This window comes from Quercus robur, chromosome 7 (genome assembly GCF_932294415.1).
Source record: "Quercus robur chromosome 7, dhQueRobu3.1, whole genome shotgun sequence".
NCBI lineage: Eukaryota > Viridiplantae > Streptophyta > Magnoliopsida > Fagales > Fagaceae > Quercus > Quercus robur.
The window spans coordinates 29551444-29695622 of NC_065540.1; the positions used below are offsets into that span (position 1 = coordinate 29551444).

Here is a 144179-nt window from a genome sequence, read left to right on the forward strand (position 1 = left end):
GAGAGAATCATAGTTTCAACCCAAGGCAATGTTAGTGACAAGTCGTTGGTGTTCAATAATGAAAAGAGTCTAGTACTAAATGACATGCCGTGTTAGACTATCTGTTGTTGTTGACTACTTGTTATTTTCTATTGCAGAATTGACAGACATGTAGTTTAGAGTTATTAGTTAGCAACGACTGTAGTTTTGTTTAACATTATTCCATTTTCATCAGTCAAGTTAGTTATTTATGCTATTAATTAGTTGAGGAATACCGGCCAAATCAGTAATCACTCGGGGACCAAATGAGACACAAAAAGGAAGATGCCACCATATTTGCATATCTTGCAGCTTAACAAAGGATCCATTTGTACATTTTACTGATACAAGTTACGAGAATTGAGTTTTAGTGGCAATTTGTGTAAAAATAAGCAAATGAGTGGGACCCATTCATGAATTGCCTCATCAACAAATTAGAACACTTTAAGGCCAACAGATCTTTTTTTCTTTTCTTTTCTTTTCTTTTCTCTTTCTTTCTTTCTTCTATACATGGTCACAACAACTTCTCTTTCTTCTTTTCTCTTTCTTTCTTTGTTTCTTCTTCAGGCCTAGTTCTTCTCTTCCTTTCTTTCTTTCTTCTTTTCTCTGTGTCGTTGAGAAGAAAAAACTACATAAAATGGTCAAAGAGAGAAATGATCAGTGGGTGTGGGATGGGTGAGTGGATCTAATCTAATCTCTCTCTCTGACCCATGATGGAATTGTCAGTTCTCTCTTTCTCTCTTTCACTGATCTAAGATTGGGGATTTGATTCAAGAGGAGAATGAGATTGAAGAGGTGATTTTGTGTTCAATGTGTTTGTGAATTCATGTATGAGTGTAAAGCAAGGAGAGAGAGAGAGAAAGAGAGAGAGAGGGGGGGTGGCTGTGGGTTAGGAGAAAATTGTTTTTCTCAATAAGGGTTAGAGAGAGGAAAAAAAAAACTTGATATGAGGTGCCAAACACAATGATATTTGAGTTAGAAGAAGATTGGGTAACAAATATGAGTTAAGAGTTATGGAATATAGGATATGGATTATGAGTTATGAGTTATGATGTAACCAAACATGGCCTTAGTTACTGAATTAAGAACTAAAAATTAAGAATTTTGTTAGGACATATGTGATTCACTTGTTAGGAACATATGTCACTATTTTATGTAATTAGTTAATCCTTTGACAAAATGCACTTTACTTGTAATTGGGTAGATCTAGGATGTGTTTAATACTTCAAGAAACTTTGTTTCAAGATCAAGTGTTGAAGTCATGCAAGTTTGTCCAAGAAACAAGCTAAAAAATGCCTGTCATTAAAACTCGACTTGAAGCCATGCAAGTTTGTCCAAGAAACAAGCTGAAAAATGCCTGTCATTAAAACTCGACAACTAGCCATCTATCGAGCTTAAAGAGCTATTTAGCCCCATGGCTCGACAGCAGCTCGACAAATAGGGTATCTATCAAGGTTCATGAAAAACAGATTTTCAATTCTGTTTTGACTCTAATCTGTGTTTATTTGTTTGGGCTTTCTTTTCTCACAACCCTAGACATATAAAAAGATTATTTTAAGGGCCGTCAAAGTGTTCACAAGTTGCACAAGTGTTGAGCAAAGTTTGTTCAAGCAAATTGTGACCAGAGACAGAATTTGTCCTAGTTCATCGTTCTTGTGAAGCAGTTGTTGTGTTTGTGCACTGTAGGGTTTTGTGACCAAGCATCTTCTTAATTTTCATCGTTGGGATGAACTGAAGAACTTTGCAGCCAACAACTTTCTCTAGTTGGTGAATGAAGTCGCATACTGGGATCCACGCATCAAATTGGTTAGTCACGTACTGAGAGCCGTGCATTGAAAAGGAGAGATTGTCGCTATAGAACAAGTCCAATTGGGTATTGAGATAAAGGTTCAACTGTAAGTTGGTATAAGGTACTGAAATTCCTTTACTTGAAACCGCTTGTTTTGATAATAGTGGATTCTCGGGAGTGGTGACCTTAAAATCACCCGGTGAGGTTTTACCTTGGTGGTTTTCCCCATTTGTAAACAAATCACCCGTGTCAAATTTATTTTTTGCTGCATTTAACTTAGTTGATGATTTGTTTGTGCTACCAGGTGTTTGCATGTTAATTTGATTAATTAATAAACTTGGCTAATTAATCAATTAATTCATCACAAGGGGTCAATACATATTTGGCCTATCAAATGGTATCAGAACAGGCACACTCCGATTAGGTTTTAATTTTTGTTGTGTGATCCATTGACCCCTGCTGTCATGGAAACTCTTAATTGTTTTGATTTGCATGATCTTGTGTTGAATGATGATGATGATATTCAAGATGCCTATTGCAAGCTTTATAATTTTTGTATGAGATCTCTTAAAAGTTTTACAAAATTAAAAGCTAAATTTAAAAAGGTCAAGCTTGGAAAAGATGATTTGATTGCAAAATTGGATGAAGCCAATAATTTGAATGAGAATTTTAAAAATCAAATTTCATCTCAGGTGGACAAAATTATGAGTTTAGAAGAGCAACTAGTTGAATTTAAAACTAAAGTTGAAAAATTAACTAGTGCCAAACTTGTTGTTGAGCCTAACTCAAAAGAAAAAGATTTTTATATCCCCCCATTTAAAAGGAATAATGAAAAGTTGAAGGCTAATATTACTAGGATAGACAAAGGTAAAAATTCTGATGTTAACGTTGATATTTCTAAACTTATGTCTAAAACTCCTCCTAGGAAGAATAAAAATTATGAATTTGTCCCCACTTGTCATCATTGTCATATTGTTGGTCATATTAGGCCAAATTGTCCTAAGTTAAGATCTCTGTCAATCTCCAAGGTTAGACCTCCTTCTAGGAAACCGAGTAGTTCTAAAACTACTCATGTTTGTCACTATTATGGTGCTTTAGGTCACACTCGTCCTAATTGTTTCAAGTTGTTTCCTCATAAACGAGTGTCAAATCAGTCTCATCCTTTGTCTAAAGGCTCTGTACCTATTCTTGGTGAGTTATTAAAATTTTTTAGCTTTTTAACTCAATTTCAGGGGAATTCTAATTCCTCTATGTCCTATAGTAGTCATATTAGGACACGTGCTTTTTCATTTTCACGGCCAATGACTCGTGCTATGTGGGTGATACCTTCCTAAGACTTAACTGTCTTTCTGTTTGTCCTTTACTTTAATTCTTTCTATCTAAAGTTGAACTTTCTTTCTTGATTTCTTATTTGTTTTTGGAATCATGATTTCATACATTTGCGTCTAGTTTTATGCTTTGCTTTGTTTAACATGTTTTTGTTTGCTTTCAGTTTTGTTTATTTTGTTTTTAATATAAAAATAAATAAATAAATTGAAAAATCAAAAAAATACAAAAACAGTGTGTGTACATTGGTAGTTCTGTACCTTGGATGACCATTGAAACAAAATTTTCTAAACTTTGTATCTTTTGTAGCTTAGATGAGCATCTCTATGCACAACTAAGCAAGTGAGTTTTGTAGCTCGTATTTGTGATGAATAAGGTTAAATGATCTCTTGTACTTAACACTAGTATCACTCTTTTTTATGGGAAGGACTAGAAAATCCTAAAAGAAAGGCATAAATAACCATCTCACCACTGTTGCCCGCCAATCATAATATGATATTTGTGTGTTTCGGCATAGCAAAATTGGAATGTCAAATGCTTAACATAATTAAGCATTTCTTTTCTATCTCTTATATGCCCAAGCATGATTTGCTTAAAAAAAAATATGTAAAGAAAAAAAATAAAAAAGCAAAAAGATCAAACTGCTTTAAATATGATTGCAAGCATGTATTCTAGGAGATGTGGAAGTTATAGGACGTACCTCGAAGGTGATAGTCCCCATCAAACAGTTATGATTGTGTGTGAGTTAAAGTGATTTTCTCATATCTCAAATCATCATAACATATATAAACTTATGCAATCTTGCAATATTTTTCACACACAACACGCAATATTCTTTACTACTCTTGATACATGTGCAGGTACAATGTGATTTGGCCATCACAAGGTTTTACATGTGTTAATGTATACTTATTAAACTGTCTTAACTTGTTTTTGAAATATAAAATTGGTTAGACTTGTCTAGTGTGTGTGTGTTTTTGGGATCTATGTGCTTAAAATTGTTGTTGAGAGATGATTTTGAAAGTTCAAAATGTTGTTTGGATTTTTGATTGAGTTACATGCTTTATTGCATTCATATCTATGTTTTTCCCTTCTTGAAAAACTATTTTTAAGCAATCTCGACACATCATTGACACTTCCTCGACACCTGGCTATCTGTCGAGCTCTTAAACTTTTTCTTATCGCAATCTCGATAGATCCTCGACAGCTAAGTGGATCAATAGGGAAAGTTCCTGGACCCTCGATAGCTTCTCGGCAACTGGTGGATCAATCGAGCTTCTCTTCTTGTGTCTTTGCTTTGTTCCTCGACACCTTTTCAACAGTAGCATCTGTCGACATTGTTTTTCTCGACACCTTCCTCAACAAATGGCTCAACACCTCTATCTGTCAAGAATTACTGAGGATCTATATAAAGAACAAGTGCGATCCGGTTCTTACTTTTCTCGATCTCACTTTCGACAGAAGTGTCTTTTCACCTCCCAAACCTCTCTCATCACTTCAAATCTTTTTCTCAAGTGATTTATTTCTCCCTCTCTTTTCTATTTATATTAGTCGTGTCTATGGCACCTAAGCGTAAGTCAGCTTCGTCTCAGAACCCTTTGCGTTCTAGGGCATGTCTTCGTCTTTTGATCCTACTCCTTCTCATATTCAGTTTCGTGATGAGGATGCCTAAAAGGACTTCTCGAAGAAATTTTCTTGACGAGGTGTTCATTCGAAAGAGTCATTTTAACGGACTTCACCGACATTGACCTACCCGATGTCATTCACAATCAGGGTTGGGAGTCACTGTGTAACATCTCGATCACATGTCCTTCCATGCTGATTCAAGAATTTTACTCCAACATGCATGGATTCGATTCTTCAGTACCTCTCTTTTCTACTCGCGTTCGAGGTACGCACATTGTTGTCACACCGCAACTTGTTGCGGATGTGCTTTATGTCCTAAGAGTAGAGCATTATGACTACCCTAGATGTGAGCGTCTGAGGACTGTGTCCAAAGACTAGATGATCTCTGCTTTCTGCGAGCGCCCTTCTGATTGGGGTGATCATCAGTTTACACCATGTAAGGCCTTTGCTAAAGGTCCTAGATTCATAAATATGGTGATGACTTTTGTTTTGCACCCATTCTCTCACTACAACTCTATCATAGAGCCTTGTGCTCAATTTTTGTTGTCTCTTCTTGAACATCTCACTATAAATTTTTCTTCACATTTTATTCTTTTTATTATAGATGTGTATAGGGATATGGCTACCCGTGATAAGCTCATCTTCCCTTCGGTTATCACGCGGATTTTATGCCATTTTTATATTCTTTTTCCCTCTTCCAACCATTTTTCTGTCATGTGTGCCATAGACACCACTACCGTTAAATGTAGCGAGGCGCAATTTAGGTCATGGTAGTTGGATTCAGTAGCTCCTCCCTCTCGTTCGGCTCCATCTCGATCTGCTCCATCCACATCCGCTCCCTCTTCTTCGAGCGATGTGTCACTAGGGGACATCATGGTGCAACTGTAGCGCATGGATGCTCGCCTTGATACACTCTCTACAGAGCTGTATCAGGTGAACGTTCGTGTCAGTCGTATAGCACGACAGCAGGCGACCATGGGTGGCTTTGCTCCTGAGGCTTCTCCTCCGCCTCCTCCTGTTGCTTCTGATTCTGAGGATGAGAATGATGATGATGGTGATGATGATGATGGTGATGATGATGATGCTTCTGATAAGGATGATGGAGATGATAGCTCTATCGATGAGATGTCTACTTGACACTCTTTCCTTTGTCACTCGTGACAAAAAGAGAGAGTAGTTTTAGCTATAAGTGTAGTCATACTTAGGGGGAGAGTTAGTATAGGACAATTTTTTTAGGGGGAGTGTTGATATTTTTTAGGGATGTAGTGAGAGTTATTTGTATCTTTTTCTTTTCTCTATTTTAGATACATTTATTCTTGTATATGGGTCTTGTGACCATTATTGATATACATTGTACTTATCTTCTTTATATATGTTGATGTATGTTTCTTTCACCTACCCTTGCATGTATTGTTTCTTTTCTTTCTTTATACACATGGTTCTTATTACTTGTATACAATCTATTATTTCTATTTCACACAAAGATGCCTTGATGAGTTTTGTTTAAAGTGTTTCAAAAATACAGGTTGTCAAAGTCTACTTACCATAAACTTTCTTCTTGCAAAATTTTTCAAGAGTTTGTGTTAGGATAGATTTTATTATATTCAACAAGTGAATATGAGTTAAGTAATTTATGACTTCTCTCATATGTTTATTTGTTTGTTGTGGTTTTGTTACGGATTGCCAAAGGGGGGAGATTGTTAAGACATATGTGATTCATTTGTTAGGAACATATGTCACTATTTTATGTAATTGGCTAATCTTTTGACAAAACGCATTTTACTTGTAATTGGGTAGATCTAGGATGTATTTAATATTTCAAGAAACTTTGTTTTAAGATCAAGTGTTGAAACCATGCAAGTCTGTCCAAGAAACAAGCTGAAAAGTGTCTGTTATTAAAGCTCGACAGCTAGCCATCTATCGAGCTTAAAGAGCTGTTCAGCCCCGTGGCTCAACAGCAACTCGACAGATAGGGTATTTGTCGAGGTTTATGAAAAACAGATTTTTAGTTCTGTTTTGACTCTAATCTGTGTTTATGTGTTTGGGCTTTCTTTTCTCACAACCCTAAACATATAAAATGATTATTTTAAGGATCGTCAAAGTGTTCACAAGTTACACAAGTGTTGAGCAAAGTTTGTTCAAGTAAATTGTGACCGGAGACAGAATTTGTCCTAGTTCATCGTTCTTGTGAAGAAGTTGCTGTGTTTGTGCACTGTAGGGTTTTGTGACCAAGCATCTTCTTGATCTTCATCATTGGGATGAATTGAAGAACTCTGCAGCCAACAACCTTCTCTAGTTGGTGATTAAAGTCGCGTACTGGGATCCGCGCATCAAATTGATTAGTCACATACTGGGAGTCGTGCATTGAAAATGAGATATTGTCACTACAAAACAAGTTCAATTGGGTATTGGGGTAAGGGTTTAACTGTAGGTTGGTATAAGGTACTGTGATTCTTTTACTTGCAACCGCTTGTTTTGATAATAGTGGATTCTTAAGAGTGGTGACCTTAAGATCACCCGGTGAGGTTTTACCTCGGTGGTTTTCCCTATTCGTAAACAAATCACCCGTGTCAAATTTATTTTCCGCTGCATTTAACTTAGTTGGTATTTTGTTTGTGCTACCACGCGTTTGCATGTTAATTTGATTAATTAATAAACTTGGTTAATTAATCAATTAATTCATCACAAGGGGGTCAATACGTGTTTGGCCTATCAAATCTCATTAAAGAACTAAGAAGCTGATTTATAAGCTAAGAGCAAGAGAGTAAGTAGAGAATTTATGAGGGGTTGGTGTGTGTTTAAGGGGTTGGTAAAGGGTTTTATTTATAGCCGCATCTAGGGGATTAATTAGCAAAAAATCTTAGGCAAAATCAGTCACAGTCAACAGTAAATTTTTAGAAGATCCATCCTAGGATATGGCCGAAAATGGTGTGTTCAAATTTTTGGGTAATGGCAGTTGGAGGCTGAAATCCAGCTACTCTTGGCATTTAATGAGGGATTTTGGGGGATTATTCTGAGCCAATGGGATTAGAGCATACATTAGGGCTAGTGATGTTTGTTAGCTGCTACTAGGATCATAGTTCCAAGGGTTGATTATGTCATCCTAAGCCAAGTGTCAATCTAAGAACCTATTGCTAGAAACTCTGTTGGAGATTTCTTTGGTGCACTATAAACCACATTTTCCTAAGTTTCTCTAATAGGGTTCATGTGCTTGGTTCATGAACCAAACAATACAAATTTTTAGTAAGATTATGAGTTGTTCAAGAGGAAGAGAGATTAATTGATTAAAACATGAGAAGGTGGAAAGTGCTCATTTAGCTTCTCATGTTAAGGGAAATACTAGGTAGGGTAAGGATGCCTATCAAGTGAAGAAGAAACATATAAAGTAAAATGACTATAAAAATAAAATCAAGTGTTTTTTTTTTGCAAAAGGGAGGGGCATATGAAGAATGACTACCTAAAACACAAGAAGTGACCTGAAAAGAAAGGTAATCTCATATCTTTAGGGTGTGTTTGGTAGGGTGTATTTTAGGAAGGATGGAAAAAAAAAAAAAGAGGAGAGAAAATGAGGATGGAAAACTTTTTGGAGGGTGTTTGGTTAGGAGGAGGAGAGGAAAAAAATGTGATGGGGCTCGGGTGTTTTTCTCCTTGAGCCCACCAAAATGTTTTTGCCCCAAAATGGGAAGAAAACTGAGGAAGAGAGTGCGATTTGTTAAATGGACAAAAATGCCCCAGTTGCTTTCCTAGGCAACGTCGGCCTTTTTCTTTTTCTTTTTTTCTCTTGCTTTTCTAGACACTTTGCCTCTTCTTTTTTTTTTCTTTTGATTTCCTAGGGCGTGGGCAATGTTGGCTTTTATTTTTTGTTTTATTTTTTTTTTTTGGACAAAAGTTGGCTCTTTTTCCTGGGACACATTTTTTCTTGGATAAAATACTATTTTGGTCTTTAAACTTTACTAAAAGTTTGTTTTTCATCCTTAAACTTAAAAAAAATTCTTTTTTCATTCCTAAACTTTGTAAAAAGTTTTTTTGAATAGTATAGAGACAAAAATAAGGATGAAAAAAAAAAAAAACTTTTTCAATTGTTTACAGATGAAAAAAAAACTTTTAGTAAAGTTTAAGGACATAAATAAAACATTTTCAATAGATTAGGAACGAAATATGAACTTTTCAATAGTTAAGGGATGAAAAATGAACTTCTTAAAGTTTAGGGATAAAAACAAACTTTTGATAAAATTTAGGGACCAAAATAGTATTTTACCCTTTTTTCTTTTGATTTCCTAGGGCATGGGGTGACAGTGATTTAAAAATATATAAAATAAAAAAACTAGATGTGAATTTTTTTTCTTAACATGATTTTTTTTAATAATAAATTTGGGTGATTGATTTTTTTTTTCTTGTTTGTCACTTTTTTGTTTTAATTGGACATCATTTTTTAACAAGGGTATGTGAGTAAATTTATATAAACCCATTTTTTCCATCATTCCACTTTTCCACTCCCAACCAAATAAAAATGAGGGAAATTAAAATCTTTTTTATCCTCCCACTTTTCCACCCTTCCAACCAAACAGACCCTTATTGTGTCATAAATAATTTTTTGTTGAAGCTCCAAATAATACATGGTGGATTGACTTCGGTTCTACAATTCATATTATCAACTCCATATAGGGTTTTATAAATCTAAGGAAGTGAAAAGGAAATGAATAATGCATCTATTCGGGTAATCAGATGTGTTCTCAAGTTGAAGGAGTGGAGACTTTTCGTTTGATTTGAAAAACTAGATTTGTATTAGAATTTAAGAAATTTTTTATGTACCTTCATTTTCTAGAAACTTAATTTCTATTTCAAAACTTATTGTAGTTGGATATGGCTTTTTATTTGTAAACTCAACTTTAAGTATTTTAAAAACAAAATTCATATTGGTGGTGGAACATTAGTTGATGGTTTATTTAAAATTGTTTTAGACCCCACTTTTGAGTATAATTATTTGAATATGCTAAAATGATTAAAATACCCTCAAAATTGCTAAAATAACCAAAATACCTCAAAACCATTTGAATGACCAAAATATCCCGAAACTTTTAAACTAGCCTAAAACACCCTAAACCTTCAAATAACCAAAAATTTAGGGTTATCTTTGGTTAACTTAGAGGTTTTAGGGACATTTTGGTCATTTTAGAGGTTTGATGATTTGTTTTGGCCATTTTAGAGGTAAAGGAGCATTTTGGCAATTTTATAGATTTTTGGATATTTTGGTCATTTTAGAGATTTCAAGGGAATTTGGGTCATTTTAGAGGTTTGGGTATATTTTGGTAATTTTAGAGGTTTTAGGGTATTTTTGATTATTTTAAGGGTTCTAGGGTATTATTTAAAATTTTTAGGATTCGGGGGTTTTTTGGTCATTTTGAGATTTTGGAGGTATTTTGCTCATATTAAAGATTTTGGGATTATTTGGATCATTTTAGAGTTTTTTTTTTTTGGCTCATTTAGAGGATTTAGGGGCATTTTGATAGTTATAGCAATCTCGGGGGGTATTTTATCATTTTAAAGGTCCCGTTTTGGTCATTTTCAAGGTTTAGATATTGTTTTTTGCTCATTCTAGTGGTTTTAGGAGTATTTTGGTCATTTTAAAAGTTTCAGGAGTATTTTGGTCGTTTTACAAGTTTTAGTGTATTTTTGGTCATTTTAAGAGGCTTCAGGGTTATTTCAGTCATTGTTAGAGATTTTCAGGATTATTTTGGTCATTTTAGTGATTTTCAAGGTATTTGGGTCATTCTAGTGATTTCGTGGTTATTTTTGGTCACTTTAAAGGTTTTTAGAACTATTTTGGTCATTTTGAGGTTTTCAGGGGGTATTTTGGTCATTTTTATTGGATTTAAGGTATTTGTTTTTGTAATTTTAGAGGTTTCATAGCTATTTTTATCATATTTTAGATTTCAAGTGTTTTTAAAGGTTTTAGGGTGTTGAGGACTCTTTTTTCACGCCATATGACATTATTTTGTTAACAACCCGTGCCACATCAACATTATCATGAATTTTGGGTAAATCTCCTTTAAACCTTAGAAGGACCATATTTTATTCAACTATATTGATTGGGCTCACATGGCCCATAATATCTTCACTTTAAGAGGCGGATTCATGATCCACATTTTCTCTTCATCAATTGGGCTTATAACCCACGACATCATTAACGAATGCCCATATTTACACAAAACAACATCAAAGTCTATGACATGTTATCTCATCAAATCCCATGGTAAGCCATCTCATCTTCAGCTCATGATCCATGCTTATGAGTCTTTTCGGGAAAACTTTGGGAGTTGTTGTTTAGAGGACTAGCTCATGATCCATGTTATCTCATCAAATCCCATGGGAGTTTTTTTCAATCTCCTTTAAACTTTGGGAGTTCTGACAACTGTTTCAGAACAGATGTGACAGCTGGCCTAGCAGCCTTGACATTACAGAATTTCCTTATTTGGCTAAAAACCAAAACCAACCAAAGAAACTATATTTTTCTTGCTAAAATCCTTTACTTTTTTGTTAGTCTTTCCTCCAATTGATCTGATTTAGTTTCAAACTTGGCTCTATATAAAGAGGATTAAGCCACACACAATTCCACACATTAACACCCCTCAACTCTTCTATATACTACTACCCATCTCTCCCTCATTCCCATATTCTGAAATTCATCTATCTTGTTGCCTATATCTCCAAATACCCAAACACATCTCCCTCTTCACTTCTCTTACAAAATCTCCTCTTAGAATGTAACATAAGCCATCACCATACCTCATATTATCCACTACAACCTCTTCAGCAACTATAATCTTATATTTTTACTACCTATAACCTTCATATCTCTCATTCTTCCATGTATCTTACAAATTACATATCTAGCAAAATACCTATAGGTCTCTCTCATACATCTTACAAATTACATATCTCATAAAATACCCATACATATTTTCATACATTTTACAAATTACATCTCTCACAAATTATCCATACATATTTCTCATATATATATATATATATATACACACATTACAAACTCGTCTTTCACCAAGTACGCATACTTATTATCTATAAATATTACAAATACTATAATCCACAAAACATTTATATATTTTACCATCTTTGTACTTCTCAAAACATATCAAACATTCATATTAATAGCCCTTTTCATGGAAGGCATAAGCTTCTAATACTAAAGCCCTTCTCCTAGAAAACACAAAGACCTCACACTAAAAGCCCTTCTTATGAAAGGCAATATCACACATATTTTACTAAGATTAAAAGAGTATTATCACAAGGAAGTTCATTTAAGTGTGTGATAAGAGGGATAAACTTAACTAGCCTTTACACATGGTTGGGCATATTCTCTCCCTCTAGTTACACCCATTTTTTCTCTTTAATCATGAAGTCATCATGGTGGGACTCATCATGGCATATTACCTCTCCACCACTGGAGTCATATTGTTAGAATGTTATCAGCTCACTGATGTTATACAGCTAAAGCTACAAACAATATAAAGATAAGTGACTATGTTTTCATATTTCTAAATATACATAACTGAGTATATAATTACTTCACCTTTAAATACAAATTACTTTAATATTACATTACTATCTAATAAAAAAGATTTCACTAGGGTTTCACTAATAAACATATGTACTTATAAATTGATCTGTCATTGCTAGAAATATATAATTTGAATGTAAACCTCAGCTGGACATACATTATTTGAACATATACCACAACTAGACATACTTGGCATACATTTTCCGGACATATTCCATTGCTAGACATACATTTTTTAAACATAAACCACAACTGGACATGAACTATTTTGGACCCATCCCAATGTTGGATATACATCATTATGATCTTTAATTCACCATTTAATCAAAATATTTCACTAAATACATATTACTTTATTCAACTATTACCATTAATCAAAGTTATTATACAAAACATATATTATTTACTTTATTTTATCCATTATCATGATTCTTAGACTTTGGATGTTACCTATTTTGTAGGCCTAAAAATACACCGGTAGTCATTGGACTATGTAGCCCAATGTTGAGTTCTGGGCTTAACTCCCCAAATAAATCCAGGTCTAGCAAGGTCACCCTTCCAATAGACAAGATAGACAACATGTGGCTGCATAGCAAAAAAGGGCCCCCAAACATAGGGTAATTTGGTCATTTAGGTATTCCAATAGTATTTTGTGGTTTAAAGGTAATTTTGGAATTGTTTTAGGTGCTAAGGCTATTTTTTAATCAATTTTTTATAATAATATTTTTTTTTTGAGAAATAATTACAACATGCTGCGAATCCCGCGGCTCGAACCCTTTCCCCCTTAGACCCCCAAGCACTTTGTACATGGGAAGGTGCCAATTCAGCTACAAGGCCTTTGATGTTATTATAATAATTTTAATTGTTTCTAAGAATGTTTATGAATCAAGTATATGAATGTTACATTCTTGAATTATGATTGGAAATTTGGAATGTAATTAGTGAATCAAACACCTTAATTTTATATATATTGTTGTAATGTGAGTACATGAATTTAAGGTTGCAAGAATATAATATCAAGCCAACCAAATGCCATCTAAGAGCATTCACACCCGCTCTTGCATATTGCATACGTTGAGATATTTTACCATCAAAGCGCAAAAGACATGCATTATTTGCACTACTAATTGCAAACAAATTTGCAATAGTGCTATAGTACTGTCTTACATATAAGACGGTACTGTAGCAACTTGTAAAACTTAAACTCTGTATTTTATTAATTTCTCTCTCTCCCTGAATCACTTTTCTCTCTCAGTCTCTTAATCACTTTTGGATTATATATTTTATTAGATAGATATATTATTTTAATATATTATATAGGAAAATAAAAGTTGAAATTTTAGATATGTTGTAAAATGGTATAGTATAAATTATAAAATAACTTTTAAGATAGTAAAATAGAAATTTTTTTGTAAAAATCGGATGCAAAAGTAAGTTAAAATAGATAAAATAAAATTTTCTTTTTTGTGTGGCAAATGTTTTATTTTTAAATAAAATTTTTGGGTAGGCAATAGAAGAAGTACAATGCATGTGTAATAAAAATGTATAGGCAAGCATATCCTTTCCCTCTTTTTTTTTTTTTTTTTTTTTTGGGTAGAAAGCATATCCATTCTCTGCCACTTGAAAAAACGATAAACCCACTCACTCTCACTCTCACTCTTCTTCACTTCACTGATTTTCTTTCAATTCCGTAGAGAAGATGCTTCAAACGGCATTGTCCACTGCTCCAACAACTCTCTTATTCGCTCCATGCGGTAACAAACTAAGTCCCATTCTCTTCCCTAAACGACGTCGCTCCCTCACGCTCCTCCCTCGCTGGCATTTCAATCGTACCAGACCTAGACCTAAACCTAAACCTTCTTCAGCGGGTACTTTTCTTTGTTTGCTCTCCGATACAGTGTTGAAAATGCTATACATGGAAATAAATTAAAAATGATTTTTGTTGTTGAATTCAGTGCGATAATAGTTCAATTGTAAGTAAATTTCGTCAATAGCGTTGGTTTGCCTAATTTCCTTTCGCGTGTTTATTATGTATACCACCCGCTGTTTGGTTGCAAGGAAAGTGGAGGAAACCGCAAATTTGAAATATCAGAAATGCAAGAATTTCAGTCTTCTTTATTTTATTTTTTGTTACAATTTCTTGGCAACCAAATGGTGTTGAATTCTATCAGGAAATTTGTTCAAATATTGTTTGGTTGCTGAGAAAATTGCACACAAGTGATGGAAAGTGAAATTTGAAGTCTTACACTGTTGCTAAGAGTAAGACTTGGTTTTTGAAAGTTTTGTATTGAACTTGGAGCCTTATTCATCACTTGTTTTTTACATTCCAGTTGCTGCAACAGAGAATGGTGTGTTTACTTCTCCAGAGATGGCAAAGTCATTTGATTTCACTTCGGAGGAGCGAATATACAATTGGTATTTTATTTTGTGATAGAGCTCCTGCTAATATATGCGCTTGAATTGATTTTTATTTCATTTTATTCTGTAAGCTATTAACTTCCCAGTGAATAAGTGATCCATTTTGCTTATTCTCTTTATTTCTACTCTGATGTATATATTTTAAATTATTATATTTGTTTCTTCACTTTGGTTGATGAATAGATATTTTTGTTTATGTTAAGTTAAAATCTTACTACAATGGTCAGTATGACATATTTCATAATGACTACACCTTTGTTTTAATATTATTATTATTATTATTATTATTATTAGTTATGCTACTGCTGGAAACCGATCGTATTCTATATTACCATAGTTTCATTTGGTTTCATGTTTGGTAATACTGTGTGTGGAGCCTGATATATTCCATAATGGTGATATAATTTTCATAATCCCGTTATACATGGATGTATGCATTCACAAAACACAACCTATTTTGCTCCTGGAGGAAACTCAAAACTGATCTAGAAGCCTGTGAATCTAACATGGCAGTAACACTCCATAACAGTAGTATACATAAGATGGATACTATAGCTATTAATCTAGTGCTGTCTAATAGCTTTACAGTTGATGGGTATATAGCATTTGTGTATTTTTCTCTCTCACCCCTTATAAATGCATGGGTGCTTCTTTTTATGGGAAAGGCCTCCTGTTTATTGCATATCCTTTCATATATATATATATATATATATATTCTCTTTCTGCCTATTTTTTATGTTTAAAATTTTAAATAATTTATTATCTACTTAATAAAGAATGCAATACCTTTATTCTGTATAGAATGTGGTTTTTATAAAACCTTGACTTGGTCTCAAAATGAGGTATAACTTTTAAAAGCATCACTTTTTTCAAGATACAACTGTTCTCTTTCACAATAACCAAAATAAGCTCATCCAAGCACACACGAAGAGTTTCAAGAGGCCAACTCATGTATTTAAACATATATTGGACCTAATTGTACTAACTTAAATCTAGTTTTCACCCTTCCTTAACCTCTGTATGTGTGTGAATTGAGTGCAGTCTTGGGGTTTTCAACTTTCCTTTTTTCTCATTGTCTCATGTCTTGGTGTTGGTTATCATACTGCTGCTTGCATAATTTCTCAAGCATGGTGTTGATTGTATTTTCAGCTTTGTAATCTGGTGTTAGTAATTTTTGGAATTAGGTGGGAGTCTCAAGGGTATTTTAGGCCAAACTTCGACAGAGGAAGTGTTCCATTTGTGATATCAATGCCGCCTCCTAATGTTACTGGTTCACTGCACATGGGGCATGCAATGTTTGTGACTCTTGAGGTTGTGAAGTTGCTTTTAAATTCTTGTTCTGTTTATTATGATTTTTGGCTTGAAATCCTGAAAATGCTGATTGTATACCCAAGCTATACTTATACTGCTTTTGGAGTTGTTAATTTTGTATTTTAAATGGAATTTTTTTGTTTACTCTTTGTATACTGCCTATATACTAGTGTGGTGTTCCTTTGTGCTTTTCTAATAAAATTTATAACATAAAAAAAGAAGAAGTGATTATTCAACACCTGATCTCCTGCATTGTCATAGGGATTACTACACTTAAAATGCTCTAGGACTTTGTTTGCATGTACCACTATATCCTGCTTACCATTATATGCTCCACGAAAACCTTGAATTATTATCCTTAAAGCTTAAACTAGCTCTAGCTATTATACTTTCATGAATATGTGGATGCCATAAATTTCACTTTTCTCTCATTCATTGAAATCTCCTGCTTTGCTATGTTTTATCTTTTCCCTTATTGTTTTTTTCTTTAAAAATGCATGGTGGATTTTTACTTTCTTCTATCAGTTGCTATAAATCAACATTCCCTTAGTGTGTTAGATGTAGTGATCAATCTGTTCATGTCAATATCACACACAATCAATCCTCTGTTTCTTTCCTCTGTTGTTATTATTTGAAAGTTTTCTTGCAAGGGTTCAGGATCAACTGAGTTTATAGTTCATGGTCATTACTTTGTGGACTAAGACAAGTAATGATGAAATTTTTTTCTTTTCTCCTTGTGTGTGTCTATACATATTGAGGCATTCTGTGCCTCTCCCTCTTTTTTATTTGTGCCTTTGGTAATTTATTTGTGCCTTTGGTAAGGCTTAGTTTTTTTGTTTTTTGTTTTTTGTTTTGATAAGTGATCAAGATTTATTAATATAAAAAAAGAGACACCCAAGTATATAGGGAGTATAAATGGGTGTACAGATTAAATACAAAAGTACATGCATCAAGTAAATCCAAAATTGAAGAAAAGGGTTGGTTTCTCCACACTGAGAACCAGTCCAATAAGGTTTAAAAAAATAATAACTTGAGATTAGGCCTAGAATGCTCACTGTCTTCAAAGAACCTACTATTTCTTTCCTTCCAAATACACCACCTCAAACAATGAGGAACAACGATCCATATATATCCATTACGATGGTGACCAAATCGACCTTGCCAACAAGCAAGAAGCTCAACAATAGACTTTGGCATGGTACATCTGCACCTAGAAAGAAGTTAAAAAGTTGTACATATGAAATAGGCTGGCTTATATATAAAAGAAGTTTAATCATTTTTGGTTGTAATGTATATGCATCATGTTATTGATTAACAAAAAGATTATCTGTTAGTTCTTTCCTCTTGATGTCAATTTAATTAGTTTTTATGTTTTGCTCTACTAGGATATTATGGTTAGATACCATCGAATGAAGGGAAGACCAACACTTTGGCTTCCTGGGACTGATCATGCTGGTATTGCAACTCAGGTTTGTGTCTGAATTATGGGCTTTTGTATCTGTATCCATTTTCTAATTGGGTTTGATATTCATGGCAAAACACCATTTTGCTCTCTACATTTTGGGGTCATAGTCAATTTGGTTTGTATAATTTGGTAATAGTTAATTTGGTTCCTGTTATTTTTAACTTGTAGTCAATTTGGTTCTTACCGTCAATTGACTTACCAAAAATGTTTATGTGGCACACTTGAGACTTATGTGGCCAATAAAATAATATTTTAAAATTTTTAATTCACTTTAAAACAGGCCGGATAAGTATTTGACGGATTAGAAAGTCCATGTCAAAAAAAGAAAAATTAACCAAAAAAAACAATAATACACATACCAGTTATTTTTTTTTTGATAGTTAAGAAAAAATATTATTGAAGATGTAAAGGCATGACAAATATACAAGGTTCATGATAGTGAACAAAGAGAAAAAAGAAGTAAAAACAAACAAACAAACTGACACTAAACTATTCTAAGAGACAAGAAAATCCGTAAGTATAAAACAATCTAAGAGACCCCAATACCGAGACCAATCAAAAAGGGTCTGATGGCATAAATCTAACAATTGAGCCAGAAATTTCCTAGTATCCTCAAAAGAACGCTGATTCCGTTTAATCCAAATAGTCCACACTAAACAACGCGGAACCAAATTCCAAATGTCAGAATTATGTTTCCCAAGCTAATGATACCAACAACCAAAAAAAAAAAAAGTTTGCAACTGAACCTGGCATGACCCAATCAATCCCAAACAACCGAAGCATATACTAGTCATCAAACGCAGAAACACCATTTCGAATCCCTCAAGCTGAAACAAAGCAAATTCTTGTTGAAATGGTCATATCATCAAATCATTGACTTGGGTTTTATGTTGTAAAATGCAAAAATCATGTCATGTGCAAGATTGGAACCTTAGGCATTGTTTGGGTACTGACTATCTATTACTCATCATTCAAATATCATTACTCATCACCCTATAACACATCTCTTAAAACTTAAAAATACCCAAAACACACCCCAACGTTCTTTGGCACCTAAACCCGGTTCAGTTTCCAATCCAAAAACTCACCTTTTTGTGGGACCCACTCATTGACCATTGTGCAGTGTACACAGAACGGCTACCTGCGAATTCCTTCACTTTTGTTTGCATTGTCCTTACTACTCCTCTTTTATTTTCATTATTTCCTTGGGTTATGTCATGGTTTTTTTTTTTTAACCCCATTTTTTTGTTTTGTATCATGGATGATGTAATTATCTATGTTCACGTAAATATCAAAAAAAAAATATTTTCCTGTTCCGTTGTAAAAAACCCATCCCCACATAACTATGTATGAGATTTGTTTAAACTTGTGGGATCCGGCCAAACTTTCACAACCCACAACTGACAAAAATGAAAAAAGAAAAGAAGAAACCTAGCACCCAAACTGATGGAGCCAGGAAGAAAGATTGTGGATCTAATCTGTGGAGGCCGAAATTGGTGAGTTTGTTGCAGCTTCATCCTTGGTCTTCGCCATCACAGGTGGTGGGGAGCACATCAGCTGGTAGGGAGCATGTCAGATGGAGATCTCCTTTAGCTATGGTATGAATCTCCTTCAGATGGGTGTTGTAGACTGGAGCTTTTGCTTTGGGTTTTGGGAGCTTCTTCAGAAGAGAGTGAAGTGTGAACAAAAGGAAAATGGTTAGTTGTAAGGAAAAGTGAGTTTTGACTGTTGGGGGGAGTAAAGGCTGAGACAAATGAGACAAGCCTCTGACCTTGGGGCCCAACTTGTGAGGAAAATTACAATTGTGCCATCTTAACTCAGTTTTGATAACTTGAAAACAACTTTTTTTTTTTAATTCACTAACCCATAACTCAAAAATGTGAAATATGAGTGATGTAAACAAAACATGAAAATGCAGCTAAACAACTATTAGGTATGTGGGACCCACATATTTTGAGTTAAAGGTAATGAAAACAAAGATATGAGTTATAGAAAACTCTAAATCCAAACAAATCCTTAATTATTTAATAGGATTGTAGGTGTTTTAAGAATTGGGATTACTCAACAAAGAATTAACATTGCTTTGCACTTGTGGTTAGAAATTTGTTCATGGGTAGAAATCGATTGAAGCTATGAGATACCAAATCAAATACAGCATCAAAATTAAAACCTTGTACACTTTGGAGGGAGAGAAATAGTCGGTGCTTTGAAGATAAGGAGAGATCCATATCTGACTTGAAACTATTTTTCTTTAGAACTGTAATGGATTGGTTGGCTGCATTGTGGAACCAATCATTTTTATCTTTTCTTGATTTTTTAGATTCTTGTAATTTTTGTTCTTGATTGTTTCAACCCTTGTACACTTCCTGTGTACTAGGGTGTTCCCCCTTTTTTTTAACATCAATAAACTTATTACTTATCAAAAATTAAAACCTTGTATCTTCCCCATTTGCTTTTTTCTTACCACCCATACATAAATTTTATCATAAAACTAAAATCCATCACATCCCAAAGCAAACCTATCAACCCAAATCCATCGCAATCCAGATCCATTCATGGTGCTATTGAGCTGCTCGTGGGTACGATTTGATTGTGGTGGTGCTCATGCTTTGTCACTACCCAGATCGCAAACCCATGCAACAAACCCCATCACTCCTAATCGTAACCTTCAGAGCAAAATTGAAGCAATCCCAACCCACCTCCATTGCTTAAAGAGAGAGCACAGATGAGAGAAACCAAAAATAGGAGAAAAGGAGAAAGAAATGAATTGAGAAATTTTGTGGTGTGGGTTTTTGAAGGGTAGAAAAGATCAGATATGTGTTGCTTTGTATGTTTGGTTTTTGGGGATTTGGGTTGGAAAGTGATATTTGATTTACAGACCTATCTCATTGAGGAAGGGCCAACCAAAATAAGCGAACTGAGAGATGGCCATGGAGTGGTGTTCAGCAGGTCACGAAAGTTCAAGAAATTTTTTTGTCTCTAGGAAGCATTGTTTGTTACCAAGAAAGTTGGGAAAAAAAAAAAAAAAAAAAAACTTCAATTCCTTACATTCATCCAAAAATTTTATTTAAATTTTTGTGACATGGATTTTTTTTTATAAAATTGTTGATGTGGCTTTTTTTAGTAACAATTAAATAATTTTTTAATTATTTTATTAGCCACATGTGTGCTAACCGTACACACTGTTTGCCACGTAAGCATTTTTTCGTTATTAAGTTAATGGTAGGGACCAAATTGACTGTAAGTTGAAAATAACAAGGATTAAATTGTCTGCTACCAAAATGTAGGAACCAAATTGACTGTGAACTCAAAATGTAGGGACCAAAATAGTATTTTCGTCTATATATTCATTTGTTCCCCCAATCTTGTACAAAATATTTTATTCTTCCAAATTTGTTTATAACTTATGATGATTTATAGACTTAATAAACTTTTTTGGTTACATATTCATGATTAGGATAAGATTTTATTTTATTTTATCTTTTAAATGCCAATTCGCATTCTTTGACTAGCCTCTATTTGCACTTACTGTGGATTATATTAATCATTTTTTTTTTAAATAATTTCTCTTCTTTATCAGAAAATTTCTTTCTCAAGCTATTATATTGGTTTTTTCTGATTTTTACTTCATTTCCTCCCAGTTGGTTGTGGAAAGAATGCTTGCATCTGAAGGAATCAAAAGGGCTGACTTGAGTAGAGATGAGTTCACAAAACATGTTTGGGAGTGGAAAGAGAAGTACTAATTCTCTTATAACCTCTGTTGTTAGTTTTTCTGCTGTCTATGTTATTCAATTATGTGTGGCAAGGCTTTCGTGCTTGCATTGATGTACTACTAGTATGCCCAGTTAAGCCAAACATTTTGAGCGCATTCTCACTATGATTAATATCTTCTTTCAAGGAAGAAAATGGAGAGCTTTAAGGGGAGAAAAGGGGGGGGGGGGGTGGGGTGGGGGAAGAAGAGCCACCTTACTAGCCCTGCATTCAAAAGTATAATTGTCAATTTTAATTAATATTTTGACATAGCTCTATGTGTGTGTGTGCGCTTCTCATGGGACCCTTTTCTATATTTATTTTTATTAAGAATTTACAATTCTTAGGAACTCATAGTTTACAGATTTTGATTAGTTAAATTTTGTTCACAACTAGATATGTGTCTTTGTCTAGATAAAAAAGAGAATTACATGTTCTGATGAAATAAGATGTGTTCTTCCCTTCACCTATATATATATATATATATATATATATATTTGTTGTGATAAATGACGGAATTTTATTAATGAAAAATCCAGGTACATCGGGTGTGTACATGGATAACAGTACATCAAACTCCTAAATTACAATGATCAAGCATTTCTAAAAAATTAGAACAAGGAAAAAGACTAAAGGACGAACGCCACTCCAACAAAAGGAGAGATTTAAGTTCTGAAATAATCCGTTCCTTCCCCTTGAAACATCTTGAGTTTTGTTCTAGCCAAATCAATGTGGTACAGCCCTCCATAAATCAATGCTCTGATGTCCACCTAAGGAACCTTGCCTACTTGAAAGTAAATCAGTAACACTTTGCAGCATAGCCCATAGAAGACCAAATAGAGTCCACACCATAGACCATAACTCTTAAGCAATAGGATAATAAAGAAGAAGATGATTCACCGATTCCCCACTCTTTTCATCATAAGTTCTCAATAGTTAGAATCTTACCTAATGCAGCAGCCCATGAGAAGAAAGCAATCCTAGGAGGGATCTTTGAACGCCACACAGGTTTTCAAAGGAAAAGAGAGTTAGGAGTAGAGGAAAGGGAGAAATAGTACTCACACACTTTAAAATTCTTATTCCTTGCCGGTTCCCAACTAAGTTTGTCTTGACCTTCATCGTTAAGAAGCATAGAATTAATAAGATCCAAAAAAGTGTAAAAATGTTCCAATTCCCAATCTTGGGCATCCCTATAAATTGAAGATCCCAGTGAAGCCTCTGGTTAGGAAAGTGCATAACATCCTCAATAGAAGACCCTTATTACAACTAATGCTATATAGTTTTGGAAATGCCTTTTGGGGAGTACAACCCCCACACCACACATGATGCCAAAATTTAATTCTATTACCAACACCAACGTCGAACTGAATGGATTTCAGAAAGGCTGGCCAGCCTTGTCTTATGGTACTCCAAAGACTAACATCGTGAGGATTAGAGACTCCTTTTGTACCCCAACCAGCCCGATCATTCCCATAGTTAGTCTCAATGATCCGCTTGTAGAGGTGGGTTGTCTCTGTTCCATATCTCCACAACCATTTCCACAACAAAGCTTGATTGAAAATTCTCAAATTTCTAATGCCCAAACTGCTGAACTGCAAGGTTGTACAAACTTGGGCCCACTTAACTAGACGAAATTTAGGGGACTCATCTATCGCACTCCATAAAAAATTCCTTCAAGGCCTCTCAATATGGATAGCAATATCCATAGGAATAGGGAAGAGTGATAGGAAATAAGGTGGCAAACTTGAGAGAGTGCTTTTAATTAATAATCTTACCTCCCTTTAATAAATATAATCACTTCCAACTCTAATCTTCACTTCATTTTTTCTAGAATAGAGTTCCAAATCACCCTATCTTTGAATTTAGCACCCAAAGGATGTCCCAAGTATGTCATTAGACACCTCTATAATTGGAACTAACTCTGACTTAGCCAGGTTAATGTGCAGCCTCAACACCGCTTCAAATGAGGATAAAACCTCCCGAAAATTATCAATCTAACTAGTAGAAGCATCACAAAAAATTAAAGTGTCATTCGCAAAGAGAATATGGGACACCATCAGGGGAGTATTAGTCTTGGTACCAACAGTGAAACCAGAGATGCGTCTAGCCAAAACCGCACCATCCAACATGCGGCTTAAAGCCTCCATAACAATAGCAAATAAGAGCAGGGAGAGAGGATCACCCTGGTGTAGCTCCCTAGAGCTCCTAAAGAAATCCTTAGAGGTTCCATTTATCATAATTGAAAATCTCACCTTGGATATACAAAACATAATCGACTTTCTCCATTTCTCAGAGAACCACAGCGCTGCAACATATACATAAAAAAGTCCCAACTTACATGATCAAAAGCTTTCTCCACATCTAACTTACATAAAACACCTTGTACCCTGCCTTGAGCCTACTATCCAAACGCTCATTAGCAATTAAAACAGAATCTAGGATTTGCCTTTTATGGAGATTTATCGCCTTAACAACCTTGGATGACACCATATACCTCATCTTCCTCAAAAGGTCTATCTAACCAAACAGCCTCTTCCTTAGAAATCGAAGAGAATTCCACTTCATCTAGCACAAGCATTTGACCCTCATTCTCAGAGTATAATTGTTTGTAGAAATGAGAGATGCATGCTGATATGGAATTTGGATCCCATGACAACTCACCATCCACCAGAAGATTGTTTGAAAGAACTTAGTGTTTTTGTCCCCCTCTTGGATCCAGAGGGCCCTAGATTTTAGTCTCCAATCTCAACCATAAGAATTACCTTTTTAAGCTCAATGAGAAGTAGTTATTTTTCCAAATTCTCATCATTGGTTAGAGGACGGCTATCTTCCATCAAATCTAGTTCTTCAAGATCCTTCCATAACTTGTTCATCTTATCCTCCACATTGCCAAATTCTTCCTCATTCCATTTTTTCACATCTAGCTTCAAAACTTTCAATTTTCTAGCAATCCAAAAGCTAGGGGAATCTTGAAAATGATAGGACTCCCACCAGGTTCTCACTTTCTCCACAAAACCCTCAGCCTTCAACCAAATACTCTTAAAGTAAAAAGGGTGGTTGCCCTCGTGAAAATTTTCCCCTTCTAAAAGAACTGGAAAGTGGTTTGAGAGTAGCCTATGCAGTCTTTTTTGACGATTGTTAGAAAAGTGCTCTTCCAAATTTGAAGATAGAAGAAACTTCTCAAGCCTAGACTGTGAAGCTGCCTCTCTAGAATTAGACCAAGTGAAAGTACCCCCTTCCAATGGTAAATCTATAAGAATGTGTATAGAAATGAAATCTGAAAATACAAGCATGGCAAATGAGAAGAAATCTACACCAAGGCCCCTCTGAAGGAAATCGCACTACATTAAATTCACTGCCAATGCACCAAGGCACATTCCACCAATTATGAATACCAGCCAACTTTTCCCAAAGCAATCGTTGGTCACGATCAGAATTTGGTCCATAAACACTAGTGAAAGCCCATACAAATTGATCTACCACATTCTTAAATTTGCATGAAACAGAAAATCTTCCCACTGCTTCGCCAATGTTTTCCACCATCCTTCTATCCCACATCACCAAAACACCCCCCTAAAGCACCAATAGAGCCCAAATATAGGCAATTTAAATGTTGACAACCCCACAAGCTCTATATCTCCCTCCTTGTTATCAATTCCATTTTTGTTTCCTAAATACAAATATTGTCAGCACCCCAACTCCTGATCATATTCCGAATTTGAAGTCTTTGTCACGATTGTTTAGCCCCCTAACATTCCAATAGATAATTTTCAGATTCATTGATGCACCACTAAATCCTGTTACCCACTTGAACTTCTTGACAAAGCATATATCTTCTCAAGATTCCAAGAATTTAGCAGGCTTTTCAATCCCTGATAACCTCTAGAACATGTCTTAGCCTCTTTCTTCTGAGAGCATTCTCCCAGCATTTTAGTTTTCTTCCTAGCCTTCAAAGCTAAAAAAATCCCAGTAATTTCCGCTTCAAAGCTTTCCAAGGAGATTCCCACAAATTTTCTAAAAGCTTTAATTCGTTTTTCAACCCTTGGTGATAATTGCGTGGAAGCACCCACCACCTCTACAAGTGGAACATCTGGGTTGGCCATGGCCAAAGGTCGCACAACCAGAGGTTCTTTAATCTTTTTACATTTTACAAGACCCCCATTAGAGTCCCACGGCTCACAATTCGACCATGATACTACATAAACATTGTCCAGAGCACCATCACATTCATCTGCCTAACTAACAATATGCCCTTCTTCCTTGAAAATGTTGTTACCCTGTCCCTTAGCTCCCTTAAGATTAGAAAAATCCGACATGCTCCCAGGTGAGTGGTAGTGATTGAGGGATGCCTATTTGCCTCTCATCACGAAGCTCCAAAACCCATTTTTCAGAATTACCCCAAGTGTGCTCCAGATCCTTAATGAAATTCTTAATTGAGGAGCGAGGCTCAACATGACCATCTTTAGAGGTAACTAGCATCAGAGCCATAGGCAAATCGGTCAACACAAATCCCATCTCTAAAGAATCAGGCTGGGAACTCATGTGATCCGAGACCATAGCATTAGTCAGTGCTTAACTCGACTAAGAAGGGAGAGTGATGTCATTGTTGGTCAACGGTGGAAGGAAGATTGGTGGCCCACTCAGACCCAATCTCCAAAGAATTGAACCGTGGCCTCATGAGATTTGAGGTTGTAGAATCGGTCACCGGATAAGAGCTCAAATGAAATGGAGGAGTGCTCCCGTCATTGGTGGTCAATTGTGGAGGAGTGGGGATGGTCATTGTTGGTGGGGAGATATCGATTTCAGTCATTGGTGGAGAAGTGGTGCCATTAATGATGGTGGATGCTGGAGGTGTAGCGGTGCTATTACTAGTTGTGGTCCTCGGTGGATGAGAAGTGCCAGGCAGGCTGTTGAGAGATGGGTTGGGCTTTGGGCTTAGGTTTGGGGGTCTAGATTTGGTCATTCCCATTTTGGCCCTTGAAGAAATAAGTTTTTGTAATATGATCATCAACTTTTACTTATCAAAAAAAGAAAAGAAATAAGGTTTTGTGTTGGGCCTCATCCCATTGTTATTTTGATTGGAGCCCACATCTTTAATATTAGAAGAAACAACAGCCCATTGCCCCTCATTTCCATGCTTCACACGTAAAAGATGTCTAGAGTCAGCAACTCTCTTTTGGCAATGACATTAATATTAGACAAGATATCCGCCCCAAACTGTGCCACATCCTTCCCAGAATAATTCTTGCCTTGATCACAGTGGGAATTGAAGATTTCAAATTTTGAGAGACCGTAACTTTCTCCTTTCCATTATTTCTTGCACCACCATGATTTTGATGTTTTTCAGCCACCACCACTGCAGCCTTTGGTGCACTCTGTATTCTATGTAATGGTTCCTGACTGGTAAGAGAAGCTGGTTTTAAGGTTTTCCTCAGATTGAGGCCTAAGCCTTGCCAGCCACTACCCATCCTTTCCTCAAGTACCACTATGTTGCCCTACTGTTGACGATGAAGAAGTTCAGAAACCATTAAAAACGTGCCATGGGCATTTGACCCCAATTGAAGGATGAAAACTATATCACCCTTTCTAATCATTCTTGCATAATGACCAGGTGATTGCTTAGAAATCTATTCCTCCAGGTGGAACAGAAATCTGTTTGCTCTCTTTCCCCATAAAAACAGAACGCAGCAAGGTCTGACCTCTCTCAAAGATCTGTAATAAGAAAAGAGAACCCCCTTCCTCAATGGGAAACTCCAATGTTTTGGATTCTATGAAGAAAAACATGGAAACACTCATTGTGAGTAGAAACAAAGCAGCAGCAAACAAACAGAAAAGAGGAAAAACTATGAAGTAAGCACAAAATCTATGGCTAATTCAAGGTAGCCCGGCTTCATGCAGGCAAACTAGTCTAACAAAGTTCAGTAAGCTCTCAGGAATTACATATTTGTTGAGAGGATGAAAAACTCCTCAAACAGAAACCCTTTCCTTCACCAATATTTACCTAAGGATGGCAGAAATTTTTTGATTCAGTCCTGATGTTAAGTGAATCACCAAACTATTTTAATTTTTAAGATTCTCTGTGGTGTGTTGCCAATATATTTATACATTTGGCATTTTAATACTGCAGGAGTGGTATTGCTAGCAAAATTGAAACCAATTTTCTTTAAATAATGTAAATTTTATTTTTTCTTGTTGTTTTTCTTCTGTGTTAAAAAAAGTAAATATGATGAGGCCGTGGTGGCATTTGGGGTGGGGGGGGGGGGGGATCAGCTATTAAATTGATCCCAAGGGGTAGGGATAGTGAAGAATGGCAAAGGTTCAATAATTCTATACCAATGGAAATTTAGTTTTTAGGACTTGGGCTTCCAAATTATTTAGCCTTTCATGGGAGTATGTACATTTTGAGTACACTATGTTTGCTGGCTTGATTACGTGTTACCATTTAGTTTGTGATAATTTGAGTTGTGATTCAATTTTTCTTCTACTATTGTTTTTAATTTTAAATTCATTAGATTTATTATATGTCAGGTATGGTGGAACCATCACAAATCAGATTAGGAGACTTGGTGCTTCCTGTGATTGGACTAGAGAACACTTCACCCTTGATGAACAGCTAAGTCGTAAGGCAGTTTTCTATTGAGTAGAACTCTAGCCAATATAGAAAGTGTCTAAGAGAGTTTATGATGATGTTATTGATATGTTGTTATGGAATATATTTTATATGTAAGTTATTAAGTGATATTGCATGGTGGTTGATTTTTTCTCAGTGATGCATAATTTTTCGTATTTGTCTAGTGTACATTAGATGCCTCTGAATGTGTCTTTCATTAATGATTGCATTTATTGCTCAGAGATGCAAACTAGCCTAAATATTCTTTGCAGTGTTATATGTACTGAGACGCAGGCTTTTTACCTTTTGTAGGAGCTGTAATTGAGGCCTTTGTCAGGCTTCACGAGAAAGGCTTAATCTATCAAGGTATTACACTTGTAGCCCTAGATTGCCATGAACTTTCCTTGGGGCTGTGGGAGGTTTTTAGTAAGCTAATGGCATTGTGAAATCTGAAAAAAATTAATGGTTTTGGATATTAGTCATCATAAATCATGCTGTATATTTAGTTAGCTAGTATCATGATAATTGTGACTTTTTTTTGTATAAGAGAGAAGTTGGTCCAAAATGTTGTGCAGGAATGCCAACTAGGGCCCTGAACCTTTGTTTTGGTAGAATCACTAATACCCTCTCCATATTTGAGTATCCATGATTTTTTTTTTTCTTCGATTACCTCCTCTATGCTCCTTGAATGAAGTAGTCAACTCACTCCATCCATTTGCCATTACAATTAATATGCCACATTGTCACAAGTTATAAAGTTTCCTTTTTGCACTGTTATATTAAATAATGTAATAAAAGAATAGAATGCATGGAAAAAAGAGAAGGAAAACTAAGGGTCTATTTGGTTAGGGGGATAGAAAATGGCAGGGATGGAAAAATGGGAGAATAGAAAATGGTAGGATGGAAAAGTGGAGTGATAGAAAATATATTAGTTTTCTTTCATATGTGTTTGGCTGGGGGTGGAAAAGTGGAGTGGAAAACTCTTTTGTTTGGTTGAAAAGAAAAATGAAGATATAAAATGGTGTTTGTATGTTAGGAACCTAGTGGTTCCTAATGGGGATGGATGAGAATTGTAGGGGAATGTATGAGAATTATAGGGAAATTAACTTAATTCAATATAATCACCCTCCATATAGATATATTAAGAGAGAGAGGAAATGCACTAAGCAATCAATTGGCTTATTCTTCAATGAATGGAAATGTGATTACAAATAGGTATCTATAGAAACATAAAACTATTCTATTGGCCCACATTACCTTATCCTAATGGTTCTATTATTCCCCATGTGCATTAATAATTCCAACATGTGTTAAACATGCTTGGAATTGTAACTAACCAACTAACTAACTAAATGCAACATTACACCAATTATTATCTATATATCTATAGGGTTCCTAACATTTCCCTCCTCCTCAAAACACCTTGTGGCCACCAGGTGTTGTTCTGGTGTTGTTCTGGTTGGCATCTTCATCAAAGGAGATCTTTCGATGAACCAATACTTTAGTGACATTTTGATCACCATAATCATGCACTTCTCTTTGACAAGTGGTCCCATGCACATGAAGGTTACTTCTTCGTAGATCTTCAAACTTCGCTTAAATTCTTGAGTCTTTAATGGTTCTTCAATCTTTAAGGTCTCATTGGTTCTTTAGACCTTGGAATGTTCTTGGATTCTTAAGACCTCATTTGATTCTTTTTTTTGATAGGTAAGAAAAAGTATATTAAAAAAACTACTAGATGCAAAATAGCACCAGCAAATCAAAAGTACAAAAACGATAAAAAAGCAAAAACAAAAAAAAAAATTAATTACAGAGAAGAAGAGAGCTAAGGAATAAAGGAATAGAGTCATTAGATGTGAGTCCCCAAGCCCTAACACAATGAAAAAGGGAACCAAAAAAGAGAGCAAACAGTTGGTCCTCAGATCTATCCAAATTCTCAAACGTCCGCCGAATTGCGTTCCCTCCAAATACACCACATCGAACACAGTGGAACTAGGTTCCAAATGTAAGATGAATACTTCCCCAACCAATTCCACCAACTAAATAGACAATCTTGCACTGTACATGAGGGAACCCATGAAATCCCAAAAATCCTAAAGACAAAACACCATAGCCAATAAGCCTTTCCACAATGTAACAACAAATGATTCACTGTCTCACCGCAGCAATGACACATAATGCACCAGTCAACAAAATCAAAGCCCCTAAGTCTCAAGATATCTCTCGTGAGGATCCTATCCCATGCTGCTGTCCAAACAAAGAAAGAGACACATCGGGGTGCCTTAACCTTCCAAATACCTTTCCAAGGAAAAGCAATGGAAGAAGAGCCATGTAACTTATGATAATATGAGTGGATAGTAAAATCCCCGTTTTTTGTCAACTTCCATCTCAAACGATCACCATTAGTCACGGAAGGTAAATTGGTTGCCAAGAATCGAAAGAAATCATCCACCACATCTGCTTCCCAATCATTAGGACCCCGAATGAAACGAACATCCCAAATTCTCCTATCCCCTGCTCATTAGGACCCTAATTCTAGAACCATTAGAATTGGTGGCGCTTGCATCTTTGATTCTTGGATCACCAACACCTGGATTGCTGATTCTTGAATCATGGACTTTTGAGTGGGAGTCTCTATTGGCGCATCAAGAATTGGTTCTTGGTCCACCGACATGAAATTTGCTGGCTCTTGCATCTTAGATTCCTGGGTGGTAGTCTCCATTGATGCATCAAGTATTGGTGCTCAAAATTGATCTTGTAGGGTGCATATGAAATGCGCTCAATTTGCGCATAAACCCAATGCCTCCACATCTTGGAACCATTCCCGTGCTTCTTCTTTCCATGTAATAAGAGGCAATAGAAACCATGCGATGTGGTGGTGTGTTGTTTAGAGCAAAGAATTCATAAAGCTTAACAAGCCATCGAAAAGGTTTTCCCATTGAAAAGGTTCTCCACCTTTGAAATACAACTCCATGAAAGCTTGATGAGTTGCAATGGATTTGGTCATCTCAATATTGACGGCTCTGATACCACTTGTTAGGAACTTAGTGGTTCATAATGGGGATGGACGGGAATTGTAGGGAAATGTATGAGAATTGGAAGGAAATTGACTAAAATTGAGGTAGTCACCCTCTATAGAGAAATATTAAGAGAGAGAGGAAATGCACTAAGCAATCAATTGGTTTATTCTTCAATGAATAGAAGTGTGATTACAATTAGGTATTTATAGAACCATGAGACTATTCTAGTGGTCCACATGGCCTTATCCTAATGGTTCTATTATTCGGCATGTGCCTTAATAACTCCAACATGTGATAAGCATGCTTGGAATTGTAACTAACCAATTAACTAATTTAATGCCTAACTAACTAAATGCAACATTGCACCAATTATTATCTATATACCTATAGGGGTTCCTAACATTGTATAAATGTTTTACTCTCATGCCCTTATTACATTAAAAAAAAAAAAAAAAAAAAAAAAACTAGTTTATAAGAAAAAAATGTTTACAAAAAAAAAAAAAATACTAAACATTTAAAGCTTGAAAGGGAAAAAAGAAAGAAAGAAAAGAGACCAACATGAAGGGAGGAGAGGGCAAATGGATAATTTCTCATCTTAAGCCTACTTTCTCCCAAATTTGGGGAGAAAACTCTCCCTTCACAAAAAGTGGGCCAATTCTCCCCCGCAAAATCACTTCTTCCAACCAAACACATTTTCTCACCATTTTCTCTCCTATTTTCTCTCCCCCCATTTCCATCCCCCCTGTTTTCACTCTAACCAAACAAACTTTAAGGATTCTTTTCTGCCAACTGACACAGCTACCTCAACACAGCTACCTCAATGATCAAGCTCTCTTAGCTTAAACTCTAGCCCAGATTCTAACTCCATGCCATGATAACCACCCAAAAACTTTGAGGCTTTTTTCTCACCAAACCCACTAGACTAGAAGCACAACAACCCATAAAAATCCTTACTCTTCATCAAATGAGATTCCATAGCTAAAGCACCCACATCATCAGGGATGGAGCTAGGGTTCCAATTGAGGGGGCTGAAGTATAAAACAATTTTTTTTTGGGTAAATCCAAATTAGCATTCATTTAGTATTAACAAAATATCAACAAAATGAATAGAAACAAGATAACTATTTCTTATTACGTTGCAATACAATTATCCATGAAATTGGAATTTCAACTTCTTTTTATCTATGTTTGATTCCATACTAAATGTTGCAATAATTACGCTTATAATGTATAAGATCATATATCATAGTTAATATGCCCATAAAATTTATGTTTATTATCTCATTATATGTCGAATAGTCTTCTAACAAAAAGACTAATTATTTTTTGCTAGTAAATAAGAAGATAAGAAAAAAAAAACCATTCAATGAAGGTTATTTAGTAAGCCTATGAATGCCATAGGTAGAATACAGTAATCACTCCTAAGTTTAGGGACCAAGTTAGGTTTAGAAACCAAGCTGATCAGTTTTGAACAATTTTAGATCTAATTAGCAATAGCATTAGCCCAAAAACACTCAACCTTATAAATTATAAGGTGACCCCACTATGTTCTCCAAAAAATAAAATAAAATAAAAGCAAGCAACCACACAGCCACTGGCCCACTACCCCTTAACTCATTAAATAAACAACTATTACAAGACAAAACACCAAAAGTCTAAAACTATTGAAGCCATATCATTACAGTAAAGTGAGAGAGTGATCAGATAAAGTAATTGAGAGAGAGAGAGAGAACAAAGACTTTGAGAGAAAATACCAATGAGCAGCAGATTGGGCCGCTGCCAGTGTGATGCAAATTGCAACATTGAAGATGAATCTCACTTGCATGGAATGGATGTGTGGCAGTGTGGTGTGGGTGTGGCTTGTACTGCTATGCCACAGTGAAGGAGACAAGAGTCTCTTTATTCAACTGGTATGAGGTATTAGTATGGATTTAGGGATTTTTTTATATAAAAAAGTTAATAGTAATAGGATCTGTCAATTTGATTTTTTTTTTTTCTTGTTTTTGAAGGGCTAAAAATGGGCCAAAGATCTATATTTTTGTTATTGTTCGGGCAAGGATCATACTAGGGGGGCCAAAAAGAATTTTCTTGGGCCAGATACTAGAATCTCATGTAAATATATGTGGTACTTAAAAAAAAAAAAAAAAAAAAAAAAATCTAGGGGGGCCATGGCCCCCCATGGTCCATGAATAGCTCCGTCCCTGCACATCATCACCCACCATTGTGGCCCATAGATGAAGCACCCACACCATTGTGGCAATAGTAGCATAGCCCTCTCTCCTCCATGAACACCTTTGCTTCAACTGTGAAAAGTCACATTTCATCAAATGCCCATTAGAACCAAGTGCTACAAAGAGCATGTGGTCTTGAGTTTGAACCCCTACCTCTACTCTCCTTCTCATTTGAAAAGTTAAAAAATCCTTCTTGTTTTTTTTTTGATAAGTAATAAGAATTCATTGATAGAAAAAAAAGATACACCAAGCACACAGGAAGTATACAAGGGGGAGCAAGTCAAGAATGAAAATTACAAAGGTCAAGTAAATCCAAAATAGAAAAAGGATGGTTTCTCCACACAGAGAACCAATCAAGTAAGGTTCGGAAGAAAAGAAGCTTGAGGTCAGGCAAAGCACGCTCAGAGTCTTCAAAACATCTACTATTCCTTTCCTTCCAAATACACCACATCAAGCAAAGAGGAATGATCTTCCAAATGGCTCCATTGCGGAGGCGACCAAAGTGACCTTGCCAACAAGCAAAGAGACCAACAACAGACGAGGGCATGATCCAACACACGCCAAATAAACCAAAAACCATATTCCATAACTCCAAGGCAACCGGGCAATGAAGGAAAAGATGGTCAACGGTTTCACTACTACGCTTGCACATATAACACCAATCCAAAATGCAAATCTTTCTTTTCCTAAGATTGTCAATAGTCAAACATTTCCCCAAGGCTGCGGTCCAGACAAAAAAAGCCACTCTAGAGGGGATCTTCTGCTTCCAAATATTTTTCCAAGGGAAAAAATGCTCACTATGACCAACAAGAAGATGATAGTAAGAACTAACCGTGAACCCCTTACTCTTACAAGGCAGCCAAAGTCTCTTATCCTCCTCAATTCCCCTTACGGGAGTGCTATAAATGGAGTTGATGAAGCTCCTGAAAGCTTCCAATTCACGATTATGCACCTCCCTACAAAACTGAATCTCCCAATGGAGTACTCCATTGGAGAATCTCATAAGATCCGCCACACTTGCCTCTTTGCTACTGCTTATCCTATATAAATCGGGAAAGCGGACAGCGAGAGAGGAAGTCCCACACCAACGATCAAGCCAAAACTGCACTTTTGAACCATCACCAATCTCAAACATAAAAAACCGAGATAAAGAGTGCCACCCCCTGCTAATATTTTTCCACAAGCTGACACCATAAGGACTAGAGGAAGAGCTAGAACACCAACCACCCCGATCACAACCATATTTTACCTCTATCACTTGACGCCAGAGAGCATCCCTTTCTAGCCCGAATCTCCAAAGCCATTTCCCTAAAAGAGCTATATTGAAAGTTCTCAGGTTCCTAATCCCTAAACCACCTGAAGAAAGCGGGGTACACACCGTAGACCAATCAACCAAATGAAATTTGGGCTCATCTCCTAGGCCACCCCACAGAAAGTCCCGCTGAAGTCTAGCAATACGGTTGGCCACAGAGGCAGGAATAGGGAATAAGGAGAGAAAATAGGTAGGAAGGTTAGAGAGCGTGCTTTTAATTAAAGTGACTCTACCTCCCTTAGATAAATATAATTTTTTCCAGCCTGCTAATTTTCTTTCCATCTTCTCAAGAATTGGGTTCCAAATAGACTTGTCTTTGAATTTTGCCCCCAAAGGAAGACCCAAATATTTCATTGGGAGAGACCCTTGATTGCAGCCTAAGATAGCCACCAAAAGATCCATGTTATGGACAGCCCCCACAGCCACCAGCTCAGACTTACCCAAATTGACCTTCAGACCAGACACAGCCTCAAACCAAATGAGCACTATACGGAGAATCAGCAGATGATCAATATTAGCATCACAGAAAATAAGAGTATCATCAGCGAAGAGGAGATGAGAAACCATCAGAGATCTACCAGTAGGAGCACCTGCATTAAAACCTGACAAGCGACCTTCAAGGACCGCCTTATCCAACATCCTACTGAGAGCCTCCATAACCAGAACAAATAATAAGGGAGATAAAGGATCACCTTGCCGTAACCCCCTAGAACTTCCAAAGAACCCATGGGGAGTACCGTTAATAAGGATAGAAAAACGAACAGTAGATAAACAAAAAGAGATCCAACGCCTCCACCTATCAGGAAAGCCACAACGCTCAAGCAGGAGGGTAAGAAAGCTCCAGTTCACATGATCGAAAGCTTTCTCAATGTCCAGTTTACATAGCAGCCCTGTTTGACCAGACTTCAGTCTACTGTCAAGACACTCATTAGCTATGAGGATAGAGTCGAGAATTTGCCTATTAAGAATAAAGGCATTCTGAGGAGCGGAGATGATCTCGCCTAAAACCAAGCGCATGCGAGAAGCCAAAACTTTAGCAAGAATTTTATAAACTCCCCCAACGAGGCTAATAGGCCGATAGTCTTTTATTTCCACAGCTGCGGCTTTTTTTGGAATAAGAGCAATGAAGGTTGCATTCAAGCTTTTTTCAAACTGGCCAGTGACATGGAAGTGATGGAACACCGCCATGATGTCTGTTTTGAGAATCCCCCAACAAGCTTGAAAGAAAGCCATCGAAAAACCGTCAGGCCCAGGAGATTTATCCCCATTAAACTCCTTGATGACCTCTAAAACCTCAGATTCCTCGAAAGGTTTTTCTAACCAATCCGCATTGTCCCCAGAGATACAAGGGAAGTCCAAAGCATCCGGAAAAGGGCGCTGCACTTGCTGCTCAGAGTAAAGGTGTATAAAGAATTGTTCAATATGTTCAACAATCCTATCCTGGTTGGTAGTCTCAGCCCCATCAATCATAAGGGTTTCAATACAATTGTTTCTTCTATTAGAATTAGCCATTCTATGAAAAAACTTTGTATTAGAGTCACCCTCCTTTAAAAATAATATTTTGGACTTTTGCCTCCAACTAACCTCCTCAAGCAAGGCAGCCTTCTCAAGATCGACACGAAGGGAAGCTTGATCCAATTTTTCCTCTTCAGATAAGGGTTGAAAGTCCTCTTTGACATCTAAAGCATTCAACTTACTCCATAGTAGCTGCTTCTTTGCTGAGATATTCATCTAAGGCATTATTTATAAAAGAGGGGGATAACAACACATGGTTTTTTCATTGACTTGTTAACTCTCACAAATGGACCAATCATATGGGAGGTGTGGAGGTAGAGGGTAGTTTTTATGAGGGTGACTCAAATATTCAGGATTAGGTGTTGGAATTTTATAAGAAATTATATCAAGAGCTTGAATATTGGAGGCCTACTATTGATGGCTTAGAGTTTGCCTGTTTAGATGAAGCCGTGAGGCTATCGCTAGAGAGGGAGTTTGAGGAGGAGATTCTTGCAGCACTTAAGGAGGTTGAGGGTGACAAAGCCCTTAGGCCTGATGGTTTTACTATGGCTTTCTTCTAAAAATGTTAGGGTTTACTTGAAGGGTATGTTGTGACTTTTTTTTGTTGCAATTTTTCTTAAACATTGAATCTTTGAAAAGTCTCTCATAGCCACTTTTCTATGTTTGATCCCTAAGAAGACTAATGCAATCAATATTAAGGACTTCCGTCCTATTAGTCTTGTGGGTAGGCTATATAAGCTCTTAGCTGAGGTGCTAGCACATAAACTTTGTAGTGTTTTGGATAAGCTTATATTGATTCCTATAATTCATTTGTTAGAGGGAGATTGATTCATGATTTTGGTCTCATTGCAAATGAATGTTTGGATAGTAGAGTGAAGAGTGGTATATGATCATGTGACTTGGAATGCTTTGTTTTACCTTATGGAGAGGACGAGTTTTGGGGAGAAGTGGGGGAGGTGGATGAAGGCCAGTATTTCTACAGTTAGGTTCTCAATTCTTTTTAATGGGTCTCTAGTTGGGTTTTTTCAGTAGCTCTAGTGGCCTTCGTCAAGGGCCCCCTTGTCTCCACACTTATTCCTATTGGTGATGGAGGTGTTGAGTAGGTTATTGAAGAGAATGGAGGAGAGTGGTTTGTTGAAGAATATTAGGGCGGGCACAAAGAGCTTCTTTGGTCAGGTGGTGTATGCTGCGGGATAGGGTCATTGTATTTGGTTCTTGCATGATTTGTGGAGTGGGAATATTCCTCTTATGGAGTTTAACCCCAATCTATTTGCTTGCTTTGTATCTAAGGAAGTTTGGATTTTTGAGTTGCTTATGCCTACATTAGAAGGGGGAAGTAGAAGCTGGAATCTTCAATTCTACCAAGCTTTTCATGGCTAGGAGTTTTTTTTTTTTCTTTTTTTCTTTTTTTTTTTTGGGGGGGGGGGGGGGGGGGTAACTTTTTTTTGAGCTTCTTTATTCTAATATTCCAAGGGGTGAAGGTGATGGTACTTTGACTTGGTAGTTGACTCGGAATGGTGTTTTTGATGTGTGCTCTTACTATAATTTTTTATCTGGTCCATTTATTGAGTCTTTCTCTCGAAAGAGCATTTGATGTGTAAATATACCTAAAATTATGTCTTTCTTTTTATGGACAACAACTTAGGGTGGGATTCTTACCATTGATAATCTTGTTATGAGGGGACTACCTCTAGTTAATTGGTGTTGGTTGTGTCGTGATGGGAAAACTGTGGATCATCTTTTGCTTCATTGTAAGTTTGCTTATGCTTTGTGGAGTGAAGTTCTTCTAATGTTTCCTTTGGGATCCAGTGGGTGATACCAAAAATAGTTGATTCTCTTCTTTTTGCATGGAGGAGTTGGTTGGAGAAACAATTTTCAAGTAATTGGAATATGGTACCAGTATGTATAATGTGGTTAATATGGCAGGAAAGCAATACGCATACTTTTTCGAAGATACTAAGACACCTTTAGATCTCTTGAAGCCTCTGCTTGTTGGGACTTTGTTTGATTGGTCTTGAATTTGGGGTTTTACACAATGTTTTTCCATTTCTAATTTCCTACAATCTGTTAGAACTTCTTGATTTTTTTTGTGATTGTTTCAAGTACAGTGTGTTCATCATCGTGAACATTATGTAACTTTTTATTCAATAAAATTTCTATTACCTATAAGGAAAAGGAAAAAAAAAAAAAAACAATGGTTAAGTAATTAAATTTTCTATTTCCTTTACAACTTAAACTTTTTGGACAATTGGTATTATATCAATATGCAACTTTAATTATACTATATAAGGTATCACTTGTTCTCTCTGATTCACCTAATTGTCCTATAATGAGAAATAGCAAATGATGGGTTTACCTATGAAAAAAACCTAAATAAGTAGTAGTTTTCTTATTTGTGGACGTGATAACTTTAGTGGTTCCATCAATACCATCTCTTCATGGCCATAGAGAACAAATATTTATTTTCCTAGTCTTTACATAATGGCCTTCATTTCCTTTTTGGTTATTTTAAAATTAAGGGTCCAGGTAACGGTTGCCTTTGACATTTGTTAATGGATTATTTTAGGAAATTTTTAATACCACTTTTATGTAAATATAAAAAACTGTTAAAAAAGTTAGTTACTTTTTTCTTTTCCCGTAAAAAGTTTCCATAAATATTTCCTAAACTAATGCACTTAGGGTATTTGTTAACTTTTCCCTTAAAATAATAATCGATTGCCAAAAAAAGTAGTAATAGTTTTTTAAACTTCCCATATTAGCCTTTGTCAACTATATTTATTACAAAAAATAATTGTTTTTTCACTTTTCAATGCAAAAGTAAGCGGTAATGTTGGAAGTTAAAAAATTGAGGTGGTTAGAAGCCTTTGAAAAGATCTTTAAAATTTGTGCATTTTCAAGTGGAACCAGTGTTATGGGGAGTAATTCAAGATGGGAGAAGTAACTCCCTTAACTTTTTTTGGTCTTTTAAGGGTTTCGATTTTATTTTTGGAACTATCACTTATCTCACAATTGTAGGATGATAACCAATTGTTGATACTGATACACAAATTGTTATTAGAAGTCAAGTGGACTCATGTTATGTTTATATTATTCAGGGTCTTATATGGTAAACTGGTCTCCAAGTTTGCAGACTGCAGTTTCAGATTTGGTAAGTTTTTGGTTTCATGTTGTTTACTTATTTTATTTATATCTCACTGTTCAAAATGAGCATTGAACCTTTTCCTTTTGTGCATAGGAAGTAGAATATTCTGAAGAATCTGGAACTCTTTATCATATCAAGTATCGTGTTGCTGGAGGTTCAAGGTAGTTACCAGACAATCTTTTCTAATCTTTTGTCGAAGATGTGTTCTTGTTATATATGAAGCATGTACTTGCTGTTAAGTAAGCAATTTTTCATCCATGCATACTGTAGTTTTTTTAATATAATTTTTCTTACCTATCAAAAATATATATATATATATATATCAATTATTTTTGGAGAGGTTCAACTATCAATTATTTGGGTTAAATTTACTGGCACAAGAACTTTGTGTATGTAAAAGTCATGATAAGTAGGATTGCTTATGTATGAAAAGATTACACCTGCTTGAATTGTAAACACCAACATTTTGAAAACCTTTGAACTAGTAAATAGTTTTGGAAAGTTGATGACATGTAGGAAATGGTCGTCCTTTTGTGGACTCATGAATCTGCAGTTTATTAGGTTGATGGCTGATTGGTGTATTTCTTTTGTACATTTCATGTACTAAGTGATAAAGAATCTCAATATTTTATAATTTTATTCTCAATAATAATCTCTCTTCTCACAACCCCCTCCCTCTTACCCCCCCCCCCCCCCCCAAAAGAAAAAAAAGAAAAAAGAAATTGAAAATTGGAAATAAAAGAAAATTCTTGATGGTGATAATCTTGAGATTTCGAAACTTGTTTATGTTTCCTTTGTCTTTTTAATTATTCAATCAATCCTTTAGAATAGATTATTATTAGAAGGTATAATTAATGTCATTTATATTTAGCACTTGAATCCTTTGGACATCTTTGTCATTTATATTGTGCAATATTACTTCATGTATGCTATATTTGTTATACATCCTAAACAGTTCTTTGTCTCTGATGTATACTTCTTGTGTACTTCGGTGACATTTTTTTTCTCATATTAAATATATCTTTCATTACTTATCAAAAAAAAAAAAAAATTGTTATACATCCTAAACAAGCTGTGTTTTATATGTTTGCACAGACTGTTTAGTAGAAGCTATGCTGTGTATTCATATGTTAACTTTTATTTGTCTTTTAGGAGTGACTATTTGACAATAGCAACAACACGTCCTGAAACTTTATTTGGTGATGTAGCTATTGCAGTGCATCCAAAGGTAGGGTAATTTGCTAACTGCGCAAGCTCGCACTTTTAGTTTAAAGGAATGAGCCCAGTGCTTGGAATTTATGCTTTGTTTATATTGTTGTGTTTATATTGTTGTCATCATGGTTTTAAATTGTCTACATTAAGGTGAAGAAAGTAAGATGCCATTAGTCATGTTCATACTTATTCTGAATGTTATGACAACAAGGTTTAATTCAAATGGCACTTTCTCTACTTGGTGAATGGTGATGTCATGAGTTCAAAACCCATTGGATGTATGTGTTAATTACATTGATAGTTCATTTAGAAGGAAGTAGTTGAAAAGGACTGGGATTTCATTTTTTTTGTTTAAAATAAAGTGACAATTCTTCTATTTATGAAATTTATGGTTGAATTTAGCCTTTATTAATCTATGGATTTGAAATGATTTTGTGTAGATGTTATTTTAAATCTATAACATCATAAGTGCTTTTGTTAGAGAAAAATCCTCAAAACTCAAAGCCATCACATATATTCATTTAAAGCAATTTATACTATCAATTGTGCTTCAAACTTTGATTTTAAATCCTCAAATCCAAATGAAACAACCTAAAAGATTTTTGTAGTTGTTCAGTATGTTGAATTCTGGTTATCTAGAAAGATGGGAATAATTTACAGTGCATTAGAAACAAATAAATTTTTGGAAGTAGCAATGAAATTACCAGAAAAAGTATGACTCTTATGGTCTTATTTCAATGGAATGTTGCAAATATGGTCTTAAAAATGACAGTGAAATCACCATTGATTTTTTTTTTTTTTAGTGTCAACTACCTTTTTTAATGTAATTTTTTTTTTCACTTAAAATAATATTTTTCATGCTTTTTCGTCTTTTTTATATGAACAAAAAGTTATATTTGGATGTGTATAATGTGTATCCTTAAATTTCTTTGAATATGACATAATAGCAATAATTCTGAAATAAAATGCTAGACCCATTCTTTGGGAGTGTGTTCCACTGCAGTGGGAAAATGAAAATGTCTTTACAAATGACATCAGCAACTATGTTTGGAAAATTGACATTGACTCTAAGTCATGCACTCCCTATATTTCCTGCCCACCCCCCCCCCCTTCTTTTTCTGGTACTTTTTCCATCCTATAGATATTTTCACAAGACTTCTATATTTGTTTACTTTTGCAGGATGATCGGTATTCTAAGTATGTAGGTATGATGGCAATTGTGCCTATGACATATGGCCGTCACATCCCTATAATCTCTGACAGGGTAAAAAGCATCTTGATGATATTTATTTAAGTATTCCATTTTTAGCTTGTTTTATTGGTGGTATGATGTTAAGTGCTCCTGGTGCTTAAAATTTCATTTGGTCTATGCACTGTACTGCAATAGTAGTTTTGAGGACAAATTTTGAAGCAGAACAATGGAATTGATAAATAATTAGATGCTTCATGGCATGGTGCTTGGGCCTTTGTTCCTTTTGACAATAAATTTCAGCTTTTGTGGGAGTTTTTTTGTCTACCAACGGTCCCTGACCTAGGTTTAGTCTGCTTTTAAGCTTTTTCACCTTCTTATTGTTGTTAATACATTTGTCCACAATAGTTTGGTAGTGCTTTTCTTTAATTTGGTGTACAGTTGATGACTGTTTGCTGATGTTCACAATGTGTAAGAGTACTTAAACTTTTAAAGAAAGCAAATTGATGGTGAATCCTTAATTCCTATCTAGTAAGGCGTGCTCGATGCTCATCCTTTCATGGAGCAAGCTTGATTGACACTGGGCTGACTGGCCTAGGTGTTAGAAAATATTATTTTCCTCAAAAAAATTGTGACATGTTTATCAAACTGGACTTTGAACCTGTCCATGATTGGCTAGTTATTAAAATTTAATTCATAAAAATAGCTTTTTTACTTGTTATCCAATTTTTAATGCATAAAATAGCTCAAGACCTTGACTATTGAGGCCTACCTGGTCTCACAAGTCATAATTGCCTTTTGGGCCATGAGCCTTGTAGCTCAACTGGCACCTCCTGGTGTTTCCAATGGGGACGTCCAAGGTTCAAATCCCTTCACCCCTAATTATTGCATTATCAAAAACAAGTCATAATTGCCTTTTGGGATCTTTTTTGGTTCCTAGAAAATGAATATGTTGTAAGTTTATCAAATTTTACAAAACAAATATATTTTCTGAACTTTTTTTATTTATAATTGGCTCCTGATTAATTGATGAGGATCAGTGGCCAACTCCAATTTAGTTAGGATCGGATTAGTTGAGTTGATGTATTTTCTTAATTTTTTGATTTGTCATTTAAAGCTTATTTCATATAATTCCTGGATTGTAATCCATCTTCTGGATTTATTTCTAAATCTGACAGCATGTTGACAAAGATTTTGGAACTGGTGTGTTGAAGATAAGCCCTGGACATGATCATAATGATTATCTTCTTGCTAGAAAGCTTGGTCTCCCAATACTTAACATAATGAACAAGGACGGGACACTTAACAAGGTTGCGGGATTGTACTGGTAAACTTTGCTTTATTTTGTTATTGAACAGTATTTTGGAGAAACCTTTCTATATTGCACCTAATATATGGCATTGACACCTATGATAATAGTGGCCTTGATCGGTTTGAGGCCCGGAAGAAACTATGGGCAGAACTGGAGGAGACCGGCTTAGCTGTAAAACAGGAAGCGCACACCCTGCGAGTTCCCAGATCTCAACGTGGAGGAGAAGTGAGATAATACTGTATTTCACATTTTTGTTTTTGAAAATTTGATACAGGTAACAGTTAACTATTTCTTTGGGGATTTGCTCTCTCTCTCTCCCCCCCCCCCCCCCCCCCTTCTTTTCTCCTAGATTATAGAGCCACTTGTAAGCAAGCAGTGGTTTGTTACAATGGAGCCCCTGGCTGAGAAAGCCCTTCGTGCAGTTGAAAGAGGAGAGTTAACCATCATTCCTGAAAGGTTTGAGAAGGTATATGTTGTGTGTGTGTGTGGCTTCATATTGATTTGATTCACTTGCAATAAAAACTTCTTTTATTAATCTTGATTTTCTTCTTGGTGTCTTTTTGCTTTTGCCTTGCTGTAACTTCCAATTTGTGGAGCTTTTGGCTTGCTGTCTAATGCTTTTCCATTTGATTTTGGTCTCTCTTAGTCATTCTTCACCCCAACCTTACAGATGGATTTTTCAACTCATTATATGAAAATATCTATATATTTTTATTATTATTTACCATAAGTATTTTAATGAGTAATGCTACATAGTACATACACAACAATTTTCACAATAGAGGAGTTGGCAGGTTTCTATTGGTTCTCATTTTACTATCACTTTATCATCTGCCATTCACAACTTGCCACCTCGACAGTTGTGAATTTTATGAAAATTGTTGTGACTCAAGACTTATGGTTATAATATCATTAATTATCCTCAACCTGATCTACTTTGTACTGCAGATTTACAATCACTGGTTATCAAACATTAAGGACTGGTGTATAAGCAGACAACTCTGGTGGGGACACCGCATACCAGTTTGGTACATTGTGGGAAAAGACTGTGAAGAAGAATATATAGTTGCTAGGAGTGCTGATGAAGCGCTTGAGAAAGCTCGTGCGAAGTATGGAAACGATGTAGAAATCTATCAAGATCCAGATGTTCTTGACACTTGGTTTTCCAGGTCTATTTCTGAAAGATTAATAAGAATTCATGTCTTTTTCTTGTGCACACATTATACACTTTAGAGTACAAATGATACCACTTAACTAAATAATCCATAAATTTTTTTCTCAATGTGTGATTAAATGTGCACTTTTCCGATTTGTTGGAAGTTGGTTAAAGTATAGTTCTAACTAGAAAAGATGAGATCTTAAAGAGCTGTACATAAACAAAACAAATAAGCTAAAAGAAAAAATTTCTGGCAAACAAGCTCTCAATTTAATTGTGTTTGCATGAATTTGGCGTACTTAAAGAGTGGCTTATGATTTGGAAATTGGAAGAAGTTGTTACTCAAACTGTTCTGCCGTAAGAGACCACAATTTTTATGGTTTTAGCTATTATGTGTTTGTCTTTTATTTTATTTTATTTTTTTCGAGTATTCATCTTTTTCCTTTCTTGGTCTTGGATAATTTGACCGGAGGAAATGGTGAATATTAGACAAAGTAATAGTTGCAATAAGTTATGTTCCATTATGTCCTCTAGTTTACCTACGTATATTTTTTGTCTCTTTTTCCCTTGTCTATAGGTTTGAGTTTCGTTTATTTAGTAAATTGGCATAGAGTACCAACCCCTATCTAGATGGGTGGGTTAGGGATTAAGAAGTTGGTGGTGTTTAATCAGGCATCATTGGGAAGGTGGTTATGACATTATGGGGTGGAAAAGGAGTCCTCATTAAAAATAAGGGTAAATTGCAAAGTGCACCCCTAAAGATTGGGTTTACTTGGATTTTACCTCTTGAAGTTGGGAAAATTGGATTTTACACCTTAAAGTTTTCCTACATTAGCTAAAGCAGCCCCTCCGTTAGTGACATGCTTTTGTGAATTGAGTGACATGCTAGTGTTTGACGTGTAATTTTTTGCCAAGTCAGGCTGCCACATGTTAATTGGCCCAATTGAATCGTGACACATGTATTTACCCATTACTTGTAATAAAATAACTTTAAAAAAATCTTTAAAAAAGCTTAAAATAAATATCTAAAATCTAAAAATTCATTAAAAAATTAAATAAATCTTTAAAATCTAGAAAATTAAATCATATTAATTCATTGGGACAAACTACAAAGCACTAAGAAATAATAATTACACAAATCTGACCGTGTATCAGATGAATCAAGCACCAAATCATCAAACTTATACAAAAATCCCACAGAACCTTCCCCAATTCTAAAACATCCAATCCCTCTCTCTCTCTCAAACTTAAACCTCCATGGCAGAGAGCTTAGAACTCTGCCTTTCACTGCTGCTCACAATGAACTGCCATTGACATTGTGGTGGTGGCTTTGAACTCAAACCCACCTTCTCTGTCCGTTGGGTTGTTGTGCTCTAATGGGTCATGGTGGTTGATGGGTATTTGGTTTTTGTGTTCTGATGGGTCACAACAGTCAGTGGGTATGGGTTTTTTTGTGGTTTGATGGATTACGATGGCAAGGGAGAGGATGGGTTTGCTGGGATTTTGTTGGTTTGGTTTGGTGGTTGGCTTGGGTTATCCCGCGAATGGGTTTGCTATTTGGTGAGTGGGAGGTGCTCTTGTTTGGTGGGTGCTCCAGCAGTTGGGTTTGTTTCAATGGATTTGCTTTGATGGGCTGGTGGATTTGAAAGGTTTTTGGGTTTGATGGTGTGCTGTGTTTCATGGTTTGGTTGAGTTCGGTTCAAACTGAATTGCTTTGATTGTTCAATTTGCCTGGGTTTGATTATTTTTGGGTTTGTAGTTTATGGTTTTGATTTTTTTGGTTTCGAATTTGCTGGGGAAATCAGTTTGTTGCCGATTGAATTTAATGTGTTGATTTTTTTGGGTTTGTTCATCTTTTTCATGGTGTTGGATTTTTCTGGGTTTGTTCAACCATTTTTGTGTTTATTTATTTATTTATTTTTAGTTTATGCAATTTTAAATTTTTAGAGAATTTATTTAGATAGTTTTTTTAAATGATTTTTTCAATTTTAGATATTTATTTTAGCTTTTTAAAGATTTTAAAGTTATTTTATTACAAGTAATGGGTAAGTACATGTGACACAATTCAATTGGGACAACTAACATGTGGTGGATTGACTTGGCAAAAAATATTACAAGTCAAACACCAGTGTGTCACTTAATGGCCATGTTGGTGAATCACTAATGGAGGGACTGCTTTTGCTAACGGAGGGAAAATTCAGGGAGTAAAATCTAAATTTTCAAATTTCAGAATGTAAAATCCAATCAACCCCACACTTTAGGGGTGTACTTTGCAATTTATCCTAACAACAAATATGAGAATTCTTTGGGAGGTTGATGCTCAAATGTTAGTAGGGGGTTGTATGGGGTGAGTACTTGGAAGTACTACGAGAATTTTATACATTATGAAGTTGGGGATGGCCTTAAGAGTAAGATTTTGGGATGATCCATGGAGTGATGACTTCAGTTTCTGGTCGAAAATTTCTGGAGCTATCTGTGATGTGCCAAGATTGGGAGCTTGAATCTATGTCATTATTTTTAAATGAGTTGTATTTGGCTCACATCTTCCAGGGGCCTGACAATAAAGTGGTATGGTCACTATCCAAGAGTTGTGGTTTTTGTGTGAAGGATTTTTATACGACTTTCAGGGAGAGGGGAGACTGATGATTTCCTTTGTGCAGTATTTGAAGCATTAAAGTTCTTCCTCGAGTAGCTTTTTTTGGATGGACAGCAACTTTAAACTGTGGGTCACCTTTTCTTACATTGTGACATTGCGGGCGATTTATGGTCTTTTATTCTTTGTCTGTTCAGTGTGACATGGGTTATGCCTAGTTTGGTGTAGGATCTATTGGCCTGTTGGATTGGGAAGTTTGGTAAGCATAACTGGGAAAAGGTTTGGAAGTCATTAACATTATGTTTGATGTGGATCATTTGGTGGGAAAGGAATGCACATGTATTTGATGATTGGGCACTCTTGACACGAAAAATGAAGCTCCATTAGGCCAAAGATTTGACTTCAACACCTAACCTTGCAGAATTTTTAGATCAGCTGAATTTTCATTCTTGACATTCTTTTATTTTTATTTCTTTCCCCGTATACTATCAATCTGCCTTGCTTGTATTTTTTTTCTCATATTTATTTTTCAATAATTTCATCACTTATTTAAAAAGATTCTATTATGTCCTTCCTGATGATGGACACCTTGATTTTATTTGTCTCAAACACTAGTTTCTGCTGCCTCACACTCACTTGTTATCAAATTTATACCGCAAGGAAAATTATTTCATGGTCTGTCTTCTTTGAAGAACTCTAAATGTTATTATGAAAACCAATCTTATGTATTAAATTTTTTTTAACAATAAGAAAAGAGAGTGAAATTTGACCAATTTTCTTAGATTAAAAAATGTTAGAGAAAGCATGGATTTGTTTTATATGTCATGTCTCAGATTACAGATTTCATCGTCCAACCAAACTTTTGGATAAAAAGTATTGCTGCAAATTAATTTTTGATCAATTTTTTTTTTTTTAATAAAAGATTATAAAACAAATGAACATTGGATCTTTATTTATTCATGTACATATTTACTTTTCATGTCTTAAAATAGGACTTCCATGACTTCAGCAAAATTTTAATTTTGATCTGCTAGGTAATATTGATGATCAATGTGCTTTTAATGATTGTGTAGCTGCAAATTTCTAATCAATGAGTTAATAATGATATGCCATTGATAGTTTGTCCGAATACCAAATGGTTAATATGTCTTGCCATTGAGTTCTAGCTCAAATGACATCTCCTCCTCTTGTAAGAGCATGGTGGAGGGTAAGATGGTGGGTTCGATCCCCATTAAGTGCATGTGTAATTGCTGCCAAATAAATGTCTTATTCAAATTTTATATGGCTTAAAAGTGATCTTTTTGACAAAATATTCAAATTATAAGTTTCATTCAGTGGTTTAACAGGATTTTGCATTTATAGGTCATTTTTTTTTTTTTTTGAATGATTGTATTAATTGTTATTTTTAGAAATAAACCAGATTCAGTAGCTGCTTAGATGACTTGATATTTGATTGTATTACTTGATTTCTTAGTTCATGAATTTAGAATTTTAAAATGAAGCATCCTTTTTATTTGTCTTATAGTTTTATCAAATCTCAGCTCTTGGTGTTCTACTTTGTGGTTCCACACATGAACACTTTGTCCCTGGTTGTTCAAATATTAGCTCTTTTGTTATCTGTAAATGATACGTACTTACATGCATACACACACACATACATACATACATACGTAGACATTCTTTTGAATAAGCTTTTTCTTACTCCTATGTTCAGTGCACTATGGCCTTTTAGTACACTTGGATGGCCAGATGTTTCAGAAGAGGATTTTAGACGGTTTTATCCAACAACAATGCTTGAAACTGGGTAATGTGTTTCCCTAGCTAGCTTCTCCTGCCCTATTGATCTCTCTCTCTCTCTCTCTCTCTCTCTATATATATATATATATATATTATCTGATGCAGTAATGCCAGATGTGAAACCTGGGGCTGCTGTCTGGGGAATATTTAGTGATGGTAACTTAATCTGATTAGTAGGTGCCTGTCATCTGCTAGGTGCCATTTATGCTGCTAATGAACTACAAATTGCTGACTTTATTTTGTGTTTTTGAGCCCATGAATAAAGTTTTACTATCATATTTGAAAGATTGCAGAAGTTGATACTGCTTTCATATATGGACAGGCATGACATACTGTTTTTTTGGGTGGCAAGGATGGTCATGATGGGAATTGAGTTCACGGGGACCATTCCATTTTCATATGTTTATCTACATGGACTCATCCGAGACTCGCAAGTGAGTTTAGTGCATAGGTGAACCTTTTGCTTTGACATTGGTATTATATTTACTAATTGCAGCGCTCAATGTGTTGTCTTTCTAGACCTCTCTCAAAGTTCAGCATACTATTTCTTTATTTGTTTTAGGTATTTTTGGTATTTGTCTCTATAAATTTCACTTTTTAAGCAGTGAAGTCCTATGCGACTTGAGCAATGAAGTCTTGTCCAATTTGATAATGGTGTCATGGAATTTGATGTTGTGATAGAGGTTGAGACAAACCAAGCCATCAATATAGGCATTGTAAGTCTATTGGACAAAATGACTACATTGCTCTAAATTAAACTTCCAAATATAGAACTGAAATTTTTAAATCTAGGGAGCAAAGTTGAGCCAACTTTTCTTATCAAAAAAAGAAAAAGAAAATAAAGGTTGAGCCAACTTTATTTTGGAGGGGTCTGTCTGATTTGCTGTAGGAAGTAGAGATTTAGCCATAGAACTTTTGTGATAAAAGAGTTTTAGATTAAAAGTGGTCCAGTGATGAAGTGTTTTTGGATGTGAGAAATGACTAAATGAGACATAATAAAAGTTCTTTGTATTTTCAACTTTGAACCCAATTAGTTTAATTAATGACCAATGTTTATTTAGTTAATAATAATAATGATAATTATTATTATTATTATTATTATTATTATTATTTTGTTGTTGTTGTTGTTGTTGTTGTTATGATGAGGATGGAATGGATTGAGGTGAGGGCAAGCTAAGAAAATAGACCCTTCCTTTTATGATTGCTTCTTTGTGTCACTTTATTTTCATTAACATGGTATAAGTGCAGGAGAGTTGAATTGACCAAATACCTTTTTAAAAATTTTATTTATTTACATATTTTATATACCTCCCTTTTTTTTTAATTCATTTTTTTTATTTGCTGATTTTTTTTTTTTGAACTACTTTGCCGGGTTGTTTCTAGGTAAACTTTTGTTTTGTTTAATGTTGGGAGGTGCATGAAGATGTTAGAAAGGCTTGTCATCTTCATCACCATTGTTGTCGTTGCAATTTGGTAGTGAAATGGCAGAAAAATGTCAGTGGCTATGGTGGTGGTTGTTTCTTGATGTTTCAAATTTTCATAGTTGATTGGTGTCCTCTATACTCTGTATTGATTTCTGGTAGATTCGAGGAAGTTCTTAGTGGTTTCGGTCTATTCCAGTCAATTTTGACTTTTCTGGTCATCTGTACAGTGTCTGATTCTTGGTGAGAATGGGTTCATAAGTTTTTCGATTGTCGGTGACCAATTTTTGCACTAGTAGGGTGGTTGTAGGATGTTTGTGAGATTCTTTGGCATTATTGTTTGTCAAAGTCAACCCTTGTTTGGTTCTTACTGTTGGTCAGTCCCTGTCCTGGATATGGATAAACTGCGTCTTGTTTGGTTGTCTTGTGGTGTTGGTTTGCGCATGGGCTCGTTATTTGATCGCCTTTTATCTGAAAAGTGAACATCCTGTGCCTCTATGACTGATACCACTGATTTTGATTGCTTCAGTACTACTTCCTCAGTTGTCTCTGCAAGTCTGTGAGACCAAGAGGATAGTTTGATCATTACTCTTATGCTATCCAGTTGAGAACCAAACATTGGGATTGCTCTAATGCACCTTCAGTCTGCAATGGCTATCTGATATCTTTTGTAGCCGCACATTTATTCTTGATCAGAAAATGTTGCTTGTATGGTATACATAAGCAATATTTCGATCTTGAGCAAGGTAGCCAAAGTTTGGCAGAATATTACTCTCAAGTCACGTGTGTACTCAAGGAGAGAAATATGTATTAACCAGTTACGACTGTTACTACGCATATTCAAGGGGAGGCAAACACTTTGGAAACTAGGAACCTTAAAAGTGCACGCATTGCGGCAGCAACAATCATACAGTGGACTATTATTGAGATATAATGGCAAACCCTCTGAGTTGGACAATCGGGCCTTCTCCTAGGATGACTACACCGTAGCATCAGGACATCTGCCACCCAGTAAACAAGGATGAACTCTACACCAAAGGATGGGTATGTTCAATTTCCAGCCCATCATTAGCAAGTAGCTTCCTCGCTTCCTCCTCCATAACCACTCTAGCTCAATTAACTACATCTCCTGAACATATGATTGGTGTGTTCACTCATTTCTCTGATTATCATCCTGTCTCATCACCTCAGAGTGTTACTTTAGTCAACGGTTCATTAGCCACTGTCTGGGGCTTTAGAATCACTCATCTAAGTTCCTGATATTGAGTTTTTCACATTATTCGTTTTCCTTTAATTTGTTGGCAATTAGTAAATTCACCAAATAACTTAAGTGTTGCGTTAGTTTTTATCCTTCTATCTGTAATTTTCAGGATCTTAAGACAAAGTGGATGATTGGTATGGTAAGGGGCATGAAATTGGAGGTCTCTATTAGCTGGATTTTGCACCTTTCTCTCCTCAACAAGCACTTCAATATTCACTATATTCTTTCTAGTGGCGTTGTCAACTTGGTCATCCATCTATATCCACTTTGAAGTGTCAAGTTGATGGAAATCGAGATCAAATAATTGAGAACTTGAACTAGAATTGCCTTGGAATTACGAATCAAAGCTGGATTTACAGAGGAAAACTAGAGAAACAGAGTTTCTGTCCAGGTCTGAAACAAGTTAAATCTACATATAAAAAAAACTGATTCTACTCTTACATAACAAGCCTATTTATGATCTTTAACTACTAGGAAATAAACTAGGTAATAGTCACATCTAGGCAGGCTATCACAGCATAAGTCAAAGCTGAAATTAATGAGAATATATGGCAGATTTGAGAAGTCAAAATAAGGGGCTGGCTGGCTGCCCTAAACAGTGGCTGTTTAGGGCTGTTTTGGGGCTGTAATAGCAGATACAGGACTTGTTGGTTGCTGTCCAACACCAGGAGTTTCTTCTCTTCCATTTGTACTTGAATTCCCAACCTTATATTGGTTAAAAATCCCAACCATACCTGGAACCCCACTGTCCAGATCTCAAAGCAGGCCTAGTTTGTTGTTTCTCCACCAATAAAGCCCGGTTGTAGGCTTCCAGCATGTTCCGCAATGATTGAAGGCTAAGGACATCTTGGATGGATGGCTTCAATCCACTCAAGTACCTTGCAACCATTTGTTCTCCACTTTCATTTAAATCTACCCTTACTACAAGTTGGTGAAATGTCTCCATATACTTTTCAACACTACCTTCTTGCCTAAGGTTGTGTAGGTCTTTGTAGAGTGCTTGGGTGTAGTTGAAAGGAGAAATTGCTCGCGAAGCTTTTTCTTCATCTTCTTCCAATTCTTGATCTTGACTTTACCAATTTGTTGGCAAGAAATTTGTAATTGTTCCCACCAAGCAGAAGATCTCCCTTAAGGCGAATAGTGACTAGCCTCACTTTCTTTTCATCCATAACCTCATAATAATGAAACATCCTCTCAACAGTGTTAAGCCAATACACAAAGTCTTCCAGTTTAAGACTCCCTTGAAATTCTAGAATTTCAACCTTGAAGTTTGTAGTCTAGGCTTGGCTCATTTCTTTCCACGCAAGGGCTTTCCCTTGGAGGAACTCCAAAAGGATTCTTAAAATGAGAGTGAGAGTCATCAGACTCATCAATAGCCTCATGAGGAGGCTGCAAACACTGCACCACCTCCATAAGTGACTCAACTTGTCTCCTTGGTTCTGCAATCTCATATCCTCTCTTTATATTCTGATTCCATCCACCATTCCTGTTCACCAGAGGGTTGGCTTTAACTCCTTCCCCAACTTCCATTTGATTTCCCCTTTTTCCGCCTCTCTTTCCTCTCCTTTGGGCCATTAGAAGCTTCAAAATTTTTTAAAAATTGCAAATGGCAGCAACAGCACAAGTTGATCAAATCTGTGATATTTTGCAGCATACTATAGTGTCTTTGGAAAGAACAGAATCGGCAGACTTTTGAGGATTTGGATAGTTCCGGTGATCAAATGCTTGCTTCTTTTAGTAGAAATCTCTTTGATTGGTCTCGGACTTGGGGACTCACGACTATTGATTCTCTCCTTTCTTTTCTTAGCTCTCTATCTCTTTTGTAATTAATCTGTTGCTTGGTTTTCGTCTATGTATTTTCTCTGTCTTTTTCTTCTTGTAATTTTCTGGTTTGCTTTGTGCTTTTCATGCATAGAGTAGCCTTTCGAATATATATATCATTCTTACTTATCAAAAAAAAAAAAAAAATTCAGTTTGGCCAGAAATTCATATCTTACGATTTGACAATGTGAAAATGTCCAAAAGTCATCCTTTTCCTCTTATATGTTTGACAAAGGAATTGTACACCAGACCACTTGTCCTCACACCACAACAAATTGGTGTTATTGAGCACAAAAAGAACCAGCTTCTTAACGTGGCTCAAGCCCTCTTGTTTATACAAACATGCCTAAATGGTTCTGGAGTGATGCCAAATTGACTACATGTTACCTTATCAACAAGATGCCATCCACTGTTGTTGATGGAGCATCCCCTCAATCTATCCTATTTCCTTCTTCTTAATACTTCCATTCGCCTCCTAGAGTTTTTGGATATGTTTGTTACAATCACAATTTTGTTCAAGGATTTGACAAACTTGGTCTTCACTCTATGTATTTCTTGGTTATTCATTGACAATTCTTGATGTCCCTTGTGGTCAATCTTGATTGTCTTCTCTATCAGTTGGATGCCAAGAACGCATTTCTCCATGGTGACCCACCTGGGGAAGTACATATGGGCAACCACATGGATTGGTTGCTTAAGGAGTATTAGGGTAGTGTCTACAATCTAAAGAAAACATTATATGGTCGCAAATAGTCACCAAGAGCATGTTTTGGAAAATTTTCTAAAGTTGTCATGGAATTAGGTCTCCGTGAATCATTGGGTTTTCAATTTACATATTAATACTAAACGCATACTACTTGTTGTCTATATGAATGACAGTAATTATTGGGGATGATTTTGAAGGCATTACCAAATTGAGACAATTCTTACAACAACTCTTTCAAATCTTAACCAATTCTGTTAAAGATGAAGTTTAGCTACAAAATTAGTTGTAGTTTTAGGCTACAAACTTACTTAATATCTTTTTATAAGAGGTGAATTTTGACAAATCCACCATTGGATTGTATTTTCTTATATCTTTCATGCTTGCAAAATTTTAATAAAATTAAATATCAATAGCTATATCATTAATAAATTTTTTAAATTGTAAGTTTTTATAAATATAAATTATGCACAAAATATAAGTTTATAATTCATATAGTAAATAATATCAGATTGACACAAAATTTAATATGTGTATTAAGAGCATAAAGAACATGCAATTCAACGGCTAAATTTTCAAAATATGTTGTAATATTTATTTTACAAAGTGAGTTTATAGCCTTAAGCTACAACTAATTTTGTAACTAAATTTTGTCCTTCCGTAAATTAGTTGGGAAGCTTAATTATCTCATATGTAGTTAGTGTGATGAGTCAATTCTTAGGAGCTCCAAGAATCTCACATTGGGATGTGCGATACCTAAATAGAGCTCTAGGACAAGGCAGATTGTTGAAAAAGCATTCATCTTAAGGTAGATGGCTTTGTTGATGCTGACTAGACAAGATCACTTTCAAATAGAAGGTTCACCACGGGATATTACACCTTACGAGGAAACCTCATAACATGGAAAAGTAGGAAGCATAATAGAGTTTTCCTGGTCGAGTGCAAAAGCAAAATACAAAGAACTGTCACATATTACTAGTGAGCTACCTTGGTTACAACACTTCATTTGGGAGTTAGGCTTCTCAGTACCTACTCCTATTCCACCATCCTATGATAGATATGCATATTGCTTCCAACCCCATCTTCCATGAAAGGAACAAGTACATTGAAGTAGACTACCATTTCGTTTCTCATACTGAGTGGAGAAATAGCTACACCATTTGTGAGATTTGAGGACCAACTTGTTGATGTCTTTACAAAGTCTTTATGTAGAGTCGAGAAGAGTATTTGTTCCAAGCTAGGTTTACATGACCTATATCAGCTTCAAGAGGGAGTGTTAGTGAGAGTTGTATCATTCTAGAAAGATATTGTGATGCCTTAGGTTTGACTGGATATTGATTAAGTGTGTGTATTGTGGGTGTTTGATTAGTCCCACATCATACATATAATGGGTTGATTTGGGATTTATTAACAACTACAAGAAGTCTCAATTGTGATAGACTAGTCCTTGGGAGGTATAGCGCATATATGACTAGCGTTTTTCCTTTCGTATTAGGTTTAGACTGCCTCCCTCTTGTACCAATCTTCTTTCAATATTTTCTTCCTGACTCCCCCCACCCAAAAAAAAAAAAAAAAAAACTCAAAAGAAAAGGAAATGCCAAAAATGAAAAAGTTCACAATACTTTTGTGTAAGTTTGATAGCTTTTGCAGCAATATGTTTGCAATGAAGTACAAAATATACTGTGAAATGGAATCGTATGCTCTCTTTTGACAAGATCAATTTTGTTCTCATTAGGTTTTTAGGACATCTTTTTTTTCCTTGGCTTATCAAAAAAAAAAAAAAAACAAATCTTTCTAGTGTGGCTATATAGTTTACCATTGCCCTATATATTGATCTGTCTTTGTACTTCTAATAAATCTTTTCAGGGGCATAAAATGTCAAAAACACTGGGTAATGTTATAGATCCAATTGATACTATCAAGGATTTTGGCACTGATGCTTTACGTTTCACACTTGCCTTAGGAACTCCTGGCCAGGTCTGTTTGTTATAATTCCTTTAAATGCTGCATTGTTTCAACATTTTAACAGGCTTTATGGGCTTACGAAAATTTACCTTATCAACTGACTTATATCCATTTCTTGCAGGACCTTAATTTATCCACTGAGAGGTTGACTGCAAACAAGGCCTTCACCAACAAATTGTGGAATGCCGGCAACTTTTTGTTGCAGAATTTACCTACTCGGAATGATGCATCTGCTTGGAAAAATATATTGGCTTATAAGGTTTGTTCATTTTTATTCTCTTTTGATGAGGTCAATGAAATAATACTATGATGCTAGGAAAAAACCTATATTTTATAGAACATTCTTTGTTTAACCAGAGAGGAAAGATTAATTAAGTACAGAGAAAGTATACAACAGATACACCAACAATTATGATAGGAAATTGTTAGAATTATGGTTAAGTGATTAAATTCACCGTCTCCTAACAATTTAAGCTTTTGGGAAAATTGGAATTTATCATAGTATCAGAGTAGAAGGTCTTGAGTTCAATCCCTGTCTCCACTCTACCTCCAATTTAAAATGTTAAAAATCTCATGTGTTAGGCCCCACTTTTGAAGGGGGAGTTTGGGTCCACACATGAGGGAGAGTGTTAGAATTATGGTTAACTGATTAAATTTATCATTTCCTTACAGTTTAACTTTTTTGGACAATTGGTAATTTATTAAAAATTACAAAGATCAAGCTACACAAATAATTTCGAAAAAGAATAATATTCTGTGGTTGTCATCCGGTCATATACGCATCTTAGGAGTTAGGAATAAGAGTTTTAGGTGATCTTTCACATGCTTTTAAGATCCAACTATTTCTTTTTCTCCAAATGCTTCACATGAGACAACAAGGGTGTATTTGAAATGCCTATCCTTTGAGATCTACCAACTGACCTCGCCAACTAGATAACAGATCAATCACGCTTTGACATGTGACCCACTGATTTCGGAAAAGACTTAAAACAATAGTCCCCAACTCTCTAGCGATATCACAAAAATTAGATTACAACCAGTCGCTCCAAAATCACAATCTCCCAAATAGGCTAAAAGGGCTGAAAAACAAGTGAAACTTCAACAAAGAAACAACACTCCATAACACTATCCAAGGAGGACAAGCCTCTCAAATTCACAAAGCAAAAAAAATTTCACAAATCTGCAAATAACCATCAAACTAATCTTCCTTGGTCTGATTTAGCCCTTATGGGACTAGGCCCAACCAACAAAACAAGCAAAAAAGCTCCAAAATCACACATCGAAAAAAATATGCCGATAAACCCAAAAGCCATTGGAAAATATAGATAAGGTGATCTATTATCTCCTTTTCTCTTCGTCATTGTCATGGATACAGTGGGTAAAATGTTGGATAAGGCTGTCAATGAAGGCCGTATATCAAGCTTCAAGGTGGGCCATCTAGAAGGAAGTTCTTTAGTAAAGTCTCATCTCTTTGCTTACGAATTTTCTGTGACTCTGATGTTGATCAACTTTTGCTACTACGTATGGTGCTCATCTGGTTAAAGGCAGTTTCAGGTTCAAAAATTAATCGGGGCAAGTCTGAGTTGGTTCCTATGGCAGTGGTTCCGAACATTATGCTTTTGGTGGATGTGCTAGGATGCAAGTAGGGTGGGTCTTCCATTGGGTGCTAATTTCAAAGAAAGGGCATATGGAATCCAATTTTAGAGAAGGAGGAAAGGATATTTGCAGGATGGAAATGTTTATATTTATCTAAGGGAGGAAGAGTCACTTATATTAAGAGTGCTCTTTCGAGCTTGCCTACCTACGTTCTCTCTTTATTTCCTATTCCCACAGATGTGGCTTATCATATTGAAAAACTCTTAATGGAAATTTTTATGGGGTGGTATGGGGGAAGAGACTAAACCTCATCTAGTTAAATGGGCAGATGTTTGTACTCCTCTTTCTTCGGGTGGTTTGGGTATTAGAAGATTGTTTACCCCAATATACTTCCTGTATTCTTGGGTGACTCGTTTCTTGATTTACATAATTTTAGTACTTATATAAAAAAAAGACCATTCACTCTAAATGGCTCCTAAAAATTTGACAAAAATTACCTTATTTACTTTGAGAGAGAGGCAAGTAAACCATATGATCGCCAGTCCAAGCTGTCTGTACTAGCCCCAATGCCAACATGGTGTCATGCTGAGGTCAGTGGACAGATGCTGATGTCAGCACCCTCTATTATCCCAGGATCAATTTGATTTGGTCTAGGGCTGGATCAGGGCACTCTGATGCCAAGTTGAGTTGTAGAATATGAAAATTAGGGTTAACAGAGAAAAAAGGGAAGAGGAGATTAGGGAGAGACAGAAAAGTAAGGTTTAGGGCATAGTTAGTCGAGCCCACACCTAGCATTTCTATATATTAAGAGGATTCACAAAATTAGTTATTGCCCTTTTCACTTCCAAAAATATCCCTAATTTAATTAATTTATCCTTATTCCTAAAAATAAGAAATGAGGTTAAAACCGTAAATAGACAAAAGTTAAAAGAAAAAAAACTATTGGTTATTAACTTCCCACTAGATAGTCAACATTAACTTACTACTAACCACGTTCAAAAAAAGAAAAGAAAATAACTACCCCTACCAAAAAAAAAAAAAGGAAAAACTATCCCATGTTTCTTTTTTAAACTATTACATTATGTGTGTGTGTATATATATATATATATTTTGGATGTATTACATTATCAATTTGGATTTGGATAAACACGCAAAAGCTTCTAATTAAAATAGGAATCCTATTCTCTTCAGAAAAAAATAATAAAAAAAAAAAAATCCTATCTATTTTTTCAAATTGTGATGAAGGAAAAATTTTGATACTAAACCCCAACAAAAAAAGAGAGCTTCATTGCACGCACAAAGTGGTGATGAGGCTAGTATATTTATATTAAAGCAATTTAGCAAGATTGCAAAAATATACTTTAAGCAATATAAATAAAAAAGTGGATAGAGAAAGTAACAACAATAACTCAACAGGTCTGATCAAGATTAGCAATAGAACATTGCATGTGAGCCGCTAAACACTACTTAAAATGCTCAATATGATACAGTTCCGAAAAATCCTCTAATAGAACCTGATCTCTGCACCATAAGTCATGCCAAAATTTGAGAGCTAGTGCCCTTATCCACGTCAAATCTACAAAGGAAGGAAGTGCCTCTTGAGGTAGAGGTCATTGGCATGATGCCTTAATGTCAAAGACTGTAATTATACCATGTTTAATTTGATTAGGAATTTGATAAGAATACCTCTGATGTGAGGATCCTTTAAGACTGGTTTATTCTATCCAGAAAACCCTAGTTCAAATATATTCTATCCAGATAAACTTGAATTATCTCATATATTCTACTTTAAGACATTCAATAATGTTATGTCAAAAATTAAATAAAATTGAGATAAAAAATAGATAACAATAGTTCACATAAACTCAAATGAAAAAAATTAAATTAAGACAGGGTAATAAATTGGGGATTGTATAAGATAAGAAAAACTATATTTTTGTTAGTCAAATGGTACTAAATTGAGGGTATGATTGTCACTTATATTATAAATTTTCATAGCCTTTAGAATGTAGTCACCCACCTTTTTTTGAGGGAATCCACTTTACCATAGAATTGAGGTTTGGTGGCAATTCATATGCTTGTGGACATCTGAATTCCCTTGGGCTACAACCAAACAAGGGAAGGTTTAAAATATATTAGGTTCACGGGAATCTTGAAAGATGACATGAGGACTAGGAGTTGCAGTGTTTAGATAATTCCTCTGAGATTTTATTTTCCATCCAAATTAGTTTGTGTATGAAAGACAAGGTGATTTGGAAATTAAGAAAAATGGGTGTTTCAGTGTTTGCCTTGTATTATTAGGGCTCTAAGAGGGAATTCTGTTTCCAAATTCCCTTGGCAGGCAATATGGAGGGTAAGGCTCCTTTGAGTGTGGCTTTCTATGTGTGGATGGCTACTCAGTACTCACCATGGAAAATCTCTAGAAATGAGGTATGGTGGTTGTTAATTGATGTGCAATGTGAAATGGCATGCGGAGCATGTTGATCATTTGCTTTTGCATTCCTCAATAGTGAGGGTCATGGAATTTCATGTGTGGTTTTTGGAGTAAAGTTGGTAATGCTTGAAGCATTGATGGGAGAACTACAAAGCTGGGATTGAAACCTATTTCACTCATAAAGAGGGTTTCAGATGCGGCAGATTTGGAAGGAGAGAAATCAGAGAACTTTTGAAGGGCTAGAGTTAAATATTGAGAGGTTTAAGTCCCAATATGCAGGCACTCGTTTCTATTGTATGTCTTTGGATGGAGTCAACCTTGGGATATGTAATTCTATAGGCTCTTTGTACCCTTAAATGGACGGGACAATAAGGGTGATACAGCCAGTATACTCCATTTGTTTCCATTACACTTTTTGTATTTTTCAATCTTAATACAATTGATTGTACTTATTACTCCCTCCATCCTATTTTGTTTGACTTATTTAGAAAATCCAACTTGTTAAGGAAACATCATGTAATGCATTTGAGGATGCTTATCTCAAAAAAAAAAAAAAAAAAAAAAACATTTGAGTATGAAATTTACTTAATTTTGAAAGTTGAGGTATTAAATTGGCACAATTAATAGTTGATGGACTAAATTGACATAATTAATAGTTCAAGGACCAAATTGAACATTAATACTCTGTTGTTGGACGACCAGATTAGTACTTTAACCAAAAAAACCATAAATGTGAAGATAAATATTTGCAATTACTCATGGCCATCATGTCATCAAGGATATATATATATATATATATATATATTATTTTTTAACTTAAGATTAGGATTTTTCATTTCGTTCTAGATGTAATTAGAGCACCTATAAGGTAGGAAATACATATTTTGTATATTTAAAAGATTTTTTTTTTTTGTCAGTTTGACAGTGAGGAGTCTCTAATTGGGATACCTTTACCAGAACGTTGGGTGGTAAGACAATTGTGAAAATTTGTTTTCTGTATTGCCAATTCAATATATCTCCTTTAGTTACCATTTTTCTTTCTCTTAATTCCAGGTCTCGAAACTTCATTTGCTTATTGACATGACCACCGCAAGTTATGATAAATTTTTCTTTGGAGATGTTGGAAGAGAAACATATGATTTCTTTTGGGGTGATTTTGCTGATTGGTAAGTCAGATAATAATAATAATAATGAAGATTTTATCAGAAAATAAATCTTTTTATTTTATCCATATTCAATTATATTTTAGAGAATAGTCACTTAGTGCTTGTTTGGATTGAGCATCATCCATTACTCATAACTCAAACTCAGTTCCCATAACTCATATCACTATCTCTATTTTTTCACTCACTCAAATTAAAACTTGTTTGGTTACATTCTTGGTCCCTATAACTCAAAATATTAGAAAAAGTGATGGGACCCATTTACTGTGGTGGGACCCATTTACTGTGCTGGGTCAGAACAGTCCCTTCTCTTTCATTTTTTTCATTTCACACCTCCTTCCCTACTTTGACACGTTTCACTTCGAGCTATCACTCACCATTGTTTATGGCTTTCAGAGAGAGACAGAGGGGTGGCATGGCATAACTTTTCTTGCATTATGCTAAGAGTCTAAGATAATAATTCAGCAATCAACCACCCGCCATTGCTTCTGTGTGGCCTGGAGCTGGAGATAAAAATTTGAAAAGATAAAAGCTTTTGCGATAGATTTGTACCAGACAACATGCATGGTGATCAAATTATCAATGTATTCCATATTTCCATTGACTCTAGACTTGATGGCTACAAAATTTATTCCTATTATAGCACAACACAAGCTGAAGATAGCTAGCCACACCATAACAGCATCAATGGTGTGTAAAAGAGAGAGGGACCATGTCCTTTGGTCAGACCCAAAATTGGCAGAACAGACCGCCAGTGACAGATCGTGTCCTTTGATCAGCTCGTGTCTTCAGCTGGACAGCTTCTCAACTTCGGATGCACCAGATTCTTCAGGGGAAGAAAAGTGAGAGGAGGAAGAGAGATGGTGAAAGAGTGTGGGTGTGTGGTGCTGTGAGAGTGAGAGAAGAACAGATGAGAGTGTGCCATAGAAAAGAAAAAGAAATGAAACAAAGAAAAATGAACCCAGCCCCAACAGTCTCAATTAATATGACATGACAACACATTGTTGTGCGTAGGGCTGTCCAACCCACCCAGCCACCCGCCCATACCCGACCCATGTTCACCCAATCCAACTGCTCCAGCTGTCAGACGCGGGTCCTGATCTCCAAAACTCAACGCCGGCGGGTCAGTTTCGAGTCCCCTCCAAAACCCGTGAAACCCGACCCGCCCGAAGACAGCAAATTATGGCGAATTCTCCAGCTTTCCGACAGGTTTTCAGCTTGATTTGGCAGATTCCGGTGACCAAAACAATCAAATCCGGCATAGATACACCAGATCTGGCAATTCTCGGCACAGTTTGGGGGAAAAATCATCGGATTTGAGGAAATCCTCACCTGATCTTGGCCAGATCAGGTGAGATCTCACCGATTTTGGCCCTTTTTCGGTGTTTTTTGTCGGGTTTCGGCTTCACCCAAAACCGATGCCACCCGATGGCAAATCGACCCGCAAAACCCGACCCTCTTAACGGGTCGGTTACAGGTTGGGCACCTGCCTACCCGATCTCTTACGAGTCGGTTGTGGGTTGGGCACAAACCCAACCCGCCCGACCCGTGGACACCCCTGGTTGTGCAACCCACCAATGCAACAATCTTGCCATTGAAACTCAAATCCAATAACTTGAAAACAGCAAAATCTTGTTTCTGGTTTTCATCACTCAAACTCAAATTTTTGAGTTGAGTGATGAGAACAAAGCTAAAGAATCTGTCCAAACATGCATTTTCTCAGTGGGTCCCACATTTTTTGAGTTTTGGGTGATGAAAACTGAGTTATATAACTCAGTTTTTGCTTATCCAAACACCCTGTTACTGGTTAGAAACAAACCTAAGGTTTCTCCATAGATGTCTGGTACGGTTGGAAAGTGAGTAGCTATACTGACCAAGTCCAATTAGTTGAAAAAACCATATACAAAGTATGAAAAAAATTATCAATTATATGGTTTCAGTTTCTTTATTAGTTTTTTTATGAAAATACCATTTTGGTCCCTACATTTTTTTTTTTGGATAAGTAAGAAAGATCTATATAAATAAAGCTATTTTATGCAAAGGGGCACAAAATAATCTAGGAGTACAAAGAAAGAAAGGAAAGAGCAAAAAAGAAAACTTAAATACAAGAGAGAAGAGAACTAATAAACAAAGGGAGGGATTCACTAGATGTAATTTCCCAAGCCTGTGACCAATCAAACAAAGAACCATTGAAAGAAGCAAGCAACTGGCCATCCGAACTATCCATATCCTCAAACATCCGCCTATTACTCTCCTTCCATATACACCACATCAAACACAACGGAACTAAATTCCAAATATGTGAAGAGTGCTTTCCCAACCAATTCTACCAAACAAAAAGAAGATATGGTATCGATTTTGGTAAGACCCATATAATGCCAAAGGATAGAAAAATAAAACACCACAACCGATAAGCCTTTTCACAAAGAAGCAGTAAATGTTCTACTATCTCCCCACAACGACAACACATTACACGCCAGTAAACAAAATCGAAACCCCTAAGTCTCAAATTGTAACCCGTAAGTATCTTATTCCAAGTTGTAGCCCAAACAAAAAAAGAAACTCGTCGAGGTTTCTTAACTTTCCAAATACCTTCTTTGGAAAGACGATGGGAATAAGACCTTGGAATTTATTATAAAACGAACGGATGTCAAACTCCCATTCTTCTTCAACTTCCATTTCATGCGATCCTCATTTTTAGTTGAATGGGTGCTGGATTCCAAAATTCAAGGAAATCCAACACTAAGTCCAACTCCCAATCATTCAGATCCTAAGTAAAACTTACATCCCAACTCCTCTCCCCCACCTCTACTAAGGAAAACTCTACATAAACCTCTTTATTAATTGCAATCTTATACAAAATTGGGAAAGTCAATTGAAGAGGTTTCTCCCCACACCAACAATCTTGCTAGAGTTTTACTCTATTTCCCACTCCAATCTCAAACCAAGTATGTTGGTTGAATGCCTCCCAACCCATTCAGATGGCTCTCCATAAACCACAACCATGAACACCCCTACCCAATCTTGCTAGAGTCCCTAATAAGGCTTTAATAAAGGTTGTGAGTTTCCTTATCCCCAAGGCCTAGTGGCCATAGACGCACACACTTTGCATCTTCTCGATCTTATTAGCCACATAAGTAGGAATGGTGAAGAGTGACAAATAATAGGTAGGATGACTCAATAACATAAATCTACCATCTTTTGACAAATAAAGCTTCTTCCACCCTGTTAATTTCCTCACAGTTTTCTCCAAAATAGGATTCCAAATAGAAAGGGACTTATAAGGAGCCCCCAAAGGCTTGCCAATGTAAGACATAGGCAAAGACCCAACCCTAGAACCCAAGATATCTACCAAAGCATGCACATTATCAACCTCCCCTATTGGAACCATTTCACTCGCATGCACATTTACCTTCTAGCCTATCACAATTTGAAAATAGAGTAGCAACATTTGTATATGAAGAATCTATTCCACATCTTCATCACAAAAAATAATCTTATCATCTGCGAACAAGAGATGTGAAACATATACCCCATCACCTTGCCTATCCTCGGCCTTGAAACCTCGAATTAAACTTGCCCCCTCCACTCTCTTCAACATCCTACTAAAATTCTCCATCATGATTTTAAAAAAACATAGGACATAGCAGATTCCCTTGTCTCAATCCCCTTGAACTTCCAAAAAAATCAGTTGGAGATCCATCTACCAAAGTAGAGAATTGAATTGTGAAAATACAAGTACGAATCTATTTACACCGCTTCTCCCCTAAACCCATTCTCTTCAGCAAATTTTGGAGTGCCTCCCAATTCATATGATCAAAAGCTTTCCTAATATCTAGCTTACAAATAAACCCTTGGAATCTTTCTCTTCACTAGGCTATCCGCATATTCATTCACGATAAGAACTGAGTCAAGTATTTGTCTTCCACCCACAAAGCCATTTTGGGACTAAGAAATTTGCTGAACTAGTACCCCTCCCAGACGATATTCCAAAACCTGAGCCAAGATTTTATACACACTCCCCACCAAACTAATAGGCCAAAAATCTCTAATATTTGAGGTATCATTCTTTTTAAGAATAAGGGCAATGAAAGTAGCATTGAGAGATTTTTCAAACTTACTATATTGATAGAATTCCTTGAAAACAGTTAATACCTATTTCTCCACAACTATCCAACGATGGTGGAAAAGAGCCATAGAGAAGCCATCCAAACTTCCATATCTCTAACAACATGAAGGATCTCCTCCTTCTCAAACTTCCTTTCAAGCCATCTCCTCCCCCCCCCCCCCCCCCCCCCCACCCTCAACAAAAAAAAAAAAAAAAAATGATCAAACTCCAAACTGTGCTCAAAAGGTCTCTACTCCTTTGTCTCTTCATATAAATTTTTTTTAAATTGTTTAGGGAAATGTGTGTTGGGTTTGTTAACTTAACCCTAACGCATAAAACATTATTTATATATAAAAGAATGAGTACAATGATATTACTATTTTGCCCCTAACTTATACTCATAACAAAAGCTATACTACCTAGGCAGCCACCTCAGATTCCTCCTCATATATCACCCCATCCACTCTAAAATACCCAAATTATTATACCTTCTATAAGTTTTCCATCTTGTGAAAAAACTTAGTATTATTATTATCTCCTTCCTTGATAGATAACATCCTCGATTTCTATCTCCATGATATTTCTATCTCAAACTTCCTTTCGAGCCATCCCCCCCCCCCCCCCACCCCCCAAATTTGATCAAACTCCAAACTGTCCTCAAAAGGTCTCTACTCCTCTGTCTCTTGATATAAATTTTTTTTAAAACTGTTGTGAGGGAAACGTGTGTTGGGTTTGTTAACTTAACCCTAACACATAAAATATTATTTATATATAAAAGAATGAGTACAACGATATTACTATTTTGCCCCTAAGTTTATACTCATAACAAAAGCTATACTACCTAGGCAGCCACCTCAGATTCCTCCTCATATATCACCCCATCCACTCTAAAATACTTAAATGATATTTCTATCTCAAACTTCCTTTCAAGCCACCCCCCCCCCCCCCCCCCCAAGATTGATCAAACTCCAAACTGTCCTCAAAAGGTCTCTACTCCTCTGTCTCTTGATATAAATTTTTTTTTTTAAACTGCTGTGAGGGAAACGTGTGTTGGGTTTGTTAATTTAACCCTAATACATAAAATATATATATAAAAGAATGAGTACAACGATATTACTATTTTGCCCCTAACTTTATACTCATAACAAAAACTATACTACCTAGGCAGCCACCTCAGATTCCTCCTCATATATCACCCCATCCACTCTAAAATACCCAAATGATTATACCTTCTATGAGTTTTCCATCTTGTGATAAAACTTAATATTATTATCTCGTTCCTTGATACATAACATCCTCAATTTCTATCTCCACGATATTTCTTCCAAGGTAAGAAAGTGTTCAACCAGGGACTGCATTTCAACCCTTTCACACTTCTCCACATTTGTGAGTCCAAGCTCTCCTTCTGTAGCATCTAATTTCTTCAAATTATCCAATAATTTTTTCTTCTTTCAAAGCCTTCAACTTTTTGGCAAGCACAAAACTAGGCATACCAAAAAAGGAATGTCGATTCCACCTAGATTGAATTCTATCCATGAACCCATCCAACTTTAACCACATGTTTTCAAACCGGAAAGGGCTTTTTTTCCCTTGCCATTATCCTGCCTCCAAAAGGATTGGATAATGGCCAGAATTAGGATGAGGTAAAGTTTGCTGAATCACATCCGGATAGTGTAAAGTGTTCCTCCCAATCATGAGAAACCAAAGCTCTATCTATACTAAACGTCGAAGGCTGGTCTGTGCCACTAGACCAAGCATACCTCCCTCCTTCCAAAGGCAAATCAATCAAATTAAGATCCTCAATAAACTCTGAAAATTTTTCCATAGCCCAAGTCAGTCTTGAACCTCCCATCCATTCACTTAGAAAACATACAATGTTGAAGTCCCCAATGTAGCACCACGGTACACTTCAATATTGTTGAATACCAACAAACTCATCCCACATGTGACCTTCTCATTATCGTCATTTGGGCCGTATACCCCTAAGCAAGCCCACAGAAAACTATCCTCCACCCCTTGCCACCGAACTGACACAGAAAAAGTTCCCACCATGTCCTCCAATTTTTCCAAAACCGTTCTATCCCACATAATGAGGACTCCACCCTTTATCTGATCAACATCCATAGCAACCAATCTAAATAAGGGCAACTCCACAAACTACAAACCATTTGTCTATCCATGCTAGCAATTTTAGTTTATTGTAAACAAACAACATCACTCCTCCACCCTTGTAACAAATTGTTATGATCCTAGTGTCTCACATTAGTTAAGTGTAAACTTAACCATGTATTTATAAGCTCTTAGACACCTTCCCTTTGCAAGCCGGTTTTCAAGGGTGAGTTTTATCCATGGGCTTGTAACATTTGGTATCATAGCCAACCATCACCCCGATTAATCGGGTGTAGCTCATTGAGTATGGGATCAAATGAGTTGCGGCTTTGTGGTCAGATCTTGGAAAGGGCGACCTAGAGGTTGGATTAAAGTTACTGATAGTCGAGTGGAGCCACCAAAAAGAGAAAGGGCTACCAACGGGTCAGTGTCGCTAGAGTAAGCCGTCGTGGACGTCGGCTGCGGAGGATGGTGGTATGTTATGATCCTAGTGTCCCACATAGGTTAAGTGTAAACTTAACCATGTGTTTATAAGCTCTTGGGCACCCTCCTTTTGCAAGCTGGTTTTCAAGGGTGAGTTCTACCCATGGATTTGTAACACAAATTTCTTACTATGATGCGTTTCCAATGGTCATTCAAACCTATAACATTCAACGAGATCATTTTTAGCTTCATCTAAGCACAAAAATCCCTTAGCCTAAGGTCTACACAGCCAACTCCTTATCTCGTTCTTAGATTTGGCTGTTTTGTTACCTCCAGTGGCTTCCCTATTCGACAAATTGGCAGCCTCCATTTCTTGTTCAACCTTTGTAACAAAGCAATACACATCTTCTCGTATCAATTTAAAGGAAGACCAACCAATTCACTGAATGGACGAATTCTGTATTTCACCAGCCTGATCATCAAAACACAATACCTCATTGACGTTATCCAGTTCCATTGACAAACCCAAGCCCATGACAGTAGGGACAATCATCATTAAAGGACTACAATCAAAAGGGTAGTCACCCACACGAGAACGCAACTCTAGAAAATCAACCTCTCCCTCCACCAGAACACTCTCCCAACAAAACCAGTCATCCTAAGAAGGTATCACCATGATGCAAGGCCGATCCAACTCACAAACAGGACTTGGCCCTAGCCATACAACATCCACCACCTCACACAGTCTTGCCCCCCTCGCACATCCAATCAAAGCCATCTCGGAGCAAAAAGACTCCACCTAAACGCCACGGTCTCATCCCCACCCTTATTGCCCAAGGCCACAGATCCAGTACTCAACAAACCCAGAAAAATATCAGAGAAGTGTCTAACAAATCGCGACAAAGGTTGAAAAGACAACGACCACCAAATAGCTAAGACTAGCCCACATTGGTAGCATCAATTTGGTCCCTACATTTTGGTAGTAGTCAATTTAGTCACTATTATTTTTCAACTTGCAGTCAATTTGGTCCAAAATGCCTACATGGCAAACAAATTTCACAATTGGACATTTAATTTAAAAAATTAATTACGATGCTGATGTATGTAAATTTTATTGGGCTTATAAGTGCTTACATGGAAAAAAATAAATAAATAAATCACATCAGACACATAAAATAAAATAAAAATTAAAAGGTTGAATTTAAGGAATAATTTTAATTAAATAAAATTCCAAGCTTTTCTTGCACTTTCTTGGCATCCAAACACCACCCCAAATAGACAATTTGAGAGGGAAGATACACAATTTTCCATCCAATTCAAAGAATCAAAAGACCTTGCACACAAAAAAAAAAAATTCCAAACCCTCCTAAAAAAGCACAAATCCAAACCAGATCTGATTCATCAGTGGATAGCGCGTCAGATCCGGATAAAGTGTGATACAATGGTTTTGCCAGAAGATTGCTGTAGTTCCTTTACAGATCTGTGATATTCCTAATGAGCTTTGTGTTTTCAAGCTTGAGCTTTTGCGCATGTAGTTCGCATATGTCAGAGCCAGAGGTTGACAATCCTCTTCCTGCTTTCAGATCTGATCCAATTGAGGCTTGAGAGGATCTGACTTCAGTGCTAATACTGTTCTTCTTGTAGTGACAATTTTACACGAACCAGACTTGAATCCCTGATTCACACAAATCCACCCAAAAAACAATACTTAATTAAAAAAAATTTCATACATTTTTGGTAAAATTCAAAATTAAAAACAAGTTTGTTTCCCGAGAAAATCAATAAATATCATTTTTCTTCTGTTTACATTACTGATCCGGAAATGAAAGCCTAGTTTCAGCAATGAAACTCATTCACTTCAATCAAAACAATATAAAGGTGGCGGAGGTGGGAAGCGTGGGAGTGAGAAGTGAAGATTTGTTTTGTGTGTAACTGTGTAAGGTCTTCTGATTCTTTGAATTGGTAGTGTGTATCTGGGTTGCACTTTGGTTCCGAAGGAAGTGCATTAAAAGCTTGAAATTTTATTTAATTAATTTAATTTCTTAAATTCAGCCTTTTATTTTATTTTTCTGATGTGTATTTTTTTCCCACCTAAGCACTGATGTGGCCAATTTAGACACATCTTATTTAATCTTTTAATATAAGATGTGCCAATTGTGTAATCCGTTTGCCACATGGACATTTTCCGTTGGTGAGTTAATAGTAGGGGCCAAATTGATTGCTACCAAAATGTAAGGATCAAATTGACTGACCCCAAAATGTAGGACCAAAATAGTATTTTCGTCTCAGTTTTTAAACTAAATTTTATGACAAGAAATAAAAAAAACATTTTTGGTGGTCAGGATGATGGTTGCTAAGGGATCATTATGTTTTTGTAGGTTGGTATAAGCCTAGTATCGTGAAGTGATCATAAAATTTCTGATAAAAGCCTGTTGTGTGTTGTATTGCATGACTGGCTTTTTTAACTTTCTTTTTAGCCACAGTTCACTTCTGCATTTTTTCAGGTATATTGAGGCAAGTAAAGCTCGCCTTTATAACTCCAGGGGTCATTCAGATTCATCAGTAGCACAGGCAGTCCTGTTGTATATCTTTGAGAACATACTAAAATTGCTGCATCCATTCATGCCTTTCGTTACTGAGGAATTATGGCAGGTAAATGTTTTCTCTAATATTTCAACACTTGTGTTGAATTTAACTTTGCAGGCTATAAGTGTTTTAGTTGCTCTTTAATGTTTTCTTCCATTTAAATGTTATGTTTGGATAGATATCTGTTGAGGTTTGTTTGAACTCAGGTATGGTGTTGGGTATGATTTCAGCATTGGAATGGGTATGTGTAGATGTGTCTGGCCCGTGTGGTGCCTACAATTTAGGATGCAGGGACTGCTGAAAACAGGATTGAAAATTTTCATTTGGGTTTGGAGAAAAATAAGGAAAAAAAAATAATACAGCCCAGTTATTTTGACTTCAAATATCCAAACTGCAACTTTTGCACCTTTTTTTTTGTCTTTTTCTCGGGTTTTTTGGTAAACCCAAATATCCAAATTAATAATTCTAGTGCGTATGACAGGCCTAAATATTGTGATTAGTGACTAGAGTCCATATGGAGACCCAAGAGGGGAGGAAAAAAAAAAAAAAAACCCGAGGTGGGGGAGGGGGGGGTTGACATGAAGAAGCAGAAGCTCAAAAGGTAGAGTTATTAGAAAGCATACCAAGGCAAATAGTGCTATGTAGTACCAATTGTATTATCAAGATGGTCTTTAAAGAATTCTAGAAATGAATAAGAAAAAAGAAACAAATAGGTAACGTAGATGAAAAGTATGAAGAAGAAGAAATGAACTAAAACTATATAGCAACAAATATATGATGATAGTTTTGTGGAATTTTTTAATCTCTTCTATAAACAGGCACTCCCTCAAAGGAAAGAAGCTCTTATGGTGTCTCATTGGCCACAGACATCACTTCCAAGACATGCCAACTCGATTAAAAAGTTCGAAAATTTTCAAGCTTTAGTGAGTATATCCATTCTTGTTTCTCCCTCAAAACCTAACAAGCAACCTGCTTTTTTAAAATGTCAAGTGCTTTCATTCAATTTTTGTTCATTATGGTGTTTAGACTAGAGCAATCCGGAATGCTCGTGCTGAATATTCTGTTGAGCCAGGGAAGCGTATATCTGCATCCATTGTTGCAAGTGAAGAAGTCATCCAGTATATATCTGTAAGTGCTGTCCATTTGTCTAGCCATGGTCTTGCATAATAAAATGTTGCGGTCCCAGATCTGCATAATATTTTTTTATCATAGATGATTATTGGGAAGAGATTGGACCTTATACACACACACACACACACACACACACACACACACACACACACATGCACATAAGTTTTGGCTCTATGGGGAAGGAATTGGGATTGAGAGTTGGAGTCTGGATAATTTCTTGGATATGTTTTATTCTAATTTCCCTCGTAGATGAGGAGAAGATCATATAGTGTAGAAACCAGTAAAGGCCATAAAGTATGAAGTTCACAGTTCACTCTTATTATGAAGCTTTGAGGGGTGCCATAGGGGTCAGCTTTCCTTGGAGAAGTGTCTTGGGTGCTAAGGTGCCTAGAAATGTTGCTTTCTTCTCATGGACAGATTTAGACTCAATTTTGACAGTGGGTGGTCTTCGGGAATGTAATATGTTTATTGTTGATTAGTGTCGAATGTGCAAGAAAAGTGGGGAATCAACGGAAGTTACTCCATTGTTTGATGGCTATATATATTTGGTGTTTCCTGCGGATGCTATTTGGAGTTTTGTTGAGGATGATGGTTCAAATGCTAAGCTCTTGGAAAGGAAGTTCTTAGCTAGTAAGCACTTGCACAGCTATGGGTGCAGATACAGTATGGTGATGCGGCAATTTTTGAAAAAGTAGGATACGGGTGTAGTGGGAATATTTATATTAATTAATTATTAAATATATTTTTATTTTTATTTTCTATATATTGCTAAGCATTTTTTTTTTCATATAATGGTAAACATATATCAACTTAAGAGCAATAGTAGATAATAAAGTGAATAACCATTACATGATATTCTAAAATTAGAATACAAGATTAAAAGTTTGAAACTAAAAATAAATAAAATATAAGTGTTCAAGACAATCAAACTTCATTATCTTCAACATGAATAGCTTCACTACAAACTTCACTTTCACTAATAGCAACACTACTAGTAGCATTCCCAATAAGATTGGCCTCCAATTCTAGCTCATCAAGTGTAAGGGTAGCAATCTCAAGAATTCCAACCCCTCCATGTATGTCATTCTCATTCCAAGTATCTCTTGCAATATTTCACTACTTTGTTGCTACAAGGGCATACTCCTCATGGTGCGTTGACAAAATTCAAAGATTAGACTACACAAATACCAAATCCCCAGCATGTGCAAGAGCCTTTTTTTTTCCTTGTTAAAGAATGAATGAATTTGTATATGCTCCACTTCCTCTCAGCACATGAGGATGTTGTCTAAGAAGTTTAAAGGCAAGGGTTTGAAGCCTTGGAAATGAAGACCCATGGTATTACCACCAAACCAAGGGATGTAAGAGCTACCTATCCTTCAAGGCATCTGGTGAAGGAAACCTCCCCACTAAAAATGTACCTAACTCAACTTTCACCACTGTTAATTCATACTCATCTTCAAAGTATCGCTCCAAACACTTGCTCCTTTTTAAAAAAATTTCATGATCTTAATGTGGAGGGAGGTTCTTTGGATTCTCTGAAAGTGATTCCACAGAATACTACCCAGTTAAAAATAAAAAAACAAAAATGGAAGATGAAGTTAAAAAAAAAAAATTAAAAAAAAAATAAAACAAAAATGGAAGATGAAGCAATCCTTTTACTAGAAGAGGGAATTAAGGAAATTAAAAATGAAGGTACTTACTTAGGAATTAAGGAACAAGCTAGGCAATGTAGTGGTGTACAATATCGATCAATGAGTATATCATACGCCACATTAACAAAATGAGCAATACTAATGTTCTTGCAAGCCTTCATGCCAACACCTTTTCTATCATTGAATCTCACATTTCATACACAAGATGAAGACAAGGTTTATTTGTGTCAACTGCTCAAAGCATATCATAAATAGTAAATAGGTGTTGTGAATTCAATGATATAATCAACAACATCCCACCATAATGTAGGGATTCTAAGGGGGCTGCTGTTTAGGCTTAGAATTGATTAAGGGAAATGAGAGTTGCTTAGAACAGTGAACAAGGTATGAACAAACCTTCTTAAGAGAAATCCATATCTTGAAAATAGCACTAGGCTAATCTATGTAATTGCATTCAAAACTAATCACAAAGTAACTACAATGTGGTACTTATACTAGTTGTTTGGTATTGGAGCCTTCTAGATGCTTGACAAGTGTCTAAAGCCTAATGGCTAATGCTTAAGCAATCATCTAACTAACTATTTACAAGAGGATTAGGATGCAACAACTTGAAATGCCCTGCATCTAGAAGCACTTGACCTCAAGTGCTCTTGGTTGCCACAAGATTTGTATGAATTTTTAGCCTTCTAGGATGATGCAGTTGCGTTGTGTAATGAGTTTTCTACTGTTTGCAGCACACAAAAAGCTGCTGCTTCTGCACAGCGAAGTCCCACACAACTGAACCAACCTTCATCTTGACCATTGGCTTGGGGTTTACTTTCCTCTTCTTTGGTTGCAAATAGTAGGGATGTACCATCTTGTACATAATGTGTGCGCTACACCTTCCACCATGGGTAGTTTTCCTATCATGTTGACATGGCCTTCCACTTGCAAGTAAGAGATGACAAACATTCATGGTCTTCTTATAATAAAGAACACAATCTTGAAAGCTATTGATTGATAAGAACCCTCTTGAAACTCTAACTTCGCCTCCTTCTTCCTCTATATTAGCATCTACTTCTTCTTCCACAAATGGATCATACACTAGTTCTTGAATGTATTCCTTCACTTTATTGCTTTCAATCAGCAATACGCAATCCCTTCCACCATCAAGGATTTTCCTTCCAACTGCATGGCTGGCTTGCACTTGTTAGGGGCTTCATAGACTTGTCCTCCACAATTGTAACACTTGAAATTCCATTCCTTGTGCCATGCTTGCATGCAATAGCTGCCTTTGGTAGACCAGGTACCGCATTAACAATAAAACACTTTGCTGCATTTTCCTTGTCCTTCTTGGTCTGCCAATAATCATTCTTGGTTGGCCAAGATTGCTGCCAAGGACTTGCACTTGCTGGTACTTGGTTTCTTGAGGCTTCCTATGCAAATTTTGGAAAGGCAGGAATTGCTTTTGTAATTGTCTCTTCATTTTGAACCATTCTTGCACCTTTCCTTTTCTCATTCTCACTCTTTGGACCTGCAATTGCCTCCACCAAACAAATGCCCTGCCCTTGAGTTTATTTGCTACCAATTTCACCTTCTTGTAGTATGGTACCTCATGGAAATCAAAGATTGTTTTCACTTGGTTAATCCAGTCCACAAAATCTTCACGATTAAAGCAACCATAGAACTCAGATAACTCAATCTTGAAGTTGGATTCCCACTTTTGCTCATGATCCCCTGGTTGCAGAACAGGAATTTTCCTTCCATGTCATATCCTTGGGCTTTGGGCAAAAGGATCCTCATAGCTTTCTTCATTTGATGCCTCACTTCCACGATATCACGGTTGTTTGGCTGCTGTATTTCGTCCCTTTGAACCTACTCAGTCAAGGCATGGATTTGTCTCCTCAACGCTTCCACTTCATATTCTAAGGCAAAGTGCTGCTCCAAAACTTCTGGATCATTGGCTGCATGAGTCTCCAAGGCTGCCTCTGGAACCACTACTTTCATCCCTTTGTCCTTCCTTTCCTTCTCAAACACCATCGTTCACTACCAATTGGCTCTGATACCAATTTAATGCAGGGATTCTAAGGGGGCTGCTGTTTAGGCTTAGAATTGATTAAGGGAAATGAGAGTTGCTTAGAACAGTGAACAAGGTGTGACAAACCTTCTTAAGAAAAATCCATCTCTTGAAAATAGCACTAGGCTAATCTATGTAATTGCATTCAAAACTAATCACAAAGTAACTACAATGTGGTACTTATACTAGTTGTTTGGCATTGGAGCCTTCTAGATGCTTGACAAGTGTCCAAATCCTAATAGCTGATGCTTAAGCAATCGTCTAACTAACTAACTATTTACAAGAGGATTAGAATGCAACAACTTGAAATGCCCTACATCACACCAAGGATCACTTAAAATCAATTCTTTTACTTTTTGAGTTTTTCCAACATCATCCTCCTTATAAGATAGACCATTGGTCACTAATAATCATGGTTTGAAAGCATCTTTTTATCAACTTCAACCTTTCAAGCACAACAATATCCAAAGCACATCTAGTCTTAACAGCAGAAAGTAGTTTTAAAGGACAAAACTCATTAAACATTGCCAACCTCATTGAATGGTTCATGATAAAAACAAGTATGAAGAATGCATCATTAGCAATACGTGTAATCCAACTCATTCCTTATTTGTAACTTCATTTATTTCAGTGTTTTTTGCTACACAAATATTCTTCAAAGCTAGATTAAGAGTGTGGACAACACATGGTGTCCAAAATATCTAGGTGAACTCACCTTCAATAAGAGATCCAGTAGCTTTCATCACATTAGCATTATCAGTGATGACTTGGACAACTTTTTCATGTTCAATCTCTTTTATAACATCCTTCAATAACCCAACAATATAATGCTTGTCTTTGTACTCACTTTACCCATCAATTGTCTTTATAAAAATTGGACCCCCATTTGATGTAGCCATAAAATTAATAAGAGGCCTCCTCTATGGGTCTATCCACCCATCAAAAACTAAACTTACACCATTCGCAATCCAAGTGTCCTTAATTGGTTTCAAAATCCTTTCACTATTAGCTCTTTCTTTTTGCAAAAGTGTTGTTCTTAATGCATTGTACCCAAGAGGAACATAACTTGGTATGTTATGGGTAGCTGCATATGCATAGGGATTACGATAATTTGGGTTCCTTGCAAAGTGAAATGGAAGCCCACTGGTATAGAACATCCTAGCAATTGTCCAATTTAGCTTTAGCAACATTCTGGAATACTTTCTCCAAAGGAGATTAACATTCACCTTCTTCTTCTTACCATCCTACATTGCATCCAAAAACTACTACTGCTCCCTTCTGACGCAGAACAATCAGAACAAAACTGAAACACCAATAAAATAAAGAGATATGACCTAAGATTTAGCACCTAGGCCTTGCTTGGAGTCAGCACCAAGCGGGGAAACCACTAGAATTCAACACCTAGGATAGACTTCGAGTCAACACCAAACCAAAGAAAGACCAAACGGCCATTTTTTCATTTATCAAAATATCAACTATCTTCCTAGCAGCACTAGCGTCCCATCTGAGTTCCATCTGAGTTCTTTCTTCCTAGCAGCACTAGCGTCCTATTTCACTCTCAATACACACTTGTTTCACCCCATAAAAGAATACGAACCCAACTTGCCAACCGGACAGCTTTTAACCAAACCAGTTACCAGCCTTTTAAAAAAAAGACTCAACCCATTTTTTTTAACAAGCCCCCAACCCACCTTTTACAACATCAGCTTTCTTTTTTTTTTAAAAGTACAAGACCCAGCCCACGAAATCCCAACCTGTCAACCAGCCCAGTCCCAGCCACTATTTGAGAGTAGTTCTAGAAGCCTATTCCATGATAATCACAGCAACCCGTGCACATCTAGTGTTCTTCTACTTCTCAGAAATTTTCCATATCGGTGTTTTGTGACTCCAAGTCTGAGCTGAAAATGACTGCCTTTGATAGAGAATTTGAGAAGGAGATTAAGACGGCTGGGAATACACTCCTTAACCCTCCTTCCTCCATTGATGATCTCCTCACTCTTCTTGATAAAGTTGAAAATTTGTTAGCATATGTGGAGCAAGAACCATCCAAATCAATGAGAGATGCTCTTTTACCCTCAGTGAAGGCACCGATCACTAATAAACTTTTGCGACATGCTGAAATGGATGTGAAGGTTTCAATTTTATCTTGTATTATTGAGATTACAAGGATAACAGCACCAAATGCCCCATATAAGGATGAGCAAATGAAAGAAATATTTCAATTGATTTTGGCAGCATTTGATAATATGTCTCATGTGTCTACTCGCTCTTATAAGAAGGTGGTTTCAATTCTTGATACCATTGCAAAGGTCAAGTTATGCTTGGTGATGCTAGATCTTGAGTGTGATGCATTGGTTGTTGAGATGTTTCAAAGTTTCTTGAAGATAATTAGGTCCAACCATCCACCTGCTGTACTTTCAGCCATAGAAACAATTATGAATCTGGTCATAGATGAAAGTGAAGACATTTCCTTGGATCTTATTAGTTCACTTTTTGCTATGGTAAGGAAGGCAAATCAAAATGTTTCACCTATTTCGTGGACATTGGGGGAGCAAATAATCACTAGGATTAATGCCCAACTAGAAAAGATAATGGCACTCACTCAAAAACTACCCAGCAAGCTTGAGGGTGCACATGATGTGAAAGTTGAAGTTGTTGAACGTGCTTCTGATCCACCCTCCACAGTCCTTGAAGATCTACATCTTGGTGAAGTCAAAGAGGTTGAAACCACAGTGCTTCCTATGGTTCATAAGGTTCAAGAAGAGATTATACTGATTCCACACATTGATTTTGTTATTCCAAATGAGTTTGATGTGGTGGAATTCAAGGTTTTTCTTTTCCCTATGCTCCCTAAGGTGATTTCAGACTTGAAGCAAGTGTTATTTGTCAGCGTCCTAATCCTTCCATGCTTTAAACTCAAGGTTGAGTTTTCTCCAACCAGAGGAGAATGATGCGGAAGATGCAAGAAAATTATTATTTAATATTATTTATGTTTGCAAGTCAATTGTATTTTAATGTTTTAGTTCCTATTAGTTTATTGGGCTATTAGTATTTTAATTTGGAAGCAAGCTTATTTTCGTAATAAGGCAATTAGGGTTTCCTAGCCAATTAGAATTAGGATTTAGCAATCTTTTATATGCAACCTATTGTACTTCTTGAGGAGATAGTTGATATTCTAATGAATGAAAAAATGGCCGTTTGGTCTCTTTTGGTCTGGTGCTAACTCCAGGTCTACTCTAGGTGCTAACTCCTAGTGGTTTCCGCTCTTGGTGCTAATTCCAAGCAAGGCCTAAGTGCTGACTCCTAGGACATATCTCTTTATTTTATTGTTGTTTCAATTTTGTCTTGGTTGTCCTGAGTCACCTTCTCATTCCCGATATGAGGTAAGAGGCCCATGGAAGGGGGGTAAGGGAATTTGACGTTTTTTTATCATTCTCTATCCTAATTTTCTTAACCTCGTCTTGCAATTTTTGCATTAAATTTATGCTCTGGTGTCACTTTTGAACACACTCTAATACCATGACCAATAATTTAAATAAATGAGCCTTAACCCTAGAATAGGATCCTGTGAACAGCATACCACAATAGTTGCACTTAAAAGATGTGTTTCCACTTGTTCCAGAACCACTAGCTTTTTCCAATTTAGTAACATATTTCCAAAGATGAGCTTCATTCGAACATAATGAGCTAGTAGCCTCCATTAAAAATTAAGTACCTACAAATATTTTGAAAATTTTATAATAACTAAATAAGCGATCAACATAATTTTTTTCAATTAAGTAATCAACTCAACAATTCAACCTTCAAGCAAGGAAATAACCTAGGAAAGCAACTCATGAACTCAAGCAAGGAAAATAGAGGGAGATTGAGCGAAAGTGAGAGTGAGCCAAAGAGAGAGATTGATCGAGCAATAGAAAGAGAGAAAGAGAAAGCAACAGAAAACGTACCTTCGACCATTGGCCTTTGCTTTCACCGATGTACTTCACTGCATTCGTCGATAGACTTTGCTGCTTTTGCTGTAGGACAGAGACCAAGAGTGAAGTGAGAGAAGGAGAGGGATTGGGAGAGAGATTTGAGATTTAGGTTTAGCATTTTAGGTTTTGGACTTTTGTTTTGAAGTTCTGCCCCGCAAACGCACCGTTTCAGGCTTGTATTGTAAATTAAGTCTTTTTTTTATTTAATTTGTCACAAGCCAAAAAAAAAAGTCTGGGACATGTGCAGCCGTGTCCCAGCTGCACACCGTGTTGCGTTCACGTCCAACACGGTTACGGCAACCATTTAGCCATAGCCGTGCTTTCCAGATTCTTAGATCCATAAAGATTCTAAAGCTTGGAATGCAGCTCCTTTGTGCGTCTTGTGGACAATTGGGCATGAGCGAAATAGTAGAAATTCTATTAGAATTGAATGGCCAATCTATAAGATCAAGCAATCTTTTTTATGATATTTTTTATAATTAGATGATAGTGTTAAAATTCATTCTTGTTTAGTTTTAAAATTCATAGACACTCTAAATGTGAAATTGTAATTCCTACAGCTATTTTATTTATCATAAAAGAGGTCAAACCTTGAGGCAATGGAAAGTGTTCATTCAAGCAATGTGGTGGGTTCAAGTTTTTGGAATGAGCCTCTCCAAAAATGGGGGGTGAGGCACCAACCATCTCTCCCAAATTCCATGGAACCCTTGTGCATGTGTATGATGACTATATATGATTTTTGTGGGATCTTGGAGTCCAAGAGCAGAACATTCAGATATGGTTTTTAGTTACAAATGCTTGTCTGATCCTTGTGTGCTTTTTGTGAATGAGGAAAGGAAACAATTTACTGCATGAAGAAGTTGCTATTTGATTTGTCATTTATAAACCTCCAGTCATCCTAATGTTCTCGAGATATCCGTGATTGAGTTAGGTTGATAACCTGGTAATCAATCTTTGGACATTGGGGGATTTGGATTTACCTTTCTCTTTGTAGCCTGACAAATCTTTTTACCATGTTCTTTCTGATTTACGTACTTTTTGAATTTGATCCATCTCCATATTGTTGTCTTGGATCTGGTGTATGCTGGTCTCTTGTTGAAATAGAAATCCTGGTATTATGCTTCTGTCAGTTAGCCTGTGAGCCATCCAATTGACCCTGTTTGATAACCTGGTAGTCATTAGAGGTTACTTGGTAGTGTGACTTTTCATTAGTCTTCCACAGATGTTCATTTACGTATGTATTCGTGTTATGCAGGAAGAAAAGGAGGTTTTAGCACTTCTCTCCCGGCTAGATGCACAAAATGTCCATTTTACAAATTCTCCTCCAGGCATGTTATCTTCCAAATATTGTTTTCCCCTTGGCCAAGAGCTGGATAAGTACTTTATAAGTTTTTTGGCCCTTTTTCTAAGACAAAGTGCTAAACCATTTTTCCCAATGGATGGAATGTAATACCTCAGGGGATGCAGAACAATCAGTCCACTTAGTAGCTGGTGAAGGACTAGAGGCGTATCTCCCTCTTGCTGATATGATTGACATCTCTGCTGAAGTTGAACGTCTTTCTAGGCGCCTTTCAAAGATGCAGACTGAGTATGATAGACTTAAAGCACGCCTAAGTTCTCCTAAAGTATGAACTTTTTTACTTATTGTTAATGCCCTTCACTTTTATATGCATCAGCTCAAAGTGCTAAACTAATAAAGGCACTAGAATTAAATTACCAGTGCAGTATGCTACTGCATGCACGATACAGACACATCATGCTTTTTCTTTCTTATCATCATTTCAAATTCCTATCTTTATTGAAGAGAAGAAATGAGAAAAGTCAAAAGCTTCCAAATTTAATAAAGTCTTATAATTTAACATCATAATCAGACCTAGCGCTGTGTATCTGCCCATCAGTTTACCATGAAGAGAAGAACCATAAGAATTGAACTAACCACACATGGTACGGAATCCGATTAACCTCTCAAGTGACATTGGGTTCTTAGTATATTCTTTGGCTTGCCTTCCCCTGATGTAGGACGAATTAAGGAATTTGTCTGTGTATTCGAGAGAGAAAATAGAGCTGTTTAGGGGCTTTGTGAACAGTTCTCATGAACAGTAATTTTAGAAAGAAAGAAGAGAGGAGAAAGAACCAACAAAGGCCAATGTGCATATTGCTCAAAACACTCAATTTTATTAATCAACTCATTCCACCTCCTTGAATACATTGAGCACAATATATATAAAGACTCTTATACTAGCATTAAAAGGATTTCTATTATTATAGGACTACTAATAAAGCCTAATAAATACTATACTTGTACCCAAAGAAAATAAACCTAAGAAACCTAGAATGCCCTAGAAAATTCTAGACTAAAGCAACTTACCAAAATACCCTTAATTCGTAGGTATTACGGAAATTACAGATTTTCCCCTATGGATATTGCTATTCATATTGTGAGGCTTCAAAGGAATTTTCTATGGGGTGGGATAGATGAGTCTCCTAAATTCTAGCTAGTAAAATGGGCCCAGGTTTGTTCTCCCTTGCAATTTGGCGGTTTGGGTGTTAGAATCTTGAGAGCCTTCAATCAAGCTTTGTTGGGATAATGGTTGTGGAGATATGGAAGAGAGACAACCCATCTCTGGAGGCGTGTTATTGAGACTAAATATGAGAATGATTGGGGAGGTTGGTGTACAAAAGAAGTCTCTAATCCTTATGGTGTTAGTCTTTGGAGAACCATAAGACAAAGCTAGCCAGCCTTTTCAAAATCTATTCAATTCAAGGTTGGTGTTGGCGACAGAATTAAATTTTGGCATCATTTGTGGTGTGGGAGCTGTACTCTCCAAGAGGCCTTTCCGGAACTCTATAATATTAGTTGTAATAAGGAGTCTTCCATTGCAGATGTTATGCACTTTCCTAACCAAAGGCTTCACTGGGATCTTCTTTTTTCTAGAGCTCCCCAAGACTGGGGAACTAAACATTTTTACACTTTTCTAGATCTTATCAATTTATTGCCCCTTAATGGTGAAGGTCAGGACAAATTTTGTTGGAAACCAATAGGGAATAAGAATTTTAAAGTGAGTGAGTTCTATCTCTCCCTTTCCTCTACTCTTGACATTTCTTTCCCTTGGAAACCTGTATGGCGTTCAAAGGTCCCTCCTAGGGTTGCTTTCTTCTTGTGGACTGCCTCATTAGGTAAGATTTTGACTACTGAAAATTTATGGTATAAAGATGTCACAGTTGTTGATTGGTGCTATATGTGTAAAAAGAGTGGGGAATCGGTGAATCACCTTCTCCTTCATTGTCCTATTGCTTATGATTTATGGTCTATGGTGTGGGCTCTTTTTGGTCTTCAATGGGTTATGCCGCATGGTGTCTCTGATTTATTTTCAAGTTGGCAAGGTTCCTTTGGTGGGCATCGGAGCATTGATTTATGGAGGGCTGTCCCTCATTGTGTCCTATGGTGTATTTGGCAAGAGCGGAACTCAAGATGTTTCGAAGGGAAGGAGCGGTCTACTTCAGATCTTAAATCTCTTCTTCTTCATACCTTGCTAGAGTGGAGTTCTTCCTTTAATCTTTTCCCTTGTTCTAATTTTTTAGTAATAATTGATCTTTGAAATTTATGTGTTTGATGTACTGTTTTCCTTGTTCACCCCTGGTGTACCTGGGCTTCTTTTTAATACAATTCCGTTATTTATCAAAAAATAAAATAAAATTGACCATAACTCATAAAATAAAACCCAAATGAAAAACTGTTTTAACCCTAAAAGACTCATACCTAGACCATCAAAATCCCATGACCTTCACTTTAACTGGACTTCACATGTGGACTCCATAAAATAATTTTTGAATAGGCGAATTTGCAAAGTAATGCAAAATTAATCTTCCATGGCTTCATCATCTCCCACTACTGTTAACTGTTCAGCTGTTCCTGGGAAGTGACAGACACAAGGGACTTGTCTGTTTCTTCTGTTTACTGCAAAGACATTCCAGGGTGTAAGACAACCACCTCACGATTATGAGCACTACTTTGGCTAACTGACCATTCTGTATAATCTCTTCTGTTTTGGTGACCTTTTAAAGGTGTAGGTCACACCATATGGGGTGGTATGTGCTATACACTCTGAAAACTTGAAACATGTTGCTGAAGTTTGAAATAGGAATTAGGTTATGTAGATAATTTTTGGGAATTACCTTGGATCTAGAAGGCCTTGATAAGCCTTCAGGTTATCTACAATGACTGAGAAAATTAAACACGGTGCTAAACTAATACTGTACTACGAAAGGATATATAATGGAGGAGACTAATTCCAATTTGGGCTACTTTTGAGTTTTGGCTGGGTTTAACTATTTTAAGGTTAATCCATATACACCTAAAACGTTGTTGGTTATTTTATTTTTTTGTGAGCAAGCTAAAAAATCCTAGTTTGAAACAATTGGCATAGTGGGATGCACTGCTCGGTCTTCCATCTGGGTTATCTCTTTCACTATAAAAAGGGAGGAAACAAGGTGGCTGCCACCTAGTTAAATCACTTAAATTACTTAATGCATTCTGCATATTTTCTTGGCATCAGCTATTAGCTGGTGGGTCCACTTAGCCAAATTCTTTCTAGATTGAATGTTATATCTCTTATAGCCAATTCATTTATTGATGTTTTTCTGCCTATTCTCCAAATTATAAATGGAGGACCCCTTTCCTTTCATTCCCCAGAAGTCCAAACGGCTAATATTTTTTATTTTGGTTTTAATGAGCTAGGAATTGATCATTTTCCACTAGGACGCTATCACCCATCTTCAATATGTACTATGTCTTGCTAATGCTATAGCAAGGTGGAATATGGGGAATGAACCAATTTATATCACATCGACTCAGTTGTCATGGTGTTTTCCCCGTCATAATTATTGTGGTGTGTCTCTTACAATTTCTATCTTGCTCTCTACAGTTTGTGGAGAAAGCACCAGAGGATGTTGTCCATGGGGTCCAAGAAAAAGCAGCAGAAGCAGAAGAGAAAATAATTCTCACCAAAAACCGGCTAGCTCTTCTCAAATCAAGTGTTCTACTCACAAAATAGGCTTCATTAGTGACTGAATTATGTCTTTTGAGCCTGAATCCTCTTGGCAGCATTGTCACTGGATATATCTCATTGCTTGTTCAAACTCTAGTTTCTATCTGTTCAAGATTGAAGATTAACACCCTCTTCATCATTTAAGCGTTTGGCAGCTACGGATGTGACAAGCTCCATACAAATATTAGAAAGTCTGCATTAATGAAAGCTTCTATACCTTGCTTCACATACGAGTTAAAACCAGTGGATAATTGGTTGTGATGGGATGTCTACACATTCTTCGTTCCTGTAGTTCCAAAGTTGTGGCCATGGCCATGTCAATGTACAGTTAATTCACTTCGCAACATTTTAATATACTAGTCGATGACTTGATATCCTGCGTGGTGCATTTTCAAAAATTTTGTAAGAAATAATCGTATTACATTACGAAGTTTGCTTAAATTCAACTAAACCCTTGTTCCAGCCAATTTTTTGATTCCAAAGCTTGGTATCATCTGTCATGTAGTGCTTTATCATGAATTGTAAGTAAGGGAAAGGAGAAAAATACATTTTCAATGTTTTAAGAATGCATAGACCTCAGCATCAAAGAAAAAAAGAATCACTGTCCACGTCAATATTTAATATATATATATATATATATATAAATAAAAAGAGTACCCCAATAAAACTTTCAAATCTTCATAATACACAAAACATTTTATAAATTTACATAATATGCACAAATTCAATAATTATAAAATTAAAGCCAGAGTAAGGGCTACATAAAGAATTAGATTTGAGCACATAGATTTGCAAGATATCAATTTTCAAATTTAAATTTGCATATGTTTCACAAATATTAGCAATTGTTATAATGAAACATTAAAATTTGGTTATTCCAGTTACACCCGCATGAATGAAAGTTGGAAAGTAAGAAAATGACATTCTAATATTAGTAATGAGATGCTTTAGATTGTAACCTTTGTATAAATGATTGTAGCTATTTTTCCCAAAACAATAAAAATGAAAAGAAACCTGGTACAGCGTTTTGCTACCCTATTTTCTAGTAGGGGATTAAAAGGGAATTCGATTAACTAAACAAACAATGATTTATAAGCTGTAAGTATAGTCTCTACAGTGGTATAGCTTATCAAAACACCATTAAATATTAGTTATTCCAGTTACACCCACATAAATGAAAGTCGGAAAGTATGAAAAATGTCATATTCTAATTGTGTGGGGCGTATATGTGGCACCCGAGAGCCCAATGAACAAGAATTGGGCTTTGGATATGAGCCCACTACAGCTACTTTATTTAGGGCAAAGGCAGACCAACGCATGGATTTCTCGTCCTATGGTCTAACGCTAGGAAACATTAATCGGACAAAAATCAATGAAAGGATTTGGATGGGAAAAATTAGTCTTGTATTGATGTTTCCTCGGTTGACCGAGGAAGATGATATACAGCTTTACAACACAAGTCCTAGCAATTTTTTCCTTAGCCTCCTTTATCATTCATCAAGATCCCTATTAATGGGGTATTCCTTTCCTTTTATAGCTATCTACCCTTGATCCTGATCCTCTAGCTATAGGGTAGCAATTTCCCCCAAACACTTGTCTCATCCCTCCATTGGGGAAGTGTAGGGTGTACTACGGGCTGTCCAGGCCTTATCCAAGCGTCACCTCCTTCATAAATGCGACTATCCTAATTGGTGCAATGCATTTAATGCGGAGGTGATGGATAGCTTATTCATCACACCTCCCTCTCCCTTTTCTTCATCTCTCACCTGGGCGATTTACTATGGCCCAAACCTCTTGGTAGCAGCCAAGATCCTCTCCCATTCCTTAGAGTAGGGAGGACCTTGGTAATATTCCCCGGTTATGGCCCAACATTGGTGGACCCCCCACCCCCCCACCCCCCACCCCACCACACACACACACACACAAATATTGGTTATTGAGATGCTCTAGATTGTAACATTTGTAAATGTGATTGTAGTTATTTTCCCAAAAAAAACACCAGTATGGCATTTTGCTACGCTATTTTCTAGCAAGGGATTAAAAGGGAATATGATCCGCTAAACAAACAATAATTTATAACTTCTAATTATAGTTTCTACAAATTATGTGATAGTAGGCTATGTAATCTATAATTTATTTTTTGCTTAGAGGGATAGCTTACCAATACTTTATTAAAAATCAATTAGCATTCAAAAAAGGCGACAACTAAAGGGAGAATAAGGATTTGGAAAATGAAAAAAATGTCTCATCAAACAGAACATTGTGGGTTATGTATATATGATTTGTTGAAGGATCAAGACATGTGTATCCTTTGTGATTAAGATCATAGCTAAGAAAAATGCATCGTTAAGACCAAAAATCAATTTTATGATTATCGTAAGGACAAAGGTAAGGCTAACAAGCACACCCAAAAATTTCAAGAAAATTGTAATATGGAGTTTTATTATAAAGAAGTTCAAGAAGGGGTTTGATATGTGTGATAAGAGAGGGGAGCCTATTAATCAGGTAAGCGGCAGTGAGAAAAGCTTCATCCCAATATTTTTGAGGAATAGAGGCAGAAGAAAGAAGATGAATACCTATTTCAACAATGCGACGGTGCTTTCACTCAACAAATCTATTTTGTTGATGTGTATGTGTGAGAAACCACGCCCTCAGCCTAAACCTAAAACCTGAAGGTTTTGGCTATGTCTCATACGAATGGAGTGAAGTCGTATTATTGTCTCTCAAGAGATAGTAGAAAGGAACCTACTGTTGTTATTCTCTCACTTAGGTCAAATAAGAAAACCAAATTAAAAAGTACATCGTTTTAGTGATGAATTGAAAAAGATACATGCCTTTGATAATAACTATAAAATTATATGGTTTTGGTTCTAGATACAATCTAAAACAAAAGTACACCACTTTGATTCCTAATTACAATCTAAAAAAGAGAAAATTACAAGGACAAGCCTAATCTATTTTAGGTATTTTTTTTTTTTTTTTATAAACTCAGGTTCATCTTATTTTTTCTAAAAATTACCCTTCATTTTATTCATTTTTCATCCAAATAAAACGCCTTCACTTAAAAAACAAAAAACACTCGTTGCCTATTTATTTTTGCTTCACATTAATCATTTTTGCCCCTAAAATTTAGGCCTTTGTTTTCCCTTTTCCATCTTGCTAAAACACTTCTAGTTTTTTTTTTTTTTTTTTTTTTTTTTTTTTTAACACCTCTGAGTCACATACAATTACTACTCATTTAAAAAAGAATTACTTATCCTTATCTCAATCTTTTCTCTATATCAATTTTATTTATTATTGTAGAGGCCCCACTAAACTACTCTCAAATACACATTTAAAAAATAAATTATAGTTACCACATAAATTTATTTCATTCATTAACATATAAATTTCATCACACTTTTAGATATTTTGGCAATTGAATAATTTACAACCCTAAATTAATATATATGGAAAGTTTTACTCTTTAGACACACAAAAAAAAAAAAAAAAAAAAAAAAAAAAAAAACAATTGATTTTTTTTAGCACAAAATAAAAATGAAAAAAGTGTTGGGCCATACCGGGCAGCTGCAAGCTCGACCAGCATGATTTTCACGCACATATATATAAATATATATGGGTAAATTCCATAAACAACCCCTGAGGTTTGGGTTAATACCAACTAGGTCCAAGACATTCCAAAATTGACCAATTTGATCCATAAAAACTATTTTGTCCCTAAAGGTCACTAACACCGTCTATGCACCGTTTTGTTAAACAAATTTTTTTTTCCTTTTCTTCATCTCACCCACGCCGAGCTCTCCCTTCTGTCTTTCCGATCTGGAGCTTTCTCCAGAAGCCAAAAACCAACCATGGCTGAGCCTCCATGATTCTATCTTCGATCAGCCTAAGTCTAAGCCTCCTCAACCATCAACTCTCCTCACTGAAAATCACTCTCTTCCCTCTTCGATCTCACCGATCTAAACAGAGTAAAGCCTCCATGGTGAACCTCAACCAACACCACCACAAAACCCCATACCCTAAACCCACTCACTGAAAATCACTCTCTTCCCTATCTGATTCTCATTCCCTCAAAACCCCAAACCCACTCTTCGATCTATAAGCTAGAGGGCCTTAGACGATGTGTGGATTTTGGTGTGGATCGGCGTTGGAGTCTTTCCCTTCTCTCTCTCTTATGGTCTTTGCGGCGACGCCGTGGTGTGGGTAAGTGGTGATTCGTGGGTTTTGGTGTGGATCAACATTGAAGGGTTTGGGTTTTCTCTCTCGTGGTGTTTGTGGCGGTGCCGTGGTGTTGGTTAGGGATGGTTAGGTTTCGATTGGTGGTGGTGGGTTTTCTGTGGGGGTGGTTAGTGGTGGACGGTCACAAAGCCACAGGGAGGAGCAAAAAATTTTTCTTGCTGAGGATGTTTTGATTGATTGGTTTTGGTTTTAGATTAGGATTTTGAGTTGAGAGGCTGATTATTTGTCACAGTTCTTGATTCTTGATTGCATGTTCTGTGGTTTGGGTTAAAATTTGTTGTGTTTTCCTCCTCATTCAAAGAAAGTGAGTTTTGATTGTTGGTTTCATTCAAGCATTTTTGTTGTTTGTTTACTGAGAAACAGAAGAGAGAGAGATAGTGTAGTTAGTGAGTTAGAGAAAGGGATGAGAGGTGAGTTAACGGGGTTAGGGATTAAAATGTCTTCAGGGACAAAATTGTCTTTTTAGGATAAAATTGGTAGATTTTAAAATGTTCTAGATTTAATTGGATATTATCACAAATCTCAGGGGTGGTTTGGGGAATTTACCCTCTATATATATATATATATATATATATATTTATTTATTTATTTATATAGATTAAATTAGAGTACAACTTCGCTTTCAAAAAATTAGAGTACAACTTCTATAAAATTTTAAAAAAAAAACTATAAATGGTCGGTACTCGTCAACTCGACACGGATCTTCTCTTTTCTGTGTGTCTACAATGGCGGAAGAAGCAGCAGAACCTGCTCCACATCCTCCTCCTACTGTAATCCTCTCTCTCTCTCTCTCTCTCTCTCTTTCATTTTTTCTGATTTGGGTTTGTATAAAGAATGGGAAACTGATAGAATTTGGATTAAATTTGTTGTAAATTGAATGAAACAACGAACAGTTCATAGAGGTTAAATGCAGAAGTTCGGGGAAGACAAGGCGGTTTGCGGTTGGAACAGACGCTGGATTTGCCTTGTCACTAATAAATCGGACATTAATGGGTGCAGCCACAGCCACAGCCACACCCCCACCCCTTGCTCTGCATATAGAAGCCTTTAAAGAAAGAGAGGAACCCATTGCTTTTGGACCCAATTCCCTTCTCGTCCAATACGGTCACGGTTGGCAGTTGCAGACTCGAACCGAGCTCGATTTTGATTTCCCTGGTAATTTCCTTTTCTGGGTTTTTGTCATTTCTTCTTTTTTATTTTCTTTTTTGGGTTTCTGACACCCTTTTCAGTTCCAAAAGGGGAGCGGCTCCGGCCAACCCGGATTTCTACAGTAAAGGTAAGAGTGCTTCTTTTGCCTACTGTTATGATGCTGTTGAGATGAATGGATTTGTATTGCCTCTTTTGCATTTGATATTTCCTATTCATTAGTGGGCATTGAATAATTGTCCAAATATTTTTACAAATAACACCCAAAACTTTTCTCTTGATGGGTTGTATTTGCAAAGTATAAGTATATGGTTTTGAGATATTTTCCTATGGTACTAATGCAAAAGAGACGATGAAGAGTGCTTCAAAAACACAAAAAGTTGACTTTACAGAAAAACACAAATATTTGTACCCATAGCACAAATCTCCTAGGGTTTAAGAGAGGTGATTGGTAGGCTTACCTCCAAAATTATTTTGGAGAAGCTGATTCCGGAATCAGAACCTACAATGTGTCGCTTTTTGCGGAATGCTTCCAAAAATAAAAAAATAAAAAAAGTCAGAAACTTTTGGTGTGGGTGTTCTTATACCTTTTGGGGCTTTCAGCTTAAGTTTGGGTTTATTCATTGTTAGACCATAGCAAAAGAAGAAAATAATATGAAGTGCCTTCACATAAGAATGAGATTATTTTAGTTTGTGAAGATCTTTGACCAAATGTCTTATCAGAGAATCCCTTGAGATTATTTGTCTTATCGGCAAAGTAATTTCATACCTATGCTCATATTTGATTCTTTTTGTTATGCTTTGTTATGGGCGGATGAAGAGTTTTCAAATTCAAAACCACCAAAAAAATTTTAATATCTTCATTATATTCCTCTCTGCTCACAGAAGTGCAACTCATTCTCTTTGCTTTTCTTGAACAAGAAAAAGCCCCACCAAAAGGCTTCCAAAAACTTTCCTCTTTTTTATTTTTGATGTTCACTTAATTATTTTGTTACATGAACATCATGAAACGATGTTCTTACTCCAAACTATCTATCGTGTTAATTGGTAAAAGAATGCAGTTATTTACTCCCAGTTATAGCAATAATTCTCATATTAGCAAACTAGTTTGTTGTTGCTCAATTGTATTGCAGAATTCATGTTATAGTAAAATGGTATATTTGATGGACATATTAGTATAGTAATCTTACATTAAGATAGTAGAATGACCCTCCCCTTAACCTAGAAAGCACGAACACTTCATTTAGGGCCGTACTGGTCGTTTTAGGTTATAATTTTTCAGAAATTTCTCGTGTTACCATATCATACCTGTGTCCGTGCTTCCTAGCCCTTAACCTTGCTTTCTTGACATCTCTTTGATTTGCACGTTCTTGCATAGAAACCTGGGGGGGGGGGGGGGGGGGGGGGAGATTAAATTTATCTTATAAGCAAAGAAAACCATTACAACTGCATAACGTCATCTCCCAGAAAAACAACTTTTATTGCCTCTGGTTGCATGCTACTTCATCACATCTGTATGATCTTTTCTCCTCCTTTGTTAACATATTTGTTAACCCTTTACATTTTGAAATGATTTTTTTTTTTTCTTTTTTGGTGGGTGTTCAATGCGGGTTTGAGATTAGGTATAATAACTACTGCATTGCACCACATGCAATTGCTTTTAGTAGCTGATATTGAGAGTTTAAAAGCAACTTTCAATATCAACCCTTGAATATAAAAAGTTAGAAAAAGTAAAAAAAAAAAAAATTGTGAGAGGAATGGGAGGAACGGTACTTGGGGTATTGCACTGGATCCTAATCCATTCAATGGGTAGCTCTAAGTCCAACTACAAAAAATCTGAGTCTAGCTGCCCCTGAAGTATAAACTGCTTAGCCCGTCAGGGGTGAAAAGCCCCTGAATTACCCGGTAACTGGTTCTGGCGGGTGGGGTCAGTTGCCCGTAGGAGTTTGATTAACAATGAGGATTGTTGTACAGTATGCTCTGCGACGTGCAACTAATCTGAGTGAAGTTCTCCTATGTTATCAAAAAAAAAAAAAAAAAAAAAAGGTTAAATCTGCTGAAGAGGAAGAGAGTTCAAAATTATAAGGTTCATGCTATGATTTGTGTGCTAGTTAACTCAAAAATTCCTTCTCTGTCGGTATGCTACATAACAAATTGACCTTCTTCTTCCATAAACTTCAGCAGGATTGGACTAGATTCCAATTAGAATGCAGATCACGAACCCCATTTTCACCATATTAATTACTGTTTCAGAGTAGGATTCAGTCTGAAATCTGTGTAATATGAGTTTCAAGACCTGTATAACCCATAATTTAAAAATATGATTGTGGAAAGTTCCAAATGGAAGGAAAAGTCCCCCCACCCCCCCTTTTTTCCCCCACTTTCTCCTCTCTTAATTATCTTGCTCCTGCTAACTCCAGTTTACTCTTTGAACAACCATCAACATTCAACTTCACCCAACCAGCCTCAAGAAAAAACCAAGTATATACCACCTAGATTTTTTTCTAATCTAATGGGAGGGCACGGACACTTCATTTGGAGAGCCATACCCATGCTTCCTAGGTAAGGGCAAGTAGGGGCTAATTTTTCAAAAATTGATTTGTTACCATCGTACCCGTACCCGTGCTTCCTAGCTGTAATCACAAGCACAATAATCAGCTCACCCTTAATGCATAAGAGGGACGTCAAAAGGAGGGCTGAATACTGATTGGTTACTCCATTTCCAAATGCAGTAGTGAGGGCAAATGAAGCAAACCATGCTAAGTCATCATTTGTTTCAAAATATTTTAAGTTACAATCAACCAAGTCACCATGGAAGAAACTAATAAGTAAAATATTGGGCACCATACTGAGCCAAACATTCCTTGCTCTAACATCATCTTTAATTGCAGAAAGAGCTGTTTCCTTTTGGGTTGTATTCTGATGAAATCATTTCTTCCCTGCTAATAGTCTACCATTCCGATGAGATCTTTTCTTAAAAGCCACAAGGAAATTTTGACGACTGCTAAGGCCAAAACAAACATTAGTAGAAGTAATAAAAAAACAAAATAAAAAAACATGTCAATTAGGGAAGTAACAGAGAGTAGGACTTCAAATAGAATGGAGAAAAAGAATTCATGTGATCAACCCAATCTGATCCATACCTAATCCCAAATTTTGGGACTAAGGCTTGGTTGTTGTTATTGAGGAAGAGTTTTCATTTTTCCAAAACTCGTTCCAGTTATGATTGTTAGGTTTAATGAGAGATGAATTAGTAGAACTTTCATTAGCTAATTTGGTAGTAAACACGTCTAATGAAGAAGGCTGCCAAATAACTTTGTCACAGTTACTTGCTGAGTAAAAAATGTAATGATTAAAATTTCCTTGACCAAATTTTGAGGAAGGCAAGAATAAAGTTCTGAGACTAGCCAATTGCCCCTTTGAGAGAAATCTGACACCTTTATTCATTGACCAAATTTCATCTTCTCATTTGACTTTCAATATATTTTGTCTCCTCTTTATCCATATATACATTTTCCCATTTGTTCCTTGAAGGAAGATCTAATTCAGTGGAACCGGAGTGAGTTTGGAAATGTGGAGCGTCAGAGAAAAGACTTGTTGGAGGCTTTGAAACTATTGGATGTTAAGGAAGGGGAGTTTGGCCTTTCCGAAGTGGAATTAGGTGAGAGGATTTTGTTGAGATCTCAAATTCAAAACCTTATCTCATTGGAAGAAGTCTCGTGGAGACAGAAATCGAGGATGCTTTGCATTAAGGAAGGAGATAGCAATACCAAATTTTTCCACAAGGTGGCAATTCTCAGAGAAGATATAATCATATTAGTATGTTGGAGGTGAATGGGGTTATTTATGAGGACGAATCTGATATGGCAAACCAAGCTGTACAGTTTTATAAAAACTTGTACAAGGAGACAGAAGAGTGGAGGCCTTTTGTGGAAGGATTGGAGTTTGATCAAATAGAGGGGTTGGATAAGGACTGGCTCGAACGAAGGTTTGAATAAGAGGAGGATCTTCAAGTGGTTAAGGAATTGGAAGGAGATAAAGCTCCAGGTCCTGATGGTTTCTCTTTGGCTTTCTATCACCATTGTTGGGGAGTTGTGGAAAGAGATGTGTTAGTTGTGTTTGATGAGTTTTATCAACACAGTAAGTTTGAAAAATCCCTTAATGCAACCTTCAAAGCCTTAATCCCTAAGAAGAATGATGCCTCCAATATTCGAGATTTTAGACCTATTAGTTTGGTGGGAAGTGTTTACAAGATTCTGGCTAAGGTGTTGGCTAATCGCCTGAAAGAGGTTTTGGATCAACTGATATCTGAGTCTCAGAACAGCTTTGTGGGTGGTAGACAGATACTTGATTCAGTCCTTATTGCTAATGAGTGTGTTGATAGCAGGGTGAAGAGTAAGATTCTGGGGGTTATTTGTAAATTAGATATTGGGAGAGCCTCCCAGGTCTTCAGTAAGATGATGAAAAGAGTTGAAGGGGCTGGTTTGCTTCGAGGGTTTAGGGCTGCTGGTAGACAGGGTGGAGGGGTAGAGGTCTCGCATCTTTTGTTTGTGGATAATACGATTCTGTTTTGCGATGCAGATGAGGAGCAGATTCTCCATGTTCGGATGCTTCTTCTTTGTTTCCAGGCAGTGACAGGTTTGAAGGTTAATGCGTTGAAGAGTGAGATGGTTCCCATTGGTGAGGTCCCTAATGTCTTTGTCTTAGCAGAGATTTTGGGATGCCAGGTTGGGTCTTTGCCTATGATCTATCTTGGTATGCCTTTGGGGGCGTCACATAAGTCTCCCACTGTTTGGAATCCTATATTGGAGAAATTTGAGCGTAAGTTGGCCAGTTGGAAGGTGTATTTGTCTAAAGGCGGAAGACTAACGTTGCTTAAAAGCACTCTATCTAGTCTTCCCACTTATTATTTATCTCTTTTTACCATCCCTACGCATGTGGCCAATAAAATTGAGAGGGTGCAAAGGGATTTCTTGTGGGGGGAATCCAAGACTCATTTGGTGGGTTGGGACAAGGTGTGTGCACCTTTGGAAAATGGTGGGTTAGGAGTAAGGAAAGTAACTACCTTTAATAAAGCCTTATTAGGGAAGTGGTTATGGCGGTTTGGGACTGAGGAGACAAGGCTTTGGAGAAGGTTTGTAGCTCTAAAGTTTGGGGAGGAATGGGGGGGATGGTCATCCAAGCTAGGTAGAGGGGTTCATGGATGTGGCTTATGGAGAAGTATTCGCATGAGTTGGGAGGACTTTAGCAAAAATATTCGCTTTGAGGTGGGGGTGGGGGATAGAGTTAAGCTTTGGACGGATCATTGGTGTGAGGATTCTCCACTTCAATTGACTTTCCCGATTGTGTATGGGATTGCATCCAATAAAGAGGCATCAGTGGCCTCTTCTCTTGAACGATTGGGGATAGAGGACCGGAGAAGTTGGGATGTTCATTTTATTCGGAGACCTAATGATTGGGAAATGGGTGGGGTGGATGATTTTCTCCGTACCGTGGACTCAAATCTTCCTCCCTCTATGAATAGAGATCGTATGCGATGGAAGTTGACAAAGAATGGGGATTTTGATATCCGATCATTTTACAATAAGTTGAGAAGTCCAGTGCCCATTATTTTTCCTTGGAAAGGCGTTTGGAAGGTTAAGGTTCCTCGGCATGTTTCCTTTTTTGTGTGGACTACTGTATGGGATAGGATCCTTACAGGTGACAATTTGAGGGGTAGAAGGATAGATTTTGTTGACTGGTGCATCATGTGTCGGTGTAATGAGGAGACGGTGGATCATTTGTTACTTCACTGTGGTAAGGCTAATCGGTTGTGAAGTTTGGTGTTTAGATCTTTTGGGATCTCTTGGGTCTTGCCAAGATCGGTTGTAGGTACTCTTTTTGGTTGGTGGAATTGGCTTGGAAAACACTCGTCTAGCATTTGGAATTTAGCTCCTTTATGCTTAATGTGGTGTCTTTGGAGGGAGCGAAACAAGAGGACTTTTGAGGATTTGGATAGTTCGGATGACCAACTATTGGCTTCCTTTAGTGGTTCTCTGTTTGACTAGTCTAGGACTTGGGGACTCACCTCTAGTGATTCTCTCCCTAGTTTTCTTAGTTCTCTCCTATGTCACTAGTATCTTTCTTTTCTTTGTTCTTTCTTGTATTTTCTCTCTGCCTTATGTTTTTTTGCATAAGGTAGTGTTCTTCATTATATATCATTATTACTTATCAAAAAAAAATTCCCAACCAGAAAAACCTGCTTTTTGCCCCATATTAGAGCTAGTACACATGTGACCAAATATTTCTGCACTAAGTCACCTTCTTTTTTGGATACTTTTTAGATGTAATTACTTTTTTTTATCAATAATAAAACTATATATATCAGAAAAAAGGAGTCACCCAAGAATACAGGAAATATGCTAGGTTGAAACAATCAATTACAAAAATTGCGTAATCAATCAAAAATAGAAAAGAAAGAAAGATTCCTCAAGGTAGTCAAAACTTCTGCTATTTCTTTGCCTCCAAATGCACCACATTAAACAGTGTGGGGTAATCATCCAAATATGACCATTTCAATGATGACCAAATTGACCTTGCCAACAAGCTAGATGCTTAACTACAGATTTTGGCATCACCCAGAAAACTCCAAACAAACCAAAACTCATACTTGGAGAATAAAAATATGCTTCTATTATGATTTGCATAAGATTAAGAGCTTTGTCCACCCAAAAACACAAAAAGAATATTCACACCAGACTGATCAATTGATTTACTCTCTGCCCAGCTATTCACCATCTTCTGTTTATTTTTTATTATTAATATTCTCAAATAAGTGTGTTCACCCTCTTCTTTAATTTTTAGTAATCAATATCTTGTGTCAAAAAGCTCCGAGTCTTTGTTATCTGATAACTGAAAACATTGTTTGAAGATTTATACCTCTTATGTAAATACCTATGCTTAGTTAGTCTTCATTTGCTCTTTTTAATCATTTATTATTATGCTGTAAACCCTGATGCCATACCTCTGCCCATGATGAACAATGTACTTGAGATATTTAGATCAAGTAGGGAAGAGTTGTGCAATTTTGGTTGGAATATATGACTTCAAGTAGGGAAGAGTAGCAACTCAAAAAGCTACTTTATCTATTTTAATACCTCACTTTACAATACACTCAACATCAAAGGTTTTATTTTTTTACCACTTCATTTAAATATTCTTTCTTTATTATTTTTTTATTCTTTCTTTATTTTTCCTTTATGTCTCTCTCTTCCTCTCCATGTCTCTCTCTTCTTTGAAGCAAGAAAAACCAACAATCCCACTCGTTTTTCTTCTAAACCCAGAAAACTCACAGCCACTGCCAGCCACCACCACCACCACTACCTCTAGCAAAACCAAAAACACCACCACTGCCACCCACAACCCCAACAAATCAGAACCCTCAGCCAGAACCAAATAACAAACCCACAACCCCCGCATCACAACCACCAATCCAACTCAACCACAGCTCTGCCGGACCAGCCATAGCCACCAACCATTGCACAACCCAGAAAAATCCATTAAACGGATACCCACCACCAGCCGCCACCTCCACAAACTGAAACCCATCCACCATTCACCACCATAAACCGAAACAAACCCACCCACTCACCAGCCACCTCACAGACTGAAACTCACCCACTTGCCACCACTGCAAACCCCGGCCCAAAATTAACCCAGCTAAAAACAACCTAATCACCACTGTGACCACAACCCAACCACCACCGCCATTGTGCCCACAAGCCAAAATCAAACCAATAACCACCGCAAACTCCCAAACCCAAACCCAAATCTCCAAACTCAAACCCAAATTAACCAATAACCAAACAAACAACAGAGAGTTTAGGCCATAGAAAAAGGAATTTAAAAAAATAAAAATAAAAAGATAGAAGAAAGGGAAGAGGAGCGACAGCCACCGCAAGCCAGCAACCCAGAACACCAATGACATTGCCGATCTCAATAGCCACCACAAGACCGCCAATCTCAGCCATCCCAATCTTGCATTTTGCTGAGAGAGTTTGAGTCTGAGGAGGTAGGTGAGAGAGGAGAAGAAGAGAGAAGAAAGAGAGAAACAGAGAAGCTGAAGAGAGAAGAAAGAGAGACAAAAAAAGATTTTAAGGAGAAAGAGAGAGACAGAATAAAAAAAATTGTTTTTTTTTTGTAACTTTATAGCTACAGTAAGCTTTCATCTTTGGCAATTTACTGTGGTTGGGTGCTAAAATTTTTAACCTTAGTGCCACCAATGCAGCATGTTTTTTAGAGTTTTGGGTGCTAAAATAGCATTTTAGCATCACCAATGTGAATGCTCTTATGGATGTAGGATAGAAAATACACTTTAATTTTTTTTTTTTTATCTTTTTGGTAATTTCGAAATTTTCTAAAATATGAGTTTATTTCCTTTTCTTTTTTAAATAAGCAATAGAACTTCATTGATAGAAAACTAATAAAAAAGGCCAAATCACACAAGAAACCTACTAAGGTTGGCATGAGAACAAGACAGAACTAAGAATTATAAAGGCTACATTTTTCAAGTAAATCAGACAAAGAATTAAAAAGGAAAGCACCCAAAGCGTTTGTCCACCCAAACAAAATCTGGAAGAAAGACGTCTTCAATTCTTGAATCAACCTTTCGGTTCCTTCCAAGGTCCAAGCATTCCTCTCCCTTCAAATACCCCACATAGACAATGAGGGACCGTGTTCCAAATCACCTCATTTCTATGTTTACTAAACTTGCCTAGCCAGCTAGCTAGAAGCTCCACTACATCCTTGGGCATGACTCAAGATAACCTGAAAAGTGTAAACGTCATACTCCATAACTCTCTGGCTATCAGGAAATGTAAGAGTTTATTTCCTTATTTATAGAGTTTTAAAGTATTATAGTCAATATTGAGTCCTTATGGCTTATATGGTAGGGCAGTAACTATTTATTTATTTTGGTACAACTTTCTTTTTTTTAGCCTAATTTCGCGCCTAACACAAATTATGGTTTTTTAGGGTTTCTTAACCACCCTAGGGGCTAGAACTTGAATTATAAATTTGTGACTCTAGCCCCTGCGCAAGGAAATTATTAATTAATAAAATTTCAGATAGATTTTTTCTTCTTTTTCTGATGGATTCAACAGTTTTTCTTGTGAATTCAAGAAAAGCCCTTTATGGATTCAAGGGTTTATTCTAGACAAACATGTTCTATTTCTTTTGGCAGATATAATGCTAACATCATGCATTTTCTTCTTGATGAATTAAAACAAAAAAATGTTTATTTGTTGATATTAGATGATGAAGTGTGCGTTCAAGATTGGCTATTTTAGTTGTTAGGAAGTTTATTTTCACACTCAACAGTCACTTATTTAGTATAAAACAACATTTTTTATTTCATTGTGAAAGACTAGGTCATTTTTGTTCACTATACAAAATTCCTGTTTTCTTATTGTTATTTCGTCATTGGAATTCATGTGTGCACAATCATACAGATATGTAAAAAAGAGGAGGGGAAGAAAGAAGAAGATAACTAACTGGAACACAAATCTCCTGTTTTCTGATTGTCCCTTAGAATTCACGTGTGCACAATCATACAGAAATGTAAAAAGGAGGAAGATAACTGTTTACACATCTGCCTCTGTTCTTTATTTTGGCAGTCCTTTGCATTGTTTGTTAATTACGAGAATATTTCATCCAGATTGCTTCCTACAACTGGCATTGGAATGTTCCACACTCTTAGCTAACGCACTTATTATTTGTTTACTTTTTGTAGGGTACTGATGGCTCACATCCTGTAGAGAGGGCTGCAAAACCAGAAATCAGTTTTGTGTACATTGGAAAAATAATTTTAGCTTTCATTTTGATTTTTGTGCTTGGTGTAATTTTCACATTGGCTCTTGAAAATCTTCCTAGGCTGATATTGTTTATTAAGTCATCCGTGTAATAACTATTGTTATTGAACATGTGGAATAGTATAATGCAAATGTAGATCCTTTTGCAACAGTTAATTGAACTGAAGTTTCTGAGCCACAACCAAAAATATAAATTCGATAAGGTACAAAAAAATTGATATTTTGCAACAGAGTTATAATTTCTCATATATTTATAATGTAAATTATTTACTAGTGTTCCTTGAATGCGCATAATTTTAAACATTCTTTGAAAAATTGTGTATGTTGAATCTATAGATTTTTGTACATTTGTTGAAATATTGTGTGTTGAATATAAGGAGTGTACACTCTTCTAAAAATATTGTTTGTTGAAGGTGCAGAATTGTGTACGCTCATTTAAAAATTGTGTACTTTGAAAGTACAAAATTATGTAAATTTTTTGAGTAATGGAGATCGTTGAGTGCATATAATTTTGAACATTCTTTGAAAAAATTGTGTACAGTAATTGTGTAGAAATTTGGCCATTCTTTGAAAAATGCATACTTTGAACGTACAAAATTTTGTAAAATCTTTGGGTGATAGTGTCTCATTCAATGAGCGGAATTTTCAACATTCTTAGAAAAGTTTTGTATGTTGAACATCAATAATTTTGAGTGTTCTTAAAAAAATTGCATACTTTGAAAGTACAACATTATGTAAATTATTTGATTACTAGTGTTCCTTGGATGCATATAATTTTAAACATTCTCTCAAAAATTGTGTGTTGAATCTATAGATTTTTGTACATTCGTTGAATTGTGTACTTTGAATGTAAAAAATTATATAAATTCTTCGAGTAATAGCGTTCGTTGAATGCACATAATTTTCAATCTTCTTTTAAAACTTGTGTACATTGATTTTGCGGAATTTTGAGAGTTTTCGAAAAATAGCATTCTGTACAAAATTATGTAAATTCTTTGAGTAATAGAATTCATATGCATAGAATTTTCATCATTTTTTTGAAAAATTGTGTATATTCGCCATGTAGAATTGTGTATGTTTTTCGTAAATTACATACTTCTAATGTACAAAATTATGTAAAATCTTTAAAGTCATAATGTTCATTGAGTGCACAAAATTTTCAAAATTCTTTGAAAATTTGTGTATGTTGAATGTTCATAATTTTGTACATTCTTCAAAAAACTACGTATTTCAAATGCACAAAATTATGTAAATGCTTTGAGTAATAGAGTTCATCGAATATGCATAAATTTTTTTTTTTTAAAATGTGTACATTGAAGTACAGAATTGTGTACGTTCTTCAAGAAATTGTGTATTTTGAATGAATAAAATTAAGTAAATTATTTGAGTAATTGTGTTCGTTGAATACGTAAAATTTTAAATATTCTTTGAAAATTTTTGTATGTTGAACGTGCAAAATTTTGTACCTTTTTTGAAAAATTGCGTACTTTGAATATACAAAATTATGTAAATTCTTTGAATAATAGTGTTCGTTGAATACAATTAATTTTCAACATTCCTTGGAAAATTTTGTACATTGAACGAGCGGAATTTTGAGCATTCTTCAAAAAAATTTATATATCGAAAGTACAACATTATGTAAATTATTTGAGTACTAGTGTCCCTTGAATGCACAGAATTTTAAACATTCTTTGAAAAATTGTGTATGTTGAATCTATAGATTTTTTTTACATTCGTTGAAATATTGTGCATGTTAAATATAAGAAACAATGTACACTTTTCTAAAAATTGTGTTCATTGAAGGTGCAGAATTGTGTGTGCCCATCAAAAAATTGCATACTTCGAACATTCAAAATTATGTAAATTCTTTAAGCAATGGTGTTCATCGAATGTATAGAATTTTCAACATTCTTTGAAAAATTGTATACACTGATTGTGCAGAAATTTGACTGTTCTTCGAAAAAATTGTATACTTAAAACGTACAAAATTATGTAAATTCTTTGAGTAATAGTATTCGTTGAATGTGCGGAATATTCAACATTCTTTGAAAAAAAATTGTGCGATGAATGTGTAAAATTTTGAGCATTCTTCAAAAGTTGCATACTTCGAAAGTACAATATTATTGACATTATTTGAATGCTAGTGTTACTTGAATGCGTAGAATTTTAAACATTATTTAAAAAATTTTGTATGCTGAATCTATAGATTTTTGTACATTCTTTGAAATATTGTGTACTTTGAATATAAGGAACAATGTGCACTCTTCTAAATACTGTTTTCGTTGAACGTGCAAAATTGAATACATTTATCGAAAAATTGTGTTCTTCGAACGTACAAAATTATGTAAATTATTTGAGAAATAATGTTCGTTGAATGTGCATAATTAAAAACCTCCTTTTTTAAAATTGTGTACATCGATTGTGCAATATTTTGAGAGTTTTTCAAAAAATTGAGTTCTTTGAACATACAAAATTATGTAAATTTTTTTAGTAATAGAGTTCGTTATATGCGTAGCATTTTCAACATTTTTTTGAAATGTGTTGTACATTCAACATGCAGAATTGTGTATGTTCTTCAAAAAATTATGTATTTCAATTGTACAAAATTATGTAAAATCTTTAAGTCATAGTGTTCGTTGAGTGTGAAAAATTTTCAAAATTGCTTATTTCGAACATATAAAATTATGTAAATCTTGTGTAATAGTGTTTGTTGAATGCGCTGAATTTTCAACAATTAAAAAAAAATTGTGTATGTTGAAAGTGTAGAATTGTGTATGTTCTTTGAAAAATTATGTACTTTGAACGTACAAAATTATGTAAATTCTTTGAGTAATTGTGTTCAATTTCTTTAAATGCGTAGAATTTTAAATATTCTTTGAAAAATATTGTACTTTGAACATGCAAAATTTTGAACGTTCTTAAAAAAAATTACATACTTCGAAAATACAACATTATGTAAATTATTTAAGTTGCCTGAATGCGTAGAATTTTAAACATTCTTTGAAAATTTGTTTATGTTGAATCTATAAATTTTTGTTTATTCATTGAGACTAGTTGCTAATCCGTGCAATTCACAGGATTATATAACTCTGTCTATACTTGCTTGGGGAGGATCCAAACTGTAGGAGGAAGATAGTAAATTTCTTAATTTACTCAATAGAGACTCACCAAAATAATTAGAGATACACAATTCTTGAATAAGAGCTGTTTACAAAGTAGCAACAATTTCATATAAAAATGTGCAATATATATACACACTACCATAAATGTATATATGTAGGAGTAGTTTTTTGTGTTCAGATCTAACTAAATAAAGATATAAAAAAATTTATAAAAAAAAAAAAAAAAAAAAAAACATCAAAGTTGCAATGCCTTACCATATGATGCCTTTGAATTCAACTTTCTTGCAACTTCATGTAGATTTGAAACACAAGGAAAAAAAGAAATAGCCTTAATTTTCATGGGTCAAATAATTTGGTTAAGAATTAGAACACAATTACTTAAGGACAAAAGATCATACCACTGTGAATAAAGTTTTATTCTTCTAAATTAGCGAATTAATTAATTGGTGGCATGTTATGACATAGGCAAATAGTTCCCATGATTTAGAATTCCTAAGCAAATCTGAATATCCCCAAAAGGCATATATATTAATCTCCAAAAGACATATAAGCATAGCACTTACCAAGTTAGACAACTATATTAATAGAAAAAAATTTCCCCAAAGCCAAAGCTTATCTACAAAAAAACAGTGAAACCCAGATGGAATTTTTGAAAATATTTTGGAGGTTCCGTCAAAATGTATATCTCAATACTGCTCTCCTCATCTCATGAAAATTAGAGATACTTCTAGTAGTGGTGATTGTATTAAACCCATTATAAATATTCAAGCAATAACATTAATTACCAAAATACAGTAGAAATTCACAGAAAAAAAAAATTGAAAAACATGTCCATGAAGGGCAAGGCCACGACCACCACCACTACCAAGTACTAACAACAACCCATTAACTTAAATTCACACACAAACAAATCCGGGCTTAGGAATTAACGACTGTCAACATTTAAAATTAAAAATGAAAAGAATTGGCTGGATTACTTCATTTTCAATCTTAAAATTTTTTGAATTATTTTCTTTTCAAATTTGGAAAAAAAAAAAGTTGGGGACAGAAAGCAAAAACTTTTTTTTTAATGTTTTCTCTACTTTCAAACTGAGAAAACTAAAAACTTAAAAAAAAAAAAAAAAAAAAAAAAAAAAAAAAAAAAGAGAGAGAGAGAGAGAAATAGGAAAAGAAGCATACCTCAAGGCTTGGAGATAGAGACTAGAGTGAGAAAGAAGGAAGTAATTGGAACTTTAGGATTTTATGCATGTGGGTGTTTAAGGTTTTCATTCTTTTTCCAGAGAAGATCTGTTTTTGTGTTTAAGAGAAAATCTATAGTCGGTGTAAGGACCTCAAAATCTTACAGCCCAAGCCCACTTAAAACAGTGGGTTTGTATAGTTCAACTTTGGCCCAAATCTATGAATTTATAAGCGAATGGATCAAACAACAAGAGAGGGCCTCGCCCGAGGATAAGAATAAGGAAGAGAGACTTGATACGATAAAATATGTAGGTAAATGCCTTAATACAAGTACGCCCGAGGAGGCCGCTGATACAAAGAATAATGCACTGTTCACTCTCTTCTTTCAGTGTTCTTGTTCTACCTCTTCCTTTTTTTTGATATTTTTCTGCTTGGATCCCTTTCTCTAGAAACTTTCTTTCTCTTATATACTCTCCCCTACTTTCATCTTGACCCCTCATCTTACCTAACAAGGTTCTCAGTCTGACACCTGTCCTTTTAAACGTCTGATGAAGATAGTAGAAAGAGCTACTTAGCTGTGAATTATACTGTTCAGGTCACTTCCTCATCAATGCAACTGATAAAGATGTTGCCCACCATTTAATGCAGAGGTAATAGACTACTTCTTGCTGGAAACTTCCCCTACATTCATGATTCTCTCTCTTCAGCCAACCCTTCCCACCTGAAACTCCTAAGAATCTTCTTCTCCCCTTCTCCTTGGGTGAATTCACTCCTCAAGTACGTGATGACCCAACACCAGCGCTAACAGTTCAACAATCCCTTTCTCGATTCTCGAGCCCCCATAATAGCCCCCTAAAACTTTGCTATTAATTATGAGATCAAAGCAAGGTTTTAGTTACATGAGCGAGCCTTGTACGTGCCATATGCGTTCCCACGTGGTAACGTTCTTTCACCTATCTCCAACACGCTCCTGACACCTCAGTATCCACGATTTCACATTTATGGCATTAGGTGGCTACTCGTCCCCCCCACGTTCTACGATGCGATGAGGATCCTATGGTCCTCGTTTTCTCTCATTTATGGGCGGGAAAATTACTGCTCATTTTTTACCCCTATATAAGGAGAGCTTAGGGCTGGCTGGAGCTCATTTACACATTTGTCAATTCGAGTTCAACCAACTGCCCGAGGAGAGATTCTTCTGTCGCTCATAGGTGTGTTCAAATTCACAATCTTTTGCACAAGTTTGTATTTGTTATACCATAAATTCCATGGATAGATTCGCTAGATTAGTAAACACTCCCGAAGGTATGGCTGCCTTTAGGACTCAGTATAGGATCCTTAACGGTGTTGAACTCCAACATTGTGAACTGGGTGAATGGCTGGTCATGAACAAACCTCCTGGCTCCGTAGTTATTCCAATGATCGACTTCATAGAAGGCGGGATGGAAATCCTTATAGGAAGGGTCACCAAAGACTTCCTAATGAATTATAGGCTAACCCCCACCCAATACTCCCTAAATGTGTTTAGGGTCCTCGAGTGTGTAGACATGATAAATAGAAAAATGGGAACCAACTTCACATGGCGCAATGTAAATTGGGTATACAACTGCCAAAAGAGGGAAAAGACTAAATACTACATTAAATGTAGAGTCCCTGCCGTTAGGTTAATCTCCTGCCTACCTGACTTGCAAGGGTATGGACCAAGACTTCCTCATTGTCTCGGGAGACTGGCATGATGGATTGCACTGTCCCACCCAAGAAGGGGAACCAGGTAGGGTTCCCATAAACCATAGACACATATAGGACATTTCCTAATCTTTATAAAGTTTTTCTTTTATTTGATTTATAACTCCTATTGTTTCCTTAATGACAGACGAGTACCACACCACCCCATTCAAGCATCTCGTGAACTTTGTTGACCTAAATCGAATCCTTAAGTCGAAGATTTTCTGCATACAAATAGTCAGCTTCGAGCGGTGCACGTCATCCTCAGATTCAAACCCCTTTCAAAATGCTTCCAAAGCCCAAAAAACGTCATCAAAGCTAAGGACGCACGACTAGCTTTAATTGACGTTGCTGTCCCTGGCTTCCTACTAGCTGAACCTTCTCCAACTGGAACCCAAGATACTCAACTCCCAGCTCCACTCGCAACGAAACTCCTCTATTCACTAGAACCTCCCATTCCCTTGGACGAAGAAGGTAAAGAGCCCATACCAGAACTTGTACAACAGGAAGTAATAGACAAAGACTTCTAGGTCTTCTACCAATAAGAAGACTCCAAGGACGCTTCTAGCACCTCACACCGCCCTCTACACCTCACCCAATTCAATTCCAACCAAAAGGGGACTAACATTCCAGAGGGAATGGGTTTTGAAGAGAAGACCCCGGATCTTCTTGCTTTATTAATGGCCCACAATGAGGGCTCTTCTCCAGCTATCCCAGTAGTGCCCCGACCACCTACTCCTGCTCTGACGCGAACATCTTTTGTTGATGCCGCTGATAAGAAAATGAAGAGGAGCCAAGGAGGTAAAGGCACTGAAGGTGCCGAGGAAGGAGAAATCACCCACTCCTCCCACCAGCCCCCAGCCAAGGAAGCCCCAACAGAAGAAAAGCACCTCTTCTGGGACCTCAAAAGAACCTGAGGGGGACCGACCACCCAAGCCTTCTGTTTGGAGACCCTCCTTCACTCTGAGCTCTGACAGTCTTGTGATGGATGATGCCAACCTGAGGGACCATTAGAAAGGCAATTCAGGTCTCGTGGCAGAATGCGTGGAGAAAGTTCTATGCTTACCTGAGGTCATGCAGGAGCTCAGGTCCTTTAGAAAACGCGAAGTCTTCTTATCGCTGAAATGAGACTTGGCGAAGGTACATAATCACCTTCTCTTTTTTTTCTTTTTTCTTTTTTGAAGTAAGATAATATATGTACGAACACTAACTAGTATCAATCTTGCAGTCTGTCCAAGCTGCCTTTATGGCCAAGGAATGGGTGGACTGCGCTTTAGACCAGGCTAGGCAGGCTAGGGGCAAGCTAACAGCAACTGAAAAGGCCTGAGCCTAGGTGGACAAGAAGCTTAAGGAAACCCTTGTCCAACTAATCGAGGCTGAAAAGGCTCAGAAAAATGTTGAAGCTGCCCTGAACAGCTTTGAAAAACAAGCTGCAAAGTCCCTAGAGGCCTAGAGGAAGGCCGAAAATAAGCTGGCACTAAACATGGTAGAGCTGAAACAGCTGCAAAAACAGTTGTAGAAATAGTTGGAGGCCAAGGATGCTAAAAAGGCTAAGGCCAAGTAGGCAGCCTATGATGCGGGCATGACTAAGACGGCAGAAAGTCTAATCGCCCAACTCAGGGATGTTGCTCGGGCCTTCTACTTGGAAGTATGGGGTCAAGCATTGAATGTAGCTAGGATCAGCATTGAGTCAGAGCTCAGGGCTCCTGATAAGGTTTACTATCCTCCAGCCCTGCGCTTGGCCCCCAGTCCTTCCCAGCCTTCAATTGACCCCAGCCAAGCCCCTACTTCTTTCTCGGCCCAGCCTGCCACCACCCGTCTGCCACACCAGCTAAGGACAAAGAGAAAGAGTAGCCAACTCCAACAAACGTGGTGGATGTGGAGGCGGAGGAGATAGCTGAAGTGGCCCAGTTGAAGATGAAAAAGAAAGAGAAGGAACAAGAAAAGAAGGGAGGGAAAGAAAAAGAAGCCTCTACATAGCGTAGCTTTAGACTTAGAAGCTAATAGCTAACTTTGTAATTGTGCTTAAATCTAGTTGACGCCCTCTTTTTCTTCCTATTGTACTCCAATTCTCAAAATTTAATGAAAAAAGTTAAACTTTAGTTTATGCTCTTCCGTCTGTTTAACTTTTACTTATTAGCTTGCATTTCATGTTATTTCATTTTCCTTGTGACAGTTGCACCACATTAACTTGTGATTAACTTACTCAACACTTTTATCCCTCTATTCAATCTAGAACGACTTATAAGACAATTACTAGACTAAGTCATAGAACTTCTTAAAAATGTAAATCAAAACTTACCTTAAGTTGGACTTGGAATCCAAAAGCACACCCATTTGCACTAATCTTGAAACCTAAGGAAGTACTCAAACTTCTTAACTTCACTCCTTACTTAGGCAGCTTCCTACAAAGACCAATTCATTTGTGATTTGTGACCCGAGGAGCCACATCAAACCTAGATCCTGGCCAACACTTAGAAGTTTTTTCTAGAACTGTTAATTTACCCAAGGCTTGTGACCCGAGAAGTCAAACAAGGCCGGGGTTCTGTTTTACACTTAAAACTTCAACATACAAGGTTAATTTACCCAAGGCTTGTGACTCGAGGAGTCAAACAAGGCCGAGGTTCTGTTTAACACTTAGAACTTCTACATATAAGGTTAATTTACCTAAGGCTTGTGACCCGAGCAGTTGAACAAGGTTGGGGTTCTGTTTAACACTTAGAAATTTTCCGTACAAGGTTAATTTACCCAAAGCTTGTGACCTAAGGAGTCGAACAAGGTCGAGGTTCTGTTTAACACTTAGAACTTTTTCGTACAAGGTTAATTTACCCAAGACTTGTGACCTGAGGAGTCGAACAAGGCCGAGGTTTGTTTAACACTTAGAACTTTTCCGTACATAATGATTACCTCAACAAATGCATCCATAATGAAGCGTAAATAAACCTAACATGAATAAAAAAGAAGTTCATAGCATTAATAATAATAACGCCGCAAATTATTTATATTCCAAAGACAAGGAATTACACTTTCATCCAAGTCTTCTAAGAAATAAGCCATAATGCTAAAGTTATCCTGTATGGCCCCTCCTAGTTGGGCCCCAACTTTCCCCAGGCGGGGTTCTTTATTGTTCCCACCACCTTTCTCAAAACCAAATCTCCTGGAGCTAAAGGCCTTAACGTCACTCCCTTATCATACCCTTGCTTAAGTCTTTGTTGGTAATGTGCCATTTTTACTGCGGCCACTTCTCTCATTTCCGCAGCCACATCCAAGCTGTCTGATAGTAGATGGTTATTTTCTTCAACACTGAACTGATCAATTCTTAGGGTCAGGAACCCTGACTTAAGAGGGATTACTGCTTCTGCCCCATAGGTCATTGAGAAAGGAGTTTCTCCAGCTGATCTTCGGGGTATAGTACGATAGGTCCACAACACATGGGGTAGTTCATCCACCCATTTCCCTTTTGCATCATCTAGCCTCTTCTTCAACCCAGATATTATGACCTTATTAGTAGCCTCGGCCTAGCCATTTCCTTGAGGGTAAGCAGGTGTAGAATACATGTTCATAATCCCCAACTCCCCACAATATCTTCGAAAGGCCTTATTATCAAACTGAAGCCCATTATCTGAGATCAATGTATGTGAGACTCCAAACCTAGTGATGATATTCCTCTAGATAAACCTTTTGGCATCCACGTCCCTGATGTTAGCAAATGGCTCAAATTTTACCCACTTGGTAAAATAATTTGTCCCGATGAACAGCCACCTTCGGTTCCATATGGCTCGGGAAATGGTCCCACTATGTCCAAGCCCCACTGAGCAAATGGCCAAGGGCTGGAAAGTGGATTTAAGACTCCCCCTGGTTGATGAATATTTGGGGCATATCTCTAACATTGGTCACACTTCCTCATATAATCCTGAGAGGTTTTCTGCATGCTCGGCTACCAATATCCCTGGGTGAGGGCTCTGTGGGCCAAAGATCTTCCTCTTGTGTGACTCCCACAAATCCCCTCATGTAATTCTTCCAATAAGGGCTCCACTACTTCAGGATGCACACACAATAAATACGGCCCTGAGTAAGAGCGCTTGTACAACTTTTGTTTTTCAGATAACCAATAATTTGGAGCCTTCCTACGTCCTTGTCTTCAGGCAACAAACCTTGTTTCAAAAAGGTTACCAAAGGGTCCATCCAGCTTAGCCCAACTTGGATGCTATGCACTCCAGCCAAGGGCCTCTCCGTAAGACTAGAATTAGCCATATCTTTAATAATAACAATCCGAGGAATACTTAACCCCAAAAAAGTTGCTAGCATCGCTAAAGAGTCGACATGGGAGTTCCGTCCCCTAAGGATTTGCTTTAAAACGAAGCTCCTAAACTGGGCCCGAGCCTGCTTTACTTTAGCAAGATATCCCTGCATCCTCTCATCTTGGGCCTCAAACTCCCTATTGACCTGGCCTACCACCAACCGAGAATTAGAATATAACTTTACCATTTCTCCTCTTAGCTGACTGACCATAGCCATTCCAGCTAGCAGAGCTTTGTACTCAGCCTCATTGTTGGTAGCTAGGAAACCCAAATGCAATGATTTCTCCATTACCAGCTTCTCAAGAGTGATCAACACAATCCCTATTCTTGCTACTTTTCGATTAGCTGCACCATCAGTGTAAACTTCCCAAGGGGGAATAACCAAGGCCGAGGTGGTCATAACACCTAATGCTTTTTCTTCCTCACTTACTATACCCTCGATGAATTCCGCCATAAAGTTAGCTAGGACTTGCTTTTTTATGGCAATCCGAGGCATGTACTTGATATTATATGCACCCAGCATAGTTCCCCACTTAGCAATTCTACTTGTATAGTCTGATTTTCGTAAAAGAGTTTGTAAAGGGAGCTAGGTTAGCACCACCACGGTGTGAGTCTAAAAGTAATAAGGAAGCTTCCTAGTGGCATGCACAATGGCCAAAACTGCATTCTCCAGGGGTAAATAACGTGTCTCAGCCTCCTACAAGGACTTACTGACATAGTAGACAGGCCTTTGGACCCCATCCTTATTCCTAACCAAGACCAGACTGACGGCATAATCTGTAACTGCCAAATATGCATATAGCACCTCCTCCTTCTTAGGCTTATAGAGGATCAGGGAGCTTGACAAATACTGCTTGAGCTCCTCAAAGGCCACTACATACTCTTCGGTCTAATGAAAGTCCTTCCACTTATGAAGAAGCTGGAAAAAATGACGACACCTATCTGCCGACCGAGAAATGAACCTATTCAAAGCCGCTGCCATCCCAGTGAATTTCTGCACTTCCTTGGGGTTCCAAGGAGGATGCAAGCTATTAATAGCCTTAATTTGATTAGGATTGACCTCAATTCCTCGATGTGTTATCATGTAGCCTAGAAATTTTCCCAAGCTGACCCCAAAAGAACATTTAGATGCGTTCAAGAGTAACTTATGTCCCCTTAACACCGAGAATACTTCCCCTAGGTCTGCTAATGTTCCTCAACCTGCTTGCTCTTCACCACCATATCATCTATGTACGCCTCCACGTTTCTCCCAATTTGGGACTCAAACATCCTCGTCACCATTCTCTGATAAGTGGACCCTGTATTCTTAAGGCCAAAGGGCATCACATGATAATGGTAGTTCCCATTAGGGGCACAAAAAGCAATCTTCTCTTGATCAGACAACGATAAAGGTATTTAATGATACCCTTGGAAGGCATCCAAAAAACTCATTTGAGGATGCCCCGTTGTTGCATCCACCAATTGATCAATCTGAGGAATGGGATGAGGTCTTTTGGGCAAACCTTATTCAAATCTGTGAAATCCACACATATACACCACTTTCCATTCTTCTTCTTCACTATTATAGTGTTAGCCAACCACTCGGGGTAAAAAATCTCTTTAATTGCCATAACTTGTTTCAACTTGTTTAATTCTACCCTTACTGCCTCAGCATGCTCTTTGATGAACGCCGAGGATGTTGCTTATGTGGTGTAGCATCGGGATTCACATTCAATTGATGACATACAAACTTAGGATCAATCCCTGGTACATCGTAAGTGCTCCAAGCAAACACATCAATGTTGACTTCTAAAAACTTCACCAATTCAACCTTTTCCAATGGTGGCAACTGGGACCCCACTTGAAAATATCTCTCTTCCTCTAGCCATAACTCTCCACATGTCTCAGCCTCCAATCTTCCTAGAGGACCCTTTAGTTGCTATGGGATTTGCTCTTTTTCCACCACAATAGGTTCCACAAGATGTTGTGTGATTGTTGACACCAAACATTACCTAGCCATTGCCTAGCTACCGACCAGCTCCCCCACTCTTCCTTGTGTGGGATACTTGACTTTCAGATGCAGGGTTGAAGACACCGCACCCATAGCATGAAGCTAGGGTCTAGCCAAGATAGCCGTGTATAGGGAATAAGCTTCTACAACAATAAAGCTGACATGTACCTCCTCTTCCCTAACTTGCATGGGTAACCTTATCATCCCCCAAGGGATCACCATCCTCCCATCAAAACCCACCAATGGTGAATTATACATTTCCAGATCTTTGGGTTTTAAATTTAACCCTTTATACAAATCAGGATACATGGTCTCCGCCCTGCTCCCTTGGTCAACCAACACCCTCTTTACGTCATAGCCACTAATCCTTATGATGACTACTAAACATCATCATGTGGCTAGAATGTTCCCTCCTTATCTTCTTTAGAAAAACCTAAGGTAGGGGTGGCCAACACCTTAGCTCTTTTAGGAGCCTCACCCTTGTCCTCTAAATTAGGGCCCCCAACCATGGACATGACCTTAGTACTCACCCCAACATCACCCCTTGGCTTGGCAAAGATCACATTAATAGTGCTCAACACTGGCCGAGGAGCACCATCCCTGTGAAATCCAGCTCCCGAGTGCCCTATCTGCCCTGTAGGCTAATGCAAGAACTAATTGAGCTCCCCTACCTTCACCAATTGATTTAGATGATCACGCAAAGTCCTATAATCCTCAGTCATGTGCCTTCTATCCTGATGATAAAGGCAATAGAGGCTCTGGTTCCTCCTGGATGAATCCCCGCCCATCTTATTAGGCCTCTTGAAGTGTGGTTCATTTTTTATTTTCTCCAGTATTTGATAGACTGACTCTTTAAACAGCAAATTAACTTCTTAATCCCCCGTGGATAGCGCCTGGTTGGGAAAATCCCTTCTAGGACGATTATTGTTATAACCTCCTCCCCGAGAATCCCTCTTCTCTGGGAACATCTTAGCCTTACCCTTTCCCTGTACCTAATCTTCCTCTACTTGCTTGTATTTATCTATGCGATCCATGAGCTGGTGCATATTCAGAGTAGACTTCATCATTAAGGACTTCCTCAACTCATGCTCCGTATGGAGCCTAACCTTAAAGGTTGTCATTGCCACATCCTCAAAGTCTCCATCTATTTTATTATACGTTTTCCAATATCTGTCCGAGTAAGTCTTGAGGGTCTCTCATTCCCTCATCGTCATGGTGTTGACACTTCATTTTGCAACCCGCATTTAACCTCATTTAGAGGGTAAAAGGATAATTTTACCTTGAAAATATGCATCTTGATTTTGGTCACTAGATCCTTAATCTCATTTCACCAAAATGATCTTGATATTGTAACGATCAAATCAACTGGTCATAAGCCCTAATCGGACCATCAGATTGAAAGTTATCATCAAATCAAGTTTTAATAGCCGAGATGCACTATCACAAATTGAGTCCAACTATATATTATTATGAACAATTAATTCCAATTGGTTATAATTATAATCAATTTGAGATTAATAATGTGTCATAACTTGATTGGTTAGGACTACATTTTATGGTAAGGTTGCACACACCTAATTAATTAGATAGTTAAGCATTAATTATTCAATAAGTATTTTGTGCAATTAATTTTTAATTAGGGTAAATTTGGAACTAATTAGGTCTGAAATGGGAGTGATTGGAGCCTATTAATGTTAATTGGAAACTAATTTGGGACCTATTAATGCTAATTGTGCTGAAATAGTTTTCTAACAAATGACATCTGCTCACTATTTCATTGATATCTCTCAGAATATTTTGAATCTGTGAATGAGGTTAATTTTCCCAGAAACTAGACATCCGAGGCTTTAATTTGAGTACAAGAACAAGACAATTCCAATCAAAATTGAGTAAGATATGATTTTTTGAAATTGACTCTACAAGCTGTTATAGTAATTACAGGAAAACCGAATTTTGCTTGCTCCTCACTCCCACCAATCTCTACATTTAATGCATCAGATTTCCCCAAAAGCTAAAATGAGGTCTAAGTTCATGATTCTTTGTCAACCCTCATTAAATGGTCTTCCATTCATATTTCCTCAACCATTACTATATAAACCCTCCCCACTCCTCCATTCCAAGACACACAAAAGCCCCCTCTTCTCCTCTCTTGGGTTCTAGTGAAATTAAATAGTCTTGTCATATCTTGGTCTTCCTGAGACTCAAGGTATTGAGTGAGACTCACTCTCCCTCTCCTAGCTCTTCTTTTCCTCCACCCTTAGGACTTCCACCAAAAGTCTCCTCCTCCACCGTATGAATCTTGCATGAAAGTATATCCATTTCCCTAACTAGTTTTTTAGGTTGCCATGACGAGAATTTAAGATTAAAGCATGATAATAATTATCTAAATTCCTTTGAATATGTTTGAATATTCTTAAATGTTCTTATGTGTTCTTCACATGTTCTTAGTTGTTCATCACATGTTCATGCATAACACTAGTTTTAATTTTAAATCCACATCAAAAATATGAAAAACATGTTCGTTTCATAATTCTTTCAAATCCTTGAATCTAGGATATCACCATCCACACACATTCACTAGAATTTACTTTTCAATTCAAATGCAATACTTAATAAATTAAATTAAGATTTATCACATGCACACACATTAAATTCAACATGCATATTGATTGACATATTGGATGATATGATATGAATGTTGGCTACCATAATCTAGAAAACCGGTCTCACCGGACAAGGTGGGTGCCTAAAACCTTCCCACCTTGTAACATAGCCTCCGAACTTAGATCAATGGTCAATAGACCAATGTTTATCCTTGGAATTTTCAATTTTTAGATTGTAACTAAGAAACAAAGTTATGTATTTTATCTTAGATTGTATCTAGGACCAAAGCCATGTAATTTTCCTATAATCAATGTAAATTCAATTGAAAATCAATAAAACGAGGAATTTTTCAATTTTGGTTTTCTTATTTATCCCAATAATTAAATAAGTGGCGACTCCATTGTAAAACCCTTAATCTAAAGGGGAAAATATAACTAGTCGAACCTCTATTTTGAGAGGCAATAACACGACTCCACCCATTCACGTGGGTTTGGCCCAACATCCAAAAAAAGGGGGGCCGGGGGCACCGTCTCTCACACATGGACAAAAGAGAATCTACTGGCTTGGGAACCCTACTACACGTTATAAATCTAGCACCAAATGCCTTTATGAGCTCTACAAAAGACCTTATTGACCCCTCCTCCAAGGCATCAAACCAACGCATGGCTACAGGTTCGAGACTAGAAGGGAAAACTTTGCACATAAGGGCCTCGTTGCCAGTATGAACTGCCATCTTTTGATTGAAGTGGCTAACGTGCTCCACAAGGTCAATCCTTCCATTGTAAATGGTGAAGGTTAGCTGAGAAAACCGATGAGGGAGCTTGGCCTTGTTAATTCTCCTAACAAAGGGTGATTTGGAAATTTGCTAAAGGGCTTTACTTATCGCATCATTCTCCATGCCATGGTGAGAAGACCCTTTCTCACGCTTTTTCCTACCCTTTTCTAACTTGTCCTAGCGTGAAGACGTTGAATTTGACTCGCTAGATGGAGTTTTGGACCTATGGCAATATAAGCGATCCCTGCTTCCCCCTGATCCATCACTTGGTGATGGTGATGGACTCCTTCTATCACGCTCCATATGTCTCAACTTTCTACGAAAGTGATTTATCTCCTGTTGCAACTTCCGTGTCTCCTGATCATATGAAACATGACTCCTTGTCCTTGAGTGGCTTCGCTCAGTATGATCTATGTGGTAAGAATCTACCATAACACTTGGTGTACGTTGCCTGTCTCTCCTTAGCTCTAAGTTAACAAATTGATTCTCCCTTTATGAGCCAATCGATTCTTCCCTATCCTGGCCTACGTTAGCCATGACTACTTAGGACAATACCACAGCACCTTGATGCCCCCACAAACGATGCCAATTGTAAGGACCTCGAAATCTTACCATCCAAGCCCACTTAAAACAGTGGGTTTGTACAGTTCAACTTTGGCCCAAATCGATGAATTTATAAGAGAAGGGATCAAACAACAAGAGAGGGCCTCACCTATAGGTGAGAATAAGAAAGAAAGACTTGATATGATAAAATATGTAGGTAAATGCCTTAAGACAAGTACGCCCAAGGAGGCCGCTGATACAAAGAATAATGCAGTGTTCACTCTCTTCTTTCAGTGTTCTTGTTCTACCTCTTCCTTTTTCTGATATTTTTTTGCTTGGATCCCTTTCTCTTATATACTCTCCCCTACTTTCATCTTGACCCCCCATCTTTACCTAACAAGGTTCTCAGTCTAACACCTACCCCTTTAAACATCTGATGAAGGTAGTAGAAGGAGCTGCTTAGCTATGAATTACATTGTTCAGGTCACTTCCTCATCAATGCAACTGATAAAGCTGTTGCCCACCATTTAATGCGAAGGTAACAGGCTACTTCTTGCTCGAAACTTCCCCTACATTCATGATTCTCTCTCTTCAACCAACCCTTCCCACCCGAAGCTCCTAAGAATCTTTCGTCTCTTCTCCCCTTCTCCTCAGGTGAATTCACTCCTCAGGCATGTGATGCCCCAACACTAGCTCTAACAGTTCAACAATCCCTTCCTCGGTCCTTAGGCCCCCATAGTCGGGTTTGTCAAAGATTTCGTGTACTGTTTACTATTTATTTTAAAAAATTCTTTGAAATATTGTATATGTTGAATATAAAGAACAGTCTACACTCTTCTAAAAATTGCATTCATTGAAGGTGCAGAATTGTGTATGTTCATCGAAACTTACTTTAAACTTACAAAATTATGTAAATTCTTAGAGTAATGGTGTTTGTTGAATGCGTAGAATTTTCAACATTCTTTGAAAAATTGTATAAGATGATCATGTAGAAATTTGATTGTTCTTCAAAAAATTGCGTACTTCAAATGTACAAAATTATGTAAATTATTTGAGTAATTGTGCTAGTGTAGAATATTCAACATTATTTGAAAAAATTTGTATGTTGAACGTGCAGAATATCAAGCATCTTCAAAAAATTGCATATTTAAAAAGTACAACATTGTGTAAATTATTTGAGTACTTGTGTTACTTGAATGCGTAGAATTTTAAATATTGTTTGAAAATTTGTGTATGGTAAATTTATAGATTCTTGTATATTAGTTGAAACATTGTGTATGTTGAATATAAGGAACAATGTGCAATCTTCTAAAAACTATGTTCGTTGAACATGCAGAATTGTGTACGTTCATCAAAATGTTGTGTACTTCAAATATACAAAATTATATAATTTCTTTTAGTAATAGTGTTTGTTGAATGTGCATAATTTTCAACTTTCTTTTAAAAATTGTGTACATTGATTTTGCATAATTTTGTACGTTATTCGAAAAATTACGTGCTTTTAAACTACAAAATTATGGGCTAGAATGGCCAAATACCATCTTTGATTGAAATATTTAGCAATCTACCACTGTTTGCGAAATATTTAGCAATGTACCACCCTTTTAAAACTCGAGTTTGACATGTAACTCGAGTTCCAAAAAAAATGCCACGATGGCACCTGCTGACCTAGATTATTTTAATTAAAAAAGGCCACGTGGAACTCGAGTTCCTTGCAATGAGTTACTCGAGTTTATAAAACTTGAGTACCGTAAAACTGAGATTTATATCTCTAAAACTGCAGTAGATTTATGGCATGTCCCTCCTTCAGCTTTTCTTCTTTCGCTTCAGTGTGTCCCATACGCATAAGCATAAGGCCAAGAGATGTCTGACATGATTTAACTTTCACACCTCTTTCCAACTATCCTATACCACAAGCCTTGTCTTTCTCAACAACAAAGAAAGTGATCACTATGGCTAGCATGATCTTTCCATTGAAAGCATAGCTTGCGTTGGCCTCCATAAGAGACAAAAAAGAGCTAGAGTGATGGTTCTAGAGAGAATGGGAGAGAAAGTGTGTGTGTCAGTGAGTGTTTGATGAAAGTGTATGAGTGGAACTCGATTTTCATAAACTCAAGTTCCATATAAAACTCGACCTTCTTGAACTCGAGTTCCAAAAGAGTGGTAGATCCCCATATATTTCAAAACAATAGTTGATTGTTACATAGTTTGCCAAATAGTGGTATATGGCCATTTTAGCCCAAAATTGTGTAAATTCTTTGAGCAATAATGTTTGTTAAATGCGCATAATTTTCAACATTTTTGGAAAAATTGTGTACATTCACTGTGCAGAGTTGTGTACATTTTTTTTTGAAATTGCGTACGTCCAACGTACAAAATTATGTAAATTTTTTGAGTAATATTATTTGTTAAATGCCCATAATTTTTAATATATTTTTGAAAAATTGTGTACATTCATCATGTATTGTGTATGTTATTTGGAAAATTGTATATTTTGAATGTAAAAAATTATATAAATTCTTTGAGTAAGAGTATGTGAGAGTGCCCTTTTTCGTGACACTCAGACCCAAGGATCCTAGGCCTGAATGAAAAGGAGGATTTGGTGGACCGGGCCTTGACTCACCGCAACTAACGAGCTGTTTAAGAATCAAGTGAAATGCAGAGAATACTCCTGACAATATAAAGAAAATGACAAACAAGGATATCGTAGAGTGCTAAAAATTAACAAGGTAAATTCAGAAGGAAAGAAACAGGATTAACTAAGCGATAAAAATTAGTGCTGTGGGGATCCTGGGAAATATGAAGCAAAGTTTCATTAATACATTATCTGTTTGATTACAGAAAGCTCACTAGGACGTGATACAAGGTTCAATCAAGCTCAAAAATTGCAGTCTTGAATGACTATTTTAGCCTTCAAAACTTGCAAAGTTTGATTCTCGTTGAATCCGAGTATGTGCAATAGTGGCTTTTACAGGATACCGGGAAGCAATATTTTGTTTTTCCTTAATATTTTCTCTTCACTCTTGATTTTTTCTGATAGTTCTTTTTCTAGAGAATTTCTTCTTTCTTTCTCACTTTTTCGCCGCCCTTTCTTCGCAACCCATCCCCTCCTTTTATAATGGAGTTTTCTGGGCTTCCTAAGGAACCATTGGTTCCCTTGTTTTGCTCTTTTACAAACAGAGTATGTCCTGTCCCCATCGTCTCGGTAAGTCCCTTTTCCGTTTCTTCTCATTCTTTCCTTCTCTTAGTTCTGATTCTTTTGAAAGCCTCTGGTTGGCCATCTTCTTTGGGACGTGCTGAGGTATGCCCTTCTCGGCATCCCCATTTCTGGCGCCTTCTACTTTTCCTTTTCTTTCCTATTTGGGCGGAATCCTGTTCTGCCTTTTTTAAAAATCGTTTGTTATCATTCTTCTTCCCTGTCTTGGTTCCCCGAGGCCTCTTCTGTCTGTGCCATGAGAGGTCACTCGCGTTCTTTTTTGCTTTTTGTTTCTTGTTTTTTTTTTTTTTTTTTTTTTTTTTTTTTTTTTTTTTTTTTTTTTTTTTTTTTTTTTTTTTTCTGTCTTCTTTCTATCGAGCTGTCCCAGTCTTCCTTTTTTCTTTGTGCCTGAAGGGATCCGCGCCTATTGATGGTTCCTGAGGATCCTTGCTTCTTATACTTTGTCGTGGTCCTCTTTTTTTGGATGCTTCTTTTTTCTGGGCTTCGGGATCCTCTGGGCCTTTCTTTTATTCCCTCATGGGTCTCCTGTATAATTCCTTTTGGCTTAGCTTGAATTTTTCTTCTGGGCTTAACTTATTCTTTTTGGGCTTAACTTATTCTTTCTGGGCTTATTTTACTATGATCTTTTTCAGACCTCAACATTTAGCCCCCCGAGCTCGTGGGTTGCCTGAAGCCCACGCGTGAGTGATTTAGGTTTCCTAAGATTTTCGTGGGATCCCCTTTTTCTCTACTTCTATTGGTTCCCTTCCCTTTTTACTTGGGATCCCAGCCCTTTTCTGTTGCTTTTGGTCACCTCCTTTTTGCGTGTTGCGTTCTCTTATAATTATTACTTTTTGCAGCTTCCTCTTTACACGGGACGTGGCAGTTGAGTATTTGAGGTAAAACTCCTCTACCCACTTTTCTCGTTTCCTGTTACTTCTCATTAATAACTGCTGATTAATCCCTTCTTCAAATTAAATTTTTTGCAACTGGCGCGTCTTTCCATAAACTGTTTTCCCCAACTGCTACTTGCGCCTTTATTGTAGCCGTTTCATCTTATCACTTTGCTTCTCTGAGCTTTTTTCATTCTTTGAGTTTCTCTTCTTCTCTGTTACTCTGGTCTTCCCCTTTTCGCACTTTCAATCTCCTTTCTTCTCATTGTACGTGTTGTTCCGATGGCTTCTTCTTCTTCCCGAAAGAGGAGAAAGCATACTCCCAGTCCTTCTGAGGGTGAAGGTTCTTCTGGTTCTGCTCCGAGTGATTCTCACGAGGTTACCGAACGTCCGGCCTTCCCTTTACGAGATCCTTGGTATTCTCCCAGTTTATTTTTCCCTCATATATCTCATGGTGAGGCTCCTCCATCCCCTCATGTTTGGATGTTTTCTGGCCAAGCGAATTTTGCTGGTTCCGCCCAGGTTCCTGACCCTAGAGAGATTTTCAATCTCCAGATTAGGCAAGGAATCTGAGAAGCGGTTCCTATTTTCTTTGATTTTGTTCCAGGAAAGATTCAGGGCTGGCCTATATGGGTAGACAAGGAACTGTCTGATGCTGAGTTTGTGGGTCGCTTGGAGCGCGCCGGTATCCTAAAGGCAGTGGCTATTTCCAGAAACCTTGAGGGCTTCAGAGACGCCAAAGGGCTCAGGCATCTGGTACGTCGTTGGTGCCCTTCTCTTCATACTTTTTTCTTTTCTGCTGGTGAATTGACGATCACCTTGGAAGATGTGGTTAATAACTTCCTACTCCCGGTGTTTGGTGAAGAGAGCCCGTTTGATATTAGCCTTTCTAGTGAGGATCTCTTGGTAGAGGATAAATTGTTTGGTCATTTTGGTGGTCGCGCTGCCTTTTCTGGTGGTAAGCCGGCTAGGATGGGGAGATGGGTGATGACCCTTTCTCGTGGGAAGGATAAGGAAGTGAGGTGGGCCGGTTTTCTGGCTTTTTGGCTTAGTAAGTTTTTGTTTAATGAGTTCCCTGGGTACGGAGTTAAGTCTTCGTTTTTTCCGTTGGCAATCAAGTTGGCTCGAGGCACCCAGTATCCTTTGGCCCCTCTGTTTTTGGGTCATGTTTACTCTCAATTGGACCAGCTTCATGGAGATGAGACTGAGGGTGATTCTTGTTATGTGATCACTTCATCTCTTCACTGTGCCATTCTTCAGATTTTCATGTGGGACCATTCTGCAGCTACTTTGGCCAAGTGCAAGAATTTGAAATTTGTGAAGGACAAGTTCCAAGGATCCCCCGACATAGTGAAGGGTCTTTGTGGTAATTCTACCGATGCCTTTCCCATCATTTTTCGTTGGATTAGCTTGAAAGGTGGTGGCCTTAATCTTGTGGAGTTATTTGATCAAGCAGGGAGCTTACATTGGAGATCCCCTCGTGAATTTGGTCTGGCTTCGCGTGTGATTCTGTGTTGTCTTCTTTTTTATCTTCTACAGGTAATACCTTTGACTTGCGTCGTGGTGATGAGGGCAGTCTGGCTTATCTTGCCTGCATTAGCCCCTCCTGGCTTCCTGTGCCTTCTTCAAGTGGCGCAAAATATACTCATTATTCAGCACACCGGGTGCTCCGACAATTTGGTTTTGACCAAGACATCCCTCCAGTCTTTAAGGACGTGGTGCCATCCCTTCCTTCCTTGGATCCTTTCCTGAGGCTGTAGGCCTTTTCTTATTGGTCACGGAGGAGCCCCCAATTTGCAGTGCCTAACTCCCAGAAAGGAGTCTTTGCTTCTAGCGGCTATACCAGTTATTGGAGAAGAGTACAAAAGTCTTTTGTTGATTATGTTGGCTCTGGTACAGTTTGGGAAGCCCCGAATCCTAGCATTGTTTCTGCTCCGACATCCAATAGATGTTTATCCCTTCCTACTGCTGGGATTGTTTCTGCTGCTATAAGCAGCAAGACTGGATTCGCAGAGTGGCATGCCTCCAGGGGAGGTTGGGTGGCTTATGGATAGGACTTTCCTGAGACTTGGTTGGGTGATAGTCTCATTATTGGCGCTTCTTCTGGAGTGCCCATCAAAAAAGGTGCAATGGAGACAATAAGTGCTGCCACTGCTCCGAGTAAAGGTAAGGACGTCAAGCCGAAGAAAATGAAAGCTGTTGATGTTGGCGAAAGTACAGGGGGTGTGGAGATAGGTTTTGAGGCGAAAAGAAGAAAAACTGGGAAATCTCAAGCACACTTGGCATCTCAGGAAGGCAAAGATGTCAGGGAACCTTTGGTTTCAAGGACCCGGAAGAAGACCAAGGTAGAGTCTTCTTTTTCCCAGGTTCCTGTGACTGCTTCAGTCCATGGTTCTTTAGGATCCTCTGGTTTGGTATCCCAGCCTCCTTTAGGACCCTCTGGGCGTACTCGTAGTAAGCAAAAGACTTCCAGAGAATCTGTAGAGAGAGAGAGAAGGGCAAGACTTCTTTCCTTCTTCTCTCTTTTTTTTGTTCACCTTGTTGCACTTATTTCTATTTTGCTGACGAGTGGTGATTTCCTTTGCAATCCAAGCGCAAGTCTGATCATAAGAAGGGTAAAAGCCAATCTTCTGGTGACGATGTGGTATGTGTGTCTCCCCTTTTTTTTTGTTTTCTCCCTTTTGTTCTGACATTGTGTTGTTAGCATTTCCCGGTGTTTTTTTTTTTACTTGGCGCTGCCTTTTCCTCTTCTTCTTCCTTTAGGTGGAGGTATCCCCTCCTATGACTGGCAAGGCTCTAGGAGAGGAAGCTATCACAGCTCTTTCTGTTGTTTTTCCTGCTGTGGGGAAGGAGTCCCCTACTGGTGGTTCAGCTGAGGAAACCGGGCAACCGATGCAAGATTCCCAAGATTCTCAGGATCCCAAAGTCTCTAGGATCCCTTCATCTCAAAGTCCCCATCTTGAACGTACTCCTAGTCCTATCAGGACTGTGTTTCCTCAATCCTTGTCAGATAAAGGCGCTTTGGGGGACACTCCTTTATCCAAACAAACAGGTAAGCCTTGTTTCCTTGAAATAGCGTTATATCTTTATTTTCTTTTCCAGTTTTTTGAGTTCCTCCTTTTCTTTCTCCCTTTTAGGTCAAACCAATGAGAAATCCGCTCCCAGTGTTGCCTCTTCTTTAGAATCAGAAAGCTCAGAAGGTGAGTGCGAGCTGCTCCCATTGTGTTTCCTTTTCTTTTCTTTCCTTCCCTTCGCCCTTCTCTTTCCTTTTCTTTTATGGAGAAGCCCCCTGCATCTATTCCTTCCTTTAGCCATTTTGCCGTTGGTCCTTCTCCTTTTCTTCAACTTGCCTTATGTTCTTTCCCAGAATCCTCGGGGAAGTCAGGGGATTAGGAAGAAGAGGCTCTGCCCCAAGAAGCCGGAATTGGTTTGTCCTTCTTTTTCCTTTTTTTTTTTAAGAATAAATCTGTTCTTCCTTTTCTTTTCTTTTTTGAATATTGATACAAGCTTTGCAGGTTCTGAGCCCGTTATCCCTGAAGGAATTGTGAGACCTGTTCAAATTGCTGACCTTCATCCAGAGCGAAAGGCTGCAAGTCCCCCTGTCTCTACAAGTGGTGACACAGTGATGGGGGATGCCTCGAAAGTGGCTGCCTCAGATCTTGATTCAGGGCTTTCCTCCTTCCTGGCTCGCTTTGATCTCTTGGAATTTAACAGTCTTCCTGCCAGCCACTTCCATGTTTTTGGGTCTTCTTATGGCAACTTCCTGCGTTTCTCTGTTCCTGTGGAAGGCCTGCCGCTGTTAGAGAGTCTGCTCAAGAGTCACGGGGATTTCACCAGTGGCTTTAGGGGAGGCATCTTTCTAGGCAATATTTTGATGGAGTTGCTGTGTGCCGTGCTGGTTTCCCTGAGGAATTCCTCTGTAGATTCTTTGTCTGAAGAAAAGCTTCTGGAGTGGAGAGGGGTGGTGCAAGACCTTCTGGAGGCCAAGTTCAATTTGTCTTTTCTGCTGGATCACTTGCGTCTGCTGGCTCATATGCTGTTTCAAAGGCAATCATTCAAGAGTATAGACACTGAGATAGCTGTTGCTGAGGAAGCTTTGGCTCATGCTCACAAGGCTTTACAAGACTTGAAGGTCAAGCGGCAGAGGATCCTTTCTTCTTTGACTGTGCCTGTTATTTCTCCGGATGCCTCCCTGTTGGCCGGCCTCATTCCTTAGCTTATTTTAGATTTACATAAACAATTTGGGGTTATATAAGTTTTTTTTTTGAACATTGCTCTACTCTTTGCTTTCTCTTTTTTTTTTGTGTTTCCAAACTGCTTCTCATTTCTTAGTATGTGAATCTGCCTTTTTCTTTGATATATTGCCTTTACTTTCCTATGACTCTTTTCTTTCCTGAGTCCTGGACCATGGTTTCCACAGGCTTCACTGTAAGTTCTGGTCCAGGTACCCGGTAATCTATTATGCAAGTACTGAACTGGGTACACTAGTATCCTTTCCTATGTATTTTTTTTTGAGATACGGTCCCAGTTCATGAACTTTAACAGGTTCCCCTTTTGCCAAGTGCTAGGCTAGGTATCCTAGATACTTAACTTTTATTCTGTGATCCTAGACCTATGCACTTGGAACTGTTTGTGGGATATCTGAAATTATTTGTGAGGTGGATCCTGGGCCATATGTAAAAGGGTATTACATACTCTCCCTTTTTTTTTTTACTCAGGTATCCTTCCTTAAATATATCCAAATTTGGTCTTCGTAGTATTTAAAGAAAGATTCAAATGTTGAAGAAACAGGAACTTCATTAAAACATGGTCATTTTTAAGGAACAAAGAAAAAATCATTTGGTGCAGTATTGACCACAAAGTGTCAATCTATCACATGTTCCTGAACAAAATTATCTTAGACCAGAATTCATGATAAAGGCTGAAAAAAAAAAAGGTAAAATAAAAAAAAGAACTTAGCAGATAGCGAAGCTGGTAAAAGGACTCTGAGGTACCGGGATCCCCTTGTCCTTATGCATAGTATTGCTTCAGCCATTTCCCGTTTATGGGTTCTGTCAGGACTGTCCCATCTTCTTTGGCAAGGTAATAATACCCACTCTCATGAGCTGCATTGATGATGTAGGGTCCTTCCCATTTTGGGGTGAACTTGGAAGCCCTGGGCAGGTTCCTCCTCACGTGCTCCGCCATCCTCAGTACTAATTGTCCTTCAGTGAACACTCTTGGGCGTACTGTTTGTGCATATGCTCTGGTCATTCTTTGCTGGTATCTCTGGCTCCTTTTCTTGGCCAGCTCTCTTTCTTCTTCTACCCCTTCCAGATCTGCTAGCCTCTTTTCATTGTTTGCGTCCTCACTTTCTCCTTGATTTTCCTCCAGAATTACCCTTGGTGTAGGAATGACTAACTCCACGGGGCTGATGGCTTCTGTTCCATAGACCAGGGAGAATGGGGAAAATCCTGTGGCTGTCTTTACAGAACTTCTACATGCCCAAAGCACGTCTGCTAGATGGTCACTCCATTTCCCTCCATACTCATGCTTCATTTTCTTAAGGATCTTCAACATTACCCTATTAGTAGCCTCAGCTTGGCCGTTTCCTTGTGGGTAATATGGGGTAGATCTTCTATGCTTGATGTGGTATGCTTCAGTTAATCCCTTCATATCTTTGTTTATGAATGAGGTTCCATTGTCACTGATCAATCTTCTGGGGATCCCGAACCTTGTAATGATGTGGTCTCGAATGAAATTTGCCACAGCTGCTCCAGTAGCTTTTTTCAAGGGGATGACCTCTACCCATTTTGTAAAGTACTCCGTGGCTGCCAGGATCCATATATAACCGTTGGATGAAGGGTTTATAGGCCCTATGAGATCGAGCCCCCAAGTATGAAAAGGCCATGGCGTCATCATATCCTGTAGGACATTTGGATGAGTGTGAATTGCATCTCCCAAGACTTGGCAAGCATGACATGTTTTGACCAGCTCCTCAGAGTCCCTTTTCATCGTTGGCCAGTAATATCCCAACAACAGTAACTGCTTGTACAGCCTTCTTTTCCCTGGGTGGCTTCCACAATCTCCAGAGTGTACCTCTCTGACTACTTCTCTAGCTTCCTTTGGTTCCAGGCACCTGAGGGGATCCCCATGGTATCCCTTTTTGAATAAAATGTCATTCTGCAGGAAATACCTGCACGCTAACTTTTTGAGCTTGTGGGCCAGCTTCCTGTCGGTTGGCAAGATCCCCTGAGCCAGGTATCCTATGAAAGGAATCCGCCAATCTTCTGCAATAAACACCGCGTAGCTTTCTTCTTTATCAATTGCCAAACGACATTCCTGGCATTTCCCCTGTATGATTGTTGCTTCCTTGTCCATATCTGGCCAGTAATACCCCATGCGTTGCATCCTTCTGTATAGGCTGACCTTTTCTGTAACTCTACATACTTGGGCGTGTAATTCTTCTAGTTTCGACTTTCCTTCCTTCTCGGTGATACATCTGGACAGTATCCCTCCTGGTAGCCTTCTATACAATTCTCCTTCTATCTGAGTGTAATCCATTAGTTCTTTGATGTTCCCTCTAGGACCTACCTCTTTCATCTTTTCTTTGACTTCGTCCCTCCTTCCTTCTTCTTCTTCTAGGATAGGTGCCCCTAGGGTCCCTGGGGCGGGGTTCTCATCATCTGGCTCCAACTCGTCATAAAACATTGTTTCTGCAAAGTTCACTTCTCCCTGGCTGAAAGGATTATGGTTGGCAGGGATCCTTATGGGCCTTCCATTCAGTCTCCCCTTAATGCATTGATGGAACGTGGATGGAATAAGGCGATGTTTATGAAGCCACGGGCGTCCTAGCAACACGTGATAAGAAACTTCTGCATTAATCACATGAAACCTTGTCAAAGCTACTATTGGCCCTACCCTTAAGGCTAGCTGCACGTATCCTTCTGTTGATTCCACCGATCCTCCAAATTCTGTTATTTCCATGGGAGCCCCCAGGATCCTTCTATCAACTAAGCCAACAGCTTCTAGGGTACTCAAGGCTATGAGATTGAGTGATGCCCCCGTATCCACCAGTGCTCTTCTGACTTGAACGTCATTTATGGTGGCCATTAGATAAAGGGGTCTACGGTGGTCTAGGTGCTCAATCTCCATGTCTTTATCAGTGAAGGTTATTGTATTGGTTGTCTCCAGGAAAGCTCGACTAGCATGTGACTCAACTGTAAAGCATTCCATCCCTGAGTCTGCTGCTATGCTCATGAGAGACTCTGTGGCCACCCTTCTTGCTTCTGGTCCGAATTCTAATTGATTGAATAGTGACCTGAACTTAGGATTCTTCTGGAGGGTCCTGACTGTACTCAGGTGGAAGGATCCTTCAGATTCTCCTGCTTCTGCCGGGTTCCTATGTATTACTACTGCTACCACCCCTTTTCCTTTGTGGTTAGGCAAGGGGTTCCTTTGTACTTCCGGCTCCTTCTGAGTGAGCTCTAGGGTTCCTTCTCTCAACTTCTTGTGGAAGAGTCTGCAAAGGGTCCAGCAATCCTTGGTGGAGTGCTTGACATAATTATGGATTCTGCAAAATAAAGGGTTCTTCCTTTCTTCTTCAGTTGGTGGCCTGGACACAGTGAATGGCCTAACAACTCCATCTCCAATCCATTTGTCTAGGACATGGCTTAACTCCTCAACTGTACATGGGATCACTGGTGGTTCCTCGAACACCTTCCCGTCTGGTCTCTTTCTTTTCTCTCCTACTTATGCTGTCATAGCTTGGGATGCGGGCAGCCTTTTTGTCCTCATGGTTTGCGCCGTCCTTCTGGTTCTCTATAACAGGTCAGCAAACTGCGCGATACATAGGTTTTCAAGGTTGAGCCTATAATCAAAAAGCATGTTGGCTATACAGGTTTCCACGAGCTCCTTTTCTTCATGATCTCCATAGCAGTCTAGGGACACATTTTCAAATCTTTTAATGAATTGAACAGGATCTTCTCCAGGTCTCTGCCTCACCATTTGCAGATTCTGGAAAGTGATTTTGTCTTCACCAGGGTAATATTTGGCGCAGAATTTTTTCCATCATCTCATCCCAGGTTTTGATGGACCCGGGTCTCAGCGTGGTGTACCAAGTGTATGCCCTATCCACTAAGGATTTGGCGAATTCCCTCAGACATAATTCTCTGTCTCCTGCATAGGGGCCCATAGTGTGGACAAACCTACTCACATGTTCCACGGCACTTCCGTTCCTCCCGTCGAAAAGATGGAACTTTGGGGGTTCGTACCCCTTAGGGTATGGTTTGCCAAGAAGTTCTGGAGGGAACAGGGGATCCCAAGAGAATTGCTTGGGGATCCCGAGAGAATTGCTTGGGGATCCCTTAGAGTTTTTCCCTTTCTTGCTCCAGGAGAGCATTGACATTTGCCAGTGTCAAGTACTGAAGGTTGGCTCTTCCTCCCACTGCCGACCCTCCTTCTGGCTGCGTCCCATCTTGGTGCCCAGTAGGGGGAACATTGTCTCTGATTTCCTATGTCCTGCCTTCTTTGAGAAGACGAACTTCTTGCTCCAGATCCTTTAACATTGCTGTCATCCTGGCCATGAGGTCTGGTTCCTCTCTTGCGTGTCTTTGTTCTGACACAACCTCCTGTTCTACCAAGGGTATCCCACCTCCTTGCCTGGAAGCTACCTCGTTTTCTCCTACGGGCTCAGAGACCGTAGGTGGCGCATTAGTTCCTTTGCTGTTTCTTTGTCTTGGAGGCATTCTCTGTGAAGGGGTTGCTTCTTCCTTCTTCTTTGCCCAGTCCCCAGTGGAGTCGCCAAAATGTGAGAGTGCCCTTTTTCGTGACACTCAGACCCAAGGATCCTAGGCCTGAATGAAAAGGAGGATTTGGTGGACCGGGCCTTGACTCACCGCAACTAACGAACTGTTTAAGAATCAAGTGAAATGCAGAGAATACTCCTGACAATATAAAGAAAATGACAAACAAGGATATCGTAGAGTGCCAAAAATTAACAAGGTAAATTCAGAAGGAAAGAAACAGGATTAACTAAGCGATAAAAATTAGTGTTGTGGGGATCCTGGGAAATATGAAGCAAAGTTTCATTAATACATTATCTGTTTGATTACAGAAAACTCACTAGGACGTGATACAAGGTTCAATCAAGCTCAAAAATTGCAGTCTTGAATGACTATTTCAGCCTTCAAAATTTGCAAAGTTTGATTCTCGTTGAATCCGAATATGTGCAATAGTGGCTTTTACAGGATACCGGGAAGCAATATTTTGTTTTTCCTTAATATTTTCTCTTCACTCTTGATTTTTTTTTTATAGTTCTTTTTCTAGAGAATTTCTTCTTTCTTTCTCACTTTTTCGCCGCCCTTTCTTCGCAACCCATCCCCTCCTTTTATAATAAAGTTTTCTGGGCTTCCCGGGGAACCATTGGTTCCCCTGTTTTGCTCTTTTGCAAACAGAGTATGTCCTGTCCCCATCGTCTCGGTAAGTCCCTTTTCCGTTTCTTCTCATTCTTTCCTTCTCTCAGTTCTGATTCTTTTGAAAGCCTCTGGTTGGCCATCTTCTTTGGGACGTGCTGAGGTATGCCCTCCTCGGCATCCCCATTTCTGGCGCCTTCTACTTTTCCTTTTCTTTCCTATTTGAGCGGAATCCTGTTCTGCCTTTTTTAAAAATCGTTTGTTATCATTCTTCTTCCCTGTCTTGGTTCCCCGAGGCCTCTTCTGTCTGTGCCATGAGAGGTCACTCGCGTTCTTTTTTGCTTTTTGTTTCTTGTTTTTTTTTTTTTTTTTTTCTGTCTTCTTTCTATCGAGCTGTCCCAGTCTTCCTTTTTTCTTTGTGCCTGAAGGAATCCGCGCCTATTGATGGTTCCTGAGGATCCTTGCTTCTTATACTTTGTCGTGGTCCTCTTTTTTTGGATGCTTCTTTTTTCTGGGCTTCGGGATCCTCTGGGCCTTTCTTTTATTTCCTCATGGGTCTCCTGTATAATTCCTTTGGGCTTAGCTTGAATTTTTCTTCTGGGCTTAACTTATTCTTTTTGGGCTTAACTTATTCTTTCTGGGCTTATTTTACTATGATCTTTTTCAGACCTCAACAGAGTATTCATTGAATGCAAAAATTTTCATTTTTCTTTGAAAATTTATGTAGATTGATCTTGCGGAAATTTGTGCATTGTTTGAAAATTTGCATACTTCGAATGTAAAAAATTATGTAAATTCTTTGAGTAATAAAGTTCATTAAATGTGTAGAATTTTCAACATTTTTTGAAAAATTATGTACAATCATCGTACAAAGTGGTGTGTATTCTTCAAAAAATTGCTTACTTTGGACGTACAAAATAATATATATTTTTAGAAACATACAAATCCAATACGTTTTGAATATTTATCCAATTAATCTAATTATTCTTTGTGGTAAATATTCTAGGGGATGTCTCTTCATTTATCATTTTGTTTAGCTTTAATTTAAGTTTATGAAATTTTAATGAAATAAGGAGTCTTGGTGTCGCGTTTTAGAGGACCTTGTTTCAAAAAAATACAACAGCTTGGGGCTTTAATGGAATTAACTAGTAAAAGGCATAAGTTGAAAGCAATCTTAGAAACCAATCACATTCCAGTAAAAAGTCTCAATATTGTATTCGTTTAGAAGAAAAATAGAAACTGTGTTTTCATTATGGTTTTATAGAACGACTATTACTTAAATACGTTTGTATTTTTGGAAAGGGAAAATGTACGTATTTGGAACAAACAAAATTATGTAAATTTTGAGTAATAGTATTTGTTGAATGCGCAGATTTTTCAACATTTTTTTTTTTAAAATTGCACATTGAAAGTGTAGAATTAGGTACCTTCTTCGAAAAATGCACAAAATTTTCAACATTAACCCAATCACAACAAAACATATAATAGCCATTTCTTTTAGAGATTTTCAACTTATAGCATCCACTCCTGATGATATCTCTTTATTATCAAATCAAGTTACCAATCGATTTTTGGTGTAAGTGGAAATTGGATCTCAGATGTCTTATTCAACCATTAAAAACTTTACCAAGCTAACTAAGGGTAAGTTTAGTTGGGCTAAAAACAGGGAGGATGGAAAATAAGGAGACAAAAATAGGGTAGAAAATGGCATTTTCTACTGTTTGATTCAGGAGAGAAAATAAGAGAGACAGAAAATAGGGAGGAAAATAATCCCTCCGAGCCCACATTTTTTTATCCTCCCAATTTGAGAGGAAAATGGGGAGGAAAAAGTGTTAAATGGTATAATTTACACAAATACCCTCACTTTATTCATTTCACCTACCCCTCTCACTTTCCCATTACACCTGTGACTTGATTACTTTTGCCTCTTCATCCTTATCACTTTCTTAGCGCCTTCACAGCTCAGCAACATGAACTACTCTAGGTTCTCTTCTCTCTCTTTTTTTTTTTTTTTTTTGCCTTGTTTAATCAACACAACAACGTGACCTGATTATATTCCTTATTCTATTGTTTCTTGTCCTTATTATATTCCTCATTAATCTATTTTTTGTCATTGATTTTTTTGTTTCGTATGACATTCAATTTTTTTTCATTCATTTATCTACCTTGTCCTCATTAGTTTCCGTTTGTTTTTTTCTCCAACCAAGGGGTCTTTTGATTTCCTCTCTAGCCGAGATAGGTATTTCCTCTCCAGCCGAGACAAGTATGACCTTCTCCACCTTTTTTGCTATTTGATTTTTTTTTTCCCCATTCTTCCCAGAATCTTTCTCCTATATATATATATATATATATATATTTTTTTTTTCCCCCTTTAATACACACACACCATTGTGCTATTTTTATTATCTATTTCTTATTTTTTGCAAACCCATTTGGGATTATTGAATCTAAGCATATAAAGAATCTGTGTATTGTGTGTGAAAGAGAGAGGTTCATGTGCTTTGATGAGATTGGATTTTATTGTTTGGTATTAGTTGTGATTGTTAGAATCTGTTGGTGTAAGGTTTTGATTTATTAGTGGTTGTGTTTTGTGTGTGAAAGAGACTGCAGATTGTTTAATGCAAATGCAGTTGGTTTTTATTATCTAATTTCAGTTTTACTTTTTTGGAATCTGTTGGTGCAAACTTTTGATTTATTAGTGCAAGTGTTAGAGGCAAGAGCAGCACTTGTTGATTAAGATTCATGTCTTTGGTTATGTTTCATATTATATATAGACTTATTTCAATAAGCTTTCTACAAATAGATGTAAAGAATGATTTTTATTTGTATTATTATTCATAAGTAGTCTATTTTACATGATTAGTTATGTGTATTAGTTTTTTTTTTATAGTGTTTCTTTGCTAGTTATATATGTTTGGGATGATAAGAACGAAAAAACAAGGGTAAGGTGCTTTAATTAGTAATTATTATGATCAATATATTGATTATTTCTTACTTGTGATAGATATTTGGTAGATGGATAATACAACTAATTGGGATAGTAATCCACCGGAAGATTTGAGTAAGTGTTGGGAGGAAAATTGTCAAGATCAATTAAGGAATATTCATGAATTGAACCAATTTGGTTTGCAACTTTTGACTAATTGGCAGAGAAGACGAGATGTAGCAATTTTGCAACTTCTTGTACATGTGGTGCATGGAATATGGATGATGGGCATATATTGTAGTCCACGTTATGTGGATAGAGTACTTACCGAAAGTAGTGGGGAAAGAGAAAATGTTCGGCAAGAACTACTAAGCGAATTTAGATGCCATAAGAAATGTCGAGACATAATTCGAATGGGGCCTTATGCCTTTACTAAGTAGTGTGAAATTCTTCGAGGACCTGGCTGTCTTAAAGACACTAGGAATGCTTCTGTTGAAGAGCAAGTAGCAAGTTTCTTTACATTTTAGCACATAATAAGAGAATTCATACGATTTCCTTTTTCTTTCGTTGTTCTAATGAGACCATAAGCCGTCATTTTCACAATGTGTTGAGAGCAGTCATCTACTTAGAAGATCAGTTCCTTCTACAACTTAATGGGGCAGAGGTTCCCCAACATATATGAAATAGTCATAGATTTTACCCATACTTTAAGGTAAACATATTTTCAAACAACTATATGGATTGCTTTAATATGAATAAAAAATTATTGATTTAATAGATTGCTTTAATTCCAGGATTGTGTAGGGGCTATTGATGGGATACATATTTGTGTAAAAGTGTCATCAACAAATGCACCTAGATATTGAGGGAGGAAAGAGTACACAACTCAAAATGTATTAGCAGCATGTGATTTTGACATAAGGATTACATACGTTTTGCCTAGATAGGAAGGGACTGCCTCTGGCTCGAGGATAATTAAAAACGCTTTAAGTAGGGAAGACAAGCTTATAATCCCTAGAGGTAATGTTAAGTTATAAATACAAAGTATACTTATAAAAAATATAAAGAATTACTTATATATATAGTGAATTACTTATATAATTATTTTCTTAATAAACAAATATTATCCAGTAGAAGCGGACTTTATGCTGAGAAGTGGACTTATGGTGCTATATAGGGGTGTACGTTATCATTTAAAAGAGTATTCAGCATGTGACCCATAAAATGTTGAAGAAATATTTAATCATCGGCATTCCTCTTTGTGCAATGTCATTGAAAGGACATTTGTTATGTTGAAGAAACGATTTCTTATTATATCTAAAATGACAGAACTTTTTTTTCCAGTTGATACAATTACTGAGATTATCTTGGCTTGTTGTATATTGCACAACTATCTTATGAGAGTTGATCTGGATGAAAGGTTGATTGCAGAAGTTAATTAAGAGATTTCGAATGATGACATACATAATGAAGCTAGAAATAGTGCAAATGATAGTGATGCAGATGGTAGAAGAAGAGCAATATTACGAACTAATATAGCAATGGAATGACTAAGTATTGCATGATCAATAATTTTAGTCATTATGTTATGAGATTTAACTTGCTTATGTGTATCTTTCTCTATGGAATAATTATTTTGAAATGACTGTTGCTGAACATTTAATAGTAGTTGCTTTTGCACAACTATTATGTGTACCTTATTAATGTTTTAGAAAAATGTTTAATTACTAGTTTATTTATAGTAACATTATGCTATGTCGTATTTTGTTTTGTTGGTTTGTTTGTGGCATTTATATGTAAATCTTATTGGTTTCTTTGTAGTAGTTGTATGTAATCTTGTAAAGAATAATATGTTTAACATGTAGTCTTTAAGGATGTCTAAGATATTGAAAAAGACAATTAATAGTGAGTCTAAAGCGATTAATATGAGATGGACTGATGACATAGATGTCTTTTTACTTAACGTCATGTTGGAGGAACAAAATAATGGAAATAGGCCCAATGGAACATGGACTTGGTACTTTGTTGTAATAATGATAATACTAATAAGTGTGTATTGTATTCTTGTAGGCAAACCCAAATGCTAAAAAATGGAAAAGAACTCCAATTCAACATTATGAGAAGCTGTTTGATTTGTTTTCCATGGATAGGGCAAATGGTGAAGGTTGTATAAGTGCAATGTAGAAAGTCTGTCGATGGGAAAAGGAAAGAGAGGATAGAGTAAATATGGAAGAAAATATTGATTGCTTTGATGAGTTTAGCATGCCAAATGTAGAATCATATTCTCCAATAGTTTCTTCTCCCTACTCAAGTGAGACATCGTCCAAGAAGGCGAAGAAAACACCTCAAATGGTTGAAATGCTTGAAAAGCAAATGGAAAATTTTCAATCCGGAATTGATAATGTGGCAACAAGTATAATGCAAGGAAATGAGATTGCTAAGGAGGGACTTGCTATTATGATGCAAGGACATGAGATTGCTAAGGAGGGACTTGCTATCATGGAGAAAGGGCGTCCACATTGTTACTCTGAGGATGAAGTATATTCTGAATTGGTGAATATAGGAATATCAACGGACGTGTAACTTGATGCTATGCTCTTCCTAATTAAGGATCCAGCCAAAATGAGAGCATTTTTTGGTGTTCCGACTAGTGAGTTACGCCAACAAATATTATTGAAGATGATGTATGCTAAGAAATCTTAGTGGTTGAATAATTGTCAACTGACTTTTGGTAGTAGCCAAGTTGCATAATACTAAACAATGCAACTTAACATTTTGCTAACTTTTGATTTGCTAACTTTTGTGGACTGAATGTGGTATATTACATAATTAGCAATATTTGATGACTTTGTATTTCGGTTAAGACACTAGAAGATAATGTAATATTTTAACTTGCACTGTGCTATAGATGAATGAAATTAATATCATTTCATGTTCAACATGATTGCTTTGACCACGAAGTGAAAGAATGTATATATATAGTGTGTTGATAAATTTAGTTTGAAACAGGTAAAGAATTTATAAATATTTATTGAATAGTGAGTTTTGTTGCCCAGGTGAATAAAATTTAAATATTGGTTGAATGGTGTGTTGCCCAGATGAAGAAAGTTTGCCCAATTGCCAATGTGAATAAAGGTTTTTTTTTTTTTTTTAATATCTTCCCACATAACAATGGTTAGATAAATTTTTATTATTATTTTTTTGAAAATATCTTCAAAGTCTACGTATGGTAATGTGGATAAAGTCTATGTAATCAATTTTTGTTGCCCATAAATTTAAAATTATATATAATAATAAAGAAAAGTAATATAAATATAAATATAAATATATATATATATATATATGTATTTGTGTTAATTTTTATATTATTTAATGAGTGTAAATATATCTATTTCTTATATATTATATACTAAGAACATAAGATCAACCACATCAGCTTGTGTATAGTTTTGCAAAATAGGAAAATTTACTCTTTTTACACATTTTGGCCTAAGAAAAACCACGTCAACCTGTGTAAAATTGTGCATTTATATACAATTGCTACAGTAACTGTGCATATATGCATGATTACTGTAGCTCATCCATTTATTATTTTATTAATTTTTTCTCTCTCTCTTGTCTATGGTTGGCTCCGTTTTTCTCATTTTCTCTCTCTCTCTCTCTCTCTCTCTCTCTCTCTCTCTCTCTCTCTCTCTCTTGTCTCTGCTTCTTTTTCCTTCTCTCTTTCTCACTCCTCATTCACTCTCTACTTCAACCACTCATCTGTAAGCTCTTCTTTCTTCAAGCATTTGGGTTTCGAGTCTGATCAACCTTCACAACTGCAGTAGAGGAATGGGTCTAATCAACCTTCGCTCCAATCAACCTTGGGTTTCAGGTTGAATGGGTTTGGGTTTCAGCTTCATCTAGGTTTCGGCTCCAATCAACCATGAGAATGAGAAACAAAAAAAGCACAAAGCAAGTAAACAAATCTAGGTTTCGGCTTGATGGTGGATGGGTGATGATGACGGTGGTTGGGTCTGATAGAGAGAAAGAGAGAGAGGCCATGAGTGAGAAAATAATAAAAAAGGTAAAATAATGAATATTTTATTGAATAAATGTGTAAAATAAATAAACTGATGTGGTGTTTTGTAAAAATGAAGGTGTAAAATAGAAAAAGTAGATTTTAGATATGCAAAATGGAAAATTTTTTGCACCTACCGATGGGGATGCTCTAATAATAAATTTATATAAACTACATTTTTTATCCTTCCATTTTTCTCTCCAACTAAACAAAAAAGTTTTTTACCTTTCCACTTTTCCACCCCTCCAACTAAACACACATGAGAAAAAACCAAATATTTTTTATCCTCTCACTTTTCTATCCTCCCACTAATTTTTCATTTTCTCACTTTTTCACTCCTCCAACATACCCTAAAACCAACGCGATGCCATTTCACCCGTACAAGGAGGGCTCTAATCCACGTGTAAATAAACAGTCAAGTGGGAAGCAGGTCCAAGTCTGTCTCTAACCTAGCCTCTCACTCTTATGTTTCCCGCCAATCTAATTCTCAGCAATTCCCTCTCTCAAAACTCAGAAGCTACAAAAACAAATACAGAAAGAGAGTGTTGAAGAAGCTTGAATTGCCGAAGAAGATACAAAGATGTTGTGGGTAGACAAGTACAGACCCAAAACCCTAGACAACATCACCGCCCATCAACACATAGCCCAAAACCTCAAGAAACTCGTATTCACTCTCTTTCTTTCTTTCTTTCGTTAATTTTTTTTTTTTCAATTGCGTATTGGGTTTTTTGAAATTTTGGTTTTTTGCTTTAGGTGACGGAGCAGGATTGCCCACATTTGCTCTTCTATGGCCCACCGGGTTCCGGCAAGAAAACCCTAATCATGGCCCTTCTTCGACAGATGTTTGGCCCCACTGCTGAAAAGGTCTTCTTCTTCTCGATTTTCTTTCATGGGTTTTCTCACTATATGCATATGATCTCATCTTAGGGCTGTATCATTTTTATTTGTTTTGTTTTTCTTTTCATTGCAGGTGAAAGTCGAAAATAAGACATGGAAAGTCGATGTAAGCTTTTCCTGCTTCTCATTGATGATCTTGTTTGCAATTTCTTAGTTATTGTTCCATAGGTGTTTGTGCTTTAGTCTTAAATTTAAAACAAACACTGTTTGTGCTTCATTAGTCAATACAGCTATGCGTATGAATTTAATTAGTAACCACAGGTACAATACCTAAGGAACTGTTCCTAAGTTTTGTCCATCTATTTTAACACTAGTAAAGTCATATACTTAAGTAACATGCTGAAACATGAAATTGGTACTTTGTGCTCTGTTTGGTGGTGACAATTATTGGAAAAGATGGAAGTTAATTTAAGTAGACGTTCCAACGATTTTGTTTCAGGCTGGAAGTCGAACTCTTGATATAGAGCTTACCACATTGTCAAGCACCAACCATGTGGAATTGAATCCCAGTGATGCAGGGTTTCAGGACAGATATATTGTTCAAGAAATAATTAAAGAAATGGCTAAAAATAGACCCATTGACACCAAAGGAAAAAAAGGATTTAAAGGTAATTCTGAACGCCCTTTTCCCCCCACTCTCTGATTCATGTCACCTGATTGTTAAAAGTATATCTGTCTTTCAGTTCCAGAGTTACTTATTGACATCTTGAGGAATTTAAACTACATTTTGATTCCCTAACCTTTTTTTTTATTTTTTTTTTTAATTATTTTTACCAGTATTCACTATTCTGATTTTTAAAAGCCAAAACACGTGGCCTTTAAGGAAAATATGTCTATTGGATCAATTCATAACTTTTATTAATTGATTTTACCCCATAAGCAGGACCACTGTCCCATATATGTTTCTGCGAGAAGCACAACCCCACATTTCTTCTATAGAATCTCCTAATTGTTCCAAGGCAACTATAAAGGGATCCTTTAACCACAAAGAATTGAGTTGAGACATAGGATATGTATGCAATGCGTTTATTTTGTGAAAGAACTGCCTTTTTCCATAACGGGCTGTTTCTGCTGTGAATTTTCTTTCACATTTGGATCCTTTGTAAAACATAGTTCTGCTATTCAGTATTTGTAACATGAAAGAGGAGGACATTGTGATTGCTGATAAATTTGTGCTCAGGGCTCCATTGTTTTTTAGAAAAAGTTAGAAAAGATTTAAAGTTTTGAAAATTGTTTTCCTATCCAGCACTGCTGAGGTTTTTTTCTTGACAAGTCAGGGCGTAATTGAATAAAATGTATAATATTCTTTATTTTTGGATGAAGTAAGAAAATACAACAGGAATGCTAAAGGGGGCATAACTCAAGTACACAGGAAGTATGCAAATGTGATTACCTCATATAATGTAAATATATATATATATATATATATATTTTGTACTATCTATCAGTCCTATAAATTGCTCGTTCACCTCATGGTTCTTCATGTTTACTAGTCAATTTTTTATTTTTTATTTTTAAAAAGATTATGCATAGCTGACAAGAGTGTCTTCTATTTTCCCATCCTTTCACTTTCTTTTCCCCTTAATTTTGGTTGAATAGGTCCATGAGGATCCCACTGAACTGGATTAACAGAGTAATTAATATAACAGTGATAAGATGCTAGAATTATCAACAAAAAAAGGGACAGTGATAAGATGCTAGATTCTTTTCAGTTTAACAACTCTGCTTGTGTCCATATGCTGATTATATTTCTTCTTTTGCATTGTCAGTATTAGTGCTCAATGAGGTGGACAAACTTTCAAGAGAAGCCCAGCATTCTCTCCGAAGAACTATGGAGAAATATAGTGCTTATTGCCGTCTAATACTGTGCTGCAACAGTTCTTCAAAGGTTACTGAAGCAATCCGGTCTCGCTGCTTGAATGTGCGAATAAATGCACCAACAGAAGAAGAGGTTGGATAAGATTTTATTCCTTAATATTGCTGAAAGCAAGAATTATTCTCATTCAAATGCATCTTAAATGATTGTATATTGCACTAGCATTAAAATTGTACATTTCACATTGCTAACACACATACACAAACACATTCCTCTTACAATATGATAGAGTTGGGTAGCAGAAAAGTTTTCATGAATTTTTTTTCCCTTGGCTTGGAGGGTAGTTTGATAAATGGCTTTGCCTACGATAATGGCCTTCAAAGAATGTTGAATTGCTATTCTTTGCATTTTTAATAATTTTGTTCTCAGCCATAGTGATCTATGCAATACACAAGAATGGTGTTGTGTTAGAGGAATTCTGGCAAGTTGGGTTCTAGGGTTTGAGTCTCATCATTTACCCAGAAAAGGAAGTTCTTATAGCAGGCAATGTTACAGTATACTAAATATAATTTGTTATATTCTTCTTCTTCTTCTTCTTCAATGAATGTTCTGGAAAACAACTGTGTTTGGGATTTTAAGGATGGATGGGCTATTTTGTGGCTATAATAGATCAGGTGTGTTAATGAGAATTAATGGTGTTATTGTGTCTCTTGTTTGGTTTCAATAGGACTCCTTATGAGTGTTGTTTCTATTTATTATTATTGTCTAAAAATAATCTAGTTATTAATGACTGGAAGAAATCAAGAAATAACCTTTCACGTGCGAAATTATAGAAGATCCCCTTTAAGATCAAACAATTTATCGAATTGAGTATGATATTTTACAATGATACTATTTCTGCCAGATTGTTAAGGTATTGGAACTCATTGGGAAGAAGGAAGGACTACAACTTCCATCTGGATTTGCTGCTCTTATAGCAGAAAAGTCAAATCGGAGTTTAAGGAGAGCTATACTGTCATTTGAGACTTGTCGTGTCCAACAGTTAAGCTCCATAATTCTACTCATCGATCAGTAGCATTGTCATGCTGTTCTTCTTTACCTTTTTGTCAAACGCACAGCTTCAAAAGATAGCACTCATGGTTCCTGATAACTATGTTCTTTCTGTGTAATGTAATTTTTCATATAGGTATCCCTTTACAAGCAAACAAGTAATATCCTCAATGGATTGGGAGGAATATGTTGCTGAACTAGCATCTGACATAATGAAGGAGCAGAGTCCTAAAAGGTGATTTTCATGCATCTTGCTGTATTGTAATGTTATAACAGTATACTGAATACTTATTAAGCTGGTTTTTATGCATTATACTGTATTGTAATGTTATAACAGTATTCTGAACATTCAGATTTTATATCTATCATTTCTGCTGTCATTACCATCACCATTAAGTTTCTTTGATACCATCTCTAAATAATAAATGATATTTTTATTGAGGGAGAAATGCAAGAAAACCCCTGAACTTTAGATCCAAAATTGAACTGAATTTTTGTTCTTCTAAAAGTCAACCAATCCAAAGCTAAACCACAAATCAGATTCAGTGTCATGCTTGTTTGCAAGTTACTACTCATTTAGCCATTACATATTGAATTTTGCATCCTTCATTATTTTTGTAGTATCTTGATGCATGCTTTGTCCAATCCCTACTATTCTATATATATCAACCGGTATTTCTTAACAATCACTATCAGAGGCTAAACTCATGGATTTGATCTGGTTTTAATCCTCATCAGTGGCCTTGCCCAGTCCGTCCTATACTCTCCCTGAATGTGGTGGCTCAGTCATTGTTAAAGTGGGCCCACTACAATTGAGTGTTTGGCTTGTTGTATTTGGTGGGCCTGGGCAGTCTATCATTCTTACAGTTCTTTCTCTTGTACCACTGTTCCAAACTAACACATAGTTGATAGTTGACACTTATAGATATTATGTTTATTTATCAATTGTTAAAATTAATAATTTTTTAAGGAACCAACTTCATTGCATGCCATCTAATTAATAATTCTAATACTTCATATTTAATAGTTTTTAAAAAATATTTCTTCAGATAATTATATAAGAATAAAAAGATGCACTTATATTTAAAGTAAACGTATGTTAGGGATTAATAAACTTGATTGGCTCTATTTAGAAATAGGAGTGTGCATAGGTCGGATTGGTCAGGTGAAGGTCAATATTTTTAACCAACCAACCAATGGTGGGTTGGGAAAATTCCAATTCTGCCGCCGAGTCGCCGACCCACCAATCTATAAATTCGGCAGATCGGTTGAAAATCTTCAACTTGGCTGGTTGAGCAGGTTGGGCCTGCTGACAAATGCAATTAGCTAAATGAAATTATTTCAATTAAATTAGATAATTGTTTTCCTCAAATAAAAAAAATAAAAAATAAAAACTAAATAAATAAATAAAAAGGAAACAAAAAACTGCAATCTTTAGTAAAAATAATTACAAATACTACATTATTTTATATTAGAATTTTTTAATAGAATGACTGAAAATTTATCATACTGAAAATAAAAACATCTCAGAATCTTAAATTAGACGTGTACATAGAGTGAGAATAATAACAAAATCTTAGAGAGAGTGGCTGGAGTTTATTAGAGAAAAAAAAATGTGAAAATGAAAAAATAAAAAGAAAGAGAGAGATGAGAGAAATAAAGTGGGTGCGTATGTGAAGAAGAGTTTTGCAACATAATAAAGTTATATATATGTGTGTGTGTGTGTGTGTGTGTGTGTGTATATATTTGGAATTTGATTCCAGGGTGCTTAATGTGGATTGTTTGGTTGGAATTAAACCGTCGCTCCTTTGAGAACATGGAGAAGACGTTGGATGAGTTAAAGATTTTATGCAAGCGTAGTCTTTTTGAGTGGACTCGTTGTTGGGGCTTTACTGATTCTTCGTCTCTTTCAGAGTTTATGTTTTCCCTTAGTTTATCTTTCTGATTTCCTTATCTTTGGTTTTGTTGTTTGGTTTTTCTGTTTCTTGTTGTTCATCATCATGAACTACTTGTACTTTTATTTTTCCTTGTTTATATCATTTCTCTGATTACTTATAAAAAAAAAGTGTATATAAGCAGGCAGGTCGGGTTGTTGTGGGTTAGAAATATCTCAACCTTTAAAAAATAAAATAAAATAATAAGGGACTTGTTCCTTGCTTGTCACTGACTTAGGATGAAATGCTCCTATAGTTTTTTTTGGTCTAACAAATGGCTACCTTTTTAAACGATGAGTTTTGTGGAAAATGAGGTAAGTTCAAGGGATGTTACTGTAATAATATTTGCAAGGATCATTCATTATTGAGATATGGTAGATTAGAGTTGGTAAGGCTCAAATTTGTACTTCATTATAGTCTTTTTGTGATATCCCTTATTCCTTTGGAGGGTGACAAAGTGATTGCACGAGGAGAAAGGACCAGTGGCGTGTTTGTGTTTATAGTTTATGGAAGCTTTTGACAATTTCCATCTGATTCTGCTTTTTGGAGGGCACCATATGCAATTTATAACTGCTCAAATTCTGATTAATTACCATTTTAGATATGCACCCTGCTCTAAACCATTTGATTAAGCATTTCTCTATATTCTGTAGGCTGTTTCAGGTTCGAGGGAAGTTGTATGAGCTACTTGTCAATTGTATTCCTCCAGAGATTATCTTGAAGGTAAAGACAAGCTTCTTTTAGAGCATTCACATCCGGGTTTGCATAAAAATTGCTATTTTACCATCTAATAAGTTACTTTATCTATTATATTATACCACTTTACAATACACCTAACATCTCAAACTCTATTCTTCTACCACATCATTTAAATATTCTTTCTTTATTCTTTATTACTCTCTCTCTTCCTCCTACCAGCAGCCACCACCCACCCCTAAAACCAAAATCTCAACCCAGCAACCACCGCCAAACCCACCACCACACCACCGTTGCACCACACACAGCAACCACCAAAATGACCCACCACCTCTTTCTCTTTCTTCCACTTCCTCTCTTTCTCCCTCTTCCTCTCAAGCAACCAACAACCACAACCACAACAACACACTGCCACTGCTGCTCACATCCCAGCAAACCCACTGGCCACCGCCCAGCAACCGCCACCACATACCCACATCAGCTACAGCCACAGCCACAACCCACCAAACCCTTATCACCAGAACACACTGCCACCACCACCCATAAACCTCTCTCTCTCCATCCAAGACTACCCCTCTCAGTTTCTCATGCACTGATCTTGGAAACCCACCATCGCAACCACCATAACCCACCACCATACTCATCATAACAGCCAGATTCCTTACCATCCGATCTGATCCTCCTTGTCCAATAAAAAAAACCCAGCACCCAAACCACTACAACCCACCAATGGCAACCCAAGCCACTACCCACCAACAGCAACCCAAGCAGCTGAGAGAGACTGAGCCAATGTGGGAGAGGAGCAATGAAAGAGGGGAGAGAGACGCTAGGGACAGTGAAAAGAGAGAGAGAGGAGAGAGATTGCTTTTATTAAATGCAGGGAGAGAAATTTGAACAAAATATTAGATAAATTTTTAGCAACCGGCTAGATAGCAATTTACTGTAGCTGGGTTGCAATTTTTTTTTTTAACAAATAGCAACCCGGGTAATGTATGTATTTTGTGGTTTGATGGTATAAAATAGCAAATTGGGAGTTTTAAAACTCTCAACGCTAATGCTCTTATATTTTTATTGTAATTTTATTTCACTTCAAAATGAACTTTTATTAATTTTATTTTTCTGTGTTGGCTCAGAGGCTGCTTTATGAATTATTAAAGAAATTGGATGCTGAACTAAAACATGAGGTTTGCCATTGGGCTGCATATTATGTAAGTATAATATCTTATCCATCTTAGGTTCTATTGTTCCATGGTAGTTATGTTTGAGTAAAATGGTTGAACGTGGAACTGTATTTGCCATTCTGAATTTGTGCCAGCTTGCAACCCTCTTGTGCTGCAGCAATCATTCATTTATTATGTTCATGTATATCAATCTGATCTGAATTCGATACTTTGCAAAAATAGGGCATCTGTTAATCTATTTGTTCATTTATCTACAGGAGCATAGGATGCGTCTAGGACAGAAAGCTATATTTCACATTGAAGGTACATGATCATTCTTGCTAACTGTTCAATGTAATGAGCCAAAAAACAAGACAATATTTTGTTGCTAGTTCTACTTTTATGTTTGCTTTGCATACTCTTTAACAGCTGTGCGCAAGATGGTTTTATGTTGCTGAGATTTCTGCTTTAAATCTTTACTCGTGAGTTTCATTTTCTTTTCTGAACTTTATAGTTCAAAGTCTTGGTAAAAATTCCTACCAAAAATACTAAGATGTTCCATACTCACCGTATGGGCTGAAGCTCTGTTGAAGCACAAATTTATTATCTCTGGAGATTCATTTCATAAAGGAATGGCCTTCTTCTTCCCATTTTAGCATTTAATTAGGTGATTTCTGATGAATGTTCAGATGGTCTTTCACACTTTTCTTCATCACTTTTTTGAATACCATATTGACCCTGGTATCACTCATCCCTGCTGTTTCACAGCAACGCGGCTCTGGAGGGTTCAATGATCACTTATGCAATATGGCTTCTTTCCCCTATTTATTTATTATCTACAAGTTATTCCTGGGTTCCAGAAGTT

The 144179-nt window shown here is 36.8% G+C and overlaps 3 protein-coding genes across 7 annotated transcripts in view; all 3 read left to right on the forward strand.

Annotated features, from left to right (window-relative positions):
- Window positions 1–13921: 13921 nt before the first annotated feature.
- LOC126693063 (valine--tRNA ligase, chloroplastic/mitochondrial 2) lies at window positions 13922–84322 on the forward strand. Of its 4 annotated transcripts, XM_050388923.1 has the most exons (27): window positions 13922–14206; window positions 14669–14753; window positions 15941–16067; window positions 17453–17536; window positions 21174–21268; window positions 27811–27902; window positions 28205–28258; window positions 39066–39118; window positions 39206–39273; window positions 40265–40340; window positions 41505–41588; window positions 42692–42840; window positions 42933–43050; window positions 43175–43291; window positions 43774–43994; window positions 48289–48378; window positions 48694–48805; window positions 55444–55554; window positions 55664–55801; window positions 60490–60540; window positions 60626–60738; window positions 69880–70027; window positions 70780–70884; window positions 70988–71089; window positions 80030–80102; window positions 80233–80399; window positions 83700–84322. In XM_050388923.1, the coding sequence occupies exons 1-27, from the start codon at window positions 14038–14040 to the stop codon at window positions 83826–83828; spliced, it is 2931 nt and encodes a 976-aa protein (XP_050244880.1). In that variant the 5' UTR covers window positions 13922–14037; the 3' UTR covers window positions 83829–84322. The 4 variants fall into 4 exon arrangements, with proteins under 4 accessions (XP_050244880.1, XP_050244881.1, XP_050244882.1 ...); XM_050388924.1 differs by lacking the exons at window positions 80030–80102; window positions 80233–80399; XM_050388925.1 differs by lacking the exons at window positions 13922–14206; window positions 14669–14753 and having other exon boundaries at window positions 15966–16067; window positions 27795–27902.
- Window positions 84323–88682: 4360 nt separating this feature from the next.
- On the forward strand, window positions 88683–99278 carry LOC126693067 (uncharacterized). Of its 2 annotated transcripts, none has more exons than XM_050388930.1 (4): window positions 88683–88831; window positions 88975–89216; window positions 89291–89337; window positions 98977–99278. In XM_050388930.1, the coding sequence occupies exons 1-4, from the start codon at window positions 88734–88736 to the stop codon at window positions 99145–99147; spliced, it is 558 nt and encodes a 185-aa protein (XP_050244887.1). In that variant the 5' UTR covers window positions 88683–88733; the 3' UTR covers window positions 99148–99278. The 2 variants fall into 2 exon arrangements, with proteins under 2 accessions (XP_050244887.1, XP_050244888.1); XM_050388931.1 differs by having other exon boundaries at window positions 88685–88831; window positions 88955–89216.
- Window positions 99279–136169: 36891 nt separating this feature from the next.
- The window catches only part of LOC126693064 (replication factor C subunit 3), a 9414-nt gene continuing 1404 nt past the window's right edge, over window positions 136170–144179 (forward strand). The window contains exons 1-10 of the mRNA XM_050388927.1: window positions 136170–136425; window positions 136515–136625; window positions 136732–136764; window positions 137098–137266; window positions 138428–138609; window positions 139379–139515; window positions 139661–139759; window positions 142112–142181; window positions 143288–143362; window positions 143593–143638. Coding sequence (XP_050244884.1) covers window positions 136342–136425; window positions 136515–136625; window positions 136732–136764; window positions 137098–137266; window positions 138428–138609; window positions 139379–139515; window positions 139661–139759; window positions 142112–142181; window positions 143288–143362; window positions 143593–143638 — 1006 coding nt within the window. The 5' untranslated portion in view covers window positions 136170–136341. The remainder of the gene's footprint in view (window positions 136426–136514; window positions 136626–136731; window positions 136765–137097; window positions 137267–138427; window positions 138610–139378; window positions 139516–139660; window positions 139760–142111; window positions 142182–143287; window positions 143363–143592; window positions 143639–144179) is intronic.

Bases quoted from the DNA above. Each gene is read 5' to 3' on its own strand.
- LOC126693063 (XM_050388923.1), top strand. From the start codon at position 14,038: ATGCTTCAAACGGCATTGTCCACTGCTCCAACAACTCTCTTATTCGCT. The intron at 21,269-27,810 runs GTACTAATTCTC...ATTATATGTCAG, and splicing joins GTTTGGGAGTGGAAAGAGAA to GTATGGTGGAACCATCACAA. The intron at 27,903-28,204 runs GTAAGGCAGTTT...TACCTTTTGTAG, and splicing joins CCTTGATGAACAGCTAAGTC to GAGCTGTAATTGAGGCCTTT.
- LOC126693067 (XM_050388930.1), top strand. From the start codon at position 88,734: ATGGTCGGTACTCGTCAACTCGACACGGATCTTCTCTTTTCTGTGTGT. The intron at 89,217-89,290 runs GTAATTTCCTTT...CACCCTTTTCAG, and splicing joins GCTCGATTTTGATTTCCCTG to TTCCAAAAGGGGAGCGGCTC. The intron at 89,338-98,976 runs GTAAGAGTGCTT...TACTTTTTGTAG, and splicing joins CCCGGATTTCTACAGTAAAG to GGTACTGATGGCTCACATCC.